Source organism: Anguilla rostrata, chromosome 1 (genome assembly GCF_018555375.3).
Source record: "Anguilla rostrata isolate EN2019 chromosome 1, ASM1855537v3, whole genome shotgun sequence".
NCBI classification, from domain to species: Eukaryota; Metazoa; Chordata; class Actinopteri; order Anguilliformes; family Anguillidae; genus Anguilla; species Anguilla rostrata.
Window position 1 is genome coordinate 20,369,064 of NC_057933.1, and position 112,808 is coordinate 20,481,871.

Consider the following 112,808-nt stretch of genomic DNA (forward strand, 5'->3'; position numbering starts at 1 on the left):
AACCAAGATGCCATCCTTTGACATGTTTTCTTTACTACACTTCATCTTTGTGATTTGGATGTTCTCATCTAGATTTTGTATAATAACTTTGCGAAATATTTTTATACTCTCAATAAAATATTGTACTGAAGTTCTGATCTTGGTTTTTTTTTCTGCTCCCACAACAGTGATTCCAAGGCTAAAATACCTTGAAATGGCAGTGTTGGAGGAGTCAGCTTTGTATTGCATGTGAAACACTCATAGATGGAGCAGGGTGTGCCAGGGCACACTGTTAGAATATATGGGAGGAAGGAGAGGTGCAAGTGGGAAGACAGACTGGAGTTGGTGGGAAGACAGAGAGAAGGGGAATCAGGGAAAAAAATTGGGGGGTGAGGGTGTTGTGGAGGAGATGCTGACCTTGAGGAATGGGAACCATGTAGGGTGCAGAGTGTGGAAAAAAGACTGGCAAAGATATCTAAACTGCATCTAAAAAGAGAAGAGATGGGGAGCGGGTAGAGAAGGAGTGGAACGAAAGACCTTTCTGGAATGAGAGGCCTCCATCAACGTTCCCGCTCCGTCACTTCCTGGTGCTTGCATCCACTGTGCCCTTTCCCCACCTCCGGGAGACCTTGACTAATTTTTTCATTTTGGGTTTTTAATTATTTTATGGTCCGGGGTGGAGGGATGCGGCTCCAGCTGTCGCGCACACGTCAGCTGCCACCCAGCTCTGCCCTGCCGAGCCGAGACAGGATTAGGCAGAACGAGGGGTGCGGCCTGCCTGCTCCAAATCATCTTACCCCCTCGCCCTCTTCTGGCCCGGGCCAGTGCGACCCTGGAGGCTTATTGCTGGAACCACCTCGCATCCCCCTGCTGACCCACACCAGGCCACATCCCACCCCGGAGCTGGCTCTTTCATCCTTTGTTTTATTGTAATTATTAGTGCTTATCTAGGGACCGACATGCATTGCACACGTGTGATTACGCACGTAAACTCATTTATTGACCCGGGTTCGTGGGGGGAGAGCAAGGGTGCCCAGGCTCATCCAGTCACATACATACTGCAACTCACGGTACTTTGAATTTAGCTTTGAACTCAATATGTTTTTCAATGCTCTTTCTCTCTCTCTGTACATCTCACTTTCTCGCTGTCTCATGTTTGTCTCTGTATTAATTATTTAAGCATGAATTGCCCCCAGTATATGAGTACACCGGTGGTCTGGCTCTGTGTCCAATATACCTGTTCACCAGTACATTGTGGATGCTGAAGAACCCAAGCCCATGTTAGTGGTTGTTTTCTGTCCTTGTACAGCTGTCTGGCAAAATAAACCAATTTGTGGTGATGTCCCCCATTCTTCAACGCACATCTCCTTGGCAGTAGGCCAAGTGTTTACTGTGACAAGTGTTCTTAAGGGTGTTACGACCAGATTCCACTCGCGAAACGTCTCCCTCATCCACCTCTCCCACCGTACTCTGTACTTTTACCCAAATCTTTTATCCTGAGTTGTCAGTCTGTCATAATTTTCATTTCCCTCCTGACAACATTTATTTTCCCTTGTCCTTTTTAATTCCCTCTATGCCTATCTCTGTCCTCCCTCCCTCTCCCTCTGTCCCCCCACCTCTCCCTCTGCAGCCCCCCCCCTCCCCCCCCCTCCCCAGTTCCCTCTCCCTCTCTCCTGAGAGCAGATGGGGTGGTGGCTGAGCGAGGGAGTCGCTGGGTATGGAGACAGATGCACCCTCCCCTCCCCCACTCTCCCTCATCCTGCCCACCTGTTTAGGCCGCAGATCGAGCGCGTGCCACACCAGCCTCTCGGCCGCCGGCCATTATCCCGGCCCAGACAAAGGGGGTATTTAGGCAGGCCGTAGCCGCCTGGTCGCCCGGGGGGGGACACAATGGCGGGAAGCTGCCAGGCCCTCGGCTGCGTGGCCGTGGTCACGTGCCTGTGTGCGTACGCGTCAGGGGGCATATGTGCATCCCAATATTTGTCTGGGTTTACTACCAGTGGCATTATGCACTGGGGTTAGGGGGCAGCGTGTGTGTACATGCGTGTGTGTGTGTGAGCGTATGTTGGGGGGGGGGGGGGCATTCCAAACAGACAAGGCAATACCTCATTAGCAAGGGGCTTCATCCAAAAAGTTGTATGGCGACTCACCATGAACAGTTTGGTCTGTGCTACTGTCTAACTGCTAGGTGTATGCAAGTAACAAAGTTCCTCTTGCTGGAAGACTTATTTGAAGTGAACACAATCACTGACTCAGCACACACAAGCCGTTTGCATATATGTACCTACTACCATGCCACAGTAAAGCTGCAATTGCATCCTAAACTCAGATTGGCCGTACAAAGTTGACAAACTGCCATCTCTAGCCGTTAAAAACATTTGGAGGGCTATGCAGGCTATCTGGCTGTGTCCAGAACATCTGGTGTGTGGCTTGTGACAGTCCGTGGCCTGGGTTGCCCAGCAATGGGTTCCCATCCCTACAGTGAATACATCCACAGGGATGGTCTGTATACTACAGCCTGCATGGGGCTCCACCCACTGAAGGCTCACAGTGACTCTGAGTGAAAGGAGAGGTAATTCAACAACAAGTGTATTCAGGTGGAAGCCCCTGAGGCTCAATCCTCTCAATCTGTATTTCATCTAATGTGGATATGTCCTAAAGCTCAGAGCCCCATAGCAGAACAATATGACACTACACTCAGAGCGGGAGCCATAAGAGTCCATGAGACTCACAGTTGACAAATATAATCAGTTCTCCCTTGATTCTCCTTATTGCTGTAACTATGGAGAAAAACACCAGGAGGACTGGTGCAGGGAGGAGCTTGTGGAGAAGGATGAGGTGAGATGCTGCCTCCTTGTGCACTAGAGAATTCAACATTCTCCACACCCCCCACCACCTGCTCTGTGGATTAGGGACACCACACATCATCAAAGCATCCCTACAAAGACCCAGTTAAAAAAATAAACAAAGAGAATGCAGGGAAACTATTCCAATAAAGCTTTTCCAGGCAGTTTCTGGAAATTACTTTCATATAAATAAATACTGTATACTGTATACATTTTTTTCAGTGTTTTTTTTTTGCTTGTTTGTTTGTTTTTATGTTATTTTTCATGAATAACTTTGATTCATTCATTCACCCAAACATAACTATTAGCAGTCTTTTCAGATTTTTGATAGTGGGGAAATGTACCACTTTCTTGTCCATCAAGCATTACATTTCTTAAATGAATATGTAACCATATCAGGCACCTGAATTTTTTTCAGTGTCATCATTTATGGAGTGTGCTCTCAGAAATATGTCCTTTTGTACTAATTCATGGTGCTGAAAGTGAGTTTGTCAGTGAAAGGGAAAGGTGTTAATGGGTGCTCTGACATGTATGTGCCACTATATTTGTGTATGTCTTGGCTTGCCTTTGTGATAGTTGCTCCTGCACTGTGTGCTTTTGTTCCATCTTTCCCTGAGACTGTTCGGTCATGTTGTGTCTAGGCCATAAGTGTATGTTGTTATTTTGTCTAGACTGCATCATGTCAGCAGCAAGGGCAAGTGTGTGTTGTATTTGTGTGTTGTGTCTGTCATCACAGATGCAAGGTTATGTACGCCTCTGTCACATAATGGAACCCTTCATTTGTCAGCAGTTGTTTGGCCTACTTTCATGTACAAAAACACATGCATTTGTTCTGTCATTTCCATGAAAAAGGGGTAAACAGGCAGAGAGCAAGAGGGCAGCTCGGGGGTGTGGGGGGAGGGAGGCGTGGGCATGGTTGAGTGGGCAAGAGAAACAAAGACCTGCCAAACACTAATGACAACAACAAAAACAACAGCGATGACAAACACAACCACACCTCAGACAGACAGCGTGTGTTTACCACGAATTAATGGACCACAATAAACTGAATTTAGAATTGATTGACGGTGGTTATTAAAATGTAGAGTACATTGCGTTGCATGCCAAACATCACCCCCCTGGGGAAAAGCAGAGGTAAAACAATAACAAAAAATATTTCCATAGGGTAAAAAAAAACAAGAAATTAAAATTGTTTTACATTGTACAGTCTGCATGCCTTACCTTTTAATATCTGATACAATTGGAACAGTTCATTAAAGTCTTCTAACATATTTAAAAATGATAATAATACAAAATTGTCAATCCTGTAATATCATTTCTCTTATTAAAATCGTAATCATTTTTATTCTATACCACCAGTCTGTGGAGCCTGTCAATCACATTTAAACAAACACCATGGAGCACTGGAGCATGACAAACAACTTGACCTTCCATGACTTTTCAAAAATGACCTGTGGGCAAAAACATGACCTCATCTTCTTGCATTGACAGTGTGCAATTACAGGAAACATATCACAAAATAAGACTACAACTGTAAGGGCAATGTTCCAGCTTCCACAATATATATTAAAAATGAATTCATACAGTAATTTAATAAAGTCAGCAAAACATTAGGAGTAATGTCAAAGAATAATTCAACTGTGGATTTATGAAGCCAACCCCCCTCCTCCCACACACACATTGTGAATTAAGTCTTGATAACTGTAACTGTGTCAGTGCTGGTGACGGAAGCCTTCCACTCCACGTCAGGAGCAACACGGCATCCTATTGGTCAGCTTTTTGCCATTGTTCCCTCTGGACACTCCCCCCTGCGGCCCACCACCAGGACAGCAAGTATACGTTGGCCGGTTAATGAGCCTAGGCTGCACCTCATTAAGACCCTGGTCTCCTAATTAGTGGCACACAGACATGGCATTTCCTTAAGGGAGGTTGCACTGGAGAGTTAGATTGTAACAAGGGAAAATTAGGATGAGGAAGAACTGGACAAGCTACATACTGTTCTCCCCCCCTCCCCCCCCCACAAAGCAGGTGTTTCTCCCTTGACTCCACTTGGCTTCATCTGTGTGTCTACAGACCCACATTCACACTCACCTGTACACCCCTCACACCCACACACACAAATACGCACCCTAACACCTGCACAACATATAAACCTTGCATAAACATATAAACGCACTCACATCTCCATACACAAATAAACATACCCACATACACACGCTCACGTAAACACTCCATGCCATACATACTGCAAACACATACACATCCATGTACTCGCAAAAATGCACACCCTAACATACATCCTCACATCCACATTCTGTACATATTCTCATACCTATATACACGGCTACATGCCCATTTAACACACCCACAATACTTCACCCAAATATCGACAAATAATAATTTCCACCAAGGTGGGTCCTGTCCTATTTTAACACACTTCTCCTGATTTAATGGAAGCCTACAACATGTGTATCAAAGAACCCTTGATAAGCCAGTCTTATATTTCTGCAACAAATCCTAAATTGGATTGTCTGACTGCCTTTTCGAATTGGGCTCTTGGCTCCAATATCCAACAAAACATTTGGGAAATGAGAAGACCCCAGTGACAAGCAAAGAAATCTACACCCACAGCTAAACACTGCCCACTATATCTGACCAGTCATTATAGAGTGAATGTGAAATTTACTGAGCAGATTAGAAGCCATGTTCTTGAGAAAACATCGTTACCAAAGACATTGACTGAGACTAGTCAGCCAGGCTGACATGAGACATGGACGTTTAGATTTGAAACTGGAGGCGCCACTACCTGCAGGGCAGGGCTGGCACTGGCACACAGTGGCCACGGATCCTTTCTCAGTGTGTGTGGCTCGTACAATCTGCCCAGCTCCACCCCCCAAGCAGGTGTCCTCTGGGAAGGCACACTTCGCACACTGGACCAGAGGACCGGGGTAGCTGGGGAGGGGGCGCAGGGGGGACCCAGATGGGTTAATGGGGAGCTTAGCATCAGGATTACAATGCAACAGTGTTGGCTTCGCATTGAGCTGCAATTACTCCAAGCCCACACTGTCTGCACCCGTCCTACCACGGGACCTGGGCGGGAGGGAGCGGGGGCATGCCACCCCGGCCCGGCACACGCCTGGCCCACGCTCTGCCTGCGCCCCCCCCCCCCGCCACATGCCCCCCTCACCCACTCCATCCCGCAGGACAATCTGTTACATATCTCCCACCCTTCTACCCATCCGTCCTCTCCTTTGCCCCATCCCCAACCACGGCATTCAAGCTGCCTGACTAATCTGTTTGTGAAACATACATCCCCCCCCTCACCCCCACGCCCCATGTCGCCCTGCCCGTAGCAAGCCGAGCTCTGGCCTGGGAGATTGAATTGTTAAGGGCAGCAACAACAGCTTCACTAATTAAATTCCCCCAGGTTAATCCCTGCCCGGCCTCTCATCTCGCTCCTGAGCCGGCCTGGGAGGGCGAACAACAAACAATAAACACGCGCCACCTCTTTACAATGAGCCCCCGAAAATAACAAAACAAAAGAGGAAAAGAAAATGGATGGGGGGGGGGGGAAACAATGGATTGGTGGGCGGGACGCAGTGGGGGTGAGAAGGGTCCTGCTGTTGACACAAGCGGTGCTTACGGGAAAGGCATCTTAATGATCAATCCCATCAGATAAACACGCGCACTCACGTGCGCCCACACAATAAACAACATAACAAAAGATGGCTGGCAAGAGCACCTGCTAGTCCAATTCTATCCGCAAGACAAAATCTAGTCGTTACATGCTGCCCAGGGTGCCATTTAGTGCTACAGTGAGCAGAGTGGGTCACCCAGTGGGTAGCCGACATGCTGAGGAACGGTGTTTTTGCGGTCCCAACGTCCTTTAATAAGGGCTCCAAAATGGCCCCCTGTATGGCGGCCGGCCACAGCTGACAGGACCTCAGCTGGACACCCAATTGGTGACTCCCCAAAATCTGAGTGGAGCTCCTGAATCTGGGGCAGAATGCCACCCATACAAACCCCACTGTCCCTCTATCATGGCTGTGAGACGTACCTCAGGAGTGGGACCAATGCCCCAGACTCTGCGGCCCCACAGACTGCTGAGTACAGCTTCAATCAGCCAATCTCTCAATCACATTCCATTAGACACGGCATACCACTCTTAACAAAGATGCCCCAGAGCACTTTACTAAATGACATGTACAACAGGTATAACGTGAAATGGAAAAGAACACCAATAATATGATATGAGAGAAAAAATCACCTGGAGTAACTGTAGTAAAAATGAGCAGTTATACTCACAACATTGCCATCTTCCATTACCATTGCAGACTTACCTCTTCAGACTTCAGCGATGTTAATCCTAGATGAATTTTCCCTAATCTCCTGGCTGAATTTTGTCCTACAGCACTTCTGCCTGTCATTTTTTACTGACGACTGATGAGCACTTTGTGATCATTATGATCACTTAGGGGTTTATCCAGCACTCAGACTGGATGAACTGCCTTTTGGGTAGTTGCTTGCTATAAATTATACTATATTACTATTTATGTTCTGCACTCTAACTTCTAATGGCCTGTACTTTGCCCTGGATTGGTTCCAAATTGACACTACACACAAATTCACATAGACACATACACACACGCACACACAAGTTCACACGCACCTGCACGTAGGCACACACACACAAACACACACACACACATGCACACACACACACAAATTCATATACCCATACCCATATGTACATCCATACATTTATGTGTACCCAGCATGGTGGTGCTGGATTCATGTCTGTCTCTGTCACACAGGCTCCACAGGGCTCTAGGCCCACTCATAATTACTCCAGCCTTCCCCCTGGGGGCCGTCAACTGGCTGTCAGAGCAGCTAGCTGCCTGTCTCTATTAGAAAAGCCCGGCTTCCGTGCGTCTGTGTGATGTCAGAGGCGCGGCGGTGGCTATGCAGACGTGTCAGGGAATCTGCCCTTCTGCCCATCTGAGCGTCGACCTCGCCGTGCGCCTGTCTGCAACTCAGCGTCTTGCATCTCAGACTGTCTGCGCAATCATGTTTGTGGCAGCGCTCAGCATGGGGCATGCTCTCCACCGGTGTGAGGGGTGTTGAGAGCAGACACAGCGGTGTTCGGGTGTTTCATGTCTCGGGGCTGTGGATATTGAAGGCGTAGTGAGTGCGTGTACAGCTGTGGCTGCGTGTTGTGTTTACATTAGCGGTTGTGACTGTGTGAGCTGGTGAATGCCAGTGTTAGTGTGCAACGGGGTTGGCTGTGGTTGTGTTTGCGAAGGTGTGGTGGTGACTTTGAGAGTGTGTGTGCACAATTGTGGTTGGGACTACTTGTCTGAGTGTGGTTCTGCTTGTGGTTGAGAGTGTGAGAGTGTGTAGGTGTGGTTGTGATTGCGACCATGCACATGAGTGCAGTTGTTGTTGTGGTGGCAGTTGTGAGGGTGCTTGTGAGTGTGGTGGCAGTTGTAAGGGTGTGTGTGGGTGTGGTTGCAGTTGTGAGGGTGCTTGTGGGTGTGGTTGCAGTTGTGAGGATGCTTGTGGTGGCAGTTGTGAGCGTGTGTGTAGGTGTGGTGGCAGTTGTGAGGGTGCTTGTGGTGGCAGTTGTAAGGGTGTGTGTAGGTGTGGTGGCAGTTGTGAGGGTGTGTGTAGGTGTGGTGGCAGTTGTGAGGGTGCTTGTGGTGGCAGTTGTAAGGGTGTGTGTAGGTGTGGTGGCAGTTGTGAGGGTGTGTGTAGGTGTGGTGGCAGTTGTGAGGGTGCCTGTGGGTGTGGCAGGAGCAGACGATTGCGAGTGCGGGTGCACTGAGAGGTGTAATGCCTGATTAGGGGATTATGGAGCTGCTTCTTTGCAGTTCTGTGAGGAACAATTATTAACATTTTTGTGTCTCTAATCCTGGATAAACACAGCTTTTCAAGAACAACGGCAAGCCTTTCTTCCCTTTTCCTCCCAGCTAAAACCCCAGTCACTTCAACTCCAAAGCCCCGCTAACACCAGTTGAACAGGACAGGTCCCTCTGGGATAGGGGAGCAGCGGAACACTGTGCCGCTTCATAATCAAGGTACAGCACCTATGACACAGGGTGGGGCAGATGCGTACGTTTTAGGGGAAGATCCTGGTACTGTTCAGGGAAAAACTCCTGTGTGGGAAAAATGCGTGTTGAGCGGGCTTTAAACTGAACACGCTTACAGTCTGTAATCTCTTTTATTTGTTTGTACACGTCTCCCTTGTAATCTGCTTTCTTGTAATGCAGAGTTTTTCAGAGATTTCCATAGTGCAGCTACAGTTGCTGCAGATCCAGGCAGTGGTGCCACAGTAAATTGCACAACATTCAGAAAGATATACTTTTTTATTTACTACTTTTAATTTCTTATTTCTTACAATAATTACCTTTATAAAAACTATAGTTTACGTGGCATGAGCAGCATGTACTCATAAAATACTATAAGAAATAGCATGTGGCATGTGGTTGCTGTTTCTGCGGTAGTTCTGTGTAAGAGCAGAGTCTGGTTAAAGAGACTTCCAGAGAGCACACCTAGGCCCATACCGTGCGACACCAGCTGTCCCCACACATTCCTCAGCCGAAGCCTTACCTCGGGGGGCTGAAATCTGACACAGGCGGCTGATCAAACCAGGCCATTAGCCCCTTCCACATTCTGCCACTTCCAAGCACACCTCGGCCCGCTGACTGGGGATCAGTGTGAAAGGGCAGCTCGCATTTTTCCCCCCGCTATCATTTAATATTTAGGAATGTGCGAGTGCGTGCCCGTGCTTGTCAAGCAGCCATGGTGATAAGCTAAGCAAAAACAACCAAAAAAAAAAAACGTTTTTTTTTTTAAACCACTGGAAAATAATTGAAATTCACATTAGCTTCGCTTTCTGAATGAAGGCCAGGAGTAATTGTAAGTATACTGTGAACTTCATGCATGGAATATGGAAATAATCGCACATCACCTTCTAGAAGAAGTTCTAGATGCTTTTGCAGCCCAGGATTCTTGAGGGATAATCACAGGCATTATGCATTCCACTAAGCTTTGATTTGCTAAGGTTTGATTTTCACTATTCATATTATATCAGGTGATATTCATGATTCTGATAGGTTGAAGTAATAAAATTAAAAAACACCTGGCAAGGCCTAAAGAGATCACATGTGTTGGTCAGGGTCATAGTGACCAACCACACATGGGTGGAATGAGGTGAGATTTACTGTTCTATGTATTTTGAAAACATTTTCTGAGACAGGATTAAAATTTCCTCTAGTACAGGGCTGGGATCAGATAAAAACTAAAGAAAGATTTCTGATAAAAGTGGGGAAAATACAACAGCTCATGTATACGCACAGTGCATTGCCCAAGTGCTTCAGGTAACACTAACTACAATGTGAGACTGCTAAAAGTAAAGATGTAAACAATCTTCATTGAGCAATAATCTGGGTAAGCAAGTGACATTACACATGTCAGTAGTTTTTACTTAATAATAAGGGTTAATAGGTTAACAACTGATAACAGGGTTAAATTATGCTTCCACATCCCATCAGTCAAAATATTCTAGTACTTAGTCAACCCCATTTAAATAAGATAGACAATGTATCACCAGGGGGTTTGATATTTTATAATAATTCTGTTTAAGGAATCATGTTATTGGTTTTCTTCCTCTGTTTGTCAGAATGTTATGAAAAGGCTTACTCTGCAGCAAGTTCTCCATTTTACAGTGAGGTCACTGCCAGGCCATCGCAGCAAGGTAGATACATACTATCATAGCTGCCTCTTTATCGGAGAATACGTCAATGTTAAGTGTCTGTAAAGCACAAAATCAAATGGATCCATTCTAGATATCAAAAAAGATTAACATGCAGGTAATGAAAGTTCAAAGCCAATCAAAGCAACATATATTGTTTATATACTGTCTACTTACATTGCAGTTTTCAGAAGCTACGTACTTTGCTGAAGAGTACAGCACCCTCCCCAGGAATTTAACCTTGCTCTCTACCTTCTGTGCCACTCATTGTCCCTGTACCACAGTGCTGCAGGTGCAAATAAAAATAAGTACAGACTTTTTGCTCTGTAACCCTCACAATCAGATGTGCTGTATATTTTATAATTGGTGCTAACAGAGATGTGTGCCTCTGGCTGCATTTGTCCACAACACACATTACAGCATTTCATATTTACATCAAGGGACGTGGTGCTGTGATCTAGGTACCCCAGGACGATCGGCCAAGTGCTCCTCAGGTACCAACACACCCAGAGTGTGGTGCGGTTAAAATTTGGTTATGTCACCCACCTGGGAACCAGAAGAAGCAATAGCCTGAAGAACTGAATGTTTTTTTCTGTTTTAAAGTTTTTGATATAATTATTTTGATACAGTTCCAGCCAAGGTTGATCACACTTGCTTTCCCAATGGCACATGAAAATGGCAAGCCTTAAAGGATCATATTACTGGAATCATACACAAATCATGTAATATCTATAAGGAGAATTAATACCTCTTTAAAAAAGATATTGTTTGTGCCAGTAAATGTGTGGTATGTTTTTATTTTTACTTTGTGTACTCCCTGTTCTTCCTCAAGACCACTTACAAATTCAGATGCTTTGTTAAAAATGTTTATCTTGTACAACAAAATATAAAAACATAAAATTTTAAACTAAATCCATTGTGACATCAAAACATCCAAACAAACATGTCCCAGTTAACATGACCCAGTTAACCACAATGTCAGAAAGTGCCCCAATGAGGCTGTTAACTGTTAACTGCAACAGTCTACTCACCTCAGCTCATTGGCACCATCCCTGTCATCTGTCACTTTCACACACACCCGGCTGCCCAGGGCTGGAAACCGAGGGCTTTCACAGAGGAATCCCTCACACTTCCTGCACCCAGACGACTGTGCAGCACAATTCCCAGGTGAGTCACTGAGGTCCAAACCTCCAAATGTTTCCAGTAGGCCTCTTGGGCCTTACCTTAACACCAGCCTTCAACCTCCCAATGCTAACCACCACAGTTACTGTCACAATCATTAGTGTTTGCTCACTTCATGGAAATTAAATACTGCTTGACAGTACAGGGAAAATGCTCCAACAACACCTGAACCCAAAAATGCCCAGAGCCCAGGCTATTCTTGCCAGCTACCATACTGTTAGCGACGCAATCCTTATACAAAACAATCTATGGATGCCTTTATTATTAATAGGCCACTGTTGTGAGTCTTACATTTTTGGGGACCGACAGGAGGCCCCCCCCTCCATGTGGGCTGGCGACCGGTGCTGAGGGGCTGTGCTGCTGGGAGCGTGTTGCCCATCTGGCAGGGCAGGATTTAGCCCTAATCCCCAGCCTCTCCACAGGGGGCTCCAAACTGCTGACCAGCCCTCCCCTGCAGACACACGCAGATACAGTATACGCAGTAACACACATACAGCGCACACAATAACCCAAAAACACACACACATAAAGCAACTTATTACTGTGCATTTCACAGAGGCAAGGTTACAATTATATGTGGCACCATCAAGGTGTATGCCTCACTATCTGGGAGATAAAGGGAGAGGGGAGTGTTGGCTTTACAGGGATAAAGGGATGATGCAGGGTGTGACATTTCGGGACTGGTCGCAATAGAAAGCCAGCCAGCAAGGTGTTAAACAGTCCAGACACAAAATTACAAAGGTTACCATACATGCACAGATACATACATACATGCATACATACATTAATACAATATTCCCAGTAATACAAAAGCACATACATACATTCAGCATACACACGAATACACGCACAAAGGAAAAAGCATACTCAATAATGCACTGGTACAACATATTGAAGAACACAAAACATGTGCACACAAATATACATAGAGTATAAGAACACATACAGTATTTTTCAGAACACACAACCAAATGCAAAATGCACACTCAAGAATACAGTGTACAGTAGGCCCAAGGACATTCACCAAGTGACAGCATACTCTGGAATACACATACATTCACGCCCATAGGTATCTGAGTACACTTAAGAACAAATAATAAACAGGAAAAAAAGACAGCAAAAAAGATCTTAAAAATACCTCAAATTAGATGGTCTTGTGTGTAGGAATTCCAAAAAATATGTGAAAAATAGATTTTAAAAGAGATAAAAAACACAGACATTACAGACACTTGAATAAAAACTTGCATAAGGAATATATTACTGACAGCTTCTTTTTTAACAAACAAAAGACAAAGTCACAAAATTTGAATTTGAAGGACGGGTCACCAAAGAAAACATCCTGTTCTATTACATCCACATTTCAGCTTTATATTATATTATTATAAGACAAGATAATATTTAGTAAACAGTGTCGGCAGATAGAGTACATATACAACCTTCAGATAGAAAGTATAAACAAAACCACCCTTATCTTCAGTCTATCCCATCAAACTGGCATAACTGCACACAAGATTGTATAGACACACAGACATAAAACCACACACAATTACAAGCAACAAGAGGTAGATATACAATCACACACACACACACACACACACACACTCACAAGGGCGTGCCCACCAATCCATAGATAATCTGCTCAACTCAGTCCTGTCCGTATACACACACTCACACACACACACACACTGACAAACACACATCACTGTACTTATCACTAGAAGACAGGCCAGTGATACCTGCCAATCTGCAATCGCATTTGTCTGTTTAGATTTGTTTTGCTTTAAGCTTCCCTTGTTTTTGCACGCCTGCAGAACTGCACATGTGACAGCAGGAGAAAGGTGCAAACCTGCAGATCTGCGCATGTGACAGCAGGAGAAAGGTGCAGATCTGCAGATCTGCGCATGCGACAGCAGGAGAAAGGTGCAAACCTGCAGATCTGCGCATGCGACAGCAGGAGAAAGATGCAAACCTGCAGATCTGCGCATGCGACAGCAGGAGAAAGATGAAAACCTGCAGATCTGCGCATGTGACAGCAGGAGAAAGATGCAAACCTGCAGATCTGCGCATGCGACAGCAGGAGAAAGATGCAAACCTGCAGATCTGCGCATGTGACAGCAGGAGAAAGGTGCAAACCTGCAGATCTGCGCATGTGACAGCAGGAGAAAGGTGCAAACCTGCAGATCTGCGCATGTGAGAGCAGGAGAAAGGACACACTGCTTCAAATCTGAGCATGCGAGCAGGGAATCCGCGCGTGCCTGCAGGTCTGCATGCGCAGTGCCAGGAGAAAGAGCCGTTTCCACCGGTCCCGCATCCCTCTCAGCCTCCCGGACCGAGACCCTCCCAGCTCTGGCTGTCCGGGATGCGGGGGGGGAGCAGATAAACCGCGGCGCTGAGAAGCACGCACCCCGTCCCAGCCGGAGCGCCGCCGCTGGGCCTCCAGGCCCGGTAATTACCATAGACAGCAGAACCCAGGGACACAGAGGCTCAAACACCAGCACAGCATTACACGCGCTTTGTACAGTATTACACAATATCTTATTATCCCATTCAAGGCCTTCTATTAGCTCAATTGGATAGTGGGATTTCCATTTGTAAACTGGGAGCTTTTAGATTAGTTTGCCTCTGTCTGCGATGAGGAGCTCCCCAGTGACTGTACTGTACATGAGCATTCAGCAAAGCGCACGGGAGTGACAGGACTGCAGAAAACTCCAGAAACACCCTATAACATTTTACAAAAATTTAAGTTCACGTGGGCATACACCTGGAACTGTGGCTTCAGTCTCACACAGTGAAAGATGCTGCCCGTTCAACACTCTGTTAAAAGGAAACCAAACGCAGCCGCAGCGTGCTCTTTCTGAGGCTGGTGCAGAGCAGTACTCCGCGGAGCACTGGCACGAACCGCTGCTGTGTCTGCAGGCTCCCGTTCAGACACACTGGGGCTCCGGGGTCCACAGAGGCAGCAAATTATGAAAATGCTTCTGTGTGCTGAATGGCGGCTGAATTCCGTAATGTGGCACAAAATTATCACCTGAGGGGGAAATGCAGCCATCTCGATTGGTGAAACAGCTCTGAACCGCCAACTGTACCCCCCCCACCCCACCCCCCCTCCTCCTTCCCCACCCTCGCTCTCACCAATTCAGGAAACCCAACAAAGACATTACCCTGGGCCCGACGGCACACTTCTTGTGCATAGACGGGGAGGCAGCCATTAGATGGGCCCGGGGCTGTTCGCTGAGGTGCCTAATGCGTCCGTTTACTCCTCAATTATTCAAATGGGTCCATGGCGAGGAGCGTCAAATGGGGAAATGGGGCCTTTTTCCGCTTCCTTTCCCAAACGGGTACGGGAAATTTTCTGGGCTGTGAACGTCTATCGAGCAGCTCGCACGAATCTGAGAGCATTCACACTGCTGTTATTGGAATTCCAGAATTGCGGCTACACGCATGTGGGCACTGGTATCTCTCCAGTGAAGCCATGGTAGCTTTAAAGGGATAATTCAATTTCAAGAGTTTTTAAAGTACTAAAATATCAATTAAAATAAAATATTATTCCAGTTTGAGTATATGTTCTCGATTGGACCGGACAGTTTCTGTGTGTGGCGAAGGATATTGCAGATGACCAGCTGGCTTTTCAATGCCGAGGATCAGGGAATTCAGGGTTCATGGTCTAAAGCGAGAAAATACACTTAAAGAAGCTCCAAGCAGCTTGTACAGCAACATCATCCGTCCAGAGGCCGCACATGTGTGTATTACCTGATTATTTTTCAAACTTTATGCTCAATCTTATTTTTGACTGGAACTATTTGCTACGACACATGCAGCCAGCATGTGCACCACCAGCACTGTAAAGCCAGCAGGCATTGAGAAATGTTTTTATCTAAAATGTCTGCCATTACACAGAAAATTACAAATACGGAAAAAAAAGTGAACTAATCTTCCAATAAAAAGACATACAGCCAAACATTAATTTAAGCATTGGCTCATGCAAGGGAGCCTCTCCAAACAAAACTGTGAGTAATAAAAATTATTGTGAAAGCTCACATTCAGCAATGCCAGGCTCACACAACATGATTAAAGTAAAGGGTGAGGAAGGTGAAGGGGTGAGAGAGGCAGGTGAGGCAGTGATGTGACAGGGTGAAGGAGAGGTGGAATGGAGGGAGAACAAGTGATGGAGTGTGGTGATGGGGCGAGTTAAGGATATTGAAACAGCCATGCGAGGGGTGAGAGAGAAATGAGGCAGTAAAGTTGAAGGGCCTGATTCTGTTCATCTCACGAGTGTCACCCTCACCCTTGACCTCCTTGACCTGCAGGAGCCTCAACAGAAGGGGACAAACAGTGGTGATGACCCTGTTAGCTGACTGGCCCATCACACAGAAGCAAAGAGTCTGTTTACTTGATGGTAGTGATCTCACCAGCAGAGTCTTTATACAGAATAAAAAACAGGCTCAAAATATTGCCTCAAATTCTTTGTTTTTGTTCACGTCTTTTCCACAAAGAGCCTGCATCAAAAGCCCAATGTTTCGGCCAAAGCCTTTCTTAGGGGCGTATATTTTCAAAGATCCTAGAACACTGGCTCTGCTTTGGAAATTATTCACGCCTTGTAGCTCATTATACACATTAAACTGGAAATACTTCCATATCAGCTTCAAAAGTTCAACTGTTTTTGACAATACCATCGTGGCACTTACGTGAAAATATTAGGACACGGTCAGAAGATAACAAAACGTCATGCCCTTCAGTAATATGATTTAAAGGGGCACTCTGATTCAAAACCAGCAATCAAAGCCCATAAAATGTTTTTTTTTTAAACAAATGATGCATGAGAATTAAATTATCCCACAGGCTACTGACAGCGGGAGCAGGTTACAATCATTTATATCCTGAAGACGGCAATTACTAACATTATTTGATATGGTATTTTTACTTTTTAAATGCACCTTACATAGTTTACAAAGCAGTATGCCTGTCACAAAATCTTCACTTGTTATATCTCAGAGGCTCTAAAAGAGGTTTATGTGGGAGAGTAAAATAGCCTGTGTGAGTCACAGTGTATGTATGTGATGCAATGTGTATGGATCACATTCATTTAGTATGTCCCCACTTAGCTTGCCATATCTTTCACACACATATGCATACACACGCGCTTGCCCGCAGACACATGCACACATGCACACACATACACACGCACGCACACAGGCACACACATACACACGCACGCACACACGCACACACATGCACACACACGCATTTGGGAGTCACAGCAGAGGGAGCAGAAAAAGGTATAATTAGAAGAGCCAGGAGGCCTCCGCCCATATTCCTGCCAGCCTGAGTCTATGGGAAGCACTGACTGAGCCATCATGGCCTCCTTCCTATCAGCCAGTCGCCACTGCCACCCATTGCCCTGCCAGCAAGCCACCGCACACACGCAAGCGCTTGTCCCATCAGCCCTACAGGAGTGTGTGGAAGTGGAGGGGGGGAGAGATTAACAGGGGGTCCAAGGTTAAGACTGGAAATATAGATGGCACGATCCCCCAAAAATCCCCCCTCCCCAGCTACATTGTGCCAGGGTTTAATAATTGAAGAAGATGAGACTGTTTGGGGGGTTTGGGGGATTACATGGAGGGGAGGACCATGCAGGGGAGCTGGGGTGGGGGTAGGAGGGGTGTGACAAGTACCCCAAGAGCCGCCAGGGGGCTTCTGGTCACCTTATCACCTCACAGCGTCTGGATACAGCGAGCGAGGGGAACGCGCTCCACTAACACTGTGGACACTCGCAGGGAGAGATGCACTCAGTCACCCAAACAATGAAAACCACCTTCATACACAACGAGCTGCGCTCAGGAGCCTACACACCACCCAGCGCACAATGGGAGAAGCATAATGATGTACGTATATATCGGCATACCGGCACATCAGGGGCCCGTTCCACCAATACAGGCGCGTGCGGAGCCCGGCACAGGGACTCCGAGGGGCACAGAACACATTTAACAGCACAATTACACAGGCTGGAGAGTCACACAGGGAAACGCAAACTGAAAACCACAACACAATGCGCCGACACACAGGACACACGCTCACAAAACAATCGCTAAAAGCCATTATGCTCAAAGCACAATGCCGCAACAAAGGGAAAATGCGCGCACAAACACACAGACATTGATTGACACAATGAAAAGAAAGAAAACCTTTTTCACACACCTGTACAAACGGACACGTCGACAAAGGCAAATATTCATCAACATAATAGAAAACAAACAGCGGTGTTCAGGTTCACTGAAGAGGCAAACGAAGGTAAGTACAGCCTTTAAGTAAAATACACACATTAAAACACTCCAACACACTGAGGTCCGCACACTCCCCTAACACTGCGGGAAAGATGGAGCCCACACAAACGCAAACCCACACAGAAACTATGATACAAATGCACATATTCGGTCTCACCAGCACCACAAAAAATGGTACAAAAATATATATGAAGTACAGTATTTTTATACGCTGAATAAAGTAATACTGACTGAAAAGCAATTGTTGTTGTGCTTTGGATAATAAAATAAACCCTATGAAGTCTCTTGCGACAGGGAGGTGTACATGGACTCAGACAAACCTATTCAAAGCACCAAAGCCAGTAGTAGACATGCAGTAGATTTAAAGCAATTGCATCACAATTTATCTGTAATTTCAGCAAGCGTAATGCTTTCATCTCATTAACTTCCCAACACAATGAAACATTATGGGCCCAGTGGCAATGCAGCTGTTTCTGTCAGCCTAGGCCCAGTGCACTGAGCACTATGCCAAGAATGAGTTTCATCCCAATTGCGCGAGCATGCTTCTAGCATGTCATTTTTTTCTCTTTTTTGGCTGGATGGTTAATAATAATTTAAATAATTACATTTGTGGTACACAGTAACAAAAAAAAACCCACATTTGTCAGAAGAGTTCTATGTCGTGGTCTGGCTTTTCAGTCACATGCTTTGTTTTTTCAGTGTCTATCAATGAATTATGGATAGCAGGTAAATTATTCAGAACATAAAGAAATATTGAACAAAGGACATCCTGTAAAAAACAAATTTTTTATTGAAAATTTGGGTTCTGGTAACCATTGATATCTGTGAAATGGAGTGTTTAATCACAGAAAGGCTGTTTGAGGATGGCACAATGCTGCATGCTATTAATTCTACAAACATGAATAGGTGAGGGGGGGTGCCAATTCTTAAAATAGAAAACGCCTCACATTTTATTTCTCCCGTTTCAATGTTCTTTCACTGACGCCATCTTATATGGTCCAACCTGTGATTCCTTTCACTTCAAAGCTTTCTCAAATTTATACGTAAACATTCCTCTTTTTTTTGATAATTGTGACAAATTTCAACTTGAATGAAATTACGCTGTCACTAGTATTTATACATTCTCCTAACTTTCATCCCAATTGCAAGCTTTTAATTAGGTTGCAGGCTTTTAATCAGGAAAGATTCATTATTATCACATGATATTATCAAATTATGGCAGTGATATCTGCCACAGAGTGGAAACACTACCACAGAGCTGTCTAACCACCTACCATGGCTGCTAAGATTGTAAATGGCAGCACATACCTTCATAGCACTGACATAACGTCATTAAGGGTAACCGTTATAAAAAGCAGGTAATCCCTATGAGCCATTTTGGCACATTTCAACATTATTATTGCTAGATTGAAGGCCTCCTTCCCTGGGTAATGCTAACATTAACTGTGTTTCCCAACAGGACTCCCAGTCTCAGCACGGCCGTGGTCAGGGCTTGATTGCTCAGTAGCTCATCGCACGAAGGGCTGGTGCTTTAGCTATGTGCGCCACCTGGAAGCCACCCAGGAAAGCTTTATGTGGTTCCCTCCTCTATAAAACATCTAAATGCCTAAAGGTGGGGCATTGTCACTGATTATTTGTGAAACAGGACCTAACCTTGGGGGTCTGATAGCCGCAGTGCCATCCATCAGTACAGTCTGAGCAGGAGCAGCCACGTGACAGTCACAATAAGACAGTACTTCTGATTGCTGAGTGCTGACTACTTGGCTTGCAATAATTCTTCAAATAGCTTTTTAATCATCATTTAAATAATAAACTGCATTGCCATTTTCTTTGATTGAAGGAGAAATAAGTACTACCAATAAGTATTATTCAGTATTACTGCTAATGTGGTTAATTTCAGTGTAACTTGCATCTTGGTTTCCTCTTTTCAAGTTAAACAGGCTATGAGGCTTAATCAATTTCTTTCATTCTTGCTTCTTAAAAAAAGAAGCTTGGTGTTGGGTGTTTTGATTTTTGGAATTTTGGGGGTCATTTGTGGGGGGAATCACAGCACAGTCGAGTTCAGTGATAAAAGCAAATCACTGTATGCTAATTCTTGGCAACCGCATAGTCCATTGACAAGAGTAGCTGCAGTATTTTTTTTAAATGGAGATGTACAATGGCGTGCGAGAAACACATCTAGTTTCCAGGCTCTGCGTGCGCAGGCCGAAAGGAAAGAGGACGGGTTTGTTGTGGCACACGCGTCCTTGAAACAGGTTTCCCTTCTTCAGGACTGATCAGCAAAGAAGTTTGCAGAATGTAAGATGTTGCAGAATTTGTGGCCAGCTCTGTACATTATGCCTCTTCATCCACCACTACCCCCCCCCCCCCCATTTTTTTACACCCAGCCAGGGAGATAGACCCAGCAGCTAAAGCCGTCTTTTCAGCCTGTTTTCCCGTTCAGTCTATCTGAGACGCGCAGCAAGCGGAGGTGTCGCTTTTTCCTCTGGCATTTCGGACAGTATCTACTTATAGAAAGGAGAAAAGAGAAAAGAAAAACAGAAGGGGTATTATCAGGGAGGGATGAGAGCAGCAGAGGCATTTTGTCTCTTTATTCCCCTCCTAAGCCCTGGGCTTTGCTCCCAATCCGATTGGACGATACGGCCAGGGATGTAAATGAAATGCAAAGAGGAATAAGGCTGGCTTCCCATCTCCAATACCCCCCCCCCACCCCCCCACCTCCCCCCCAAACCTCTCTCTCAGTGTTCTATCTCTCACATGCTTTTCTGTTGCTATTCTCTTTCTCGTGCACGCGCTTTCTTGTTGTTTATAGTGCTGTCTCTCTGTTTCCCATTCATGGGCCTGCATCTTTCTCTCTCTCTCTCTCTCTCCCCCTCGCTCTCTCTCTCTCCCCCTCGCTCTCGCTCTCTCTCTCTCTCTCCCCCTCGCTCTCTCTCTCTCTCTGGCTGGGCTCACAGCCCTTATCTGCTCAGACGCCCCACATTCCAGCGTTGCCGTGGCTCCCTGCCTGCATTCGTGGTCACGGCGATTCCACGGGTTCCCACAATCCCCCAGCAGCTCACTGACTTGGGGTGGGTAACTGACACTCACCGCGACAGGGGGGAGGGAGAGAGAGAGAGAGAGAGGACAGCGGAGAGAGGGGACAAATGCATTGGAGGATTTTGGAGGGATGGAGGTGAGAATAAGAGCGTGATTGCATTTGGTTTACAGCCTATTCCCAGCACTGAAACTCACACCGCTAAACACTGACCCAGCACTGCAGGCTCTTTAGCACTGAACCTGCCCCATAAGCTGCATAACCGCATGCCAAATACTGTCCACTACTGATAGAAGACACGACAGCCACTTGACCAAAAGGACATAATGTGGCAGAGAAAATGTGGCTCGTCATGACTGTCACTCATGCTTCCTTTTCATTAGCTTCAATGCTAACCTCCATTATCAAACAATGATACAAACAGCAGGTCCACAAACTGAGATGTGCACAAAGCGAGAAATACAAATGGTCAAACAAGGAAGAGGCTCCAGATCTGTTTCACTCAACCTCTGGCTCTTTTAATCTCACATTCCCCCTCTGCCTCTTCTTCAAAGCAGTTATTAAGCCAGCAGCAGACTCAAATTCAGTAGCACATTCATTTTTGCAGAGACTACAGGCACAGAGAGGTACGTCTTTATTAATGTGCTTAATCCGTGAAGGCAGAAGCCTCTTTCCCTTTTTTTTTAACCAGCAGTGATGCAAGGCAGTAGACCCATCTGTGACAGGCCCAATGTCTTCTAAACTCAAGTCAGGGAGGGAAATGCCATTTTGCAAGATTTTGAAAAAAACATTCCACCACCTCCTACCCCTTCCCCACAGCGATCCCTCCCAACACATGCACGTGCACTGCCTCACATCCGAGTACTGGAGAGTGACCCGTTCTATCATAATCAGTCTGAAGTCACCATGGCCAATTTCAACTGGTTGACAAAATGTCAGCTTAGGAGTGCAAAACCACCCAGCAAAAAAAAGATATGGGGAAGGGCAGGGGAAAAGATGGACGTCAGAGCAGAAGGAGGGTCGCGAGGCCCAGGAACTGAGAGCATGCCCGAGCACGGCCAGGCATGCCTCCTCTCTGAGACAGGGGGAGCTCGACGGAGAAAGCGGGGTGCAAACGATATCGCCCAGGCCACGAAGGGGGCGATGACCTCCGCAAGGGGGTGTCGTTCTCCTGTTCCACCCCCCCGTTCTCCTCCTGGAGCACTCCAGCGACCTGGGACGGCTCTGTATTACCGTTCACATCCATTCTTTGGGACAGGCGGCCTTTTGGGAGACAAGGAGGGCTTACAGGTGAGACAACCAGGCACAGGGGAGGGGGACTCTTTGGCTTGCACCAAACCACCACTGCCCCATGCGGACCACCCACGCAGAGGAGCCGACGGATGGATTTATTGGCTGCTAATCCAGAGCTATCCATCCCGTTTCATGGTGCGATTCGAGCCCACGCTGTGACTGGAGCGAACGCAAGTAGCGACCCGTTAGCAAGTCCACCACTGGAAGCCACACGGCGGGAATGACCTTGGTGGAGAAACACCCGAGCATTCCCACAGGACAGTGGGGGACAGCCCACTAAAGACGGAATGCAGCTGATGTTATTGTGCTGTACAACTGAACAGAATGTACAGAAACACTTGATCACAGAAAATATGGAATGGAGTTAGTCATTCTGGAGCAGGGATCAAGTGACTGAGGAACTATCTGGGAACTGGGACCTGTGAGACCCGAAGGCCATAACTGTCACGACATCAGCATTTAAAAGCACTTAACAGATACGCAGATTTCCCATCGAGGCAGATCTTTGTAGTTACAATCATGTGCGCTTTAAAATGTACATGTCGACACTCCAGCATGTATTTCGGGAACTGTTCCGGCTTTGTATGCCTGGCTCCCGAATATTAAAATAGCCTGATATTGTAAAGCCATGCCAAAACAAAATGAATGTAGATCCTCTTCCCGGTCCATCAATTCACTTTCTAATTGCTGTGTCAAACAGTTGGCAGAATGAATCAAGGCAAGCATCCTACACTCTCCAGCGAGGGTTGTGCGGCATGTTATGTTGTGCAACATGATCTTTACTCGAGAATTATGGCAGGCATCAACTAGTTAAAAGTATAAGGGTGTAAAAAAAGCCATTTTGGAGGCAGAAGCTGGATAACCATGTTCGTGCTGAAAATTGCCTGTGAGTCTGAGTGACTAACCATGTGTCCGTGTGTGTCCAGGACCAGAGGCCTGCGTGCTTGCCAGTCTCGCATGCCTGAGAGAGAGAGCATGTTTCCGTGTGCGCCTTAGCATGTCTGCGTGACCGTGCATCTCGAGGAAAGCACTGCCAGTGCTTTACAGGAGGGGGGGGGCGGGGGGGGGGCAGAGCCAGGCACACAGGGTTCCTCTAAAAGGGTCCCTGGCTCAACATTTCACATTTCCTTTAAATCCACCAGGGATTAGAGTCCAGTCAAAAAAACCTCATCAAATCCATTAGTTTTTTAGCGTTTAAAAGGACGAGCACGGGCAGAAATGGTGAGATGGGGGTGTTTTAAGTGCCAGCGCCGGAGCAAGTCTGTCCCAGATTAACTGCCCACTCTAATCCTAATAGCTGTGCCCAAATTTGGACCTCCCTCAATCTCAGGGCTGTGACCCTAACATGTAAAATAAAATATGCACAGCAGGGGGGCTAGGGCTACGTAATTACGGCGTTAGCGACAGAAATTCGGCTTGGCCCGGTCATACCCTACAACCCGGCATGCTTTAAGGTGGAGAGACAAACAGCCAAAAGCATACACGCATAGAATATGCCGTTTTCTTTCTGGGGGGTGGCACAGCTTTCCAGAGACAGCTGTAGAAAGAACACTTGGCAGTGCCTTGTCAAACACAAAGGACTTTTGGATAGTAATATTTTTTAAATGAAAGCATGTTCTTCAAAAATCTTTATTTTAGCCACCCACAGAAACAGCAGTTCTTCACATTCGCTTGGTTCATCTCAGTCAAGTAAAACAGTGCATCTCCAACTCTCTCCCAGCCCTATTCACCCACAGGACCTCGTGGTCCTACTCTCCCCCTTGAGTAGGCTCTAGTAAGTGGCTTGTTATTTCTCAGGTCTGAAGGCACCAACCTCTCTCACCTCAAACCTGAACTATCCACTTGAATAACAAAGTTTTCATGGCTCCTCCTACCCATCAAGAGAAGCCAGCCCAGGTTCCCAAAGTCCTGTCCCACCCTCAGGGGGCGTGTCTCTCTCTGAGTCTCCGCCTCTCTTTGAGCAGGTGTGAGATGGCACCGCGGATTGCTTCGGCCTGGGGGTCCGTGGGCTCCCTGTCCAGGTACAGTCTGAAGTATTTGATGCTCTGGCTCAGGAGGCTGTCCTGACTATGGCCCCGCCCACCTGCCCTCAGCAGCCTCTCACTGGCCAGAGCCATGTTCTTGTCCCAGTTAGAGGGGTGGTCCTTGTGCTTCTCCACTATTTCCTTATACAGCTGCCAAAAAAAGACTGGTCAAAACGGTCTTTCTCATACGGTAATACGGGTCAGTTTCAAATGTTAGTAAAGAGGACACTGTTCCTTAGACTTGACTGCAATATGGTTACTTTCCAATTCCAACAACAATATCACAAACAAACTGCAGCTATCCAGCGTATTTGATATTACAGTTGCAGAAGCCTTGTGTAAGAGTCTGGCCACGTGCAACTGGACTTACAGTGTAGGACACATCGAAGAGCTGCGCCTTGGCCTCTCCCTCCACGCGCTCCGCCAGGTCGTACAGGAAGAAGGCCGTCTTCATCCTGAAACACACACATGGCAGCCGTGGATAGGCTACGCCGAGGCCCAGGCACTGCTGGGGTGGCACCGGCGCAGGAGCGCAAGCGGAAGAGCGGGCGGAGGCGGCGAGGGGCGGGGCTCGGCTGTTCCTACCTGGCCTGCCACATCTCCTCGTTCGCCACCCTCTCCCAGGACCCGGGATGGAAGCTGTGAAGGGAAAGAGCACATCACTGTTAAACAGACGCTATTAGCTTTGGGTCCATGGGGACATGCATCTGTACAATGACCCTATACCACAGAGCAGCTTAAGACGGTTTGAGATTGTGATCGCAGACCAGTTTGGCCATGCGTACGTGCAGAATAGGCTGATATTATGAAAGACACTGAGGTCAGAATTCAAGTAGCATTTTAAAACCTTACTCAGTATTAAATTCAATTTCTTTTCTTGGCAAAACATTTTTTTTGTGAAATTCCCCAAGAATAAACAGCCAAACTGCAATCACAGAACTAAAATTTAAGGACAACTCTGGACTGAATTCTGGCCCCAAGACTGTAGAGCAGGCCGGGCTTTCACAGAAACAACCCAAATGCCCAACAAAATCCCGAAACCAGCCAGCGCAGATCTGAGCGCACCCGTCGTGTGGCTCGGTCCAGTTGTACAGGTCCCGGGTGCGCTGGGCCCACTCCTCCGGGTGGAAGCGGGTCTGGACCGGCACCAGCTGATCGCAGACGCCCCAGGGCCAGCGGGAGAAGCTCCTCTGCCAGCTGGGGTCTCCCTCCGGCAGCCCGATGCAGGCGAAGACGGGCCTCCTGCAGATACAAGGAGCACCGCGTGGCTGTACCAAAAACTAACCTCTCACAACACAACTGACCTCTCACAACACAAACCAACCACACACAACACAAACCAACCACACACAACACAAACCAACCACACACAATACAACTGACCACACACAACACAAACCAACCACTCACAACACAACTGACCACTCACAACACAAACCAACCACACACAACACAACTGACCACACACAACACAAACCAACCACTCACAACACAACTGACCACTCACAACACAAACCAACCTCTCACAACACAACTGACCTCTCACAACACAAACCAACCACACACAACACAACTGACCACTCACAATTAACCACTCACAACACAAACCACTCACAACACAACCGACCACTCACAACACAAACAACCACTCACAACACAACTGACCACTGACAATTAACCTCTCACAACACAACTGACCTCTCACAACACAAACAACCACTCACAACACAACTGACCACTCACAACACAAACCAACCACTCACAACACAACTGACCACTCACAACACAAAGAACCACTCACAACACAAACAACCACTCACAACACAAACCAACCACTCACAACACAACTGACCACTCACAACACAAACAACCACTCACAACACAAACCAACCACTCACAACACAAACTAACCACTCACAACACAAACCAACCACACACAACACAACTGACCACTCACAACACAAACCAACCACACACAACACAACTGACCACTCACAACACAACTGACCACTCACAACACAAACCAACCACTCACAACACAAACAACCACTCACAACACAACTGACCACTCACAACACAAACAACCACTCACAACACAAACCAACCACTCACAACACAACTGACCACTCACAACACAAACAACCACTCACAACACAACTGACCACTCACAACACAAACAACCACTCACAACACAAACCAACCACACACAACACAAACTAACCACTCACAATTTACAAACTAACCATTCACTACACAAACCACTCACACACAGCACAAACCAACCACTCACTTCACAAACCAACCACACACAACACAAACTAACCACTCACTTCACAAACCACTCACAACTAACCACACACATCACAAACTAGCCACTCACAACACAAACCACTCACAACTAACCACACACACATCACAAACTATCCACTCACAACTAACCAGTCACAACAGAAACTAACCATTCACAACAAAAATGAACCACTCACAACACAAACTAACCACTCACAACACAAATTATCCACTCACGACACAAACTAACCACGCATAACACAAACCGCTCAACTAACCACACACACATCACAAACTATCCACTCACAACACAAAATAATCATTCACAATACAAACTAACCACTCACAGCACAAACTAACTGCAAACACAAACCACTCATGACACAAAAATTCTCATTCACACCCCTGCTTACAGGAGCAGTGAGAAAGAACTATGCCAAGAAAAATAAATGTACAGGCTCACTTATTAGGCGAAGCACTGCTGCTATGCCCTTGACCAAAGTGTTTTTTAACCAGAACCGCCACAATATCCAGCTGGCCAAAATGGATATTTTCAAAAGCTACAAAAGTTGGCCCAGGCCCCTACCAAGGAAATGAATAACATGCGGTTTCTGTATATGTGGGGTTAAGTTAGCCCCCGGAGAAGGTTTAGTACAATCTAATCTGAAGAGGGCCTAGAACACAAGGGCCTGGCACACAGTGCGCTCACATGCGGACAAGCATTTCTACCCTTTTCCCACAAAAAAACCAAGCCCTGGGGGTTAATCCTGTTGGTCAATATTTTGCGCTTTAAGATGCCATTGTTTGCCAAGCAAACACTGCCACCTGGTGGAGGGAAACATACCCAGCTTTGACACTTCCCATATTCTGTTTTAGCCTTTCTCAGTATATCCTCTGTACCTGCACTCATTAAAACACACTCCCAAATAAATGAGGTAAATGAAGACTCCCTCACTGTGGGTTGTGGGCCAGGAACTGCTCTAGACTGAACGTGTTCTTCTCCTCCGATGGCAGAGGGTCCCACAGGAGGCCTGGGAAGTGCACCCCGCTGAGGTGCTGCCCCAGCTTCGGCACATACCAGGGGTACGTCATCATCTGCGGGGAGAAAGCACGGCCAAGCCAGTCACGTACACCTTCCCGGACTCGAGCAGCCAATCAGAGGAGCTCAGCTTGAGCTGTTGATCTGAGAGAACCAATCGGCGTTCGCCCTTTGCTCCGGGGCTCTGACCTCCTGGTCGACGAGGCTCACGTCGGGCCGCAGCCCCTGACAGTAGTGCAGGTAGCGCAGGGTGTTCCCCGGCAGGTCTCCCCGAGTCAGAACCATGGAATTCTGGGGGACGGAGTCCAGAACGCCCCTGGCGAACCTCTCCACCACGTCACTGCGGCTCAGATCACAGTCCCTGTGACACACACGCACGCATTGCCACAGTGACAGAATCAGCATGCAGAGAAAGCCAGCACTGTGACAGAATCAATACACAAAAAAAAAACGCATTTCCCTATACTTATCAGTACCGCACCAGAGAGGGGATGCGATGCTGCAGCACTGCAAACCACACTCTGTTACACAGTGCTAACATCATTCAGCCACACCGCACTCCAATCTCAGGAGTGGCTGTGTGTGTGTAAGAGTGTTTGATGTCTTGATGTGTTTGATGCACACGCTGAGTGTGTACCCATATTCCTGATGTAGGTTTTGTTCTGTTTAAGCAGCGTACATTTTCATAGTGTTCCTTGGCAAGTCATCATTTTCCCTCTATCTCTCTCTTCCCTTCCCTGCTCTCTCACGCTCGCTCTCTCTCTCCGCCCGCCCCCCCCCCCCCGCGCTCGGCTCTCTCTCCCTCAGGCAGGAGCCCCCGCTGAGATGCTCTGTGATTTGACTGTCTGATCAGTGGCGGGCGGGCGCCATGTGAACCGACAGCGCCGTCCAGGTTGCGCACCTGATCAAAGCGGCGCTCTGATGTCTCGCAAAGTGCCTCGTTAGCGTAATCTGCTGACTCCCATCGCCGAACGTCTCGAACGGCGCGTTAACGACTCCGTTATCGGGCGGCTCGGCCGTCATTCCAGACCCCCGCGAAGGGAGGAGCGGAACGGCGGAGTTTCCCGCGAGGCTCTCCCTTCTCCCTAAATGCACTGCCACGCGCTGTCCTAGGCCTGGAGACCGGGGTGCTCCAGTCAGAGTGAGTCACATTTGGGGCCTGACGCTGCCTAGTAACAGGCGTCCCGATCCAAGGCTGGACTGGGACGCTTCTTAGAGGCTGGGACAGTGACCGGTGGGGTGGGGGGGGGGTGAAGGGTGGTAACGGTGAAGTGGGGTGCAGACGCGTCCAGTACAGACAGACTTTACGGCACTCCTTGTGCAGTCCGCTCTCACCGTGGCTGAAACTGTGAACTCTTAAACCTGCCTGTGTAACCCCCACTGCTCCCGCCCTTGTTCAACTGTGCACCTCACAATGATTAGAGTGTGCGCTTGCACAGTGCAATACTCAGCACTCTTACTCAACACTTATACTGACACACTCCTGTCATAGCACTTCTGTATTTATTCAACAGCAAAGCAGGGATCCTCTGTCCATGCAGACCTCCAGGCATTACTGAAGGCCTTGGCTGCAGTGCTGCAGGTGGCGATCTCTCTCCTTCTTCACTAGTCCCCCAGCTCTCCGCTGCTGCTCACCTGTGGTTGGAGTGCGCCAGGTGTGCCACCAGCATGGCGGTGAGGGCCCAGCCCCCAGCGCTCCACAGAGCCCCCCTGCCCAGCCACTGCTCCAGCGCCCCCTGCAGGCCGCTCAGGCCCAGTCCCGCCAGAACACACAGGGCTGCATCGCTCTGCAACCAGAACCGCTCCACCTGAGCAGACAACGCACAGGCAACACACACAAATACACACACACAGAGAAGCGTGCACACACACATACACACTCACACACACACACCCACCCACAAGCACACACACAGACACAGCCACATACACACGCACAAACATACACAACCACACACACACACAAACACAAGCAAAACATACACAAACACACAGACACACAGACACACACACGTATGCACACAGACACAAGCACAGACACACAACCACAAGGGTCAGGAGAACAGCACAACCCAACAGGTCACTTGCTTGTTGTCCTGTAATTCTCATATGCGTTGCTGTTGTAGCAAGGGCTTCTGTGCTATCCTTTTAACAGGGCCCAAAGAGCTACAATCCAGACGATTTTCCGGGTCTCTCTCTAAATCATCAAGTGCTAAATACCTTTAACATGTGGACTAATTAAGCTTAATAATTAATCTAATTTAGTAATTAAGGATTTGGGTGAAACCTCCTCAGGACCAGATTTGCCAACAGGGTATTTTTCCCCACAACTAATACTGCAGAGTCTGACCTTACAATAGCTTTTTCAATTTGAGGACTTATTGCTCAGTAATTACTGAATACAATAGCATGTCTTGTTAGTCTGTTATTCCTGCCAGGGTGTTATTTTACAAAGGTTCCTCTAAACCCTGCACAGTGCTATGAGTGAGCCACACACTGTCCAGTCAAATCCCGCCCGGTTTGCCCTGAGGACTGTGATTGGAGGAAACAGGAGGACTACAGAGTAAAGCTATGACACTTCAACAATTGACCTTACACAGCCTTGGCAGGTAGCAAATGGCTGCTACAGACAAACAGCAAACCAACAAGATTTTGCAACATCTATCAACAGCAGCACTGATATCTTCATAAAAGAATCAAAGGACCACATAGATCACACCACCCGTAAAATTCGCACAAAGAATCAGAATCACTACAAAGACGTTCTATTTTTAAAATGTTGAATGAATGCACTCGCTGGACTGCCATAATCAAGTAAGACTACGTAAGAACTATCAAGAGATAACTTTCACATACACTGTAACTCCTGCTATCAGACAGACGTAGCCGTTAGCATCAGCCGTTGTGAACATTCATTCAACGACGTATCAATCTCCACCACTCACCACGCCCAGGAGGAGGGGCTTATTGATGTCCAGGTTGGCCCTCCAGGCGAAGAACAGTGAATACAGGAGCAGCATGCTTACCAGCAGCCAGGGCAGGACACAGCGCCTCCTGCAGGTTCACAAGCAGCATGCCTTTCATGATATCCAAAGACCTCATATAGACAGATGCACACCCTTTACTCAGATACACCAACTCACTCTGACAAGCATAAACACACACACCTACCAACACACACACACACACTCTCTCTCTCTCTCTCTCTCTATCCCATGAAGAAACACATACTCCCTCTCACAGACAGAAACACACTCTCACTCTCTCACAGACAGAAACACTCCACTCCCAGACAGAACACATCTCACCTCTCAGACAGAAACACACACACACACTCTTCTACTCAGGCAAAACCCATCCCAGACAGAATGCACACACTCATTCGATAGAACCACCACTCCCCCCACAGATAAGGCATAACTCTCCACAGACAGACACACACACTCTCGTAGAAGCATACCACTCCCCTCACAGAAAAGTTGACTCTTCACAGTATGGAAAGACATGTCTGAAAACACTTCTCAAGTATAGTGAGTGTGTGTGTGTAAGTGAGTGAGTGTGTGTATGTGTGTATAAGAGAGTGAGTGTGTATGTGTGTGTGTATGAGTGAGTGTGTATGTGTGTATGTGTGTATAAGTGAGTGAGTGTGAATGTGTGTACAAGTGAGTGAGCGTGTGTATGTGTGTATAAGTGAGTGAGTGTGTGTATGTATGTATAAGTGTGTATGTGTGTGTGTATGTGTGTATAAGTGTGTGTGCGTATAAGTGAGTGTGTATGTGTATGTGTGTATTAGTGTGTGTGTATGTGTGTATAAGTAAGTGAGTGTGTATGCGTGTATGTATGTGTGTATCTGTATGTGTATGTGTGTGTGTGTGTGTATGTGTGTATTAGTGTGTGTGTGTGTATAAGTGAGTGTGTATGTGTGTGTGTATGTGTGTATAAGTATTTGTGTGTGTGAGAGCACTGTTTCTCCCAGCAGCCAGCCCCTGGCCCTGGGGAGGTGCTGCAGTGCGTTGCTGCTGAATGGCTGTTATCTCCCTGAAAGAGGCGCTCTTTGAAGCGGCTGCTATCTGTGCCTATTAAAGCGCTCCTGACCTGCCCCTGTATGAGCGTGGAGACAGGGGGTCCGGGCCGCCCGGGGGGGGGGGGCCCGTCCCCCGCGCCAGTCTCCGGCACCCCTCCCGCCTCCTGGCACCGCCCGCCTTTATCAGCGCACCTCACACAGACACTGGCACACACGCCTCGGTAATGAATTGGCGCCCCCCCCCTTCCCACGATGCCCGAGAAATTCGCCACCCTCTGGATCTCTCGCACGCAACCGGGCCCAGACCCTGCCCCAAGACAGCCAGCGATTCACCTCTCTCTTCCACACCTTCACACACACCCACACACACATAAACATTCACACACCTTTCACAACTCTCTTTCACATCCAAAGGTACACAAACACACAAGGTAAAGGAGACAGAAACCAGGGAAATTGTGAAGGTGTAAACACTGTTGGCAAAAGATAGTTTTGGCGCAGAGATCTCACCTGTCACTGATGGACAGGAAGCAGGCAACGCCAGCAAGAATGAGGACAGGAAGAGACAGGTCAGCCACACAGTGGTCCAGCTGAGCCCTTGGACAGACAGACAGACACCATGCTGACTGACAGACAGTTTCACTGTACGTGCCCCACCTGTCCCAGAATGAACACTGCTAACTGCATAAACACATCCATGTATCTCCCTGAACACAAGCGTCTGCATCTGCTGCGTGTGTGCGTGCGCGTGCGTGCGTGAATGTGTGTGTTTATGCGTGTGTGCACGTGTGTGTATGTGCGTGTGTACATGTGTGTGTTTGTGCATGTATATGTGTATGCGTGTGTGTGTGTGAGTGCGAGCGTGTGTGGGTATGTGTGTGTGTGTGTGTGTGTGGTAGGTGTGTGTGTGAGCGTGTGCGTGTGTGCGTGTGTGTGTGTGACAGAGAGAGATAGGGAGCGCATGTGAGGTTCTCCCTGTGAGGTTATGTCCATACAGCAGAACGCTTGTCACCATGCGCCGTGTTCACCTCTCTCACTCAACATCAAGGTGTGCCTGTCTGTCACCCAGCAGGGGGGCCAGGGGAGGTGGGGACGGGGGGCTGCTTCATTTGAGCGCTCTGTCCATCATCCGCGCTAAATGGCAGAACAGGGATGATGGGGGGGCGGGGTAGGGGGTAGGGGGGGGGACCGCAATCTCTCCAGCGGCATTGCAGAGTCTGTCATCACTGCCTGTCACGCTTTCCCGCCAGAGCTCTGTGATCATTTCAACCGCTGGAAAAACACAACATGGAGATTTGGCCCCACCAAACGGGTTCAGCTCTGCTCCCGCGGAAGAATGGAGTTAGAGGAAGAACAAAGGACGGAGAAAAGAAGCGGAGACGGGCTCGATTACGGGCGGGGTCCTCCTCGGCAGCCCTGGCGCTCGCCGGCTACGCCCGCGGAGTTTAGCTGCGCGACGGCTTCGGAATGCAGACGAGCCTCGTTCGCTCCGGCAAACAAAACTCATTCAGACAAAAACCAAACAAAACAAACGAAAAATAATTACAGACAGACGCACTGTGAGTCCACGCACCTGAGAGACGGGACACATCGAACAAAGGAAGACACCGCACACATCGCTGTCTTTAAAATGGTTCGGTTTCATTCTTAGAGCCTAAATAATGAAATGAACTACAATTACCATCAGTCAATGCAAAAGGACATCACTGTGTGTCGTGTAAAAGGCCTTAAGGAGCAGAGAGCGGGTTAAAGTGGAGGGACACAGAGCAGGGCGGGTGGTACTCACTGCAGCATCGCGGCCAGGCTCACCGTCCTCTCCGTCTTAGCCTGTTGTCGCACAAATCAGAGAGAAGCAGGTCCGTCACGCTCTAATCTCCCCGGGGCCCCCCGGGGCCCGGCCAGCCAGACGCGAGCGGAGGCCACGGGGCAGCCGGCGAAAAAACCGCCGCGCCTTTTCCGCCGGGTCCGATTAAAGAGGGGAGGCCGTCCGGGGCGGGCGGGGGGTGTCAACGGCTACACTTATCTGCGTATTTACGGGGGCGGGGGGGGGCCTGATGGAACGGTCCGGAAGGGCTTTGAGCCGGATGGGATTGCAGAGGAGCCCGGCGCTTAAGAGCGTTTAGAAAGCTCATTTGAGATCGGGGCGAGGCGGGGCTAGCCACCGGGGCCCAGCGCGTGGATTACGGGCGCTAGCACATCGGCACCTCGGCGAGCGACAAAAAGCGTTTCCTCGCAGTTCATTTCTATGTGCGGCGACGGGGAGATGAACGAGGCCCACAGATTAGCTTCAGCCACCGCAGCAGAGGGTTACTTTAAAAAGGTGACTGTGAGGTTAAAAAGTTCACTGCACCGCAAAAACCAAAAACATACGTACATCTCAACAAGCAAGTTCGTCTTATATTTAGACTTTAAAACCTTATTTCTATTACATTTTTGCTAAATAGGACAAAATAATGTCAATGAGGTGAGACAGTTTGACTTGGGTAAGAAAATTTCACTTGTCAAGCAAACTCACTTAAAACAAGCCAATATTTTCAACTTGAGAGAAAGAAATAAGATTTTAAGTCTCATTGCAGCTAAGACACTTGTTAAGGCAGACTTTATGGTAATGTGTGTGTGGGACCGACAGGGCAGAACTAGGGCTGAAGGAGGTGCATGTGTGTACACACCGTGTGTCTGATAGTGTGTGTGTGTGTGTGTGTGAGAGAGAGAAGAGGAGGGAGAGGAAGAGGTCGTACCAGGCTGAAGGTCCCGTACTCCGCCCTCAGTAGGTGGGTGAGCAGGCCGGGGAGGGAGGTCTGGTCCCCCCAGCTCCAGCGCGCCCAGTTCAGGGAGGAGGACACGGGCAGGTAGGCGTAGGGCAGGAACCCTCCTAGGAAGCACAGCCCCAGCACAGCCAGGAGCCGCAGTGACAGCTCCTGGCAGACAGGGGGCGACGCACGGTGAGTCTCCCAGCCCACTCGCTCGAGGAGAGGCTAACAGCTGCGGCATAGCTACCCGGGGTCTTTACTCACCTGCTGGGAGTGGAGACGCAGCAGGACCCACGGGACGATGACTGCTACGTACAGCACCAGCGTGTGCTGGTTACACAGGCCCAAGCTACAGCACAGCGCCCCCCACTGGGCAAACTAACAGAGCGGTAGAAAAGTTCATTTAAAACACAAGACAGAACCCTGCAGGCAAGTGTGAGGACAAGTAAAATGGGTGCTGTGAGGCTGGGGGGTGTATCACCTTCCTCCTCTGGGGGGCGCTGTCAGCGTGGTGGAAACAGGCAGCCAGGGAGAAGAGCAGCCCTACAAAGAGGTTGTTAAGGGAGAAGACCTCGGCAACCACGGACCACTGCCAGACCAGCCTGGACACGGCAAACCCCGCCCCGGCAAGGACCGCCCCCGGCCCGGCCCCGCCCATCCTGGGGGGACAGAGAAGAAGGAAGGGGAGAATTATTCCAGTGCTACTTACTTCCTAAAACATGTTTACTGCTGGAGCTTTTCTTACCCAGGGAAAAACGTACAGTATGTTCTTACCTAATTTCCATTTCACAAAAATTATGTACATTTTAATTTGTCAAAAATTAAAATACCAGTATAAATTTGCATATATACACACACAAATATTTAATGAAGTAATTTGGGTTGAGACCCATTTTCAAAGCAAGAGCAGCCCACCAAGTCCAGCTGCTTAACCACTCAACCCAATCACATAAATACACTGTAAAATGGGCTCCACACACCCTGGCAAGAATAGCATGAACAGAGTTATGAAAGGGTCCTATAAAATCAAAATGGAGACTGGGAAAACCTTTACAGTACGACTATGAGTGTAATGCAAGACTGTTGGCATTTTAACTGATTATTGTATCCATTTTTTTTTTTAAAAAAAAGCTCCCAACATTCCCATAGTCTTTGAGCGCTGGCCTCTGTGCTCATCCCCCTCTGCAGCACAGCCAGCCACAGCTCCCCACCACGGGAGATATCCTCAGCAATTTAAATGTTTCCACAAAAGTTCCCCCCCCCCCTTTCTTTCCCCCCTTCTTCCCCTTCCTCCATCTCTTTAGCAGTAATTGAGGCAAACTTGGGATAATCTGTCATACGCTAAGACCCACCACTTATTAAAGAGAGACAGAGGGAGAGGAAGAGAGAGAGGGAGAGAGAGAGAGAGAGTACAAATGAGAAAAAAGGAGAGGCTAAGAAAAAAGGAGCGGAGAGAGTGGAGCGGATGGCGAGGGGGAGGGGAGGTGTGCAGAGAGTGTGTGAGGATGGAGGATGAAATGAAGAAGAAAAAAAAAGTTGAGGGAGGGGAAAGAAAAAAAAAAAAAAAACCAGCCCAGTCCCCAGCATGCTGGCTCTGAAATTTGAGCAGGCTTGACAATTAGGGAAGTCAGGCAGTATGGCCCTATCCTCCATTGTGTGGAGTGGCTTAGAGTCCTCATCAGCCTATCAGCTAACTGACAGGCAGAGAGCTGCTCTATTCAGAGCCGCAGATATACGCTGCAGGCCAAACGGCTGCCAGGTCCCTTATGACCCCACAATCCCTTGCCGGTGACAGCTTCAAGCTCCATAGCAAATTAGGCGCTCTCACATTACAATCGCAGAAGACAGATTCCATTAACGGTATCTGAAATTGAGTTGAGAGCGGGCCCGTTATCAGACCTGACTCATAAGCACCGCCATTAATCACAGGCATGATACCATTTATACATTTCCAGCTCTCTGGCTGCCGCTGTGATAGTCAGCCACAAAAGGCCTGATGAGACTTAGGGAAGGGAACAATGGAGCTTTCTGAGGAAAGCGCAGTAAATCAGGAAAAAAAGGAGAAGGGAGAAGGGGGGAAAAAATAACTCTCGCTGACTACTTCTCGTTTTTTTACCCCCCCACCCCCCTCTTTTCATTCTTACTCCCCTTCCTCTCTTCTTCCTCTTCTCCTACGTCGCCTGTGAGGGAACAGGGGGGAGGATGGGTAGTGGGGTGGGGAGTGTGTGTGTATGCGTGTGGGGGGAGGAGGAGGGGGGGGTTCCTGCTAGGAGATAGCGCCTTTTTTTTGCTGAACCGCTCCAGGAATTAGTTGTCATCCGGGCGGTAAGGTGGGGGGGGGGGGGTGTGCGTTGGGGGGTTTGGTGGCAGCTTTTCCTTGAGGTGCGTGGACCCCCCGCACCCTCAATTCTACCCCCCCTTGCGCGGTAATTAACCCTTGGCGCACGCTCTTAGCGGGGGGGCTGATGTTGGGGGGGGGGGGTCCCTGGAAGGAGCTGCCAAGCACAGTCACCGGGAGACGCGATTCGCTCGCTCGCTCGCTCGCTCCGTTTGACTCCGTTTGAGGAGATGACGGCTCGTTCTACAGGCCCGTCGCTCGCTCACGCTCTGGCGTTGCCGATGACCCGTCTCAGGACGACAGAGTACCCAGGGCCTGACCGACGACACCCTTGATTAGGGCTGGTCTCTACGATAAAACCAAAACTAGTTTGTTCGCAACTGTTCCCTCGCTCCAAAGTTAAGGTGTGACACGTGTATTGCGGTAGGTTACAATTCAGACCATACACGGCAGAGATCCACGTCACCTGTCAATCACTACAGGCACTACTAAATGGCTTGAAAGGGAAGTCCCAAAAAAACACAGGGGAACAGGGTCAAAGCTTTATTACTGTACATCCAATATTATTTGCCAAAAACAGAAGAAAAACAAACACGATAAACTGAGCAGAATAGGCTGGCCTCAGAATAACCCATATTGTCTTGTACACTCCGATCCTAACAAAGTCAGGGACATGGTGTGAATTAGCCCTGAGTCTGGAACACAATGACTGTCAGGAGCCCCAGCACGCCGGGCGCTAATACAGGCTGACCCCGCGCCTCTGATCCCCCCCCTTCAGCGCAGGCCGCAGGCTGGGGGGTCATGACCTTCGCACCCCCGACCCCCTCCTCCGAGCCACCGCGCACCTAGGTGGGACCCTGGAGCCACCTTCGGAATCCCAACCCTCCCATCACCGACAGCTTCGTTCCCCCCCCACGGCTCAGCGCAGCGCGACACGAGGCCACGCCCACCCACATGCAGCCGCGACACGGTCCTGGAGCTAAGCCCCCCCGACAAGAGCCGGCCTTCACCTGTGAGAGAGGACAATGATGCCGTTGTGCAGACCACAAGGGCTCTCCTTTGTACTGCTCTCACCAGGCCATTTTAAAAAAGCTGGAAAAAATCACTTAAAGAGGTGGGGAAAAATAATTCAGACAGAAGTGGTGGTGGGTGGGAGCACCAGTTCCAACAGACTCCACCCAGGAACACCCACCACCTTACCTGGACAGATTTGGGCAGCTAGGACCTGCTGTCCAGGACCAGGGGGGACACCCCAACACTGCTGAAACCCTCCAAACCCTTCACCACACCTCCAAACTACTACACCCCCGACCCACCCCACCCCCCAAAAAAAAAGAAACTGACCTCAGCCAGGCGTTAGTGCCATTGTCCCAGTAGGGCCCTGTAGAGGAATTCCAGAAAATTGAACCAGTTCACAGAAACAATGGAACAGGGGGGTCTGAGACTCCTGGCTCACAAAGCAGCTCATAACAGGAGCATTTTCAATATGTTCTTTGGAATTTCTTCATTTGACAGGCCTGTGCAATTAGACAAAGGGAATCTGAGTAAACACAAACACAATTTTTAAATAATTATTTAATTTACTTAATTTAAAAAGTTATGAAACATCTGTATCACACATTTTAGCCTACATTGCAAGGTTTTAGTCTTTGACACTGACAATGTTACCACAGCTACAGGGGAAGGAGCAAGCAGCATCAAGACTGACAGCAGCTGTCAAACATTTTATTACAACCCGACTGCATTTAAGTTACCATCTAAAACTGCCAAATAATCAAGGAAAGCACTAAAAACAGGAACGGGGAACTGCCAAAAAAGAAAAAGACCAAAATCATGGAATCCGTGGCACCTGCCACTTCTGTGACAAACACCCAGCCCTAGAAATAATCACTCTTTGGGAAGAAATAAAAGATGACCAACAACTTCCCACACAACGTTCCTATTCGACCCCAGCAAAAATCAAACTCCTTGCAGCATTGCACTCTCTTGCATCTGGATTAATTCAATGGAAAATTGCCGGTTCAGCTAGAATAACACAGCTTGCATTTTGTCCTTCGCTGTACGTAGTGCTGGATACTCTCTGATGACAACATAAATTTCCCCACATCCAATGAAGATAATCAAAACATTAAACTGGAGTTTTTTGAACTGCACCTTTTAAGTAATAAGCTGTAGCCTAAGTAAATAAGACGTTAATTTCACGCAGAGTACGTATGCACCAACATACCCTCGCCAGGGTCAGCTTAGGTGTGAGAGTGTGTGTGTGAGAGAAAGAGAGAGAGAGCACCTGTACACATATGTGTGAGTGTGTGTGTGTGTGTGTGCAAGAGAAAGAGAGAGAGCACCTGTATGCATATATATAAATGTGTCTGTGTGTGTGTGCGTGTGTGTGTGTGTGTGTGTTTCTGGGTGTGTGTGTGTGTGTGTTTCTGGGTGTGTGTGTGTGTGTGTGTGTGTGTGTGTGTGTGTGTGTGTGTATAAGCGCATGTGCATGCACGTGCCCTGTGTTTGCACGCTCCTGTGGGGTCAGCATCCGCACCCCCCCCGCCCCCCCCCGGCTCCTGCAGGAGGAGCAGGATAAAGAGAGGCGCAGGTTTCCCTCAGACCGCGAGAGAGGCCATTCAGCGTGCAGCCAGAATGAATCACCGCAGTCCCCCTCCCCACTCAAACAATGCGCTCTCTCGCACCACAATTTCCACAAGAATGCCGTCTTAATCTGCACCTAACAAAAAAATAAATAAAAAATCCTGTGTTTACCCAATTCGCAGATTGCCATTATTACTATTTCTAATTTCGCCTCCGCCCAGACAAAAGTCATTAGGCAGCGCTGATACATAGGAGTCCTCTATACACTCCATTAAGTCATTCTGGGCAAATTATAATTGCCAAGCCTGATCCGCGGCTCGGCTGGCGAGTCTCATTAAGACGCCGCGCGGTGAGGGAGGGATGTAATATTCGCGGCCGGCGCGGAGACAATCTCGCGGCCGCGGGCGGAAAAGAATATTAAACCGCCGCGGTATGCCGCGTCGTGCCGTAACACCCCCCCCCCCCACCCCCCCCAAAAAAAAAATTCCGTAATGAGCAAATAACATCTTCATTAAAAATCTGTTACACTGCATTGTGGGATGGGTCCTGGGGGCACCATTGGTCACGCTGTGGAGACCACAGACACAGACATGGGGCCAGTGTCTATACATGGGAGGCTTTCAGAAATTTCTTTGAGGTATCCTGGCCCACAATTATGATGTCACAGGCAGCAACAGTCTCCTTTTTTTTTAACCGTGGGATGTGAGATACACCATCTTCAAAACCACCCAAGTCAGGATGACATCACAGGTTGTTTTATCGTCCGTGCTGGGATTTTCAAATATGCAACCGAAAAATGGGCGCACTCTAACAAGGGGTCTGTTGCTGGTGAACTGCGACAAAATCAAGAGGAGCCAACAAGCGTTAATAATCTGCTAGGTGTGAAAAGGTGCAAAAACAGTGACCTGCACAGGCAATGCTGAAAGCAGTCCCCAGCAATATTTCTGCACTGAAACAGCTGCAAACATTTAAAATAATTGCTCTAAGCGCACAAGCAGTGTATTTATCCAATACATTAATGTAAGAAAAATGAGTATTTTGAATTATAAATCCTTTCTTGCAGCACGCAGCTGAGTTTTAAGTTGTCTGACACAGTTCCTGAGACGTATCATTATTCCCATTAGATGTCAAAAATGTCTTGTGCTTTTCCGATGTGTATAATTAATCCTTCTCGCACAATGTATTTAAGAAAGCACCCAGCAAACGCCTTGCCAAAACATGTCTCTGTTAATAACATAAGGTAATTGTATTCAAATTTCATGTAAAAACCACTGCGGTCATGCTTAGCAAGGCAGGAGTCTCCACTCAGAAACAAGGGTGCTCTCCTGTTTTCAACTACCATCAATCTCTACCTATTCAAACTGTTCTTACACATACAATCGCACAAACATGCACACACACACACGTACACACCAACACACACATACATGCACACACAGACACACCAACGCACAGACACGCCTACACACAAACATACACACACACAAACACACACACAATGCACACACACATGCACACAGACACACACACACACACACACAATGCACGCACACACACACATGCACGACACACAGCACACAGAACACACACACATGCAACAGGCACACACCACCCGGCACCACCAGCCACAACACCAAATCTCCAGTCAATGTCCCCACAAAGGCCCTCCCTCCCTGCAGTGCACCTGAAGCAGAGAGTGTGTCTGTAGAGGGGCTTGTGAGGACGGTCCTGTAGGGACCATATGGTCTGAGCTTTTATGAGGAGCACGGGCTGCGTTGGGCTGGGGGGGAGGGGGCGGGGTGAGAGACTGGCCCGGCTCCAGGGCTCCGGTCCACTGAGATATCAGCTGGTGCGCGCAGGCAGGCTCCTGGCGGACGAGCCGCGCGCGGGTACAGAGGGAGCCGCGCGGCGCTAGCCCTAGCCCCGCCTCAGCCGCGCCCGCTACGTAGCTGCACCGCCGCGAGCGGAAAGTGTCGACCGCTTCTGCTCCGCTGCTCTGCGTTTACTTACCCGTTCTCCCGACACCTGCCGCCAACTAGCCAACTAGCAGCTTTTCTGCGGAGCGACAGGCCGTAGAGGAATTCTGCGAGACAGACAGGCCACAGATTGCTGCGGAGCGACGCCAGAGCCCCACGCTCCGGATCGGGCTTTAATCCGCGCGGACGGGACCGCGAGAGGCCAGACGGGCCGGGCTTCAGAAGGAGCGCGGGGGGAAGCGGTCAGTGCCAGGGGCAGTCCGCAGACAGGTTTGGCGGGCAAAGCCCCCGGCGGGGGGGTGGTAGGCCACCGCAGCAGTTCCGCTGGGCACGGCCAGAGCACCTGGGACCCCCGCGCCAAAAACTGGAGGAGAAGGGCGCCATTCCGGAACTGCCCCCCGCCCCCCCCCCCCTTTCCATTCCCCGAGCCCCTCCCCGCCTCGGCTTCCCCCGTCTGCCGGTCCGTCTGAAGCCACTGACCCAGGCCGACCTGGCACTGATAATGGCACAAACCCGCATTTTACACATTCTAATGTTAAAAACAAGGATTGAAAACCCTAATGCCCATGTAAGCTTGTACTTAAGAGCTTATAGGGTGTGACTGGGTGTTTTAACTGAAACCTCACCCTCCTCCAAGGTTAATGGGGGGGTTCCAATCATGAGGCTTTTCTTACAATATGTCCAGAACTGGATCCAAGTCCATTTGGAGGATTTGTGATTTAAAATTCAGAGGTCCTCAACCCTCTGTCCTCTATTGCAATGGCCAGACATTATTGACAGAAATGAACAATCAAACCCATCCTAAATTCGCATTGTCAGAATGGGGAGGAGACTGCTCTACCATACCCTTGCACTGAAGTAGGAAGCAGGACTGTTCTACACAGCACCACACACCGTTTCTTTGAGACAGAAAGAGAAAAGCCGCACCCCACACCTGCCGCCACGGCAACGGCCGGCGGCAGCTCGCGGGCACCATCCGATGAAGTGGCCGCATCCCCGGGCTCGGGGCCAGTCGCCGTGGCGATCGCTTTCTCTCCTGCTCCCGTCCTCCGCTGACGAGGACCCTGACCCCTGACCCCCCCAGCCCACCGCCCTGCCGGGCCTCGCCCGCTCACAGGAAATGGGCGCGGCTCACGACAGCTGACAGGGGAACGGGCTCACATACGCTCAGGACAGGCTGCCACCGGCCGGACGCCAAAATAAAATCGGTTTGAACGTGAATCTGTCGTTCGATCACACGTAAATGGACTGCGTTTATATAGCGCTTTTATCCAAAGCGCTTTACAATTGATGCCTCTCATTCACCAGAGCAGTTAGGGGTTAGGTGTCTTGCTCAAGGACACTTCGACATGCCCAGGGCGGGGTTTGAACCGGCAACCCTCCGACTGCCAGGCAATCGGTCTTACGTCCTGAGCTATGTCGCCCTCTCAACACGTTCAGTCAACAATATGAATCTTTCATTTTGTTCCTGTGCACTGCACAGCACAATATAGCAACACATGAAAGGATACAAAGGAATCTGCTCAAAACCGACTGTAAAATAAGTAGTTCAAAAGAAACTATTCTATTACCCTTAAAAGTAATTTTACTATTCAAAGGTTGCTGACAGTTCATTACCTTATAGCCTTGTAACTTAGGCTGCTACTCAAACAACTATACAATGTAACACATCGGCGATGTAAACACATGTGATACATACATGGATAGTTGAAGGACAGAGAGAATGTGTTATACAGCAGTCATACACACAGGGTGTAAATTGATGGCAGGGTGGGGGGGGGGGGGGGTGGATTTCCCAGCCACAGGACCGAGGGCCTACTGGATGGGGGGGCAGGGCTGCGACACACACACACCAGGGACGCTGTGAGCAAACAGCCTGGGCCGGCGGGGAGAGCGGACTTGGCCCATGAATACTGAACAGGGGATCAGAGGCGCCTCCACAAGTCATCGAAGACTCAGCCCCAGAAATCAACATGACGGCAACCATTTCAACAGCAGCCAGAACACAAAGAGAGGCTCGTCCACGGCAGTGGAGTCGATGGCTACAAACAAACCTGCATTACATTTCATTACATGACATTTCAGCTTAGCAGACGTCCTTCAATAAACTAAATGTTGCGACTTTTCAAAAACATTGTTCAACTATTTTTACGTCACTGATTATTCATCCTGGGGTAGAAGCCTTTGGAAACTTTGGAAAAGTAACCATAAAAGGCCCATTTATTAATGTTTGGCATATCCAACAATACACCTTCCTTCAATCTGGTTTTCTCGTGGAACAATCTGGAAAGCTTTTAAAAAGAAACACCGCATTCCACATTGGTTTAAAGCTAAGAAGATGATACACTGTAGCCACTGCAAAACACAGAAGGGCCAAGCCTTTCTCACATCACGAGGTGCTAATGGGGACTTGTGTTTAGAAAACTCATCATTCAGTATGAGCAGCCTTGCAAATGTGCTGACAGATGTCCAGTGCGCTGGATAGGGGACCAGGGCCACAGCATCCCAATATTCTCGCTAATCCCTCAAAGGAAGAGTCATCAGAGATTCTGAGCATGCGGGCGGGTGAAGCAACAGAAAGGTCAGAGGTCAAAGAGGAGAGGTTAGTCCGGGCCTAGGGCATGGCAACACTAGCAGCTGGAGGGACGCAGAGAACAAACAGTCCAGAAATTGATGTTCGCCAATTATACTAGATTACAAAGCAGGCCCCAATAGTTAAAAGCAAGACGTGCTCTTTTATGAGAGCTCTGCTTCACCAATGCTGTAACAGACCACATGTGACACAAGCCAGCGATCCACTTCAGATTTTAATTTAGAGAGGCTGATTAAGTGTGTTCAGTCCCTGTGCATTCAGGGACGTGCTGATAGTACAGAGTAAACAGCACGGAGTATTCCCCCTCCTGCGTTTGGCTGGTCCCTGACCTTTCACCTCACAGAGCAGGAAGGTTAACTGGATAAATAACTTCCAGGTCGTGTGGGGATTAGCAGGAAATTGAGTTGTGAATCCAGGGTCACGGCCTTCAGGAGATAACTGTAACAGATCCAAAACCGCCCCCGCCCGCCCACCTGCACCGGGGGGTCCCCAGACGCGTCCCGACTCGCACTGGGAAAGGGAGCCCCCACAGGCTGACAGCGGCACCAGCAGCCCCAGAACCACAAATATTTTTTCTCGTCTTCTGACGGCCTTTTTGTTTCATCCCGACAGATCCTGGTCTCAGAGGTCAGCCGTCCCAGGGGCATTTGTCCCACCTGTGCACTTACACACCACACTCGCCTAATCGCTACCCTGACCAAATCAATATAACTTCTAATGATTTCGAATGACCAGCTGCAAATCTACAAGAGCCAAAATTGGATATCCATTATTAAAAGCACTTAATTGCTTAATTGGATATAACTGCACAATGGCGACTGGAATGGCTGTGAAATTAATGGCTACAACGGCCATTATTCTTTCTATCCTTTAGACATCAGCACCACACTAATCGTCATGCCTTCCAACAAAAAAAAGTAGTACCTGCAGACAGTGAAGCAGAGCGTCCCGCTCGCCAGCGCCCCCAACAGGCCACCCAACAGGTTGACGCTGTAGGCTGCGGACTGGAAGGGCAGCAGGACCAGAGCCAAGTGTGACAGGAGGGTGAACAGGGGGTAGCCTGGGGGATGGGCCACCTGGAGGGGGGGCCACAGCAGCCAGTCAGTGGCCATGTTCATACAGGACTGGGAGAGAGAGTAGCATTCATTCACCATCACCACAACATCAAAAAATGAACACTATTCATAAACATCCTCTATAGCAAAATATATATACTATTCAGAAGCTATAAATAAAAAACACAGTCCATCACACTTATAAGTTGCAAATGTCTTTTGCAAAGAAAAAGGTTTGCTAGTCATGGACTAATAGGCAAGCTGGTCTGCCTCTTTTATTGTGACTTTTCAAAATCCAGCCCCCATTTATGTTTATGCCAGACTATTACACAGGGAAGGGAAAACACGCTCCCTAAAATCAAAGCACAAAGTCACTGTGTGCAAATACGGTCCCTGGCCTGTCATCATTAAGAGCCTGCTTACACACACATAGTGATCAGGGAGGTTTCAGTCTCCCATAGGAACACTCTTGCAATTTCTCACCTGCAACCAACTGTGTGTATTTATAGACCTATTTTTATTTCCCACATATGTATTCCGGTACAATAGCTAAGATAGCAATAGCTGCACTTCTCCTGCATCTTGGTGGCCAGGTTTTGTAGCCTGCGATTTAGTTGATACACGGAGCACGTCTGTCAGCTACTCTACTTGGACACATAGGGAAGTAAAAGGGTAATTAAGCTTAATGAGCAGAGGTTAATTAGCGAGAGAACAATCGTTGAGTGTGGTGCAATTTACAGGCTTAACTGAATCGATAAGAATAGAAAATTCTTACAACAGAAGGGACAACAACATCTAGAAGTGTTTTCTGGGACAAACACGTGAGGCGCAGGGTGCGTACCAACAAATGTAATCTGTTTAGAAAAACTCCAAGTTTTCACCGTGCCGCATTAGTCAGTTTAGCCAATTTAGCTCCACAGAAGCTGTTTATAGTTCCATAGTCTCCGCACACCGCAAAGCCATCACAGCTGATCATTTTCACAACATAAACAAGTTTCTGTTTTAGGAATAAGAATACTACGAAACGAACAGGAAAGCATGGACATTGTAACAGAGGAGAAAAAGACAAACTGGCAATCTAAATAGTAAAATGCCATAAACATGAGTTTTTCATTAGTCTACAAATGTTCCATAATAGCACGTAACTTTACATTATAACATGTTATATGATGATTACATAATACATACAATGAAATTAAAGTATGTGATTTATGATTCAGTTTTACATTTAAGCCAATAATAAATTAAAGTCAAATTTTGAAAAGGCATATTCTGTTACTAGTGTATACTGATGTATTACCATCACGGTATCTTGAATGCCGCTGAATAAAACAGATATTTGACACAAAGCAGTATCTGACAAGTCAAGCCTCGGGCCATGAGCTCTGCTCCATGAACTGGCATGCAAACGCACATCTCTTTTTTAATCATTAAATTGGCGATTGTGATTATTCTGGAGCGCAGTGGGATGACTGGAGAGACTGCTGGAGAGTCAGCGCATGAGGAGGTGTTTTCAGCTTCCAGCCGCTGGAGGACTGAATAACCGGCTATAAAAACCCAGCTGCCAAAAGCACGGGCTGCTACTTATAAGACGCCCGGAGCCTCTGGAACGGCAGTGGCAAAACCATCATTTTCCGATGCTAATTCCACAGCGCTAATTTAGCGATGCTACGTCGTCAATTCTGCTCAATAAGGAGGAATGCTGAAGGCTGTCTGAATAAGTTTTATTATGAGAATGCTCGATTTCTGGATTCACCAAAATAATGCCAATGCTTCGTATGGAACAAAGGCATGTATATAGACAAGTATATTTTATTGCCTCATAGTCAAAGCCATAGCATTAATATTTTATATCAGAGTTCTGAACCAGAAAGAATTAATTAGTGAAATATTCTTTTGTGAAAATGTTTTGTGAAAAATAATTTTGTGAAAAAGTTCACTCTCAAGCAATTCCTCAATGTGTGCAAAGCATTCATGCATAAATTTCCAACAAAAAAGAAATCCTTTTATATTCATGTTTCTGTAATAAGATTGAGGCCTGGGTCCAATAAAGAAAATTTCCTTAACTTCAACTGAAATGCAAATTGTTTTGTATTCGAGCAGTTTGGCAGGTTCATCGAAATAAAATTAAAACATTATGTTTGCAGAGAAACATTTGCATTTATTTGCAAATCAAAGTTGAGAACAAATTTTAATCCAAGCGATACACTTCCTACAAGCTTTACTGCAGCATTGCATTAGATACAATTCAGTACTGAGGAGAATCCATCATCCAAACTGTTCACTTTTAATACTTTCCATCTGTTACTTGATTGCAAACCCAAAATTAACTACATATAATTATCATTTAATTTATTATAACCTACAAGTTAACCATTTTCTACAATCTGTACAAGTGAAATACTGTATATACTCTGTACTGCAACATAAAATGGTTCAGACATTCATTTGAAAATATAGCCTAAATCATTATATTTAATCTTTTATGATTTATTCAACAGTAAGGATTAAAAGCATATCAATGTCAATGTTGAACTGAACTGTTTGAGAAGAATTACCCATAATGCTACAGAACAAACTACATTCTGAAGCTACAGTTCTCACTAATGATGCAGATACGTCTCTGTAACTCTGACAGTGCTGAAGGAAACCCCACTGCTAAAGTCCACATATAGAGAGTAGGGAAGGGGAGAGGGACAGAGTAGGGAAGGGGAGAGGGACAGAGTAGGGAAAGGGGAAGGGAATAGAGTAGGGAAGGGGAGAGGGACAGAGTAGGGAAGGGGAGAGGGACAGAGTAGGGAAGGGGAGAGGGAAAGAGTAGGGAAGGGAGAGGGACAGAGTAGGGAAGGGAGAGGGACAGAGTAGGGAAGGGGAGAGGGACAGAGTAGGGAAGGGGAGAGGGACAGAGAGAGGGAAGGGGAGAGGGACAGAGCAGGGAAGTGGAGAGGGACAGAGTAGGGAAGGGGAGAGGGACAGAGTAGGGAAGGGGAGAGGGACAGAGAGAGGGAAGGGGAGAGGGACAGAGCAGGGAAGGGGAGAGGGACAGAGTAGGGAAGGGGAGAGGGACAGAGAGAGGGAAGTGGAGAGGGACAGAGCAGGGAAGGGAGAGGGACAGAGAAGGGAAGGGGAGAGGGACAGAGCAGGGAAGGGGAGAGGGACAGAGCAGGGAAGGGGAGAGGGACAGAGCAGGGAAGGGGAGAGGGACAGAGAGAGGGAAGGGGAGAGGGACAGAGCAGGGAAGGGGAGAGGGACAGAGAGAGGGAAGGGGAGAGGGACAGAGCAGGGAAGGGGAGAGGGACAGAGAGAGGGCGATGGAAGTCAGAACAGAAAGCAGCGATTAGCCCCACAGAGAGGACCAGGGGAGGGCAGGAGAGAAAGAGAGGGAAAAGGACAAAGGGACAGAGAAGCGGAGCGACGGAGAGAGACTGATGAAAGGGAGGAGTGCGGGCAGAGAGAGGGAGGATGAAAGGACGGGGAGCCAGATGTAATTAAAAGCCTGTAATTTTAATTACCGCCTCTTTGACGAGCGCGGCGCCCGAGCGGCACCTCTGACGTGAGCGGGCGGGCGAGCGGGCGGGCGGGGCCACGCCGGGCGGCCGCGCCCTGACCGCTGGGCGACTCGGCCCCTCCCCGCGCCCGCCTGGCACCGCCCGCCTGGGCGCTGCGGCCGCGGGGGACCCCGGCAATTAGCCGGTAAGCCCTGGCAGGGCTGATAAAGCGCCTTATTAAGAGCGGACCCGTCCCCACCACTGATAAAGCCCGCAGCTGGGGACGCCGGGGGGGGGGGGGGGGGGGGGGGGGGGGGTTTGGGGCGGCGGTCGAACGGCCACGCGTCCCGACCGGAACACGCCGAGAGGACACTGCTGCAGAGGCATGGAGGCTATGGACACACCGGGAGGGAGACAGAGAGAGAGAGAAACACACAGAAAGAGAGAGAGAGAGAGAGAGGGAGAGAGAGAGTGAGAGGGAGAGAGTGAGAGAAAGAGAATGAAGGAGAGAGGGAGGAGAAGTGTGAGAGTGACAGAGACAGAAAACAGGAGAGAGGGTAGAAAAGTGTGAGAGGGATAGAAAAAAGAAGCGGGAGGGAGGGGAAGTGTGAGAGTGAGAGAAAAAGAGACAGAAAGGATAGGGGGGAGAAGTGTGAGTGAGAGAAAGTGATAGAAAGATGGAGAGAGAGGGAGAAGTGTGAGAGGAGAGAAAGAGGAGAGGCGGGAGGGAGGGGAAGGGAGGCTGGGCCGGCGGGGGGGGAGAGGGGTGAGACCGGTGAGGACGGGCGAGGAGCGGAGACGGCGGAAGGAGGCGGCACTAGGGGGGGGGGGGATGGGCCGGCGGGCGGGGGCGGAGGGGGACAGGAGCGGACGGAGGCGGTGACTGCGGCACTAACGGCCGGATTACTGGCGCACTGACACCGCCTCAGCCTCCCTAAAAGGATCACAGCGGCGTAATAAACTTTATTAAATAATAAAACTTATTAGAACTGTTAACCCGATTTAGTTCATTCTTCCCGGCTTACACATACACACACAAAAAAAAGAGGGGGGCATAATAAGCCTTATACCGTACATAAGGCAAAGCCCACAAAAGCCATCGCCTTACCATTGACTTTAATTGGATTTGAAAAACGGGTCGTAAATTATAGCATTCTGTACTCCTAACTTAGTAAAATAAGTGTATAGAAATAGGGAAGAAAAAAAAAAACCTGTAGCCTAAAAGTAAATTAATCTGCTTTCTGCCCATGCTTAATTAAACTTCCTTAATGCTTATAAGAGTTAATGAGTGAATTGATTAAACAATACGGCTAATGCTTACCCCCAGCTCACAAGCAGCGGTGATCAGCTCTCCTGTGGAAGAAAATAGAGAGGGAAATTAATGTAAACCCAATAATTACTATTAAGAGATGAGTCCCCTCCAAAGTTTTCCCCATACAAATACTTGCACTGGGGTTTTGCATTAATTTGCCCGGATCAAAACCTGCAAATCTTCCCAGCGTGACATTTCCTAAGCGGCATGCTCGCTCTCTTCAGCTCGTCCCGTTCCCCTGATGCCCCCCGCCCCAGTCACCCCCCCTCTGCTTATAAGAACACACGAACACCCTCACACTCACACGCATGTAGATACACACATGCACACACACACACACACACACACACACGCACACGCACACACACACATTCATGTGCACACACATGCCTGCACGCACACACACACACAAACACAGACCCACAAACAGCCCCCTCCCCACTCCACCACACACACACACACACACCCATCTCATAGCTCTCTGATCTCTGAAATCCTTGCTCCCCAACTCCCCGATCGACGCTCTAAATTCCCCCCCACCCCCCGCATCCCCACACCTCCCACATTTCTGTGGGCACATCCCCCAGCCCCCCACCCCCGTCCCGATCTCCGTGCGCTCTGGAAGGACACGGGCAGCCTGAGCAGAGGGCCGGAGGCACAGGCACGGAGGACCGGGCCAGACAGGAAGAGGACGCCCGATTTACCACAGAAATGTGCATCTGCTGCAGTGAGACTGTCCCCTTCCTTACCGCCCTTTACCCTGCATCACTTCTATTCAGTACGCATTACAGGATTAAAGGGAGAGATTCAGCACCGACTGTACAAACACTCTATTTAATATCATTCATAGATACACGGCTGTGTGCTGCTGTGCGCTGCCCATCCCGTATGGTTCATCCTGTCAAAAAATGGCCTACTGTTGACAAGCATCCCCTCTATTTGCATACACATTTACCGCTGCCTCCGAAAAAGGACATGAACCCATCTCTTCCACAAACCCTGTTTTATTGAAGACATGCCACCAGAACTCAAAAACCCAGGCTCCTCCATTCAGAGCGCAGCTATTTCCCCCGATGTTATCGCGCCTAAACGGCCATTTATGCGCGGGGAGAGCTCCCTCTTGAAGCGCTTTAATAAGGTTTTTCGACAGAAAAGCGCATTTCGACAGAACCGCTCAGTCGCTTCCGCCGTTCCGTGTCGCCCCTGCAGGAGCGAGCGCTCCCGAGGCAGTCAGTCGTGGCCGCTCGCATTTTCCAACAGCCCCGTCTCCAGCTGTCACTCACCCGCTCGCGCGCATCCTAAAGACTCTCTTTGGTCCGTACAGCTTCTCACGGGAAAGGGGACACTCGTTCTTAAAGGGCCGGCGCGCCGCACAATGGAGGAAAATAAGGGCCAAGTGTCAAACTGGCGGAGAGATGGCGTGCTCCCCGTTACCGAGAGGGAAATGTGGAGAGCGCGGGGCGGCGCGCGAGAGAGAGCCAAGCGTCTTTTGCGCGATAGCGGGGCCAACCTCTGCATAATCCCGCCATTTCCACACTCCCGTTCCTAGACAACGGCTTCCCCGCGAGCCGCGCTCAGCTCCTCCGGGCGCATCGCTCCTAAAGAGATTAGGACGCGAAATGGAGACCCGGAGAATTCCGAGGCGCTTCTCGGGCTGGCGCTTCTCGGGCTGGCACTATCGGGACCGCATCCCGCTCCGTCCCTAAAGAGCGCGTGATGGGCTGGCCAGTTTTTCAAAGCCCCCCCGCCCCCTTCGGACCCCCCGCTGATGCCGGGCCCGGTTTTCAAAGGTACGGTTCTCACAACACGCGGTTTATCTGCAGTCCGTTTACCGGGCCGTAAGCCGGGACTTGGCCAGTGCTTAGTTGGCCAATGCTTAGGGGATATGCACCAGCCCCCCCCCCCCCCCACCAACACCACAGCACACCTTACCTGTCATTCAGTGAACGTGTACTGTACACTGTAAAAGCACATTACATAGGGGGCCTAAATGCACATTACCTAGGCTGCGGTTTAAGAGCCATATACTGTTATATCATTTACTGCATTACTGAAATGACTAGGGTTGAATGAACACGTGGTTCCAGAAACTGCTATGGGCAGACCAGTCTATGCAATTAGCAACTGCCTAAAGGAGTGCATACTACCATTTACTTAATATGGTTACAGGGCAATTACTATCAATTGCTATCAATGTGACGTCCACTTGCTGTCTAAAAAGAAATTTAAAAATGTTTTAATAGAGCGAACTAACTGATTTTTTCCCTTACAGATTAATGTGAAATTGCAGCTTTAAAACCTTGCTCATCTGAATCTGAACTTAAATACAGAAATATGTTAATAACAATGCAAATGGGTGGGAATTTTGACATTTAAATCCAATACAATGTGAAGGATCTGTCGCGGATGGGAATAATAGGTTACACCCGGGCGCTTGATAAATTGGAGGCATGGCGAGCGCGCTGCACCCCAGTTCAACTGTCAGAGGCTTGCGGGGCTCCCGCCGCACCGCCGGTCCTAATCGCTCTCCCCCACACATGATCATCTCCGCGACGATAATCCTGACACGGGAGCAATCCGCCGGCTCCTCATGAGCGCGGCATCGCCAGGGCATAATGAACGCATTAATTCACAACGGCCCTCAACGCTGCCCCTGTCACTTCATTGTAATTTCCAAAATAATAATAACGAAAATAAATGAAAATATCTATTAACATAATCTTCACTCTCTGTCACAGTTATCTCCACTTTCTAGGCAAAGTTACTTCGGAATGTCGGCATTATGCTCCGTGTATTATAATCGCTGGTGAAATGCAGAATAAGCGGAGTCTGAGGGAAGCGGCGGCGGGCATAAGAGCGCTTCCACTGCCTCTCGCGCCCAATCACGTTCCGCGAGGAGCAATGAATGCGCCAAGGCAAAAGGTTACGATGGAAACAACAGTGCCATTTTCCAGCTTATTTAAAGCCTGACATTTCATTTATCTCGGGGAAAATATAGAAGTGGTGGCGATAACTTGAATTTTCAAGGATACAATAAAGTTCCCGTTCTGGATTATTTTCAAGGGCAGTGGTGTAAATAGTGACTAGACTAAATGGCAGTCTGTTGGGGACGGAGCTAAACTCCATAAAATCACTTCACATTTAATACGTCCAACAGAATATGTCATCTCATTAAATTCCAGAACAATGCCATTCTAATAAATTCCAATGCCTTCATTCTGAATCATCAGCAGTGATCATAAAAAATGAAAAAATATTTCACACACAAAAAATACCCTGCAGGGTTTTTTCTGACATTATCTCAACCTGAGATGTAAAGGACTAAAACTGAATAATTATTTGTCAATCATTTTTCATGAGGAAAGATTTTACCAGACATTTATCAACAGAACAAGAATTTTTGTGCTAAATGACATTGGGAAGGTTTGTAAATATAGCCCTACATTTTCTCATAATTAACCATTGTTTATATTTTATTATATTTGAATATTTTATAGAATTTATATTTACCTATTTTTAAAATCCTTAAATCCCTGAAATATTTTGTAAAATATAAAAAAAATACTAGATTAGAACATTTTACTGAACCTTTATTTTTAATCAGGGTGTCCTAGACCGAGGGCCTCTTCTGCAGGGGCAAACCACACAATTTCAGACAAGCTTTGTACAAAGACCTTATACATACAGTATACAATATCTGAACAGAGTATACATATGGGAGAATTATAGCAATAGCATACGTGTAAGTGACTCTTCAAATTTATTTCACGTGTGGTCCATTTTTTTTTAAAGCAGTTCTTCCCAATTCAGTTGTGAAATGTGGTATTGCTCGCAAAATCCAATCATTAGATCTTGTGCAATAGTTTGAGTTTCTAAAAGATAAAGTGTGGTAAGATAAAAAGCGAGATCTGTGAGGAGGGCTTTGTATATAAATGAAATGGTGTGCTACTTTCTCCTCAGAGCAGGCAATTGCCATGAAACTGAATGGTAAAATGTGAAGATAATGAATCCCATCATTTATAATAAAATATAATGCACTATGATAGACTGCATCCATGGGGTTTTATGACTGTGTGTGTGGCATGCATACATAATGTATCCCCGTACTAAAGAACTGGTAAAATTGTAGCTTGCGCAATCTTTTTATTGTTTTCAAATGTGAGGCAAGAAGTTTCTGTACAGGAATCCAGTCCGAGTTTTGAGTTTGACTTTTTAAAGTTCAGCATTCCAGTTTTATCCAACCACAGACCAAGACAGCTTTTTGTATTATTTTAAATTTAAAAAACTATATTGTCATATTTCAGATTCAAAAGCCCCATCCAGTCATGCACTTGCGCTTGGCACTGGTATCTGCACACACAAGGAGCAACTGAGCACAGTTTTTCAAAGAAACCACAGGCCAGAAATACTCCGATTGGCCAGCCAATTATAATCACATTGCAACAAGACCACAAACAAGGTAATAACTCCTTAGTGATATAAGCCCAGTCAACCAACTTCTCTATATAAAGCTGTTTTTCAAGTCCCAACTTCTTCATTTTGAATTTATGTCACAATCTTCTTGGACGGTATCACAAGTGTACTTTTGGATTCATAGTCGTAAGTTACGGGTTTTATTGTTTTTTAAAATATGGCCAAACTTTGTGTTGTTTCTAAGTTAGTCATTTCTAATTAAAACCAAGTTAAAGCAAATATACATATACTTAATTTATTACATTATGTGTAGATTTGAAATTAAAATAATATGCTCTAATTTTAATAAATTTTATTAAGAGGCATTAACTATTTCATTTTGAATTTGTGAATGCACATCCCCAATAAAAAATGTTTTTAGATTTTGCAGATAATACTACAGCGTGGACTCACTTATTTCAACAGCGCATTCATACAAACCACCATTTGATGTAATTATGTCCATGCGATGCATGGCAAGCCATCTTTGTGCAGAAATAACCATAGCGAACCGCTGTGGAACCACAACTGAAGATTTTCACTAATCCTACCGAAATCTCTTTATTTCTGTCTCACGATGCCAATTCCTTGCTTATATTTTCTGATAATGGACACAGATGATTAGATTAAGGTATCAATGTGACATACACACTTGTGGATCTGCACGCTGTCTGACCTAAACCAATTTCCACAAACAAAAGCGCAGGCTAGGCTTCCGCTCCAGACGAAAAATGTCAGTCAGAGAGCTGCGTGCATGATTACAATTCAGGGCCTCAATGCCCCTGCCACAAACGCAGAAGTCAGAGCCAAAATGGAGAAACACCTCTTCAATTAAAGCCGTTTTCCAAACTTACACCTGCATTAAAAATGCAGCTGCATGTTCCAATACGCCATGGAATTTGGGACCAGAGAGAGGAGGTTAAACCGCCGATATCACAGGTGCACATGTGAACACGTACTCGCCTCTAGAAATACCCAATCTGGAGTGCACTAAATCCCTTCGAATACAACTTTTCGCCTCATGGCCACAGGCAGGGAGTGACACTGCTGCCAGACAGCCTCTTAGCAAATGAACAGTGATTATGACCTTCATGGTGCATCAGTACCAACCACGGCGCCCTACCATTTACTCCATATTTAGTGGTAACCCTCAGCCTATTTCGAGCACAAGAGTGGGGTCGCATTTTCGGTGGTGGGGTGCTGCCCAGCCAGGACCGTGTGGCCCTGGTGGCAGGGAGGACAGCGGGGCCCCTCGGCCTCCCACCCTGCCCCCCTTCCCTAATCTGTCCACCTCAGACAGCTTTGCTCCTGGCACACCGTAGGCTCTGCGGATTAGCTTGTAAATTGAGGGCTTTCAAATTTGTTAAAGTGGCAGCAAATACCAGATTAGCGAAATCAGCCATAACAGGTGTGAAACAGTGCGCAGCCAGGTACCGGCTCCATCATCAGAAACATATGTTAAAAAAATTAATGGGGTCCTGCATTTCACAGACCACAGAGGAAATTCACAGAACATAAAATAAAGACTATTCAACATGAATAAAAATACAAAAAAGAAAAGCTTTACAAGATTTCCTATTAATGACGTTATTTTAAAACTGAGACTAAATAGAAACTTCCGGTCATATCAAAATGACACCTGTAGTATTTTTGTACCAGTGTTGTGCAAGCAGATCTCCATGCACAATTAACCAGGCCTCATTTGTCCCTTGAAGCTAGATAATTCAAATATTATGACAGTAAAAACCAAGGCAACTTGGAGATTATGTGACTACTGACATAGAGCAGCTATATACAGCTGGACACATCTGAAGCATCTTACATCAAATAACTTAATCAAGGGAATGGCTGCAGTTCCCCACTGGGGATCCGAACCTACAAGATTCTGGTTACAACTACCTGTTCCATAACTACTTTTAAAAATATGCATGTGGCTGGAGAATTAAATGGCACGCAACGTATACCCCTGATATGCCTGAATCTGCTACCTCTGCTTAATATACACCTATACACAAATATACACTTAATATATTTGTTTTGAAGAGGTAATGTAGTTTAAGAAGTTCAGTACACGTTAATTTATTATATTTCTGTATATTCGGGTTTATATAAAGTGTATAGGATAATACTGGGAAGAGTGAACGACATTACCATTCGTGTTCGCTACAGTGTTTACACCTCGATGATAAACTGATACATTGTAAATGTAAACTGACACAACTCGGAATTTTTACAATCCCTGCTACGCCTAATAAAACATAAAATAAATAAAACACAATGCCAAAATGTGTACTGATTGGGCAGTATAAAATTGTAGGTTTATCGGCAAATAGAGAGAACAGGTTGCATGTTGCCCAGATTAGGATAGGGCGATTGTATGGCTAAATTGTAACTACCTGAATCTCCTCCGGGGACAGTCCTCTGTACGCACGGCAGATAAAGCGCCGCCACGCAGGCGACCGTGGCGCCGGTCAACAGCCAGGTACTCCGCTCCGTCGATGTCATATCTTACCACGTTAATTTAATGTAAGGCGTATAGCTAATGTTAGCTGGCTAATGTTGGCAATGAACCTTACAATGAATGGGACGACCGCACTCGAGGTGAATTAAACAGTGATATTTTCCTTCTTATTACCAAGATAGCCAGTCCATGTCTGAAGATATATACACTATAAAGGGCTCGAGGAATTATTTCTATGTGATATACATTAGCCAACTTATTGTTATGTTGATAATCTTGCGTGGTAGCCAGAATGACCGACAAAGAAGATTACCGCAAAATTGACATATTGTCCCAATATCAGTATCATGTTTCAACAACCAGGTCTGTAAATTATCAAAAAATAAAGCATAATACGCGAGAGCAATAAACAATTAATCATAATTTCTCTTAGTAGCCTACCTACACGTTAAATCAAACTTCCCATGTAAACAGTAGATTCATGTCTTCCTTGTTTGGCTACACCACTACACATTTCACGAGATTTAAAGGGGCTTCCAATGTTTCATATTGTCAACATCATACCTTACTATCCTAACTAAATAGTGAATTATTACATTAATTTATAAAAAATGAAAACAATACCTGTTATTTATATTTTTGCCAACAAATTGTTGTTGGTTTGTTGTGTTTGACCATCGTGACTGTTTTCCCCCCTTCTGGTGAACATTATGGTACGGTCTAAAACTTTGAAAGCAGGTCCCCGCCGAGCGAATGTGCTGCTCAATTGGCTCAGATCTGCCACCTATCTGGTAGTAGCAGAGTCGCCGTACGCGTTTTGTGAAATACCAGAGCACTTGGGAGCCTGCAGTATGCGGTGCTCTTTGAATTTCATGGGCTTTCTCAATGTTCCTCAGGATAAACAATGTTTTTGTTAACTTGTACCCAATTTATATAATAATAATAATAATAATAATAAGATGAAGAAGACAAATACACTTGAGAAAAAAAGAAAAAGAAAATAAGTAATATGACAGTGGCAGTTAAACTAACACAGATTTTCACATTAATGTTGCAAGTAGTTGCTTGAGCTTATCTACCCCAGTTTCAGAATCATTCCTTGCTTTTTTGTGAGTGGGAGACTAAATGACTAAAAGAAAACTAAAAGTAACAAAATGGACAGAAAAAAAAAAGTACAATTCCTATCCCCATATTTTTGACAGGGCATCTACAGCATCATCAGTACCCTTACTCTTATTCAGACATTCTTTCCTCATAGAAGCTTGTAAATTTCTAAAACAGACACTAATTTTTGGGCCCACAAGATACTACATTGATGTGTACCAGGACTGTACAATATAATCTTGTGGAACCAACCAATATGGAATACAACCAATTGTATGTATATAATACAAACACCATAAACTGCCCCTTTCCAGTGAGTCTGCTAATACACTGACTTGGCCTTAAGGTCTGGAAGACCAGATTATGACTCAGAACTGTTTGCATTTTAGATAGAGACAGATCACTGATCTGTGGTCAGTATCTTTAAAATCTGGAGAAAACCAAACAAAAGCATGGCAGACATTAGTTCTCTTAAATATTTACATTGCACACTGTATATGTTTTATACCACTCTTATACATTAAATATACTGCATAATGTACAAAGTGCCACAATTCATCAGTGAAAGAATGTTAGGCAATAAGATGTCTTCATACAGAAAATGTGCCTCTCTAGCAAGCAAGAAATATCGCACCATTCTGGCTGTCTACATTAAAAAGCCAGTCATGTGCACACTCATATGAGGGCAGTGCTGTGTGTCAACACCCACTAAACACGATTTTTGGAACCTGCGGTACACACTTCTCTTCCACTTAAGGTTTGGCCGCAGTCACTGATTAAAATCTAATTCCTAATTTAAAGTGAAATTAACTTTGTTATTTAAGTAAATGGATGAAAAGAAAGCATAGGTGGCAAAGAAGATATTAACATTATTCGTTAAGACAGTATTCGGAAATATTTGAATCATTTAGTTTAATCTTTTAAGATAATGTTAATTGCTGACCCTTCATGAATGTAGTTCATGCTTCCGAACTAGAAAATATTTTTTCTTTTTTTAGTAATTTAGTTTGGTTTAGTTTTTAGTAATGGAAATTTTCTAGCAAAATTATATAAGTTATTCGCAGCTTTCTATTGTTGAACTTGTTGAAATGATGGCGGTCTGCAAGTTTATTGCCATCCTTTTTGTTTGCATGAAAGACTGAGGCCTGTATTTGACATACTTCACATTCATTGTAAGGTCTGTATTTTTTAAATCAAAAATAAGAAATGATAACCCAGAGCCAAAGAATGCAAAAATTGCAAGCACCAAACAATGACGCATGTGTTAGTTTCAGCATTCTCCCAGTAAGGAAAAATAAACTGTTAGATTACAGACTGATGCAGGATCTTTGCATATGATAAAAACTCAGGGCCACATTTGTGTTTCTGTCACAGAAGATACACTGAATTACTCACTGATTACACCACTGAATTACACCACTGAATTACACCACTGAATTACTCCACTGATTCTGCAGTGAAGAAAACAAAAGGAAGGTATTAAAATGGCCCATTCTCTTTGGCATAATCACTCCCAGCCCACTTTAATGGAGGCTTAGGACAGGATCCTTTGTGAATCCACTCAAGCCCAGAGAGCGACGGCACAGAGTATTACAAGACCTAACGTGCGGCCTGGGCTCCAGAATGTTGACAGGCTAGGTAAACCTAAATTCAAACACGGCCGACTTAGCGGATTTGGAGCCTTTTAAAGGCCACGCCGTGGTCATTTGAAACCCCTTTAAACCATCTGAGGCTCAGTGTGGCAGAGATTCCTTCGCTCTGTTTGTTTTGGGAGCTAATGGTTCTGTTAACACACGCCAGTTGGCTAAAACAGGATTGACCTTATAGAGGCGTGGATGCAGGGGGATGAGCCAGTTGTTGTAAGCCATGCATGAAGTCCTTAGCAATCACCAATTAGTGGATTATCAGAAGTCCATGTACACTCACTTCTTTAAATAAAGGCTTTTTTTGTGAGCTGCAACATAATTCCTCAAGAACATAATTATTTTGTGTAATCATATGAGGATATATTATGTTTTGAAAAATAGTTGCACAAACAGCTCAAAAGGAGAAACCTTATTCACAACATGCATTTCAAAAGTCATCAAGGCAGATTATGAACACTTTGGACACAGAAATCGTCATTAAGAAAGTTGAATCTGTCACAGTGCTGTTTATCTAACCTTGAGGGCATTAAGAGTGTGGCGATTCCATTTCATGACCACAAGGGTGCACCAGTGTGCTACAGCCCCAGGTCAAGGCTGCCTCTCACAGAATTTAGTTCCGTTCTCCCTCTCCGTCACAGCCTGGTACACACAGGTCTCCATGGTACATAGTACACTAGTGTACCGACAGCTGTCAGATACAGGACGAGAGAGACCTCTATTGGTGAGTAGGTTTAACTGCATTTTTAAAATTTACATTGAAATCTCATTGTGGAAATTCCTTGAAAAGATTTTAGTTTATATTTAGAAACGTGTTCTTGCATTCATTTGAAACTGGCAAGATCCACTTTTAGACCAAGACATGAGACAATCTCAGCATAATTTGAGTTTTACATCAGTGAAATCATAATGAAAATTCTGTGATGTTTGGATTAAGGTGTTTATGGAAGGATGATACAGTAAATTACTTTTTTATCTAATAAAATAACAACACCTGTGAAACATAATTCTAGGTTGTGCATATATTTAACAAGTTAAATTATCTGAGGTATATACTACTTGGCCTTATAGTTTGACAGTTCAGCCCTCACTGCAATATGATGTGTTCTTGTGTCACAGATTTACATTGAATCCTCTCTTAAAATATACTGCATGATGTCATCACCTGAAATCTGCCTACATTGCCAACTTTCACTGCACTGCTCTGAGAGGCTGTTGTGCAAAACCAGCTGCAGCTATGAACCAATCAGATGGAACAGGGGTCACAATCCATTTTTTCTTGCGCTTACTTGGTCACCACCATTTACTCTTGTTAAAGTGCTATTCTCTCTACTTCATTTCCCTTAATGCTTAACAGAAAGAAAAAAACATTTAGATTTCTGTTCCATTGAGTGTTAACTCCTTATTTGGCTTGTATGGCTAGGCCAACACTACAGTTTCAGACCTGAGGATTCCTTTCCTCACTGGACACTGGAAAAGTACAGTGATCACATGACTTACTTTCTCTTTCAAACTATTTCCCACAGGCTGTTGACCCATATCCTCAGCTGTGCTGAGACCCACCAGCATGAATCTGATCAGTCTCCAAACCTAACCCATCTCAATGAAAGACCTCTCCATCATGCTGTTGGCCATGGTAGACTATTCAGTTTAAACCGAGTAATCTGGAATCAGCCTCTCCCATGCACACATCTAGAGTAGGGACGGTTGTGCTCATAACAAGCTATATGCTTGACACCAGTTTTTTGTTTTCTTCAAAATTCATAGTTGTGAAAACAACCAATATCAGAGCGCGACTTCCTGATTTCCACAATGGCTGTTGCAACCATTGCTTCATATGAGTCAATCACTGACTCATATGAAGCAATCAAAATTGTGGTACCTAGGGCAAAATGGTATGACTGGTCCAAAAAAGTGAGTCATGGATAACACATGTGGGGATCATGAAGCCCTATGCTAAAAACAAACAAACAAAACAGATCTGCAGCATCCACTCTCTGCAGGAGAGTTGCCACATGCCTGAAATGCTTTCTTTACTCTGGGTTAGGTTCTGGTGGGCAGCAGCTTTTAACAGCCTGTCTCATTATCCCAATAAACATCTTTTTTAAAGAGAAAGTGACTGTTAGAGATGTGTTATGATGTAGATACAGGTCAGTTTCTGGTTCAGTTGACCAATGGGGCTCCAGTCTCTGTGTCTGGCGTCCCTTTCCTCTTCCTGGTTTCTGTACTCACAAGCCTCCAGTCATCCTACCGCACCCTGTACTGGCACATGGGAGAGTTTTCCCAAATCCCATCCCATCCCATTCTATATCACTTCTCAGGCCTTGGGGGAAGTGGGGTCTACTGCTCCTATGGGGAGAGGAAATGATGGGGGGGGGTTGGGGTGAGGGGAAGAGAGGCATGGAGAAGAGGGGGGGAGGAGTTGGGTGGTTGTGTGTCAGCATGTCAGAACTCAGAGACAGATTTCTAATCCTCACTCCTCCTCAACCACCCCCCCCCCCCCATCGTCCCGTCTGTTTAATCAGTCTTAACCCCCCCACCCAACCCCCTCACTGCACCCCCACACCCACGCACACACCCACACTCCCACCTCCTGCTCACCCATCTCATCGTGATGTCACACTTAATCCCCGCCTGGTTATCTGCTGGGCTGCAGTGCTGGTGGTAGTGAGAGGAGGGGGGAGGGGTCTGCGCACCAGGAACCCCGCACCAAACTCCTCGCTTCATTACTCTCGCAAATCCCAGCACAAAAAATTTGGGATTACAGCTCTGCGCCGTCCACGCTGATGAAAGGACGGACTGACAGCCCGAGTGCCTCCATTTCACTGATGGAATGGTCACAGTGCACCCGGGCTCCTCAAGTGTTAGCCGGTGTCTCACAACCACCTCGGATTATGAAAGCGGTTTACCTTAGCATCAGTCCTTTCACCGAGCAGCTGGCGCCTGGTGACATCACTATTCACTCAACCCCGCTTTGATGCAGAGGGACCGGTGACAACAGTCAAACAGGCCAAACTCTGAATGGCTGAAAGCAGGAAGTTGACAGGCTGGCCTTGGCCGCGATCACATCCTCCACTTCCACTTCCAACCTTTCCGTCTGGCCATGTCTAGTGCCCCTGTTACTAACGGGCTCTTTATTCTACGAGTCAATGCGCCCCTGTTCGCTGGTGGCAGCCCACACCGGACACTCAATGGCCATCGGAGTGGCAGGGGATTACCGAGTCCCGTCCTTCTCAAAGCGGGAGACGTTTATCGACAGGCTTGTCCGAGGATGGGAATTACCCAAATGGACAAAGCCCCTATTCCATATGGCGCGGGGCTATTAGAGATTATTAGAGGGCAGTAAGCGCACTGGTATTAAATTCATTATCTTTGCAGATAGAGGGAGCAGGGAAAGGGAGTTCATGTGTTCTATCTGGGGATTTAAACTGGAGAGTGGGGGGAGAGGTATTAACTTTTGATGGAGTGCGGGTGTTTAAGCGTGCACGCGTGTGTGAATGTGTCTTTATGTGCACTACCACCAAAATAGCTGTAAATCCCAAGTATTTTGTATGTGCACTCTATGTGTGTGTGTGTGTGTGTGTGTGTTCGTGCGTGCGTGAGTGTGTGCTTGCATGTGTCTGTGTGTGTATGTGTGTGTGTTTGCATACATGTGTGTGTGTGTGTGTGTGTGTGTGTGGAGGGGGGGCGTAGGGGTGGATGGTATTTGTACTCTTACGTTTGTCTATGTTTGCTGGCCCTTCAGCTAAGTGCTTCTGGGCCTATGTGCAGGTGTGTTTGTGTGTGTGAGTGTATGTGTGTGTGTGTGAGTAGGCAGGGGGTGGGTGTTGGTGTTGATTACCTAATTAACACTGCTTACAATCATTTCTCAGCAGGTGCTGATTTCTCTGCACAGGGGTGATGACACTGTGATGACACGGTGATGACAATAAAAATGGAAAAAGCTTTATGGTAAAAAGGTAGTTTTCCAGTGACCAGTTGCTGTTTCTTCACATGGATTAAGCCTCTATTAGATTTCCCTGTGATGGCACAATATACTATTTGTATGTGACAAACCCAGATCTGTCAGACACAGAGTTTACTCTTGCTAGTCTGAGTCTTCTCCAAATATCCTGCCATATGCTTGATATCAGTTATAATCTCTGGCAAAACACTCTGCAACCAAGTGAAAATCCCTTAAAACCCCTACTAAAACCTCCAAACCACAGCAAACTAAGAGCCGCAGTGCCACCACAGCACACAGATTCAGACATCCACACACAACCTCACACCAGTATATACTGATCATACACTCAACACATATATTTTAACAATATACCTTTGTACACCAACATGTAAAATATATTACTACACTAAATATATAAGATAAACACAAAAATGTGCGCTTGAAGTGTATAATGGCAAACTGAAACACCAAAATAAGGAAATGCTGAGACATAGACCCCAGCACTTACTGATGTTCAGAGGCAGGCCAACATTCGCTTTGATCCACTGGCAAAATATAAGGAGGCCACTGCCACATACTGGGGTACAGAATGATACAGGCACATGGCCACACACTCCCCCACATTCAACCATGTACACAATTAGCTCTCCAGCACTCAAACAAGCAAAGTCCAGATTCACCCCCACAAACACAAGCACACACACGCTCGCACGCATACACACATGCACGCTCACACACACACACACAAATCCTTAAACACAGTATCCAGAACTACAAGGCTTGTCTCCACACATCATCACTTACAGAGTCATTTATTCATATCCCGAAGCAGTCCTGCTTATCCAGCCAGCGTCAATTGATAGCACAGAGAGAGAGAGAGATCTTTTTATGCAGTTACATCACTGAATGTCACTGACTTTGACAGGCTTAAAGGGAGCTATTTCCTGTCTTTTTTCTGTAGATTTAAATTGAGAGAATTTCAAGAGTTGGGCAGGCGCCTGCTTCTACATCTCAGAGACATTCTGTAAAAAGAACATGGCAGAAATCCTTATACAACTGAGCCATTAAATGAGTTCCTGCACCTATGAAAAAGCCTCATTTCTTTGGAGTTCCAGCATCCTCAAATATAAACAGTTTTAACAAAATACTGGAGTGGATGAAATAGTTTCTGTGTTGGTTTTTACACTATCATATTATAACTTATTTTCACAATGGTATAAAATACAATCTAGTAACAGAATATTTGAATGTTGCAAAGGCTCATGAAAAGAGTTGAAAACTCAGAACATTACCCACTCTAACTCAAATTACATATTGCTCTTGCCAATTAATAACCAAAGCATTTGCACCAAGAAAAGTTTATCCTAGCACAATTAATACATCAACACATACTGCACAGAAGCAGTTCAAAACCCATATTTTAAATATTAAATAAGTTTTAAAGAATAGTATCATAATATGGTTATAATTTGGTGTATGGATTGTATGGAATCAAAATATCTTCAGATGTAATAATTGTAACCTGACAATTACACGTTTTCTACTATAGTAGTGTAGTAATAAGCAGTATTACTATACTGTGATGTAAAATAATATAGATCGGCAGTCAGTGAGTAATTGATATGTAGCTACTCAGTAATTACTATGTAAATGTCACAGTGATTACTGACAAAGACGGATACAGCAGGAAACCCATTCATTTGTAATTCACGGGACTCGGTCACATCCACGCGGAGCCTGTTGTGATTTAAAACCAAATTAGCGCCCTTGATCCTGCTCTGTTTACAGCGGCCGCGAAAACACACAGCGGCCCTCAGCACCTGCATATATTAAGCGAATCACAGAGACGAAGGCTCGCCACGCTCGCCTTCTGTCCCGCGGTTTTCAAGCGGCCATAAATTACCGAGATGAAGATTAGAGAGTTCATAATCAATATTTTGCACGACGGAATTCATTGGGGCGCGGAGCACGGAAGAGGACAAAGCGGCCCCTTGTTTAATAGCCCAAAGCACTGCACCTACCCAGGACCAATTAAAATCAGTGGATTCAATTTCTCAAAACAACGGGGACCTAAAGATAATATTTTGTATTTAAATTGCAACAAAAGCCACTTGCCCACCACCCCCCACCATTCCCCCCCACTGCCCCCCCCCCCCAACCCCAATATTAGCTCTTATCGTGTTTGTTATGGCGATTCTGAAACCAACTGCGGTGACAAAGTTGGTGCAAACTACCACCCCCCCCAAAACCTCACCCACCCCCCTATAATGCCAGCTAATCCTAAACATTGAGATGGAGAAAGAGAGAGAAAGAGAAGTCGATGTGAAAAAGAAGAAAAGAAGAAGGGGATGAAGACCAGCACTGGGAAAGGTACTGTTCAGCTAGGATAGAATGAATGTGTGAAAAGGCAATGCACTGAGATGGGGGAAGACGGAAAGAGAGCGAGAGAGAGAGAGAGAGACGGAGAGAAAGAACATGGCACAGCATGCTTGCCACATGGGAGCGATCCACTTACTTTAAGTGATGAAGATTTAATTAACACAACACTCTGCAATTACTCTGTAATTAAAGTAATTTGGCCCCTCGTTGCGAGGAGTATGCCATCGCTCCACAGCCGCTTGGAAAGCGAGAAGGAGAGAGGGAAGGAGGAAAAGGGGGCAGCCGAGGGAGAAGAGCGTAGCCCGTGTGAAGATAAGAACAGGGGAGAGGTACAGGGGAACAGAAGGAAAGGAAGAGGTGAGCGAAGTGCAGGGATTAGGACAGGCTGTTAGAGGAGACATTCCTTGGAGCTCCGACAGACACATTTAAAGACACATGGTAATTAAATGGCGTGCTCATTTCAGGCCTTGTGTTTCCGACCCACAGACCCATGGCCGTGCTGATTGGTCCATGTCGGCGGCTTGTCATTCCTGTTTGGGACTATGTGTCATATGTGCAGTGTCATGTGACTTACTCAAGCAATTTGACAAAGCCTGAGAAATTTCTCAAAATGATGTCTACTGTGCATGGAGAGCCATAGGACTCAATCAGGGCGCCAGTGAGAGCTTTCAGACTAAAGCGACAAGGCCTTCAGACACAAGGGAAACAACCTAGACACGAGTTCACGGCAAGTTCCCCTGATGTGGGGAAGTTTTCATCTCTCTCCTGGCTGACAGAAGGTCTCAGGTGCACAAAAGAACGCGTTTGGAGCCCCATTTGAGGCACATTCAGGCACGGCTTTGAATCCCTGTTAGAAAATTCCACAAACACAAGTGGGGGGAGCGGGGAGCGGGGGTTTTCGGCAGAGGTGAAAGCATCCTGTTAATAAGAAAAGCCCACCACCACCCCGCCTGCGGGCTTTCGAGGGAGAAACAGCGATAAACAAACAAGCGCAAAACAAATAAATAAATAAATGGATGGAAAAGTGAAAGGAGAAAAAAAAGTGTTTATTTTTATTTTCCTGGTAATGTGGAACGCGGCGGCATAAATGAAGGGGAACGGGCGCGCGATTGCGAGGGAAAGATGAGTTCAATTTAACGCCGAGTGTGAAATCAAATTTAATATTTAATATTCATACTGCTCTGCGCTGAGCGCGTTACGTTTTTTTCACCGCGCTAAAAATGATCAATTATACCATGAAAGCTATTATAAAGTGAGCGGCATCCTGCTGCCGCTCGTATCAAGGAAAATAGGGGGTGGGAGAGGGGAATTAAGAAGACTTTAAAATACCCTCTTTCCTTGTTTGTGGAGGTGCACTTCCATAGGGCAGAGATGCATGGACCGCTGACTGCCGCTTTTCAAGCTGAAGGAGGTAAAGGCAACTTCAGGAACTGGGTGCGGATAATTAATGAGACATTTTCAGCAGCAAACAGTGACTAATTGCGCAAGACAGATATTGCGTGGAATTAATAACATTCATCCAACGCTTGCCACGATCCCCTACCGGTTCAATTTGCCGGGAGATTAAAAATTACTGCCAAGTTGACTAAATTAAAAGCGTGCAGTAGCGTTTGTGAGTTTTTATGTTATTTTTGGAGGGGGGTAGAGAGAAACTATCTCTAATTTACAGACTGCATATCTGCATATCAGTCCCTCAGATGCATGTGGTATGACCTAATGAAATTACAGAGATTACAGGGCACCTGCGAAGGGGCTCCCATCCTCCACACCACCTGTGGCACACAGAGAACAGCCATAAGAGCCATAAGTCTATATGCAAACAGCCTACTTATCACCTGCCTCTTCTTCTGTTAAACTGGATGACATGCAATCTAACTGCATAACATATAGCCCAAATGGATAAAATAGAGCCCAAACGGATAGTATATGAACCCAATGGATAACATATACAGTGCAATCTGTAAGTACTTGGACAGTGTGACAGTTTTTGGTTCTGTACTCCAGCACATTGGATTTGAAATGAAACAATTTGCAGGTATTTACATCCATATCGGGTCAACCATGTGGGAATTTCTGCCCTTTTCATACAGTCCCCCTTTTTGGGTTACCTGTTTCTTGGCCAGCCCACCTCTGTGTTGCTGCATCATTCCTTCATGTACAAGAAAGCTAACCAACGGTATAGAGTTGCTTCAAGGTGTGGACTTTGCATTTGGAGGCTGTTGCTGTAGTCTCTCAACATGAGGACCAAATGAGTGTCAACACCAGTAAAACAGGCCATCGTGGGGTGGGAAAATCAGCCAAAACATCGGCTGTGTCTTTATTGAAGATGTGTCTGGTGACGACAGCAGCAGGAGGAAATGTATTCTTAAGTGTACAGAAACATCTTATCTGCTCAGATCCAACCAAATGCCTCCTCACTGGACAGCGCTTCACCTTGCAGCAGGACAATGACCCCAAACACACTGCTAAAGCAATGAGTTTTTCAGGGCCAAACAGTGGAATGTTCTTGACTGGCTAAGTCAATCACCCAACCTCAATCCAACTGAATGTGCGTTTGACTTCCTGATGACAAGACTGAAGGCAAAAATCCCCCAAAGTGAACAGGAAGTTAAGGTGGCTCCAGACCAGATACCCAGCGTCAGGTGATGTCTGTGGGTCACAGACTACAGTCAGTCATCGAATGCAAAGGATTTTCAACCAAGTACTAAATATGACTTCATCTAAGATTATGTAAATTTGTCCAAGTACCTGAATCAAACAAAAGGTACTTTGAAACCCTTCAGGTGTCTCACTGTCATAGACCAGCATTAGCTGGTCCTCGATCTTTGTATCAGTGCACGCTCCTGAGCAGACATCCAGACACGGCTGCTCTTCACATCTGCTCCGCCCATCATGCCTTCTGCCATCTTCCCATCAGCCGATGCCTCTTCATCCCCCGCCTGCACCGCAGGCGTCAAACGCTTGCGGCTGATCAAACACACCTGCCCGGGAGCCCGTGTGGAGCACCGCGGGAGGGGAGGGGACAGGGCGCGCGAAATTGGCGGTGAACGTCGTTCAAAGCCTCCTGCCTATACGGGGCTGATGCAGACTGATGTCTCCTGCTTGCTGAGGCTTTGATCCCCAGGGAAGGACTGGCTGACAGGCATCCCAGGGGAGGCTGTCAAGGGGCTGCAAGAAGAAGACATATTGTCTCACGTCTCCTTCTCTCTCTCTCTCTGTCTTCCCCCCTCTCTCTTCCTCTCCCTCTCTGTCTTTCTCGCCGCGCGCTCTCCGTTTCTGTCGGTGCAGACTTGATGGACTCCTCTGCAAGTCGGGCTAGAACACTTCTGTGGAGTGGCACTAAGCCCTCCGCTCCAGAAGGCAGAACGCCTCTCCAGCGAAGAGGCCCCTTCCACCGTGACAGGGCAGGAAATGGAATACTGACAGAGAGGGTAAGGGAGAGAGAGAGAGAGAGAGAGGCAAAGAGACAGACAGACAGGAAAAGAAAGGGGAACCTCAATTACTTGAGTAAAAAAAAAAATCCTCTTAAATAAATGAGCTCCAGAATTTCTAAGATATAAAATTGCAAGCCCTGTCTAAGGGGTGTCTGTTAAGCAAAACAAATAATGCACTGTAAGGTTGTAAAATATGGCGATGAGTGCTTTGGCAGTATTTCTAATTGCCCCGTAAAGCTCATTTACAATGTAAATTGGAATTATGTGCGACTGCTCATTTGAGTTCTCATCAGAGTGAAGGGGCTGGTGAGCTGAGGTGGATAACGGTGTGAGAGCGTTTTCATAAATAGGACGAAGGATCTGCACTCGCAGCGCGTGTGCGCAAACGAGCTCTCGCACATTCGGTGGGGCGAATAGAACGAGTCCTTTCGTTTAACTTTGCAGATTGGACATGCTTAGCTACTTCAATGTGCTACATGCCGCAACGTTTCAGCGTTAATTGCTTTGGCAATACTTATTTATTTGTCATGGCAATAAGGCTTATTTGAATTTGAAATTGGAGAAAGGAGCGTCGGAATGGCACGCGAGCGGGAGGGGCGGACGAGGCGGGGGGGAAGAGGGCTCTTCGCTCGATGAATTAAACAGGCTGAGTCTTGCGCTTCGCTGTTGATGCACCCCGGGGAGACGTGCATATTAATTAAAGACAGAAAATAACAAACAAGCCTTTCTCAGGGAGGCTGAAGAGCACTTCCCTTTTAATTACCTGTGCTTTGAGATCATTATATAATGAAACTGTTGGCATAGCGGGTCAATTGCTCATTAAATCCATATTCTGATGGAGTTAACTGGAGGGAGAGGCCTGAGGGAGGGGCAGGCACGTGGAGGAAATGTGGGGATGGAGAACATGGATGCTTCCTCTCGCTGGTCATGAAAAACGTTCACATTGTTCAAGTACCTGTTTTGTGTTTTATTTAGATGGTGGAATATTGCGTGAAACAACTGTATAGTGAGCTATTTTAGCCTCTTCTTTTTTTTAGTACAAAGACATTTCAGACAAAACTAAGTAACAGACAATGTGATATTGCTCCAGTCAACAATGTAATTTTGGTGTGGGTTGAATTATATTATTCTCAGCATTGCTAATTAATATTCGCCTGGTGGGTGTTGTGTAAGCTATTCCACCATATAGATCTGTCTTCAGATATATACAGATTTTGCTTATATATTTGTTGCTTAGGGTAAAGCACCCATTTCAGATGGCAAGATGTTACCTGATATGAAAGACTGTCTGGCAGTCACCTATATGTTGTCATGCATATTCATACAATAGAATTTTTTCAACATGGAAAAATTACTCCCCTAAGAGAATTCCTATTAATCACATACACAGTTTAAATTTGCTTTCTCTTGAACAATTTTTATCCTTGACTTTCAATTTGCTTACAACTGCATAATGGAATGAATAATGGAAACATATATTATTTGGCAGCAAGGGCTTACAGTTTAAAACACTGACATAAATTGAAGTGACTGTCCTGGTCATTTTCCCAGAATTCCACCCACTTCTCCATACCAGGGCATCCCTCCCCTCAGTTCTGGGAAGCGGGGGGAAACGTACTCTGGGTCGACTTCTTCATCCATGCCCTTCTTGCTCCGTGTCTCCATTCCTATTTCAGGGGGCTACGGAGAATCCTTACTTCCAAAAGCACAAACGGCGTTTGGCTTTCCAAGCCCCTGTGAAAACGAGCTGCGGATCTTCAGGTCCAACTGCCAGTCAAACGGCCGTGACCGGCCCAGACAGTGAGAAAGGCAAACACCGGACCGCTACGTTAGCGCCTCAAACGAAGGGCCTCGGAAAACCTGTTAAGCAGCAGTGTCTTCGTGAAGCCCAATCCATCACTCCGAAAAGCAATCCCACTCAAAAAGCGCCAGCTCTTTGTGCAGTATTACGGAAGTCGTATTTTGAAATGTGCCGGCGTCATGTAGATTTGAAATCCATGAAATGGGTTTAATGCATCCTTTGTAAAGTGGCGTGCACCTCATGGTGGATATGTGCATTGGAGAGGGGAGTATGTTTTTGGTCAGGTATTGAAAAGCATGATGGGAGGCAGCATGAGACAGCACGAGTATGAGGACTGTGAATGACCTAGTCCCAGTCCTCTCCTGTGTTCAGTCTCCCACTCCAAAACTCCCAGGTCTTCCTACTGGCTGATAAGATGACCATAGACTATTTTTATCTAGAACCTACAGGTAATCTGCCTCAAGTCAGATATGTATACACAAACCAAATGACCTGGTCTAAAACTCATAAGGAGATTGTTCTTGTTGCAGATTATGGCTTGGCTTGGCACGCTAGTGATTTTCGTTAATTTTTATTTAACGGCATACTTCGCAGGATTTTTAGCCTTGCTGCGGTCCTGTGTTTACAATCAAAGAAGTCTCCTCCTCCATCCTCAACTCTACCCAGTCATCTCAAATTGAGAGAGAGAGTGGGAGATAAGCGATCCATGTACATACACGTTTATGCGTGGGCAAATTTTCTTGGCTTGGAGAGTCTCAATTCCTTATTCCTGCCTGCACAAATGAAACTCAAGTGTGAGTGCATTCTTGCCAGCTCTCTTCCCATACACAACTCACTCTCATCCAAAAAAATGAGCAAGATATGATTTCTCAGTATTGTGATTCATTAATGAGAATGAATCTGGAGCAAGGTATTGTAACTACGGTAAACTCTGGCAATGCAGATTCTGATTAGGTCTTTTTAGTGCAGCATACAATCTATGGGCTGAAACAGAATTAAAGTAGGATTTTGTTTTCACCATGAGCATGGGCGCTAGTATGCATTTTTTTTAAATATAAAACAACTAGTGAACACTGTGAATGTTGACTTTACTAGACATGCTCTATTTTGAATGCAGCTGCGAAATACTTGTGACATGCTCTACACACTGCTGCACTTACCGGCCAGGTTCTCAGCTCTGTTTGTTCCAGTTCCTTAGCCCCCATTAGACAGTTCACAAAATGCTATTCTTTTTGCACTTTCAGAAATATGTCTTTTTCACAATAATCTCTTATTTCGCTTGGGAAGGAAGGTATCACGTTGTCTGTGGGAAGACCGCCCTCTAGTGGCCAATAGACAGGCATGGCCAAAATGATCCAACCAGAAGCGAAATTTCCCTCCTCAGAGATTTCTGACAGGGATTTGACTCCATCTAGTGCAAGACTTGGAAACAACTTCCAGCTGTTCTCTGTATAAGGAACGGAGAGGCTGTAGAGAGGCCCCACTGGAGAGTCAAGAAATCCTCTTCTTCCATTCAGCAGAGCTATCAGTTACTTTGGCAACTTTGATGAGAGGCAACAATTGTAAAGCGCTTTGGATAAAAGCGCTATATAAATGCAGTCCATTTACCATTTACCATTTGATCAGTTACTATCAACCATTGCTCCAGGTGTCATTTAGCTGCTGGTTGGAATGGGCCTCTGGACCCCCAGCGCCATGGATCTCCCAGGCAAGGATGAAGCCACTGGCAGAAGTATTCACTCGTAAAATAATTTGATTAGAACGCAAATAACATGACTCTCCAATTTCGGAAATATAGGGATCTTTAAACTGGCTAGTTAAATTAATAAGCTTGGTTCAAGAGAGCACCAAGTGTCGTAGTCCTAGTTTCATTTTATTGTTGAGCTTCCTAAAACCATATTTTAACTTCATACAGACTATGCATTGTTGTGGAAAAAGCCATTTGTAGGCATGTCTTGCTTTGCAGTAAAGTATTATGTGGGATTATGTGGGTCTCATATGTTTAATGTGCCCAATGTGCCCATGAAATCATCTAAACACATGGAAGAAACCTGCCCTGGAGAATCAAATATAGGTACTGTAACTTGTATCATACATAAAAATACTGATATATCAGACAACAATTAATACTTTGAACATATACTTTACCTCTGACTGTTGTAGGTTATTTAAAATCAGCAAATTTTTCCTTGAGATTACAAAAGTTCGTAGAAATTGTGCACAAAATATTCAATGTTCAGATTCCTTTATCTAGATTAATAGTTTTTCCTCTCCATTGTTCTTCCGTTGTGTAGCCTCTTCCTCACAAAAAAACTATTTGCAGTTGGCAATGTTGGTTAATTGGTATAATAAGGGATGATGCAATGGAACAGCAACCCCTTAGACACAACCACTGTGCCTTTTAGTAGTAATAGTGTTGGGCTTCCAAAGCGCACCACAAGGGGGTGCTGGTTACATGTTTTGAAAATCAATTTTTTTTGGAGCTGTAGGTACCTGCCAGACACTGAAGAGCATACAAAAATAACTTTCTTAAAATATTTATCATTTTGTTTCATCATAAGAATTATATATATATATATATATAGATTTAAGGCCATAATATATTACTGTACCAATGAATGCTAACGCCCTTAAAACTGGATTTCATAAAGGCCTGTGTTGGAGCTGTACTGCAAGGTTATAAGTACAGCCATTGTGATCTTTTAAAGATCTTTTTAGGAACCTAATTGAGGGTCAGTCTCCTCACAAACCCTCAATTGAAAGCCAGCTTGGAGATGACAGGCTGACTGCAGTAGAGTTACACACCCAGAAGGGGGAGCCAGTGGAAAGAGACAGTTCATCCTCACAGCTGGAGCCCTGCCTGAATCAGCTGACTGCCCCAGGACAGGGTCAGCCCAGGGTATCCCGAGCCAATCCATCTGCGAAATAAAGGAAAGCATTCACAGAAGACAGGACAGGCGACACACTGCCAGCCCTGCCTATGAGAGGGGGAAATGAGGGAAACATTTAGGGTTTGAAACAGGCCATTAAGCACTGATGCAAAAAATGACTGTCCCATCCAGCCGGGGTTATACATCAGTGTGTGCGTGATTCCACATCTGATATAAACAAAGTTTGGCAGAGCTAATTACAGCCAGCCTGCCACCAGGTCTAAGACCATAAGCATGAGCAGTTGCATTGTTATTGTCTGCACCACCCTCTACATCCCTGTCTCTGAGAGACTAGGGCTGTGTCTGAATCAGCCTCCTAATGACCATGTCCTCAAAGTATGTACTGTCTACTATTTCAGTACTACTTTTAGTATGCAGTGGGCAGAATGCAAAAAATATCCTCCATACTTTTCTCCAACTGGACTGTGGAAGTGTCATAAGACATTCCGCCTCCACATAGCCATGCACACATCCTTGTTGTTGTTGTTGAAGGAAAACATCAGCAAGGTTGCGATTTATTTTTAAAGTGAAGTTCTGCACATCATGCTTATGGGACCAAAATGCTTCCTGAAAAATATGCTCGCAAATATACTCAGAGAAACTCTGAAAATAAGTATATCATCATGGGATTTTAGAAAATTGCCTACTTAACTTTCTCATCCAGTGTACTCAAAGTATATACTCAATGGTAGGCAAGTGCGCCAATTCGTACACAACCTAATGTTTTGAAACGCCTAGTGTACTATATGTCAAATCTAGGTCAATTTGTCTGTCACTTGTACATTATAAGTCAATGGACCAGCCCCATAAGTCTACTGTAGGTAGTGGCCACGAAGACGGAAAACTCAATATGAAGTCAGTCACTCAATAGGGCATTGGGCCACCTTGTGCCACCAAAACAGCATATACCCACCATGACATAGAATGTACCTGCATCTGGAATGCTGCAGGAGGAATGAGGCACAAGTCTTCCACAAGAGTACATCAATTCATCTTGTTGATGGAGGCGGCTCGCCTTGGAAGTCGTTCTACAATCTCGCATGCACTAGGTACAATTTAGTCAGGAAAACGGCGAGCATTGTTGGGCTGAATGGCCTGTTCTCATCACTACTCTACGTTATGCTATGCTTTTATGTTACGCTACGTTATGTGTCCTATATGTGAGATAATACGTTATGTACCTACCTTGAATCCCACATGTCCAACACATGTTCAACAAAACGAACCATTAATCCAAGGAGACAAGGCCATATCAGGTAACATGATGACACCATAAGTGGGTAACTAATACAATATTTGGCTCAGGAATTCCAGGTGCCAGGAGTATTCCCTGGGCCTCTTGCAGGCTGTTACGATGCTCACCTGACACCTGTCCCCTACTGAAGCAAGTGGTCTGCCCGGTCTCTGTGGGCTATTTCAGTTGCTCAGGGGAAACATAACCACATAGCATTAGGCCGTGGCTCTATTTGTGGCTTAAGTACTCTCAAATGGCCCCAGGACTAAATTGGAACCTCAGTGGTCTGTTAAGCTCAGGCTGCTGGGTATTTTCACAGGCAGATACAGTACTGGCTACATGGCAGCTGGCTGGCCTTGGAGTCTCATTTGAGACTATGTTGATAAGTATAATGACATGCAAATAGTATACACAGGAATTGTTTTTAAATCACTGTAAGGTCATAACATCCATATGGGCAAAAAATAATAATAATTTCATTAGGTTTATATATCCAGACCTGAATAGGTTATTGACCGGATAGCCAGAGTTAATAACAGATTTTTAAGATGTACTTTAACCAGCAACCGAGTGACACCTATAATTACACTCAGCTTTAGTTCCCTTCGTCCTCTGATTCAATTCGAAGTCCTGTGGACCTAAATAACTCAGGTGTGGGTGTCTATAATGAGTGGTAAGGTTGCCAGAGTTGCCTTTGAAAAGTAAGACTGTAAGTTCCAGAAGGCATCCATAGCTCCATTTGGATTTTAAAAGGTAATACTAGGGAATATTAAAAGTCTTGAAATTTATGTGAGAGTCAACTTGTGACAGAAAGAAAACGCATCTGATGAGCCTCTGATCATCCATGCCCATGTATGGTGCCACCTCAAAAGTCTGACTATCCCTGATAATAGAGCGGTATTTGTACAGTTTTGCAAACCAATGATAATGCTCCATGGTTCAACCAGGCCACCTGCAGAAAACGGAATGTACGCTGTGCTCAAGCAGACGAAAATAAGTTAAACAAAACCCAACTCTGTTACCAGATTATGGGCCAAGCAAATCTGTTCTGCTGCACTGGAGGCCTTCCAAAAGGGCTTAATACAGGCAGAACAGCGAGCAGGACAGCAGTCGGCATGGAGCCATTTCCATTACAGAGAGCCTATGGAACCCTACAGAGCACATATTCAAACCCCAACATCCACCCCATCACACCCCCCACCCCTCACCTTCCCCACTGCCGGGACAAAAAAATAAAACACAACCGACAAGTCAGAAGAAAATTTTAAAATGTATTTATTTTTAGTAAAGTAGGCTTCGAGAGTGTCTGTGCACCCTGTGATCTTACAGAGGTTCAGCACAAATGCAGTGGCAGCGCCCCCTGGTGATGGGAGGACCGGCCCCAGCTCTCAGCTGAGGAATGTAAAACAGGGAGGTGCAGACACAGTGAGACTGGGGGGGGGGGTAGACAAACCCACCCCCACCGAGGGAAGGTCAGGGTGGGCTGCCATCTCTTCTCGGGACCGTACATACTCCGCCGTCCCGTTTGTAGTGTTTAGCAGTATTTGGCCTCGCCTTCAGGACATCACTTAAAAACTCCGGGGGGGGAAGTCGTTACAACTGACCACGAGCAGTCATCGTTCTAAACTGCATGTGAGCACACATCGTTTCCTAGTCCAATTCCAAATTTGTGTCTTTACCGACCGAGAAAGGGTTTCACTCTAACCTCTGCCTGGACTAGAGTGCGTAAGCCCCTGAAGCTGGAGGGTCTTCCTGATTCTTTACTGAAGCGTGAGATGGCAGCTCCACAGGCAGTCCGCTCGTGACGCTTCACAGTGTGGGGCTGAGAAACCTCCCTCTCTCTCAGCCCCCCGCGTCCAAACACGTACAGAGCCCGTCGACTTCCCCCCCATGAACATAGCGCTAAATCAACTCTACAACCTTTGGCTTCGCGCACCCAAAAACGCGTCGATTTCCTGTTGGGGGAAAAGGGGCGGGGCCACTGCGGCCCCCCCGGGGCGAAGCTCCTGCAGAGTTTATGGGAATTATAAAGCCCACCAGCACAATAAAAAAAAAAAAAAAGAAAATCTGGAAAAAATCTGTAAACTTTTGACCACTCATAACCTGAAGTCGTGAAGCGCCCCGTTTAGCCGAAGGGGCCTGAGAGCGCGCCCCTCTGCCTGACAGGAGAAGCGCGCGGCCGTCACTGCATTCAAGTGTTATTCATAAAAACCAGGAAATCACAAAAACCAGGGCTGCCCGTGTTTCATCACCGTACATGCTTTCAGTCCGGTAGGAGGGAAATATTCAAAAAGGTTTGCACAGCTTTGGCCATGTGCACGACACACCGGCACAGTCCCAAGGGGGCGCACAGTCAAAGCGTTCAGGGCCGGCTTGGAAACGTGTAGAGCGCGCGTGACTATTTTGTCATGCTCACGCACGTATTCCTGAAGTTCCTTAAAGTTAAACAATGCCTCTCTCGTCCTTATTGCCACATGGTTTAACCGCGGTCTGGGGAAACTGCTGCACGAGCATCTTTTTGCAGACCGCTGGGTTAGACCGTCCGGGGCAGTCAGGTTGTTACTGGCTTGTGGGTGCACATGGCTGCAGAACAGAACAGCAGTGGGTCTGTGAAACTGCAGCTCCACGGCGGAAGCATTCGCCATTTCCCACGATCCTCTTACGAGACACAGGACTGCACCCGAACCACGTGGGATATCTCCCACAGAAGCCCTCCCCCTTCAGCCCACAGGTCTGGGATAAGGACAAGTCCAATCGTGGGGTCAACAAGGGTCACAGTGGCACTCACTGTGATACATGCAAGGGGAATACAAAAAGAAAATGTTTGTCAAAAAGCTTGAATGGGCTTATCTATCAAAGTTATGCCTGATTAATAGAATATGGATTCTGTCCTTCTTCACAGGGAGGGATGGAGCACCTTTCTTGGCTGATAAACTTTGGTTTGAACAGCGCCAAGCCTGGGCTCCCATGACACTGCCTTTGGTGCCCCTCATTTACTAAAATTAGTACCTTTAAACGCAAGAAACGGTTCGGAAAGAGGAAACGCTAATGGCAGGCCGACAGAGAGGCTTGTGTAACCGGTACTCCTCAGTAACTTGACTAAAAAGAAAGAAAACTAGTATTTGGTATGAGCCCTTTTGACAGCAGACTGTGCCCCTCGTTAGGACCGTGAAGACCTTGTGATGAAACACAGCAAGAAAATAAAGCTTAGAAATCAACAGTGCAAGTTAAACACAGTGAGAGGGGCTATTTGCGTGTGTGTGTGTGTGTGTGTGTGTGTGTGTGTATACCGAGGTTGGCATGCGGGTGTGGCTGAATGCACGACTGGCGCTGTCTGTTCTCCACAGGGAAAGCCAACTGAAACTAGCGATTCAATTGAGATAGACAGGATTAAAGTAAAAACTCGCTTAGAGAAAGAGCACCAGAGATCGGTAAAAACTTGCGTATTTTAAATACATTCATCGTCACGTCCCACAGGTTTCACCCTGTGGCTTCTTATTGCAGTTTATCATTTTAAAAAACAACAGGATCATAAAATTATCATTTTGTCCTAGTTCGGAAGGGGGAAATCAAAGAAAGAACTTGCCTGGGAGAACCAATGGACAGCCACTCTTGTACATGCAAACACACCCGCATGTGCAAATCCACATGCACAAAATGGTATTTAAGAGAAAATATATTAACATCATTTAAATTAGAAAACTGTACAAGGGCCTCAGTGTAGTAAAATATTCCTTTGCAAGAAAGAGGAAAAAAATTACGTGAATTTCATTTTTTTTTTCTTTTGTATGTAAACCCCACCCTCCCCTCTCATTAAAATAGTATTTTTGTTCCATCTGGTAAAAATATTCCCAGGGACTGGCTGGGACCCCAGGCACTGGAATCCAACTTTATACAATATTCAAGACAAAAAAAAAGAAAAATCTAATTAAAAATCAGAAACGGCAAGATGTTCCCCAAGCCCACAGCTGGATACGCCCTGACCTCCAGCTGACCTCTGTGCTGCTACACGTTCCAGCTGCTCTCACCAATCAAGAGTTCTGGGACCAGTGGGGAGCAGTTAACCAGTTACCCACAACCCCCTCCCTGGCCCCGGCCCCTTTTGTCTTCCTCCCAGACAACAGTCCAGCTGTCTAGCCGTGTAAGATCACAAGCCCCACCGCGCTTCTGAGAAAGGAGACAGGGAACCACAGGGCACACAGCACGGCATCCCCCCCCCCGCTCGCCGCCCATTGAGTTTGGGGGGCTAGTAATGCGAAATGTGTCGTCCCTAGCGTTAGCCTTTCTATGTGAGTAATGTGAGGAACACTAAGAATGCTGTGGATGCTGAAGTCGGTTAAAAGCTCTGTCGGGTGTGGTTAAAAGAGGAGTGTCCCCGCGGAGGAAGCGTTGTCCCTCGCCCTGGGTCCGCTCTGAGCCCGATGGGTTCTGTGAGAGCGGACGGCGTGGAAGCTCTGGAATGGAGAGTATGCGAGTGAGGGAGGAGGAAGGGGGGGGGGGGGGTAGAGGCCAACGTCTAAAGATTACACCCCCTCACGGCTGACCGAGTCCGCCTCTACAGACCCGCGGTTGGTCTTGCAGCAGCACGCCAAGGGGCGAAGGCATCTCCTCCCGAGACGCGGTAAAAAGAACGACGGCGAGACGCGGTTGGCGGAAAATCTAAGCTCGAGCTTCACAGTGCGCCCCCACCCTCCCTCCCTCTCCCACCCCGCCCCGCCCCACCCCACCCAACCCCCCTCAGTCGATGGGCCCCTGGAAGATGAGCTTGGCGCAGCCCTGCGTGAGGCTGAGCGGCGCGGCGCAGAAGGGGCAGGCGGCGTGGAAGGCGTGCGTGCCGTGCGGCAGCGGGATCTCCGCCCAGTACTTGGCCGACTTCTCCGAGCAGACGTGCCCGCAGGGCACGAAGGCGTGCGTGGGCGCGCCCGTGTCCACGTAGAAGGCCGGCTCGCAGCCCAGCCACAGGGGCACGTAGGGCCCCACCGCCCGGCACATGGGGCACTCGCGCTGGGCGTTGGGCTCCTGCTCCGAGCGGTGGCCCCAGTTGTGGTAGCCGTGCACGTGGCCGCAGGCCAGGTAGACCCAGGGCTGCTTGTCCTCCAGCGAGCCCAGGGCGCGGCTGCGCTGCATGCTGGGGAAGGCCAGCGTGTTGAGGCCCACGGGGCACTGGGGCCGCGCCGCGTTGATCTCCTGCCGCAGCGCCTCCAGGTGCTTCTGCGTGGGCGTGTGGAAGAGCCCGTCGGCCGTGCGCCACAGCAGCGTGGCCCCGCACAGGTCCACCAGCGAGCCGTCCTGCAGCACGTTGCTCTCGCTGTCCACCTGCAGGGGGCGGCGCACACCGGTCAGCACACACATACGTACGCACCACAGAATTACATTATGGGTGTAAACTTCTGCACACCCAACCTAAACCTCACACGGGGGCACAGGCGGCAAAGTACTGCATTAATGCAACTTCCACATGCTGTAGGGTTAGCAAATACCAGTGTGCAGACATTGTATTCAGTCACCAAGCAAAGAATGATAAAATAATGGCATCACACATATTTCAAGCTTCAATCACAACTTCTGAACTCTTCACCTATCCGACAAACGCATAAGGACAAAAAGAAGAAAAGAAAAAAAAAACTAAACAGTTGAAAAGCACACCCTGCCCCACCACAAGAGCTCAACCTGTGGCCTCCTCGCATTCAGCACAAGCGTTTTGGGAAGGAAAACCAGCGTGCCCGCATTCCGTGCTTTAGGGCAGCGACCGCTCTGAAGGAGTGACGCTCTCTGCAGTGCTAAGCGCTCCTTCCCAAGCGCGTACTCCAGGGACAAACACAATCAGTCTCATTCCTGTACTTTTAATTACACAACACAGAACAATCTGTGGGGGGTTCTACCATCAAGCAGAAGGCAGCTTTTACAGCATCGTAACCAAATGAGTGGCCCCCTCTGCTCTTTCTCCCTGCCTGCGGTGAACAGGGGTCACCTCTACCAGGAGTCCTTGTTCAGTGGGTAGGGAAACTACAGTCGCTCTCTCCCAAAAACAATGGCATTACTGTTTTTACCATTTCACACGGAGGTTCTTTATACGCCCTCTCTCACACCCGCCCAAGCAGCCATTTTGTGCACATTCAATCTTTTGTTCATCAGCAAATTAGTTCACACCAACTCTGGCCACCGTGTTGGTGGTAAGCACTGCATTCGACAATGCAGAAAGCCGTGCTGGTCTGTGGTTCGCTGCTTTTCCATAGCATGCATTATAGGATCAATAAGAATGTATATGGATCTGTCCAAGTGCAATTATGGTCTTGTGAAAATGAATGAGCGTCAAGAGGCTAGAAATTAATTCTACTGTATTTATGAGAAAAAACGTTTCAGGAATAGCTTGCAATATATTACTGTTAAAATAAGTTCTTCAAAAACATGCTGAAGTAGTTTACTATTTGTTGCTTTACACACACAACAAAATCTGAGATTTTTGCTCAGATTGTACATTTACACACAGCGTGCATATGTGCAATTAAAGAAACCAGAAGTTATATGAATATCACCAACCACTTCAGTTCCCAAAATGAACAATTTTTCGATTTGTCAAAGCAGTTGAACATGTGTTAGTAGCCAAAAACAACTATCCCCTATGGGACCATGAAGCACGCTCCTCTCCTGCAGACAGACCTGGGCCCCTGCAGCCTCTGCAGCCGTGCTCACCAGCTTGCCACGCGTCTGCGCAGACCGGGTCTCCCTCAGGGTGTAGACGTCCCCGCAGACCGAGATCTCCCTCCACACGCCGGGCTTGGACTCCTCCGTGAACCCGCCCCTCGGGTGCATCACCAGCACGCCATTGGTCGTCAGCCCGTCCATGTGACCGTCCGGGTTCTTCCACTTGGCCGCTTTTTCCTGGAAAGGGGCGAGCGGATCAGGTGAGAGGAATCAGGAAGCGGTCCGGAGTCAGAGCGTTCAGCCATGCCTGAACGCGCGTGGGGAACGTGACCCGAAAGGTGGAGGGAGAAACCCGAGAGAGAGGAAGGGGGATCCCCAGCCCTCGGGCGCACACTCACCCCCAGGAAGATGTTTTTGGAGGAGTCGAAGCCGGCGGCGTAGATGCGGGCGGTGTAGGGCGGGCTGCGCTCGCACACCACCCGGCAGGCGAAGCGGGAGATGGTGCTCTGCGTGATGGGGGTCTCCTCGCCCCCCTGGCTCCCCGACACCGTGTCCGTCACCACGAAGTCGATGGGGCTCTCCGTCGACCGCCCGATCTGGCGGGAACAGACACACACAGCTCTCACTCGCCGTGTGAAAAAGGTCATGTGATCGGGGCTGGGATTAGCCGGCGCGCCCTCAGACGCGTCCGCGAAGCCAGTCGACCAATTACTTTCCGCTTAGCGAGCTGTCAGCTTAGCTGCTAGCAGCGCAAGAGGACTGTGCACCTGGGAGGGACAACAAAGGAAGCCTGCAGGTGCCTAATGGACCAGGTAGTAACCGGTGAGCGATGAGGCGGGGTTTACCCTCCCTCCCTCCCTCCCTGTGTGATATTACAGCCAATCAGGCGTCATTCTGCAGGATTCAGTCACGGCCAACTGGGCCAGACCAGATTCAAGATCTGAATTATGCACGAATGCCTTAAATGGATGCTCCAATTTAAATATATATTTTTAAGTATGTTAAGAAATTTATACACTGACAATTGAGTCAGGGTTACACACGAGAAGGGGGAAAAACTGAAACATGACACTCAAAAGAATAATATGGAAATGCAAGTTGCACTTGCGGCATAGGTAGGCCTAGTTTTATGTTTCAATTTTGCCCATCAGTCTAATTACACTTAAAGTGCTTTACAAACAGTCCTGTGGACACATGTATAAATAAAGCATCTGGACGCTGACTTGACTTTGCCATGTTAAACAAGCAGCATGTGCCCAGAGCAGTAGCAGGACTGTACCGAGCATGTGGACAATGCCGCTTTTACTCTGTAGGTTCAGCTCCGTGCCAGAGGCCGGCACACTTCACAAGTGTTTCCCAGGTCAGGGGGCGGCAGCGCAGTGGCTACAAATAATCCCAGATTGGGCAGACAGATAATTCCTCCATAATACCATAAACCCTGAAGGCTTTGTGTGGCAGGCCTGCCCTACTCAAACAGAGGTTTAGACAACATTACTTGCAGGCTACTTGATATTGCTGCCGAGCTAGCAGAATTGGTCGGTGTAGTGTGAGGCTGGTATTGGAGGCCACGGACGGCTGTGGCTGCTCCTTTACCTGGAACATGTCCGTGTCTTTGTCATGGCAGTACTCCACCACCACCGTCTGGTTCCGGGACAGAGTGTAGGAGATGCTGTGCTGCCCCCTGCAGCTCACCGCCTGAAACAGAGCCAGCGGTGAGAACTCGCCCATTCACACGCCGCTGCTGACATCACTGTCTAAAAGGTCACCAATGACATTTCCATGTAAAAGCCACAAATGATGTCGCTATCTAAAAGCCACCAATGACATCGCTATATAAAAGCCAGCAATGACATCGCTATCGAAAAGCCAGCAATGACATCACTATCTAAAAGCCAGCAATGACATCGCTATCTTAAAGCCACTGATTTCAGAGGGGAAAACCTGCATTTTCAGTAGATAACACTTCTCCCATCCTAACAGTAAGAGCCAGTTTTGTCAAAACACTGATAGTTGGCTAAACTTCAATACTACATTGTCTAGTTTTAATATTGTACCACAAAAAGAACATAAAAATAATATAATTGAAAAGACATTTGCAGGAATTTAATTCAAATTAAAACCAAAAAGAACCAGAGGTTGCTCCAAAAATTATAATAAGATTATAATAAGTTAGAAATCTCAAATTATGCCTTGAGTTACCACAACAGCAGCTGCATCCACACATGTGCACTCCATTGATGAAGTCTGCTGTGAGCCAGTGAATACTTTACACACCAGAGTCCACACAGTACCACAAGAGAGATCATACATCTCACATGATACATAAAATCCAGGTTAAGAACAATGAAAGTCCACACCTGGGAATTTAACCAACAAGCTGAACGCCCAGTTCCCTGACCATTAAACTACACTGCATATATTGAACCAGTAGATAGCTGGCCAGCCAAATAGCTTGCGTGTCCACATTGCTGATGCGTAGCATCTTGTTGATTCAGAATACACACGGGAAATAAATAAATAAATAAATAAATAAATAAATAAATAAATAAATAAAAACCTACATTTTAATTAAGTAATTAAAAATGTAAACACCATATAGATCCTACATATTTCCAATTTTTCAAGTTTTCCATAATTTTTAAATGTTATTTTTTAAAGCGTAAGAATCTATTTCCACAATTTATCGGACTTTCGTGAATCAGGCTTTAAAATCTGCCGAATCAAGGTACTTACTGCTTAATATCCAGCTTTACAAACGGACGAAATGCAGGAAGTACTATATATGTAAATCAGGGCAGATAAGGGTGTTTACCCAGCAAATGGAGAATGTAAAGAATGCAGCCCAATAAACGGTGTCTAAAACCTGCTAACTCAAAGCACTTCCCATAACGAGTCAGCCAATGCACACAACGCAGCAGAAAATGGCCAAGATTTCAAAACAATGAAAGTACCTCCCCTTGACAAAAAAAAGAGAGAAGTACTGGAAAGAGATTTGCGCCACGACGGTAACCTCGCGACTGCTTGAACTCGCACAGCTACGTAAATATTTGTAAAGACGTGGGGCAGGGCCGTTTAGCTTACACACAATAAAAGAGCAGTAAATCACTGTTTCACAGTCTGCTTTCAGGCTTTGATTTTGTGCCTTTTGTTCCAACCAATCACCTTCCAACGCATCGCCCTGGTGTGAAACGAGACATTTGTTTGGCGTCACCTCAGTTGACTGCTCTCCATTTGCTGCCCTAGAGATATACATTTTCTCAGCTGAACTCAAATTCCCAGCATGCAAATGTGCTCCTAAGAACGGCGTATGAAAATTACGACGATGCACACAGCAGACTGATGGCGGATGAACCATTTTTCTGAGCGACGAGGAGACCGAAGCCCAAAATATACTGACTTTTCCACCCCTCTTTTCCCTCAGTTTGGAATGCCCGGTCATGTCCGTCGGCACTCACTGCTGCGACTTCCACTGTGGATTCAGGAGAGTGCAGACGAGCATGTGCTCCCCCCAAAGCACTCGAGGTCAGTCGCCACTTCTTGTCACACCGGAGCAAGTAGGGCTCGCAACAGACCAGGTCTGCGAAAGACACTTCATGTGCAGCTCACAGGAGAAGCGCAGGCCCCTAATCGACCAGCAGTGTTCCCTGCTCACAAAATATTACCTGCTTAAAAGTGCAGTGTGTAAGTTTGTTTTAGACCACTTCTGTCCACGTTTGGGTGAATTTCCTCTACATCCAGACAGACATAAATAAATGAATACCTATAACACTGTCCCAGGCTCTGAAATCAGCCACTTCAAATTTCACAGCGCCTGAATCTTACCAACCAATCAGGACAGCTCTCTGCAAGGAGGCTTCCCCATCTGCCTGTCAGTCCTGTTGCGTGTTGCACAGTGCCGTTCGGGCAGGCAGGGCAGGGCTACACAGATAAGAGCAGAGCAGAGTAGCGATGCTGCAGAGATAGCGCTACAGCAGGCTAGCAGAAAAGGAAACAAGGGAACATCGGTCTGGCTTTTTCAGCGATGCCGAGAGCTCAGAGATTTGAAGGGTTTCAGAAGTGATCCCGTGCTCGCTGCAATTCTGCCAGACGAGTAATTATCTTGCCTGCTATTTCTGTCGGAATTTGTTATTGGCTGTGCAGCATTGCTAACGTTCTTACTTTTTTAGCTTTGTTACCACAGTCAGCTAGTGCCAACTCTACCGCTACCTAGCCGTCAATGCAGTATCAAACTCAATCATTTTTGCCAATAATATCGTACTTGGTATAGCCCATAGCTGTAAATAAAAACTACAGCTGTGTTCATTGTTTACAGTCATTACGATGTTATGCGTTTCCTTTACTCTGAGACATGACGAGCTGCACTTTTCTCCCTACTTTTCAATGCTCTTGTCCTCTCTTCTCCAGTACTCAGGTGCCATACAGTGTGCGTGCATGGGGTTGAGAGAGGGGCTTTCAAGGGAGGGCCTAAGGGAGGGGGAGGAACTTTTTCTCCCCCCAAAGATCCAGCTCTCTCTCTTTCTCGTTTCTCTTAACTCACACACCGCACCTTTAAAATAATCTGTAAAAAGACCGTCAGCATCTCACTGTTATACTGAACTTAAAATAACAAAGAAAGGGGGTTTAGACAGGCCAAGGCAAACCAGAGCCAAAGTTATTTATCAACATTTAGGCCAGCGGGCATCCCTCAACACACAGACATGAGACACTAGCCACCGAAAACAATAGATTTTACCCATCCGTGCCCTGCCCTGTCATTTCCAGTACAGTTATAAAAACTACGGAGTCCCTGTGTCTACAGACTGAAAATAAATTTCCCCATAGTCTTAAAATTAGCCAAGACTCAAAGAAATGCGTCATGCTTCTTTTCTCCTGCGTACAGCCTTCCTCCAGCATGGTACCAGGCCGGGCTGGAGCCACATGACAGAAAAGGAATACTGTACGAGACCGTATCGTTTAACATAAGCCCTTCTTTATGGTTCAGGACACAAAGGCTTTCCCGGAAATCGGCTTAGCTGGACCTGCGCAGGCATCGGCCGTCAGGTGACCCGCGTTTCGGTCAGAATGGCGCCGCTGGGCTTCCCGCCCGAGAGGGACAGGGGGAAAGCGTCTCATGACTGTCGCCTGTCCTCACGACTTCAGCTGATCCAAACTGCCCAAACGCCAAGAGTCTCTCGGCGAAACTTAGAGCTCAGCAGAAAAATGTTATTGCTCAAAGAGGAGGGCAAAGGCTCCAGGGTAACCACAACATAAAAGCAGAAGCTAACCGAGAATGCTGTGGGACAAACGGAAAGGGCGGATTGTGAAGCTCGTAAGCGACGCCGCGACCGCGTGGCCTCTGCTTGCTTTACACCGCTCCTGGGCTAGCAGCTAACGGCTAGCGGCTAACGGCTCCCTCCACGCTCGCGGGCTCAGGGCAGAGCTGCCCGCTCCGGCCGGGGCTGAACGAAGGCAGAGCCGCCCGCTCCAGCCCGGGCTGAACGAAGGCAGAGCCGCCCGCTCCAGCCGGGGCTGAACGAAGGCAGAGCCGCCCGCTCCAGCCCCGGCTGAACGAAGGCAGAGCCGCCCGCTCCAGCCCGGGCTGAACGAAGGCAGAGCCGCCCGCTCTGCGGCGCGTCACGCGCTCTAATCGGAGCTCCGCGTCTCCGCCCGCTTCTGCCTGACGAGAGAGCGCCTGGCACAGCGCAGAGAAAGTGGGTCACGCCTGGGAGCCCGCACAGCTGGCGCTGGAAACTCAGCAGAGACGAGAGAGTGAGGGAGAGAGGGAGGGAGAGAGGGAGGGAGAGAGAGAGAGGGAGAGAGAGAGAGAGAGAGAGAGAGAGAGAGGGAGAGAGAGGGAGAAGAGAGGGAGAGGGAGAGAGAGGGAGAGGGGAGAGAGAGAGGAGAGAGGAGAGAAGGGAGAGAGAGAGAGAGAGAGAGAGAGGGAGAGGGAGAGAGAAGGAGACAGAAGAGAAAGACAGAGGAGAGGGAGAACGAGAGAGACAGAGAAGAGAAAGAGAGACAGAGGGAGAGACAGAGACAGAATGAGAGAAATCCAGCAGGAGAGGGAGAACGAGAGAGACAGAGAAGAGAAAGAGAGACAGAGGGAGAGAGCGAGAGAGAGGAAAAGAAGCAAGCGAGAAAGAGCTAAGGAGCGAGGGAGAAACAGAGCAGTGTGGCTGCTCACATAACACTGCCGGGCGATATTCATCTAGCGGGGACCGGGAGTCTGGACCGCGCAGCACAAGGACCCCATTTTCCTCCCTCCGTGCAGACTGGGGCAGAGAGGGGGAGGGGCGGAGGCAGATGGTGAAGAGTGGCCTGCATTTGGATCAGAGGCAAAATGGGGGGGGGGAGGCAGGGGGGGGGGGGGGGTGGGGTTTAACAGTTTGGCTCAGCTGCAGCCCTAGGCGTCGTTAAGAAAGCGCGCACCCCCCACCTCAAACTGCGCTGTGGTCTGGGTGGCCGACGAAGCCCCTCCCTCAGATGATGATCCCTCACTGAACTCACTTTACAGCCCCGACTCCACCCACAGGGTCTGGCTCCGCCCCCCTACACCAGAAGACTCTCACTCACTCACTCTAGACCAGCCTTCGCTCAGATGGCTGCGGAGTAACAGAAGTGTAACCGGAGACAGGCCCGGATTACTCCTCGCTACGTCATGTGTTCAGAGTTCCCCAGACCCCCGTGTCACAGCGATACTTTAATCCCCGCCAGCGCCTCGCAGATCCCCCCCGGGGTTAAAATGGCACCTACCGCTCCTGCCCAACATGTTTCTCCACTCAGCCGCTCTAAAGACTGGGCCGCACGCGTGCGGGAGCGCGGTCGGGCTTTCCCCCGACGAGAGGGACGTCCTCTCTGCCCGGACACAGCGCGCGCGGGGACCCTGGCCAATCCCCTCGCGGGTCCCTCCCGACACAGTTCGCCAGAGCCAATGGGCCGAGGGCCGCGCTCTCCTGAGGCGCGGTGGGATCGGCGCGTAGCGCCACAGCAAATGGCGGGAGGCTGTGAGACCACCCACACGGGGGGCGTGTGTATGTGTGTGGGGGGGGGTGTACAGCACACAGCCTGCTTCCTCATTCTGCAACTCGCTTCAGTCACTGAGGGCCAGATCAGGCACCCAAAAGAGTGCTGGGTAGCAGGACACAAAGAGCGTGCTGGGGCAGGGTGGGGTGGGGCAGGGTGGGGACGCGCCCTTCCCAAAAAGAAGGCCGTACTGAAGAAAGGGATCTTGGAGCATATGCCCCGTAACAGGGATCAAGCCCGAGATTAGAGAGCGAAAGCAGAGAGCCGCGGGGCCTGGCGGTGCGGAGGAGATCAGGCGCCCGCCTCGCTAACGCTCAGGGAAAGCTGGAGAACGGAGCGAGCGCTGGGGATGCTGGGATGCTGGAGGACCGCAGGGATGCTGGGATGCTGGAGGACCGCGGGGAGGCTGGGAGGCTGGAGGGCTGCCGGACGCCAGCGCGAGGGAGGGACTTGTCCGAGAGAGCCGGGCTCCGTTCCCACCACGAGCGAACGGGACGAATTCGGCGGGCCCGTCCCTGGAAAGGGGGGCTATTTTCAGCCTCCTCTCCGCAGCTGCGGGGAGGAACACCGGCCAACGCCAACAGTCCCTCCCATTTCCCAAAAATCCCTCGGCCCAAAATACACCCGCGTTTCAGAGCCGAGCGCGGCTGGCCACGGCTGGCGCGGTTTCCTGTGAGAGGAACGGGCTGACGCGGGCTGCCCGGGAGAAACGGAGGTGGCGGTGGGAAGGGTTTCTGCTTTCCCGAAAAAACACCTCGCCGTGGCCGTGGCCGCGAGCGCGGCCTTCCCTTCACCTCACATCCTCTTCCTCTCCGCGTGCGCGGTGACTCGCTAACGAGCGTGACTAGCGCGCACGCATTCGCGCATGCCTGTCAAAGGTCAGATTTTATCCTCGCGAAGATAAATTACAAAAAGACAGGCCGGGCTGAAGAGGGCCTGTCCTGGAGGCACCAGAGCGCGGCTTCCTCCCGCGTCACTCGCACCCTCTTCGCCGGGGCCGCCGCCCTGTTTGCGCCGAAGAACTTTCCGGTAAGTTCCAGCAAACGTCACGGCCCGGCTGTGAACCTCTGATGTGTGGAAAACTCTGAGGTCAAGAGAGTTCTCTAAATCATAGCCAGTTTTAAAGGGCAACTTCCACAGAAAAGCAGAAGCACAAGCGTAAACACGCTTGCAAAACAACCATCTCCTCTTGCCCACAAACTAGCACTGAGAAGTATCAGGAAGCACAGTTCTCATTATTTACAGTAACTACCTACCTCCCTTTGCCAGCCTGTCTGTCTCAGAACAGCTCAGTAATGCGAGCAAATGGCTAGCAAAATGGTAGTTAACTAATTTGGCAACATTAACTTACCAGAACAGCTCAGTAATGCGAGCAAATGGCTAGCAAAATGGTAGTTAACTAATTTGGCAACATTAACTTACCAACATTTTCCATAAGCAAAGTAGCTTGGCACAAGTATTAACACAGACACTGAATGAACGAACAAACCTGAAAACTCAAAAATGGCAAGCATTGTTGGGCTGAACGGCCTGTTCCCGTGATTACGTAACGTTAACTGCATTTTTGTTAAAAATGTATGAAATTTTATGTGATTTTTGTCCAACTGAGAATGCCTAGAACTTTTTCTTTTTTTGGGGGGGTGGGGAGGGGTTTCCGCACTTATTAGTTCAGACGTTATCTGATGGAATAGCACTCAGAACTGCAGTCTCTCTGACAGGCCCAACGTAACCCACTTTCAGCAATGCCTCACCCCCCCCCTGCTTCCCCCAGGAATTACCACCCGTGAAAACCTGCCTAGCAACACTGCTAACTCCTGTCTCCAATCAGAAGAAAGAGGGTCACAACCCCAGGAGGGGGGAAGAGAGAGAGAGAGAGAGGGAGAGGGAGAGAGAGAGAGAGAGAGGGAGAGAGAGAGAGAGAGGAGGGAGTACAGTAGTCAAGAGGAACAGAGCAGGTTTGAAGTGAGGAACAAGTGTACAGTCTGCAGCGAGGGACATTTGCAGACAGGGTTCCTTCACAGGAAAAGCAGGAGGTCAGTCAGAAAAAAACGAGGGAGGAGGAGAAAGAGTCAGAGACAGAGAGAAGAGAAAGAGAGACAGCAGGAAAGCATAAGAGAGACAGCAGGAGAGAGTGAGAGAGCGGAAAAGAAACGTGCAAGAAAGAGTTGAAGAGAGAGGGAGAAACAGAGCGGTGTGAGTCCAGAGCTGGAGCAGGCAGAGGAGAGTCAGAGCCGTGCCTGCAGGTCTCTCTGTACAGGGACTGCTGGATTGGGCATGACTCCCCACCACTCCTCTGCAGAAAATCCAACACTTCCTCTGAGACCAGTCCAGAAGGACTCCCGTTCGACCGCGAGAAACCCGGATCCTGTACTTTGGACGCCGCTTTTCCTTCCTCCCCCCAAACGGGACCTGCGCTCGAGGAGCACAGACCTGCGAGGGAGGCCTTCACCGGCGCTCGCGCCGTCTTTCACGGCGAGCTTCACAGACTCCAGCCAACTGATGGCGCTTTCACGACTCCCACGCTCGCTGCAGCCGCCGCGTCCGAGCCGTGTACTCCAGCCGGAGGGAACCTGCCGGTCTTCCAGCACGGCCGAAGAGAAGAGGGACCGCGTGAGCGTCCGAAACCCTCCAGCCCCCCGCAGGACGCTCGGGGTGAAGAGGGGCGCCGCCGTCCAGCGTCCCGCCGCTCAGGGGACGCGAACAGCTAACATCTGGCAGGTGGACCCCAGGATCACCACTCGACACTGGACTTCTGTTCTTATTTAGAGTCCGTTAGCTCTTCACCACAACTTCATGTGTACGCACAGGGCACGCCAACTCCTGCCTTATCCTAACCCGACACAGGGCAGCGCCTTCACGCCAACTCCTGCCTTATCCTAACCCAACACAGGGCAGCGCCTTCACGCCAACTCCTGCCTTATCCTAACCCAACACAGGGCAGCGCCTTCACGCCAACTCCTGCCTTATCCTAACCCAACACAGGGCAGCGCCTTCACGCCAACTCCTGCCTTATCCTAACCCAACACAGGGCAGCGCCTTCACGCCAACTCCTGCCTTATCCTAACCCAACACAGGGCAGCGCCTTCACCCAACTCCTGCCTTATCCTAACCCAACACAGGGCAGCGCCTTCACGCCAACTCCTGCCTTATCGAAACCCAACACAGGGCAACGCCTTCACGCCAACTCCTGCCTTATCCTAACCCAACACAGGGCAGCACCTTCACGCCAACTCCTGCCTTATCCTAACCCAACACAGGGCAGCGCCTTCACGCCAACTCCTGCCTTATCCTAACCCAACACAGGGCAGCACCTTCACGCCAACTCCTGCCTTATCCTAACCCAACACAGGGCAGCGCCTTCACGCCAACTCCTGCCTTATCCTAACCCAACACAGGGCAGCGCCTTCACGCCAACTCCTGCCTTATCCTAACCCAACACAGGGCAGCGCCTTCACGCCAACTCCTGCCTTATCCTAACCCAACACAGGGCAGCGCCTTCACGCCAACTCCTGCCTTATCCTAACCCAACACAGGGCAGCGCCTTCACGCCAACTCCTGCCTTATCCTAACCCAACACAGGGCAGCGCCTTCACGCCAACTCCTGCCTTATCGAAACCCAACACAGGGCAGCGCCTTCACGCCAACTCCTGCCTTATCCTAACCCAACACAGGGCAGCGCCTTCACGCCAACTCCTGCCTTATCCTAACCCAACACAGGGCAGCGCCTTCACGCCAACTCCTGCCTTATCCTAACCCAACACAGGGCAGCGCCTTCACGCCAACTCCTGCCTTATCCTAACCCAACACAGGGCAGCGCCTTCACGCCAACTCCTGCCTTATCCTAACCCAACACAGGGCAGCGCCTTCACGCCAACTCCTGCCTTATCGAAACCCAACACAGGGCAGCGCCTTCACGCCAACTCCTGCCTTATCGAAACCCAACACAGGGCAGCGCCTTCACGCCAACTCCTGCCTTATCCTAACCCAACACAGGGCAGCGCCTTCACACCAACTCCTGCCTTATCCAACCCAACACAGGGCAGCGCCTTCACGCCAACTCCTGCCTTATCGAAACCCAACACAGGGCAGCGCCTTCACGCCAACTCCTGCCTTATCGAAACCCAACACAGGGCAGCGCCTTCACGCCAACTCCTGCCTTATCCTAACCCAACACAGGGCAGCGCCTTCACGCCAACTCCTGCCTTATCCTAACCCAACACAGGGCAGCGCCTTCACGCCAACTCCTGCCTTATCCTAACCCAACACAGGGCAGCGCCTTCACGCCAACCCTGCCTTATCCAACCCAACACAGGGCAGCGCCTTCACGCCAACTCCTGCCTTATCCTAACCCAACACAGGGCAGCGCCTTCACGCCAACTCCTGCCTTATCCTAACCCAACACAGGGCAGCGCCTTCACGCCAACTCCTGCCTTATCCTAACCCAACACAGGGCAGCGCCTTCACGCCAACTCCTGTCTTATCCTAACCCAACACAGGGCAGCACATTCACATCTGCTCCTGTCTTATCGTAACCCAACACATCCAAACGCAGACAGCAGCCTGTGGTCATTGCATCATGTTCCTCAGGTACTCATACAAAATGGTGAGGGGGGAGGGGCAGGGACCCCTTGACCGCATTTCACACCCTGTGACTGACAGCACAGCATGTGCTCTCTCTCCTCAGAGCCACATCCTACGAGGAAATGGCAGCCCAAGTTTCTCTTCACACCCTCCCCACTCCACCCCCTCCACACGCCACTCACCCCCTCCACCCCCACTCCACCCCCACGCCACACCACCCACCGAGAAGAGGCCAGAGCAGCAGTTAGCGCTGATTACGGGCACAGTGGAGGAGTGTGCTTTATCGAGAACGGGAGTCAGAATTCAGGGAGAGGGAGTGGGGGGGGGGGGGGAGGGCTTTGTGAAATGCATCTCTCCAAGAAACGCTAAAGTAAACAGGCCCTTGCATGTTTGCGGCATTGCTAAGCTACCAAAATAAAGGAATGCCGGGAGACAGACGTCTCGCTCTGCTCTGGGCTTTGTTCCTGGCGAGCGGGGGCCGAGGAGCGAGCGGAGAGGAGCGATTTAACCCCTCCGGAGCTCCCCTCCGGAGCTGCGTGCCCCCCAGCCCGCTCCTGCAGGAGCCCGGAGCTCTAAGGGGAGCGCTCCGGGGGTTTGGGGAAGGGCCCGGCAGGGGTGGGGGATTCGGGATTGGTAGGGTCCAGGCACTGGCGGCGGGTACCTTGCTGGCCTGCGGAGAGTTGAGGATGTGAACGGTGCTGGGCTTGACGCCGTTGGCCTTGGTCCGCCGGTACAGGGCGAAGCGGCTTTTCCGCCGGCCCCGGTCTCCGTTGGGCAGGGACCCGTTGTACCTGAGAGAGAGAGAGAGAGAGAAGAGACGGCCATTACACCTCCGCGCAAAACGTGCTTTTCCTTCACAAGACTTCTTTCCACCCCTCTTTTGCAAATACTACTCAACGTCTCTTTACCTGTAGGTTGTGGCTAACTGCACGCCCTCTCTTTTAAAAAAAAAAATGTTAAGACAGATAATGGGATTAGTTCTGAAGCGGTTAAGAGCGCAGCAGCGTCCAGACAGCGGGAAAACAAACAGCGCTGGAACGAATAAGAATTCCAGCACAGGCACGCAATGGGAGTCTTTCCCAGGAGAAATCTAATATAAATTATTTGCTTAAGTTGCAGTCCTATCCAGGGTGACTGAACAGTCAGCTTACGTTCCGCATACTATACTCACATACAGCAGGATGTCTGCTCGTCAAATTCATCAGCTTAAGAACTTTGGAAAAGAACGAAGCCCCCCTATGAACCAACCTGGGAAACGAACCAACAACCTACTGGTTACAGGCCCCAATGCGCCTCTCAAATGGTCAGAGTCCGACAGATAGATTCCTAACGCATCACGCGTACGCTCGGCCGGCTCCCGTCGACAGCGCAAAGGCAGTCACCGCAAGCGCAACAGCGCAGTCGTATGCGCAGTCGTTACGCGCACAGGAATCCATTTCGGGGGACAGCTAATATCGGGGGGGGGGTGCTGCCCGGCGCCAAAACAAAGCCGTATTTCAGAAGGAGGCGTGCGTCGCGGTTCGAGCGCGGGGTTGCTGCGGAGAAGCGGGCGAGAAGGAGCGGCCTGAGCCCGCCGACGTCTGAGGAGGCCCGCCCAGCTACGAAGAGCCGCCCGCTACAATTTTCTCTTTTCTCTACCCTCTCTCTCACTCTCTCTCCATCTTTCTCTCTCTACCCTCTCTCTCACTCTCCCTTGGTCTCTCTCTCTCTCTCTCCCGCTCTCCTTCTCTCTCTCTCTCTCTTTCTCTACCCTCTCTCTCACTCTCTCTCCACTTTCTCTCTCTCACTCTCCCTTGGTCTCTCTCTCTCCCCCCTCTCCTTTTCTCTCTCTCGCCATCTTTCCCTCTCAATCCCCCTCTCTCTCACTCTCAATCCGTTTATTTTCATCCGGAAGAGTCGCCTAAGCATCCGGATAAGCCCTGAGAGGGGGCGGGGCCACCTCTCCCCGGGGGGTCCCTAACCCCACCCCACCCCACCCCACCACCCCCCTCCCCCGAGCCCCTGGCCCTGCCCCCATGGGGGGGAAAATGAGAAAAGGCTGGTTAATGAGAAAAGCAGGGCCTTCCACTCCCCAAAGAAAACAGGGATCAGAGGGACCGGCGGACCGGCCGTTAGCGCTGATCCCCCCCCCCCCCCCCCGCCCTCTTCAGATGAGCCCCTCTTTACGAGCCCCCGACCGCGGGGCCGCGCATAAAGAGCACCTTGTTGTAAAACAATACGGCGGCTGAGCCTGGATCCCCCACCCCGGGCGGCACTTCAAACAGAGGCTCGCTCCGAATCAGGGTAAATGATCACAGATAACCATGAAACCGGCAGGCCAGACATCATAAAGGGGCCACTTGAGTTAAGAGGCACCCAAGGGCCCGAAAACACAAATCTAGAGTTGCACACAAGCCTTTTCCTCCTGAGATTGGGCAGAAAAAAGTTAAGCTTTTTTTTTTTTTTGTGACTGGATGACAAAAACTTGTTTCCGTGAAAATAATTTTTAAAATATTAGTTTGCATTCCTTGAATGTCCCTTGTAGTGTAGGTTTCAGCAGAGTAGAATATATTATCTCAAGTAGTTCTTGAGATTAGGACCAGAGACTCCCGTCCCCTACAGAGAACAAAAACGAATTGGGACTTATAAGGTTATATAACGCCAGCCCAGCTTCTGTACATATTTTATCACAGCCATTTGGCTCAAGTGCAGTGGAAAAGATAGCCTAAATAAGCACAGTACGTGAATCAGAGTTATGTTAGTAATAGCAACACAAAGATATCCTCAATCTTCCAGTGATTGTTTCAGTTTTTCTTCTCTTTACTGCACGTCTTTGTTCTAGAACTCTGTAGTGGTAAAATGCTGCTACTACTAATAATGAAAGTAATCATTTTACTGCTGACCTCTGTGCTTCGCCCCATTAGCACAGCATTACAGCGCATTATTAAATAAGCCGTTTTAATTCCCGCATCCATGATGGGACAGCGTGTTCCCAGGGCGAGCGCACTGTACCACAGAATGTTCCGGAAGGAGTGCGGTGGCTGGTGGCCCTCTGTCTTATTCCAGATTGGCTCCCCTGACCCCATGTAGATAAGCTTTCATTTTCTTTCTTTAGATTACCCTTTGAATAATATCGTAGTTATAGCCGTGTAAAGATAAGATATACTTTTATTGAACCCCGTGGGGTAATTTGTCCTCTGCATTTTGACCCATCCTAGTTACTTAGGAGCAGTGGGCAGCCACAGTGCAGCGCCTGGGGACCAACTCCAGTTCTAAGGCCAGTGCCTTGGTCAAGGGCAACTGCAGGAGCGCACCTAACATGCATGTCTTTGAGTGTGGGAGGAAACCGGAGTACCCGGAGTAAACCCACGCGAACACGGGGAGAACATGCAAACTCCACACAGAGAGGATCCGGTCGGACCCGGATTCGAACCCGAAACCTCCTTCTTGTGAGGCAACAGTGCTAACCGCTATGCCACCGTATGATATCTGTCTAGCAGTACAGTCTTTGTTAACAATATAAATTGTTGTTTGTTAGGATTAACGCAACACCGATAGACTATTAATGAGCTTCTGTGCCTTCCTGGCGATATCGCATTTCTGTATTCCAGAGAGTTGCACTCTGGGTAAGTGTGTCTGTAATGTAATGTCAGGGCACTGGCAGGACCCGAGCTGGCCACAGCCCAGATGGAGATCTCTCTCCACCCCTGTCAAACGTGAGCAAGTCCTCTCCCCACACAATCATCCCCCGGCCCGGTCACTAAGCTGCACACACAAAGGGCACATGGGCCACACAACGAATGCAGGGCAACTGAGGCAACTCCGGTAGGAGGGTATCGATAACGAGCACTGCTGGGGCTGCCGGTGGCTCATCCGGTTAAGGCACCGTTATCACTAAAGTGAACGCATAAGCCCCACTGATCGCGATCAAAGCCCGACGGTCTCAGTGCAGTCTGGCCTGTAGCCCCGCGGGGCGACGCGTAATCGCCAATAAAAAGGGCTCAGTTAGCAGGAATCTGCATCTTATCTTCCTCCGGCAAATCCCCGCCGGTCGATCGGGCGCCGGCCGGTCTGCCCGTTAAGCTTCACGTAAAAAATGTCTTCCTCAAACTCATCCTTTTTCTTTTGGTTGTTTCTGCCTTAATTCTCACACTGAAGATGTACAATGCTGAACTACCGAGCCAGAGAGCTGAGTGTTTTCTTTTTTTTTTTCCCATTTCAGTTGGTATTTTCAATTGAAATAGAACAGCAAACACGGTAGAGTACAAGCTTGTACCTGATAGCTAACTACAACAAGGCCAGGAGGCTTGGGAAAAGCCAGTCCCCGGATCCTTCTGGGGATTCCACGCAGAGACGCCGTGATTCCGGAGTCCCTGTCACAAAGCGCACGTGGCCGGGCTGCCAGGGGACATGATTTAGAGTGGGGCCCTGTCATATTGATTTCTCACCATTTACTGAGAAGCGGGGCACCCAGAGAATAGCACTGAGGGCTAGCCGCAGTGATGTCTTACAGAAACCGTCCTCTCTCGCTGCAGGTTTCAGGGTCTCACGCAGTTCGCCCTCTCAGCCGAGACGCTGCCCCTGTCGGCCTCCCCGTCACCCTGAGACACTGCGGAGCTGGAGCAGGGCTCCGATGCGCCGGGGGCGAAGCAGGCTGACTGGATCCAGAATGGCGGCTCTGTTCCGGTTTCACTGCGCTTCCCTCAGCCGAGCTAACGCAGCTGCACAGGTGATACTGCGCGCGGCCGTCTGCCTGGACTGGGGCGACTGAGCGCGCTCCATCCGCAGTCCGAGTGTAGCACAGTGGGTAAGGAACTGGACTTGTAAGGTTGCAGGTTCGATTCCCGGGTAGGACACTGCCATTGTACCCTTGAGCAAGGTACTTAACCGAAATTGCTTCAGTATATATCCAGCTGTATAAATGGATACAATGTAAAATGCTATGTAAAAAAAAGTTGTGTAAGTCGCTCTGGATAAGAGCGTCTGCTAAATGCCTGTAATGTAATGTAATGTTCTCTGGTAGCGCCAGGCTTCATTATTAGCTGCATGCTCCAAGACCGCCCTCACAGCGCCAGTCCTGCTGACGGCTCCACCCAAACCACGCGCGCGTGCCGATCTAAATCAGATCATGTGACATGTGACTGTTCTCTCCCTGCCGTCTCCTCGAAGCACCATGTCTCTTGCAAAGAATCGCTTCTCTTGTAATGCATTTTATTGCCGTATGTGACCAGGGACTGCAGCTTATGGTCAGCTTTGATAGTTTCAAATGACATTAGCATGTCATATTTTTTCATTTATGTTTAAAAAAATTGGATGTGGCCCCTGACAAACAAGCAGAAGAGGAATAGAGCAAAAGTAATCCAAGAAGGCAGAGCCAACCGGTTCAGCGCGATAAAAGTACAACGTACGTCCACACAGACGCACGCAAACCCTGGCTGCACCGGTGCAGTGGGAGAATGGTAATACAGTGTGGGCCTGTGTCGAGGAACTGCCAGAGTCTCCTAAACTGCTGCTCTAGCAGGAGCCCGGCCCCGAGCACACAGGCGCTAACGAGACGGGTAACAACCCCGCTCCTAACTTTCCCAGCCCCCGGAGCAACGGCCAGGGGGCTCGCTTAACAGCCCGCTTCCAGAACAAAAGAATCCTCCATTTTGGGCCGTGCGGACCCCGGAGCGCGTTCCCTCCCGTCGGTTGGTGTCGGTGACGGTCTACTTTTTTAATAGCCCCCCCCCCCGCCCCCTCACCCCTCCCCCCCCACCCGGATTAAAACCCCGAGTCTGCCGCATAAAGACACTGTGTGTTGTGAGGAGATAACCAACGTCCCGGGGCGGAGACCAAAAATCTGCACCCACCAGCTGTCTGGTACAGCTGGGACAGCCCCACGCGTTCTCCCCCCCCGTCCAAGAGCGAGCCGTCCTTCTGTTATCGCTGCAGCCCCTCCGTCTAATGCGCGCCCGCCCCTGCTCCCGCAAACACACCGCCTCTTCTTCTCCACCCAGAGAGAGGGGCTCATAAACGACTGCAAACGGCTTCATGCACTGGGCCCATGGCTACTGGGACCTCGTGCTTGTATTTCTGCACTGCTAAAGACAATCCTATGGTACAGTGCAGCACCCATGTGTGCGCCCGCCTCTGTCCGTCCGTCTATGCAACCAGCCAATCAAAGAGCCCCTTCCCCTCCCCCTACCCCCACCCCCCCCAGGGCCACTTGGCCAGAAGACTGAGGACACATGGTCCCATTTGGGGTGTTTCTACTGTAGGACCCAGAAACGGGGACCCCCAGAACCATGGGCCGCCAAAACACAGAAGCTGGAAAGGGTTCGAACGGCGTTCCCATACCCGCTTCACCTTTCACAGCACTTCTCCTGGCTGCCCCTGCAGACCGTAGACAATTGCAGAAGATTGCAGAGAAACACATTTGATGGACAATCTTCAGGTACAGACAGCAGAAAGGCAGTCACTCTCGCAGAAATGTCAGCCCGTTGGCTTTTAACGGCCAGATGTATTTCTCCTTGACCTCCCCTGAGATAAGTGCTGGGTTTGTAACAATTAAACTATTTTCTAGAAAGTTCCCGCCGCCTGTGTCCAAGCTCTGACAGCAGAAACAGTAACAGACTGTTCCGATAAGGCACATCGACATTCCAGCTGAACAGAACACAAACTAAACAGCCAAAGCAAAGCTATTTCAGGTCAAACTAAGACCCACGATTTTTCAGCTGGCTAATCACATGATAAATCAAAGACTGTACGCATCGCTCAACTCAAGCTAAAGTGCAAAGTTTCTCTTTTTTTGTTAAACAGTGGTTTCCTTTTTTCACTCGTATTTTCGTGCCGTCTGACATCGTGTTCATGGAAATGATACCTCAGATTTTTCTCTGCCAAGCAGTGAGTGCAACAGCTAAGTGCGCGGTTCCCCACTGCAGTTAGCTGCAATGTTTTGAGGCCCTTCCAGCTCCGCCCCACAGTAAAGCAGGTGGAACCAGAATTCAAGCCGCAGGTCCCTGGATGCAGTTCCAGCAGCAGGGTTGTGCGACTACACCTAACAGGAGTCAGACAAAGCTGGCGATCCATCTATCCAGTCTTCCCTCACTGCTCCTCTGCAGCAGAGCACAGAAATTCGACTGAACGCCAGCCAATACAAGACAAGTTAGGACACCAATTTAGAATCGACGCCTTAGACACTGAGGAGTAACAACACCCCAAAAAAGTTTGGATTCAAATATTTACTTGGAGATTACTGCAATTTTGCCACAGGGTGACCACCAATGGAAATGACAAGTTTTGTATAATTCATAAGTTGAATCATGAAGTAAAGGATCTATTTAAGGACATATCTCACTACATGGGACATGGGAAACATTTTTATTCCATAGTTTTCCACGACCAATTCGAACGCTTACGAAAGAAAGCTAACAGACCAAATGAAGCATTAGAGATTAATATGCAATTTAATATGCAATTAAAAATGGAAAATTATTTCCTTCATATTTAGCTGTTAAAATGAAACCCTAAAAAGGTAATCAAACAAAGCAGACGTACTTTACAGCAGCTCTGCTTTGCAGTCATACAGTGTTCAGCATGTGGTTAAAATTCATATAAAGCCATTACAATTTTTGGCAAACAGAAAAGAAATTGCGCAACTGATTATAATTTAAAAGCAGGTTTCGGGTGAAACCTCACTTGCATATTTACTCACTTGCTATAATCTTCCAGATAAAACATATTTTTGAACAACTTTCTCTCCCATCTTTCATTTTTCACCCAATTCGGGAATCCTCAATATTATTTTTCCACTCACCAAATCAATTCAGTGCAAACATGCTTTCCAAAGAATGCGGTTCACAGTGCACGCTTCTTGTGCAGCACACCTGCTGATCTGTGCAGCCATTGTGCTGGTCGGCGCTCTCAGTACAGCAGGTCAAGGCAAACTGCGGGTACTCGATCCATCGGGGGAACCACAAGAACCGAAGCCCTCCCTCCCTGAGAAACACAATGGCTGACTACGCCTGGCCTGCAGCACTCCCAGACGCAGTCAACACTGCCATACTCAGGAATGGACTCCAGGCCACTGGGCTGATTCACTACACCAAGGGCACCCACTTTATCTGGACATGCCCTCCAGGAGACCCATAAACTTGGCTTTATTACGATATGTCTGCATGTACATTCACACACGGCTTCTGCAGTGCTGTACATGGCTGCAGGGACAACCTTAAATTGACGTGTACGGTTTTCTTAAAATGAACACGCTCCATCAAACGGAGCCCACAGCAGAGCTACGCACGCAGCAAAGTAAATGTGAGACTTCTGTGGTCTTAAGCAAGTCAACACGGTGTGCTTTCCAGTTGCGAAAGCACACAAAATGCTTTTCAGCACAAATCCACGTTCAAAGTCATGTGGTTTGACGCCTTTCCCCTCAGCAAAAAAACAGGAAGTCTCAGAGTCTGCCAGACCAGTCACTTCCTGTTGACGAGGATATCCTCCTCAATCTCTTCTCTAGATAATTGTAGTCCCTTTCTCTCTGACTGGGCGGGTCAGGTGGATGGCGGATTTGCGCTGCTTGCCTCAGCATCCTGCCCTTGGGCGCAGACGGGGATTAGCCCTTCTGCGCTGCACCTCCCGGCTCCTCTCCCAGGCCCCCCCGGGCCAAGCACACAGCCAGGACGGGGTTAATCCGGTGGAAACTCTCCAGATAAGCCAAAGTAACGCCCCGGCTAATCGGGCCAGCGCTTCAGCGCGACTCCAGATGGGAACCCCGCGGACCGGAAGGGAAAACAGGGAGAGTTTAGGCAGGGAGAAGGGGGCCTCGCCTCCGCAAATCCCCTCCAGTCTGAGGGTAATCTCCGGGAAGCGCGAGGCCGCCCCGTTCGGACGGTGAGCCGACCTCACGCAGAAGAACAGCGTTTGATGAGGAGGTGGGCATCTCCAAAACGGGCAAAGGGAGCCAGGATGGGGGCGGGCAGGAAATACATGTTGTGCCTTGGCCAAAGGATAATGTAAAAAAAGAAAGAAAGAAAGAAAAAAGAAAGACTGGAAGCCAAGCGGAAGATCACAAAGAGGATAAGATGTCATGAGACAGAAACTTGGCTTTTGTCCCCATCACTGTAAAGCGCCACCGTATAGTCAACCAATCGCTGCCTACAGACAGTTTGTTAGCGTGGGACCTATTAGCTGCGTGTAGCCAGAGGCCCGTTACAGAACAATAAGTGCACTGCAGCACAAGCTCGTGAGGGAGAGCGTATCGTCGCTGACATACCCTCTCAGACAGACAACGGGCGTAATCCCACGACAGCGCCGCGCGGTCTCTGCAGTGCTGATATCATGCCACAGTTACGCAACGCGGACTTAGCGAATCGCTAACGGCCCGGCGAAGCCGCCTCGGAGCGCACGGAACGCGTTCCTCAGCGGCGGCGCCGCGGGTGCGCTCGGGTCACGGGCCCGCGGCGCGCTGTCCACTGTTCTAAGCGGGGGTTCCGCCGCTGGGCGGAGCCTCCGAGCCTAGCTTGCGGCAGCGCCCGCGTGCTCAGAGCCCTTTTGTGTTCCTCTGAACCCCACCCCCGACATTCAAGGAGAGACAAGAGAAAGACACAGACAGATAGCGTATTACAGAAAGAGACCAGAGGGGGGATTTCATGAAGCAGGTTGGCCGAGTTTGCTGGATAACTGTGCTGAGTAAAACCCGGAACAGATCTTTTAGCTTCAGTCCATGTTCCATATTTTTAGGCCGGTTCCGAGTTTTGCTCAGCGCAGTTACCCAGCTAACTCCATAATCCTGCTTCGTGAAACAGAGACAAACAGACAAGATGGATTGAGACACAGAAAACGAGAGCGTGAGAATGCCCTCCGCTGCTTAGGCTGGGAGGGGGCTTTCATTAAGCCCAATACCCTTTTTCTACCGTAAAGGAGGATCCAATGAAACCATAGCTGGAGGCAAAGCCAGTGAACCCTATACAGCGCAATGCTCCATTGTATTACTCACCGTATTACTTACTGTAGCATACGATGACGCACTGAATGCAGGCGTCGGCCCATATCAAAGCCAGACACCGGCCTTTATTAACAGCACAAAGTTTAGGTTTTCCCAGAAACAACTAGATTCCCTGTTACATCCTCGGACTGACATATTTGGCAGTAATTTTGATTCATTTCATATGTCAGGATGATTGGACCCATCTGTAGCCATCAGCAACAGGACTCAAGACCAACCAGGACATCATGTCAAGATACAGCCGTACAGATACGGCTGTGCTATGCTTGTCTATATGATTGATGGCTAGTAAACTAGGTTCCTAAAAAAAAAGTGTGAAAGTTAAAGGGAATTTATGCTAAACAGGTTAAATGCAAGTTGGATCTACTTCACAAAAAACCCAGGCACAGGTATCATTTAAGTCAAGTCCAAACCTGCAGCAACAGTGATAATGCCACGGACAGACACATCAGTGCTAACGGACTAGGGTCAATTATCTTTTTATGTTTGCTACTGGATTAGCCGGAAGCTATTAAAAGTGATTAAGCCACCCACAACACATCTACAAGTAACTTTAATTAATCTGCTGGGAAAAAAACCGGGATTGTGAATTTATTTTTAAACACCATTTCGTTTTTATTCACAATATGGAAACACGAATCGCGCTTGTCGAGTCTCCGCTCCGCCACTCATATAAACAGCGCAGCTGCTAAGGCACGTAAACTTCCCCAGCGTACCCGCTCACACTCCGACCGAGCCAGCGTCACTGACGAGCGCATCGCTCGATCCGCAAGTTCGAGCACGCAACGTGGAACACTGCCGTATTTTCCAGTAGCGCCGGTGGTTTCTGTTGTTTTAACCGGCTGATGGCGTTCACACGTGACGGCGCCAGTAACCGTCGCCTGATCAAGCGGCTGGCGAATACTCAAAAAGAGCTGAGTGATGGGATGGAAGCAGGCCAAGAACAGAACCAAGACAGTCCCAGCAAGGTACAATTTTGTAACTTTGGTTTACTATTCAAAGAAGAAAGCTAACGGTAAGTAGCTTGCTAATGAAGGCAAGTGAATTATAATGGCTAACATTCAGCGACATGAGCACATAGACCTACGGGAACTTCAGAAACTTCTACATAGCTATATAACTTGGATGCATGGCAATGACAGCATGCACTGTGTAGCTACATTAAGGTATCATTTATTTGGTGCACATGCTCCATTTACTTATTTTCAGTAGTAAGGAGCAACCTGGCTGCAATATCTTAGAAAAAACATGTCAAGGCTTGTGTTGTTTGCTCCATTATTATGGCTCCGTTCACACCTACATCAAAGCAGGACATTTCTGCCAATGTTACTAGGTTGTAAGCCAGCAAGGTGGCAGAGCAACTTTTCCAAACCAGATCTCAATCACATATTACAGTGTGACAAATCAGTTTACTATCCAATGTAATAACAAGCATCACTGGTGTTCAAATTAGTATGGCATCTGTAATCAATCAGATGTTTATGCAAAACATTTGCATAACAAAAGGAATTCCTAAAACGTGTCAAACTACCCCTACTCAAGCAACATATTTGTGGAATTGGTGTAAACCATTGCAGAGACACCATAACCACTGCAAGCTGGCTGAAATGTAATATCACCATAGCATTCCATAGAACATTTAGTTAGTTTTAAAATGACTTAAATTACTGCCAGATACATTTTGGCTATTCAAGCAATCAAATTTCTCAAAATTGCTACCCATAACTTTGTCATGATTCTCTGTTAACAACACAATCTCAAGGAGGAGAGAATATAAATAAATAAATACATTTGGCAATGAAAACTGTTTTGTTCAACAGACCTCATGTTGAGGCGCTACCCCAAAATACAGTACCAAGTTTTTAAAAATTGATACATCTGAATAAAAAACGAATGGCTTGCTATTTTAAAGTAAGTAATGCATCCACTTCATTTCAAATTATTTTTAAAACAAAAACGTTTGAGCTAAATAGTGTGATGTCGTTCAAGATCTCTAGACGACTTAATTAAGCGCTGATTTAGCAACAACCCCCAGATTAGGATATTATCAGATTAGACCAGTTTTAATTAAACCACACTGGCTACGACCAGCAGGAGTGTAGCAATTATACAGTACCAAGGAAAATTAAACAACATTTTTCTTTAAATTAGTCAAGCAAAATGTTTACAAAAATATGATTTGGGCTGGATGGAAATGTTCAAAATGACTTCAGAAATGTCACCACACACATTCTAACGTTACACTTTCCACGTCCCAGTTTATTAATGTGGCTGCAAATCACTTCAAAGGGAACCCTGTGGTCTGCAGAGGGAAATGCACAGTATGGGGGGGGGGGCTACATTTCCAGGTTCATGAGCCCCTGGATTTTAAACTCATTACTGGTTGTCCGTGATCGTAGATCATGTTGGGCAAGTTCCCCCCCTCCCTCCCTCCCTCCCAACCATTTCAGATTCTCCCGTCCCGTCACTAGGATAGCAACAGCATGGAATTTAGAGGTTTTCAATTCATCCCATTTTGCCAAAGTTTTTTCTTTGTATGCACTTTTATCTTTATCTCACCTGGGTTAATCTGACCGTCCAGATGTGCGGACGCCTATTTTGCCTTTGGCATGGAATCTAGACCCTTGCTTAACCTGCCTTTTATCAAAAAGATTCATTTCCAGTGGCCCAATTAAAAATTACTGTGACATTATTTTAACATTTCTGATGGAGAACTACAGCAGATTTTTACCCCCCAAAAAAGAAGAAGAAGAAGAAGAAAGGATTCCACTCAAGTCCCCTGCCAGGCCCAAGGAGACGGCAGCGCTGCGACTCCGGCGTTCGGACCGCCAACTTGTGACGTCGCCAACACACCTCCCGGACAGAGAGGGCTTGTTCGAGGAGGCGCACAATGCACAATCCTTAGGTTCTGTCCCGCAGACACAATGGACAGAGGGAGCCGGGGCGATGGAGCTAGTGCACCCTGATCAATACTGCCTTTCATTGCCCTCCTCCTCCCCCCAACCCCCCGCTGCCCACGCTGCCCCCTCCCCCCTGTGCCCACGCTGCCCGCTTCACCGTGCCAGGGCTTCCGCACCTGGCCAGGAAAGCGGCGGGGCGGCGGGAGAGAATGGGGCCACTGCTCACAGAGCTCCCAGTCAGCGCCACCGAGGGAGGCTGCAGGGCCCTGGACCTGACACGGTCATGAGTAACTTCCACCGCCGCCGCGTGGAAATGCCAGTCAATGATGACATTCTTCCTGTTGCGCAATTCTGAGCGCCGCATGCGTGCGTACGCGCAGGTGTGGGAGGGAAGCGGAGGAAACCCTCTTTTTCCAAGTGAGCGTAATAAATCTTTTACGTGGACCTGATCCCAAATGCTTTTAGGCTAACTGATGCTCCGCGCGAGAAATTCAGAAAGCATCAGAGGCCGGAGAAAGCAGTGGTGCATTACTTTATACGCCCCTATCAATTTTTAAAACCGAGCCCATCGAACATTGACGGCGCAGAAAAAGCTGAATTTTATTCTGAAACTAAGAATCTTAATTGTTTTACGAGCGTCTGAAAGCATGGACCCTGCACAGGACACTGAAATAACACTGTGCTCTAAATCATTACTTAACTTCAAACTGCATTTTGTGAAGAAAGGGCAGAAACAGGTCAAAGACCATCTAAAAAATGTAACCGACTAGTCTTGTTTTGGCTCTTGCTGAGCATGCAATAGCCTTCAGCCCCATCAGAGAAAAGGGGAAACAAACATTGCTACAATTATATATGTATATATAACCTAGTTTAGAATATGGTACTGTATGCAATTTCATTTTTCAAACATAAAAATATGTCATTTCCTAGCATTCTTTGCGATCATGTGTGGTTTGTCAGATGCACGAAAGGGAAACTTCACTGTGTGAGCAAGAAAATCTATTGTTTTCACTTGCAAAAAAGTGGACCATCCTAGAAAGGTTAATAAGGTTAATACAGATTGACGTGTCTACAGTGACAAACCGGAAGAACCTAGCGCTACTTAATGCCATCACCTTGGTTCACCCTAACCTTGGGCAAATAGTTCCAGCTTTAGTATTTTTACGGCTTTATAATAAAGGGCCTTCATTTTATTGTGCAGCGAGGGGAACAAAAACAACAAATGTGTTTCTACGTGAGCACGCAATATACCCCTCTTTTATTAAATGTGTAAGACCATATGTGTGTTCTATAGGCGAAAGATTGTTCTAACCACTACATGGACCATTTATATCCTGAACTAGCAACGGGGCATTTGGATATTACGCCAATGAGCCAACAACAACAAAAAACACCGTTCTTCAGTTATGTAACTAGCAGCGCGCAGCTGTAAAGTTTGCCGAAACAGAACGCGTATTGGTAAAATTTTACTGACGACATTGTTAAAGATCTAAGGAGTGAACGACAACAAGCGAGGGCGGGATAGTAACTTCTGAGTCCGCTGGCTCATTGTGGGGGAAGTAAGCAAAGGATCACTGCCCGAGGGAAAGTAGCCCTACCAGAACTCAAAGACAGAAAAAAAACTTAGCATACCTCCATTTATATCTCTAGGTAATGAGGCGCGGCGTTTGTTTCTCCTATCGAATTTCATTTCTTCTAACGAACACTTCATAGCTGGGGTGTCCATGGGAAAACTGCGTATTCTTTCTACTCTTCCACCATTTTAAGCCACGTTAAAGATTTTCCATGGGAAATTTTCCCGAATCAACAGAATCGTGACATACTCTGTAGCATATCACAATACAAACATGGTTTTTTAATGTAACAGCTGTGGGTCTCGTGGAAAAACAAGGGGCAATTAAAAGTGGTCCCGTGCAGGACACAGGGCCTTGAACAATATTGGATTTTCTGCGCGATTGCCTCAGCTATACGGTCCTTAGATGAGTCCTTATACAGCGACTACAACAGGACTCGGTAATGGTAGGGAAAGAAGAGGGCAGTATGTTCATATCCACATCAGCAGTGGTGTCCAGCTATCACGACTTTGTAAAACTTGGGATACTTCCCAGTCCCGCGGCTGCTCATTGCCCATGGAAGAGGCAATTAAAAAAAAGTAGAACATATCCTATCTGACTGATCAGCCAGTTAAATGGTCGCTTACATTTAGCAAGAGGAAATCCAGCGATGAACGCAACCACCAAAGCCAGAAGCTATACTTTTCCTCTCTTCTCCCCTCCCCCACCACTCACCAGTTACTGTAAGTTAGTCTCAACGCTGCAAAATACCCAGTAGAAGCAGAAGATAATTTGTCCTACATGTATTTTAGAATTACAAAATATTCAGGAAATAGGTATGATGCACATGTAGCCTACTTAATCGGGGAATTTGCCTACTTCGCTCGGTTCTCAATCAGCAATGTAACAAAACTGTTCTGAAACAGTAAACAATAATTTCAACTGCAATTTGTCGCTAACCAAATATAGACTAATATTTATTGCACACAGTTTTAAAGAAGAAACAACTCTTCACTTTGTGTGATGTCAGATATCTTACGTATCTAAATAGGCTAAGTTTAAATATGATCATAGCCTACAGGAAAATAAGACGTTTTAGCCATCGCTACATCGGCAAATGGGCAGAGTAAAAACCTTGTTCGTGGATGACTTTAATTTTTCGAGTGGCTACCCGAGCGTTAGTTGCAGTCAATGTTTCCAACTCACCCCAAAACCACCAGCTCTCCATACTTCACTGGCTCTTTAGTGGGGGCGCAGTGCTCCTCTTGGTTCGGCGAAAACATGGGGCTTCTGTGAACTACGCAACTCAGTTACAATGTGGCTACTCGTCCTGAAGCGTGGAAAAAAACCCACAAGCAAAAGCCTACCCTTTATAGGGGGCAGGTAACTGCCATTTCAGTGTACATGTCGTTGCCACAGTGGCCGTAGTTTTTTTCTTCGTACGTCGCTCTTATAATCTTGTGTTCCCGTCACATATATCAGAATATAAACTTTGTTTAAAGTAATACGACTGCAAGCCACATCATAGACTACTCATATCCACTTGGCGGTTCAATCCGCTCTGAAGCAGATACAAAAACAGCCCCGAGCAGGGGGTGGGTTATACCATTCTGCTACACACTGTTTTATTAGGGGTGGTCAATGATTTAAAAACTCGACAAGTGTAACGTTGGACTAAACATTCGGCACAATATATGTTATTTTGCTTCACAATGACTCTGTAATTGAAATCCTTGGTAAAAATTAGAGTTTAAAATGTTTTTTTTTCAAGTGAATCATGATTTATAAGAATAGCTTTCTCCTTTCAACCTGACATGATTACGTATTTGGTGTGAGGCAGTCTCTTCTGTTATGTAAACAAAGAGTAAAAACTCGGGATTCTTAAAGGAGCAAAATATGGCCCTCCTTATATAGCAAATGTTCGACTCTTGTCGTTGGATGTAGTAGCCTAAATATGTAGCTTGAATAAAAGGTGCATGGTAATACTGCCAATATAAAATGCCACTCAAAGAAGGCAGAAAGAGGCTTTACATGGGAAAGACACAGATTTTTTAAAAGTTGATACCCGTCTCATACATTTATCAGTCTGTCGCTTGGCTGTGTACAGTCCTTTAAATTTGACCTCTTCATTATAACTCTAGCAAGGTGTGTCTTCCTGCCACAGTGTGGAAATAGTTGTAAATTCCTGAAGGCCCCGTAATGTACAGTGGTGCTTTCAGAACTTACCTTTAAGCCCTGAAGTCACGCGCTAACTTGTGACTTGATGGTATCCCCAAGCAAACGATCCTTCGGGCACGAGATAATGAAGGGCGAAGGATATGTAAAAAGCGCCTCTTTATTGTTGTCATGCCGCATCGTAATCATAACTTCACCATGTCAAAACAAGATGCATGTTAATTACAGTTTCGAAGGTAGGAGTTGACAGAAACCTACGTTGTCTTTTGGCATCGTTCCGAATTGAATGCTGATTGAAATATGTAGCAGGCCTACAACAATGACTTATCCATTTCGGAATACGATGCCAACTTCTACTCTTAATTAATTAGCGTAATCGTTTATTTTATCTGAAATTCACTTTTTTTTAAAGTCACAAGCTACGGTTGCGGACTTATACTGTATATCATTGGTGAAATCATTTTACAGGAGTCTCGTATAGAAAAGAACCAGAGTACAGGAGTTAAAAAAAACGAACCAGAATAATTGGTTAGAACAAAACGCAGCACTGAATTGGTTATGCTAGCTTTTGTAATACAAAGACATCCATAATTGGGGCCACGCAGTGACCTTTTTAGGGGCGGTTGCTCAATGTGAGATAAGGGAACAGCAACATAGAAAACCTGTTTTACAACACCCAGTTATTGTAAAGAATATATTTTATCAAAATGAATTAGTGATCATTAATGACGGCAACATTAATAATACAAATGTTGTAAAAAAAAAAAAAAAACGAATCGAAGATTAGATCAGGCGCTTAATTAGAAGAAAAGGGGCAGGTGCTCGGGCACCCAGAGTGCCCCCTTCTGCACATGACCGTTCATAATTACCAAAAACACAATTGGGCTCAATTTGAAGGAGAATAATGACTTGTGGTAGCATGGAGATATTCACAAATTTGTAAGACAGATGTTGGGATTTATAAATGTAAAACAGAACATCTTTTTGCAACTGACTACATTAACGACGGCAGTTACGACGGGTGCGCGATAGTGTGGAGTTAAATGTTTAGATTAGATGTTTAGAGCAAAGGCACGCGTGCTTGCACCTGCAGCTAGACTCCAGCCGCCATCTTGCACACACAGGCACAAACACGCACACACACACAGGCTTAGAGGTACATGAAAACATGGCAGCTCTAAGCCTGGCCCTGTGCTCCAGACATTCCAATATTTTGCACCTTCCCGCTGCCCTTCAATTTGCTGCGAATTACTGTGGTTCATCAGTCAAGGTGATGCCTCATGTTTGCGCCCGTGTGCCGATGCAACATTTTCAGCTGCTGGAAATAGGCATTTCCTTAAGGAGAGACTATTTCACACCTTCCTACTCTCCCCACCTCAGCCACTCCACATTTCACAGACCTCCGTCATGTTCGCTGTCCCACCGCCTTCCTTTGCCCTGACCTCAACCTACAGCTTATTAATAAAACAGGTCAATTTCAATTAGTGTACTCAATTCCCTGGGAGGGTAAGTGAGCTGGTAAGGCTACCAGGCTATTGAGTGTGTGTGTGTCACCCTGGCCCAAACTAATATGTTGTTCAGTGTCCTATAGTACAGTGGCATATATTCACTACATATATTCAACAACAAAGTATCATTATCATTACTTGATATATATAAATATTTAAAATATTCTGTATTAGTATAAGGCGGCACGGTGGTGCAGTGGGTAGTGCTGTCACCTCACAGCAAGAAGGTCATGGGTTCGATTCTCAGCTTGGGGCCTTTCTGAGTGGAGTTTGCATGTTCTCCCCGTGTCCGCGTGGGTTTCCTCTGGATACTCCGGTTTCCTCCCACAGTCCAAAGACATGCAGGTAGGCCCATTGGAGACCCTACATTTCCCATAGGTGTGAGTGAATGGTGTGTGTGCCCTGCGATAGATTGGCAGCCTGTCCAGGGTGTATTCCTGCCTCTTGCCCAATGCATGCTGGGAGACAGATGTTAGGATTTATAAATATAACACACACAAACACACACACAGGCTTAGAGTACCCCCCTGCCGCGACCCTGGTCAGGATAAGCAGGTATAGATAATGGATGTACTAGTATAGAAAGAAACTGTAAATTGTAAGATTACATTTTACAATTTAGAAACTTACAGTCATTCAATCTTGCATTTTTGGTATTCACAATTTTTCAAAATAAAAAAATTCTCACTGAGCTATGAACCTTTTTAACATCCTCAAAATTATTAGCCACATGACGCCTGTACAGTTGCATGTGAATTACCAAAAATAAGTTGTTCCAAGGAACAATTGTCACTCAACTTGAAAACAGTACTTTCCATTGTATTTCGGTTTTAAAATTTGTTTTGAGTAACTAGGTCTGGCCTGCTGTGCTAAGACAACTTCATGTTTATGAAAAATCATTTTATTATTCTCTGTGCAGTATACCATGAGTATGCTGCTGTTGAACTTTGTTCAAAGAAAGAATATTTGATGTTGTCTCTTCTTCACTGCAAGAATTCTCCACTTTTATCTATTCACTTATAATCTTAAATAATCATTTGCCACGAATTGCCTTGTCCTGCCTTCAACTAGACGGGCTGTAGATTTAGGAGTTAACAGCAGACCCAGGGCGTAATACATTTACATTTCCCTGTGTGTACTAGGAGTACTGCACCTCCAATAACAGATTGATTTAATACCCACTTGGTAAACCAGTCTTCTGACAACTGCGTGCTGAAAACATGTCTCAAAGGGTTAAGCTCCTCTCCA

General features: G+C 47.6%; 2 protein-coding genes across 7 annotated transcripts; both read right to left on the reverse strand.

Moving 5' to 3' along the window:
* Positions 1 to 23,986: 23,986 nt before the first annotated feature.
* Positions 23,987 to 57,473, reverse strand: tmem260 (transmembrane protein 260). Of its 5 annotated transcripts, none has more exons than XM_064329177.1 (16): positions 57,383 to 57,473; positions 49,855 to 49,886; positions 44,915 to 45,066; positions 34,979 to 35,156; positions 34,762 to 34,875; positions 34,486 to 34,665; positions 33,534 to 33,574; positions 32,258 to 32,344; positions 30,669 to 30,777; positions 29,359 to 29,531; positions 27,913 to 28,084; positions 27,640 to 27,779; positions 25,461 to 25,637; positions 24,981 to 25,034; positions 24,766 to 24,850; positions 23,987 to 24,545 (listed from the first exon to the last, which is right to left on the reverse strand). In XM_064329177.1, the coding sequence occupies exons 4-16, from the start codon at positions 35,153 to 35,155 to the stop codon at positions 24,291 to 24,293; spliced, it is 1,764 nt and encodes a 587-aa protein (XP_064185247.1). In that variant the 5' UTR covers position 35,156; positions 44,915 to 45,066; positions 49,855 to 49,886; positions 57,383 to 57,473; the 3' UTR covers positions 23,987 to 24,290. The 5 variants fall into 5 exon arrangements, with proteins under 5 accessions (XP_064185247.1, XP_064185233.1, XP_064185241.1 ...); XM_064329163.1 differs by lacking the exon at positions 57,383 to 57,473 and adding an exon at positions 57,204 to 57,269; XM_064329171.1 differs by lacking the exon at positions 57,383 to 57,473 and adding an exon at positions 57,200 to 57,263.
* A 19,014-nt stretch (positions 57,474 to 76,487) lies between these two features.
* On the reverse strand, positions 76,488 to 109,455 carry peli2 (pellino E3 ubiquitin protein ligase family member 2). Of its 2 annotated transcripts, none has more exons than XM_064329189.1 (6): positions 109,084 to 109,455; positions 94,119 to 94,248; positions 83,468 to 83,569; positions 82,273 to 82,470; positions 81,890 to 82,111; positions 76,488 to 80,545 (listed from the first exon to the last, which is right to left on the reverse strand). In XM_064329189.1, the coding sequence occupies exons 1-6, from the start codon at positions 109,158 to 109,160 to the stop codon at positions 79,967 to 79,969; spliced, it is 1,308 nt and encodes a 435-aa protein (XP_064185259.1). In that variant the 5' UTR covers positions 109,161 to 109,455; the 3' UTR covers positions 76,488 to 79,966. The 2 variants fall into 2 exon arrangements, with proteins under 2 accessions (XP_064185259.1, XP_064185264.1); XM_064329194.1 differs by having other exon boundaries at positions 81,923 to 82,111; positions 109,084 to 109,454.
* Between the last annotated feature and the right edge of the window lie 3,353 nt (positions 109,456 to 112,808).

Excerpts from the sequence above, each read along its gene's own strand:
- tmem260 (XM_064329144.1), bottom strand. The coding sequence starts at position 56,802 with ATGACATCGACGGAGCGGAGTACCTGGCTGTTGACCGGCGCCACGGTC. Across the intron at positions 28,085-29,358 it reads CTGGCGCACTCCAACCACAG|GGACTGTGATCTGAGCCGCA; the intron begins GTGAGCAGCAGC and ends TGTGTGTCACAG. Across the intron at positions 24,546-24,765 it reads TCTTCGATGTGTCCTACACT|CTGTATAAGGAAATAGTGGA; the intron begins GTAAGTCCAGTT and ends TTTTTTTGGCAG.
- peli2 (XM_064329189.1), bottom strand. The coding sequence starts at position 109,160 with ATGTTTTCGCCGAACCAAGAGGAGCACTGCGCCCCCACTAAAGAGCCA. Across the intron at positions 82,112-82,272 it reads CCAAAAACATCTTCCTGGGG|GAAAAAGCGGCCAAGTGGAA; the intron begins GTGAGTGTGCGC and ends GCCCCTTTCCAG. Across the intron at positions 80,546-81,889 it reads CAGAGGCTGCAGGGGCCCAG|GTGGACAGCGAGAGCAACGT; the intron begins GTCTGTCTGCAG and ends CGCCCCCTGCAG.